The following is a 144179-nucleotide window of genomic DNA, read 5'->3' on the forward strand; positions in this document are numbered from 1 at the left end:
AATACAAGTGTGGTTTTGCAGTTCCACGGGTCAAATCTCTGTATTATCCTGCTTTTTTGCATTTTTTGCTGTAAAGAAAAACAGTAGTGTCTCCTGATTGTTCAGACACAAATATATCTGTTGAAAGTAGTCTGGTGTAGGCCCGAGAAATACAAATGTGGTTTTGCAGTTCCACAGGTCAAATCTCTGTATTATCCTGCTTTTTTGCATTTTTTGCCGTAAAGAAAAACAGTAGTGTCTCCTGATTGTTCAGACACAAATATATCTGTTGAAAATAGTCTGGTGTAGGGTAGAGAAACAGAACTGTGGTTTTGCAGTTCCACGGTTCAAACCTCTGTATTATCCACTTTTGGGCCTTTTATATCTAAAAAAAAAACAATTTGAGTGTGTCGCTCACTGTTCAGCCGCAAATATATTTATTTAAAATTGTCTGGTATACCCCAGTAAACAATAACTGTGGTTTTGCCATTCCACTGTAAAAATCTATATTATTCAGCTTTTGGTATTTTTTCCGTAAAGAAAACAGTAATAGTTTCTCCCTGATTGTTCAGATTTTTTAAAACAGTCGGGTGTAGGCCAGAGAAATAGAACTGTGGTTTTCCTTTTCCACGGTTCTAATCTACTTTTTATTACCATTTTTCCATTGATAGTGCGAATGTAAGCTATTTTACTTCCTTCACAATGGGCAAGGCGCGTGGCAAGGGACATGGAAGTGGACTTTCTTGTGATGGTGTGTGCAGAGCACGGGGCCATGGCCAAGGTGAAAATGTGCCACAACCAACAGCCACATCTTCTCGCTCCCACTTCTTGACCGAATTACTAGGGAAGCACAGAACAACACCAGTATTGCGAACTGATCAGTGTGAACAGGTTATTAATTGGATAGCAGATAATACTTCCAGTTACCTGGGCACTGTTAGAACCTTGCTCTTAGGTTTTTTCCTTTGCTGGTCACATGACCTTGTTGGCCTATTTAATCCTGCTCCGCCCTTCTGGCTTTGCTGGACTTCATTGTATAACTACTTTCTAGCTAGCCTGTGCTCTGTATCTAACTCTGTTAGTTTGCTTGGTCTACGGACCTCTATGTTCTATATATTTTGTTTGTTCGTCTGTCTGCTACTATTTCTGTTAGGAGGTGTCCCATTTTCCTCCCAGTCCTTAGTACTTGTAGGGATTCCTTCCCCACATCTATAGGTCTCCGTACAGACTAGCTTAGGACTTTAGCAGGTCTGATCGCAGGATCAGGTCCCCTGTTACATCGTAGGGATTAAGCTGAGTTCTATCGTAGGGACAGATCTCCTCTCTTTCCTTAGCTCTGGTAGCAGAACATAACAGGCACCACCATCTCCGGTCTGTCTTCCACACGGTCAACTCTTAGTAGCCGTGAGTCTCGACCACATACTCCTCCTCGCCCTGATGCTCCTTCATCCCACCATGCCGAGTGTCGTCAGACAGCAACTGATCCCACACTTGGACACTCTGAAGAGCTGTTCACTGGTCCATTTCCAGATTTGTGCCCCTCGCCTGCTCCGCTTGAAGTGGTGGAAGAGGAGATCCCATGTAGCGATGCCCAAATATTTGATCAGCCACGGCCACAGGAAGTCGACGCTGGCAATTTGTCACAAGAGGTGGACGATGACGAGACACAATTGCCAGGAAGTGAGGAGGAGGATCGTGGTGCGCAAGTGGAAGAGGAGGAGGTGGTGGATGATCTAGTAACTGACCCAATGTGGCAAGAGGGTATGCAGAGCGAGGCCAGCAGCACACAGGGTGAGGGAGGCAGAGTACCCCAATAGGCAGGAAGAAGCAGTGTGGTGGCCGTACACAGAAGGCGGGCAACAGTTCCCCGTAACACTAACAGGAGGGACGTTGCCAGTACAACTGGTATGTCTTCCAGAGTCTGGAATTTTTTTAAAGACTCTGCTGATAACCCCAAAAAGGCCATTTGTACCATCTGCCATGCCAGCATCAGCAGGGGTGGCAAAACTACCAGCCTGACCACCACCAGCATGATCAGGCACATGGCAGCAAAGCACCCGACTTTGTGGGGCGAACCCCAGGGTCCACGTCCAGTGTCAGCGGGTGTCACTACTGCTTCTTCTGCTGTTGTGCGTTTAATAGAACCCCCTGTTGTGTGTGCAAGGCAATCCCCTGTCCATACTGCATGCAAAGATGCCCCTCCTCTCAGTCTTCACTTGTTATGGCAGTTTCTCAAGAAACAGCATCAACGTCCACGTCCCACCGCAGCGTTCAGTTGTCCATATCCCGGACCTTTGAACGAAAGCGGAAATTCGCAGCTAAAGCCCCACAGGCCACAGTCCTAAATTCGCACATTTCACGACTGCTTGCGTTGGAAATGCTGCCGTTTAGGCTGGTGGAGACGGAATCCTTCCGCAACCTTATGGCGGTGGCCGTCCCTCGGTACTCGGTCCCCAGCCGACACTATTTTGCCCGGTGTGCCATCCCCGCACTACACAAGCACGTGTCCCAAAACATCTGCCATGCCCTCAACAACGCAGTTACTGGGAGAGTCCACCTGACAACGGACACGTGGACAAGTGCTTGTGGCCAGGGACGGTACATCTCCCTGACGGCACACTGGGTAAACATACTTGAAGCCGGGACCCAGTCGGACCTTGGGGCGGAACACATCCTCCCCACAGGATTGCGGGCCCTATGTCAGTCAGAGTTGCCCCCACAGTGTACAGCTCCTGCGCATCATCCTCCTTCTCCTCCTCATGTTCAGCCTCCATCTCAGATATCACCACATCGGTTACAAGCTGGAAGCACTGCAGTACTGCTTCCGCCAAGCGGCAACAGGCTGTGCTGAAACTCATAAGCTTAGGTGAGAAACCTCACACTGCTTGTGAGTTGTGGACAGCTGTGAAAGAGCAGGCAGATCTGTGGCTGAGACCGCTGAACCTACATCCAGGCATGGTCGTGTGTGACAATGGCCGTAACCTGGTGGCGGCACTGAGGCGAGACAAGATCACACACGTACCATGCCTGGCTCATGTGCTTAACCTCGTGGTTCAGCGGTTTCTTAAATCGTACCCCGAGTTGCCAGATCTGCTCATGAAAGTACGCCGCCTGTCAGCTCATGTCGGCTACAGCTTCCGCCACCCTTGCTGTGTTGCAGCAGCGTTTGCAGCTTCCGTCACACCGACTGGTGTGTGATGTCCCCACACGTTGGAACTCTACCCTTCACATGTTGCAAAGGATTGGTGAGCAGAAGAGAGCAGTTGTGGAGTACCAGCTGCAACAAGGCCATCGATATTCAGGTCAGACTCCACACATAAGACCTCAGGAGTGGACCTGGATGTCTCACATATGTACCATCTAGACAAACTTTGAGGAGTCCACCAAGATGGTGAGTGGCGATGACGCCATCATTAGCGTCTGCATCCTACTTGCCTGTCTTTTGCAATGCTCTCTGCAGAGAATTAAAGAGGAGGCATTGCAGCCAGAGTAAGATGAGATGGATCAAGAAGCCATAGCGGTCGATTACACACAGCCCAGCCTCATCTCATCCCAACGTGCATTGGGGGACAATGAGGGAGAGGAGGAGGAGGAGGAGGAGGAGGAAGAACAGGAGCTTGTATCATGCGCTGTAGACGGTAGTGCCTGTACAACTGTCATACCGTCGGTTCAGCGTGGGTGGCCTGAGGACAGTGGGGAGGAGGAGAAGGAGGAGGAGAGCATGGTCAGTCGTCATCTTGGTGAGGACACGGAAGTCTTGCCCGTTACCAGTCTGGCACGCATGGCTGACTTTATGTTACGCTGCCTTAACCGTGACCCTCGCGTTGTCAAAATGTTGGGTGACAGTCATTACTGGTTGGTGACACTTTTAGACCCCCTTTACAAGGAGAACTTTCACTCTCTTATTCCTGAGGTGGAGAGGTCTACAAAAATGGGGCAGTACCAGAAGTCCCTTGCTGCAGAACTGTTAAAAAAATTCCCATCTGAACACGCTAGCGGCAGAGGTCACAGTTCGTTGACCAACCAAGGCGTACAAGCGAGAGAGAGGCAATTCCAATCCAGCTTAGGCAGGGGAACACTGTCAACGTTCTGGGACAGTTTTCTGAGACCCGCCCAGCTTACAAGCCCTGAGGCGCGGGGTACTCTCACAAGGAGTGGAAAGTTTCAAAAGATGGTGAGGGAGTACCTTGCCTACCGTACCAGCATCCTCCGTGATTCCTCTGTGCCTTTTAATTATTGGGTATCCAAGCTGGACACTTGGAATGAACTCGCTCTGTATGCCTTGGAGGTCCTGGCCTGCCCTGCCGCTAGTGTGTTATCAGAGCGTGTTTTTAGTGCCGCTGGGGAAATTATAGCTGATAAGCGCACTTGCCTGTCAACTGACAATGCTGACAAGCTGACACTTATAAAAATGAACAAGGGCTGGAATGGGCCAGACTTCTCATCACCACCAAATGACAGCAGAGTAACATAAAGTCAAATCCACTGTGTTGTTTCGGGAGGTGTATTCACATGCACCGCTTCACACCCACACATGGGTATACTCTTCCTCATTTTGGCTGTTTTATGTTCTTCTCCATATCCTCAGCCTCCACCACCACTATACCACCGTGGTCCGTGTTGCCATTATTGAAAGTTCCTCCGTCCTTATTTTTGTCAGCTTTTGCTTGGAAGGCATAAGCAAAGACTGTGGGAGACCCACTCCCCAATAATGGGAATAATATTTTTAAGATGCTGTACTGTATGGCTCTTGTAAGGGGCATTAAAAGCGTCTTGTTAAGCTACTGCGACCTCCACCACTTTTCTGAGGGGCATTAAAAGTGTCTTGTTAAGCTTCTGGGACCTCTACCACTTTTCCGAGGGGCATTAAAAGGGTCTTGTTAAGCTACTGGGACCTCCACGTCTCTTCCAAGGGGCATTCAAACCGTCTTGTTAAGCTACTGTGACCTCCACTACTTTTCCAAGGGGCATTAAAACCGTCTTGTTAAGCTACTGGGACCTCCACGTCTCTTCTGAGGGGCATTAAAAGAGTCTTGTTAAGCTACTGTGACCTCCACCACTTTTCCGAGGGGCATTAAAAGCATCTTGTTTAACCACTCTGAACTCCACAGCTCTTCCAAGGGGCATTGAAATGTTGTTTTTAATTAACTCTAACCTCCACGACTCTTTGAACGGGCATTGCATTTGCTCCTAATTTTTGGCAGCTTTTGCTTGGAAGGCATAAGCAAATACTATGGGAGACCCACTCCCCAATAATGGGAATAATGTTTGTAATATGCTGTACTGCTTGGCTCTTGTAAGGGGCATGGCAAGTTCCTCCATCCTAATTTTTGGCAGCTTTTGCTTGGAAGGCATAAGCAAATACTTTGGGAGACACACTCCCCAATAGTGGGAATAATGTTTGTAATATGCTGTACTGCATGGCTCTTGTAAGGGGCATTGCAAGTTCCTCCATCCTAATTTTTGGCAGCTTTTGCTTGGAAGGCATAAGCAAATACTATGGGAGACCCACTCCCCAATAATGGGAATAATGTTTGTAATATGATGTACTGCATGGCTCTTGTAAGGGGCATGGCAAGTTCCTCCATCCTAATTTTTGGCAGCTTTTGCTTGGAAGGCATAAGCAAATACTTTGGGAGACACACTCCCCAATAATGGGAATAATGTTTGTAATATGCTGTACTGCATGGCTTTTGTAAGGGGCATTGCAAGTTCCTCCATCCTAATTTTTGGCAGCTTTTGCTTGGAAGGCATAAGCAAATACTATGGGAGACACACTCCCCAATAATGGGAATAATGTTTGTCATATGCTGTACTGCATGGCTCTTGTAAGGGGCATTGCAAGTTCCTCCGTCCTAATTTTTGGCAGCTTTTGCTTGGAAGGCATAAGCAAATACTATGGGAGACCCACTTCCCAATAATGGGAATAATGTTTGTAATATGCTGTACTGCATGGCTCTTGTAAGGGGCATTGCAAGTTTCTCCATCCTAATTTTTGGCAGCTTTTGCTTGGAAGGCATAAGCAAATACTATGGGAGACACACTCCCCAATAATGGGAATAATGTTTTTAATATGTTGTACTGCATGGCTCTTGTAAGGGGCATTGCAAGTTCCTCCATCCTAATTTTTGGCTGCTTTTGCTTGGAAGGCATAAGCAAATACTATGGGAGACCCACTTCCCAATAATGGGAATAATGTTTATAATATGCTGTACTGCATGACTCTTGTAAGGGGCATTGCAAGTTCCTCCATCCTAATTTTTGGCAGCTTTTGCTTGGAAGGCATAAGCAAATACTATGGGAGACCCACTCCCCAATAATGGGAATAATGTTTGTAATATGCTGTACTGCATGGCTCTTGTAAGGGGCATTGCAAGTTCCTCCGTCCTAATTTTTGGCAGCTTTTGCTTGGAAGGCATAAGCAAAGACTATAGGAGACCCACTCCTGAATAATGGGAATAATGTTTTTAAGATGCTGTACTGTATGGCTCTTGTAAGGGGCATTAAAAGCGTCTTGTTAAGCTACTGTGACCTCCGCCACTTTTCCGAGGGGCATTAAAAGCGTCTTGTTAAGCTACTGGGACCTCCACGTCTCTTCCAAGGTCATTCAAACCGTCTTGTTAAGCTACTGGGACCTCCACGTCTCTTTCAAGGGGCAATCAAACCGTCTTGTTAAGCTACTGCGACCTCCACGTCTCTTCAAAGGGGCATTAAAAGCGTCTTCTTAAGCCACTCTGAACTCCACAGCTCTTCCAAGGGGCATTGAAATGTTGTTTTTAATTACCTCTAACCTCCACGACTCTTCCAACGGGCATTGCATTTCCTCCTAATTTTAATCAGCTTTTGCTTTTCAATGCAAAGGCGAAAACTAAGGAAGACCCACTTCCCAATAATGGGTAGAAGGTTTTTAGTATGCTGTAATCCACGTCTGTTTCAAGGGGCATTGCAGTTCCTCATAATTTTCGGAAAGCCTTCCATTCATTGCTTAGGCCAACAGTGTACAGGAGGCCCAGTTGCTATAAATGGAAAAAATGGTTTAGTTAGGGCCCTCTGACCTCCATGTCATTTCCAAGGGGCATTGGAGTGCCTCAAAATTTTTGGTAGGCATTGCACTCACTGTATGCCCTATAACTGTGTAGCTGAACCGCTCCTTTTGTTACAGAAACATATCCTACAAGACATATGTGGTTGACTGGCCTGATATTGATGTGAATGGTCCCTGTTCCTCCTGCTCTTTCTCCTTTGCCACTACCTCATCCATTATTTATCACCTGAAGCTTTGTTTTAACGGGAGTCATAGAACTGGGATAGTAGCAGGAAAACATCCAGCAATCCTCGGAGGAGGTAGGATATGCGCCAAAACGCTGACCTCCTCAGGCCTAGCCACTACTACATACATGCGCTTGCATTCCAAGAAAACAAAGCAAATGCTAACTTCTACCATCATCATCATGCTCCTAACCTTGGCATTCTCAACTCCCCTGATAGAGAAGCCAGGGCCCACAGGAGGAGTCTGGTTCTCTGGTGGGCTCGTCCAATGCTGCCCTAAAGCAGGCCGGGCTAAGAAAAGTGGGTGGGGGGAAGTTGACAGGAGAAATAGGGGCGGCTGGGGACCGTTTATGGACAACTGGCTGCCCCCAGGCGGCTGGGGACCGTGTGTGGACACCCGGCCGTGGGGTGGCTGGGGACCGAGTGTGGACACCCGGCCGCCGGGCGGCTGGGGACTGAGTATGGATACCAGGCCGCCAAAGCAGCCATGACGTGGTGGCCAGATTCCGCCTCCACATTCCTAAAAGGCCCAATTTCAAGTGCAAGCAAGCAGTATGGTATTGCAGCCTGGGGGTGGGTGGCAGGCTGCATATTTGTGCTTGCATTGCAAGGAATAGGGGAGGTACAATTGAACACTGCCCTGGGACAAGAACTTGCACGGGGATAGTTGGAAGTCTGCATCTTCTGATGCAGCAAGGATGACTTCTGATGGGCACACTTTTAGGCAGTGACCTGGGTGTCAGACATGCTTCCAGGGGTCTTCCTCATGCTGTTCCCATGTCTTTTCAGCACTGTATGCATGTGTCACACAGCACATAGCCAGATAAGGTTGTAAAATGTTAAAATGACATTCCCGGTGAATGCATTTGAAAGCATTACAAAAGTGCATAAAAAATGCTACTTGTGAACATAGCCCAAGGTGTGGAGGAGTATTTTGTTTTAGTTATTTATTTTACCTTATACACAAGTCTTTACCCTGGAAAGGAACTTCCTTAACATATTTCACAGGAAAGCAGTTTCGTTTTTGAACGTTTTACTGTGAGCCCTTAAGTGTGGCTTAATACCTCTGACCACGTTGTTGTCAGTAGTGCCCTGGGGGTCAGAAATGCTTCCTGGGGCGATCCCCATGCTGTCCCCATGTCATTTGAGCACTGTCACTATCGTTTTGGGCACTTGTTAGGCCTTTAAAAGACTGCTGGGGGTGCCGCCACAAAAATGCTCGGGTCTCCCATAGACTAACATTGGGCTCGTTGCTCGGATAGAGCACCCGAGTATCACGGCGAGCTCGGCCCGAGCTTCGAGCACCCGAGCATTTTAGTGCTCGCTCAACACTACAAATTACCTAAAGTTCGCCTGTATAATTTTCGGGTCCTGAACATACCACCAAGAAAGAATATGTGAATGAAAGTTTACAGAAGGGTCATATCCTTCCTTCCTCCTTGCCTGTAGCAACTGGATTTTTCTTTGTTAAAAAGAAAGAAGGGCAGTCTCTGTCCGTGCCTCAATTTCTGTGAGTTAAAATTGCATTTAAAAATATATACCCATTTCCAGGGCTGCCACAAGGAATTTCGGGGGCCCCATACTGGCAACATTTTGGGACCCCTTTGACACTTCACCAGGCTCCACCTCAACTCCATCTCCACCCCTTGAACCTTACACAGTCCCACCACCCACTCTTGGAAAAACTCCATTTGTGCACCACGTCCTCACCAATCACACATTAATAGTTCCCATTGAACACCATATCACAGAGTAACCACAGCATGTATCACCCATATCTGCTAATAAAAGTCCACATTTACATCTCCGGGCTAAAAATGGAGCAAGTTGAATAATAGAACTGAAGCAGCGCTCCAGTGGAAATAAGTGATAAAGGCCGAATCCTTCCAGATCAGATGGGGGAGTAAAGTCTGTATCACTTATTTTCATTGAAGTGCTGTTTCCATTCTATTTTTTCCTAAATTGAAGGTTTTTGGCTGGTTGCTGATATTTTTCCATATATCTCTCTATATCTATAGCAAAAAATACGACAGACAGCACTCCAAAAGTTCTTTAAAAAAATATGGACTTTATTAGCCCAGTGTGTCTAATAAACCTTCATCACTGCTTGACTGCAACCGAAACGTCGCCACGCCGGGATAACAAAATCCATATTTTTTCAAAGAACTTTTGGAGTGCGGTCAGTTGTTTTTTTTGCTATACTGTCTATACTTATGGATATCTGTTTGGGGGCATTGCACCCGATATTTTGAAGATATGGTGCTGTTCCAATTTTGGCTCTCTCTATATCAATAGATTTATATATAGCGCAACTTTATGTAACTGCATATTATGGTTGAGGCCCTCTGTCTATATACACACACGTATGCTTATATATATAGGGCAGACTGAGGTTCTCGTCCCAAACTGAGAACACCAGCCAAGGGAAGCTCTTAAATGTGTTATCCAGCTTTAGAAACCTCAGTCTGCCCTTATTCACACAGATGGTCAACTTTCACACATGGTAAGGTTTTTAATATTAGACAGAGTAGGTTCTATCCCGAACGGGTTCACCTTGTTGCTGGTGGGATAGCTTTCATACTATTTTTGATCGAAAACAGTGTTACTAAGAACCCTATTTTATTTAAATGCACTTGCTTTTTATTTATTTACAGCAGGGTTTATTTTCATTTTGCTTCTTCTAGGTTTTTCTGATTCATGGCCATTGTGAAACATGCCCTTATGTGCTGCATGTATACTATTTTAAACCAAGCTCAAATTTTGTGTTTTTTTTTAAATAGTATACAGTGTATAGTGTCAGTGACATGTCTAGTTAAAGTTCTTCATCTTTGATTATCCTCGTCCAGAGGAGACCACCAACCCTTCTTCCAGCCATGAGTCATCTCTGCAGAAAATAACACAGTTATCTAGAGCACCGCTTCCAGAGCACATTCCCTAATTTTTCCCCAAATTCTGCACTACACCAGATCAAGAAAAAAGAGACATTGTGCCGCCCTGCACAGTAACAGGACCTACTCCCTTTGAAAATAGTAACCTCAAAAATAAAATACATCACAGCAGTAGTATTATCTCTAAATTAGACCCTGTAGTAATAATGTCCCACATTCTGGCCTCTTCTGGTAATAATGTCCCACATTCTGACCCCCACGTGTGCGGCTTTTCAGTGCAAGCAAATTAAAAAAAAAATTCTTCTTACCTGGCCGTAGTCCAGTGACATCTTCTTCCTTATTGATATGCGTCAGTTGCCAGCCTCTGATTGGCGGCGGCTGTTAACCATTGCCGTGCATTAAGCCGGTGGCTTTCTGCATGGTAATATATTGAACCGGCCCCACCTACCCCTGCCCCTAGGACCCGGTGAGCTGAAGCAAAAGTGGGGTGGACCTGGACTGAATGAGACACGTGCCCAGCGTGTCTCACCTAATTCGGGCCCCCCCCCTTTGCTTCTGTTCACTAGGCCCCATACACCAGTAAGGGTAGTAATGCCCTCAATGTGGCCCTGCCCAGTTCCACTAATCCCCGGCCTATATAATCAACTAACTGGTGCTAATTGTTGTTGTAAACTAGATCTTAGAGGGTCTTCTAATTTGATATGTATCTGGAAGGGTGATGAATGGAAAACAGCGTTTTTAACGTCTGAGGGTCTATTTGGAAATCTTGGCATGCCTTTTGGGTTAACCAATGCCCCAGCAGTTTTTAAAAACTTTATGAAAGATATATTTTCTGATTGTATTGGAAGGTTTGTTGTGGTACATCTGGAAGTCATTCTCATTTTATCCCGTGATCTGGATTCGCACTATGAACATGTCCATTTTGTTTTACAAAAACTTAGGGAAAATTCTTTGTTTGCTTTTCTAAATTGGAGAAATGTACTTTTTATGTTCAAGAAATATCGTTTCTGGGGTTCATTGTATCAGATGAATGCTTTAAGATGGATCCTGGGAAGGTGCAGGCCATAATTGATTGAGTTCAACTTCAAGACCTTCAAACAAGGGTGGGGAACCTTTTTTCTGCCAAGACCATTTGGAAATTTTCCAGGACTGGGGCACAGTCAACTCTTTGTGATAACAATTTTTGTAAAGCAAATACATCACATAGGAGATTCTGGGACTGCTTTATATAAATCACAGGAGATTTATACGCTGGGGGCATATACATCCCTGGGGAGGGTTGGGGGCCATAGACATCACAGGAAGGCATACACATCACTGAAGAGGCTGGGGGTATAGACATCACTGGTGAAGGGCTGCCACTGCTCTTCTCATCTCCTCATCGCATCACACGCTAACTCCACCTACAAAGTATGTCCTCACCCTGGAACTGACTCTCCAAATACATTGTTTATTACATAGAATACCAATTGTGCAAAATAAAATATATAGGTTGAACTACAAGAAAATAATAAAAAAAAGAATTGCGGAACATGTTGCAAATATTATCAACAACAACAGCGCATACTCAGGTGCAACAAAATATTTTGTCCCTGTTCATAATCACACACATTTTGCGTTTTTTGGCATTGAAGAAGTTGCTTACCCTTGACGTGGTGGAGATTGGTTAAAACATCTTACTTTGAGAGAATCATATAGGATTTATGTTTAGATACCAAATTACTACCTAGTGGGATGTCACAATACTGTAGCAGGATTTACCAGGGCAATGGTCTCCTTCCCTGTCCCTCAAGCTAGTGGGGCCCTTGGCTATTCCTGTTCCCCAGATTACCCCAGATAATGGAGATGCTGGGGCCTTGTACCTTGCTATGCTGCTAAATGCACTCTGAACTGTTTCATCCCCCACCCAAGGAGGTATGGGACAGATGTGTATAGGATAGCATAGCAGACAGACAGGGAAAACAGACAAGGACAAAAGGAAACTGCAATCATACAAATACTCTCAAAAAATAAAAAAGTGGAAATCAAGAGAACAGTAGGAGGGACCAACCAAATGGGAAGAGGATAAGGATATACACAATACCAAAACCATGCAGATATTTCCTTGAAAAAAAATACCAACAGACTGCTACAAATATGGACTACTCCTTCAACACCAAACTTGGCAGTTGTAAACTGTCACCAGCAGAGAACAGAAGCAGGAGTGAGGTTGTAATTGTTTTACTCTGAGATTGTGCTCTAACCAGGGCCCCACATTAGAAAATCTAATTTTTTCTGGCACTACCGTGGTACAGAAACCATGCCACATTTCAGTTTTTAATTATTTTGTGCTAGTATTGTCCACTAGCTAGGAATCCACATTTCAAAATCTAAATTCTTTGTGCTAATAGCGTGGTCCAGAAACCAGGCCACATTTCAGCCTATAAATATTTTCTGTAATATTGTGCTTCATCCAGGAGTCCCAATTTCTGAATCAAAATTGGTTGTGCTAATAGCATGGTGCTGAAACCAGGCCACATTTCAGCATTGGACAGGGCTTAGAGCAGCATTTCTAGCTTAAACTTTGATCAGTAACAGGTGGATGAATGACAGGTGCTCTGAGAGCTGGGCAACACACATGAATGAGACCCCACTTGGAGACCAAACATTTCCAAGAATTATGGGAAGATACCACTAAAGTGAAATCAATTTTTATTTATTTATTTTACTCACTTATATAGCACCATTAATTCCACAGCGCTTTACAGACCTTATAAATTTCCCCAGAATTGAAATAGTATAATGGGGCTGTGACACCCTTCCCCTACAGGAAATCCACCAGATGGAGACCCAACTTGGAGTCTCCACTAGTGATGAGTGAGCACTAAAATGTTCGGGTACTCGTTGTTCGAATCGAGCAAATTGGAATGTTTGAGTGCTCAGACCGAATAACGAGCCCAATGTAAGTCTTTGGGAAACTCGAGCATTTTACCGGCGGCTCCCCCCGGCGGTCTGCAGAGGGACTAAAAATTGCCCAAATTAATGGGAACAGTGCTCAAATGACATGGGAACAGCATGGGGAAGACCCCTGGAAGCATTTCTGACTCCCAGGACACTGCTGTGAACAATGTTGTCAGAGTCGTACGCAACTTTTACACACTCACAATAAAACATGCAAAAATGAAACTAAAATGAATTTTCCTGGGAAATATGTTAAGGAACATCCTTTTCAGGATAATGACTTGTGTATAAGGCAAAATAAATAACCAAAAACAAAAATGCTCCTCTGCACCTTGGGCTATGTTCACATGTAGCATTTTTGATGCATTTTTTTACTTTTGCATTGCTTTCAATGGTGAAAAAACATTAACCGGTGAAAAAACATTTACCAGTAAATATCATTTTAACATTTTACTACCTTATCTGGCCATGTGGTGTGTGACACATCCTCTTTCATTTATGATGGAGGAACTCTGAAAGTCACAAAGACTATTTTTATAGGGCCATCAGGCGGACCTTACTATTCTTAAAGGGCCAGCAGGCAGCTATGCTTTGTTGTTCCCATTATTAACGAGTGGGTCTCCTGTTAGCACCCTCCTGTTTGTTTTTTCCATCTTGTGTTTTGCGGTCACGTGACCACCTGCCATTATATTCCAGCTCCGCCCTTCTGGCTGTGCTGGACTTCAGTGTTGTTTGAATGTCTTTCTAGCCAGGTGCTTCGGTGCCTATCTCTGTCAGTTCGCTTAGTCCTTCTGGGACCTCTAGTACCTTTCTGTCTATTTGTCTTTTTTGTGTTCTGCAACAACTTCTCTGTTTAGGAATAGTGTTGAGCGAGCACTAAAATGCTCGGGTGCTCGAAGCTCGGGCCGAGCTCACCGTGATACTCGGATGCTCAACCCGAGCAACGAGCCCAATGTTAGTCTATGGGAGACCCGAGCATTTTTGCGGCGGCACCCCCGGCAGTCTGTAGAAAGCCTAAAAAGTGCCCAAAACGATAGTGACAGTGCTCAAATGACATGGGGACAGCATTGGGATCGCCCCAGGAAGCATTTCTGACCCCCAGGTCACTGCTGTCAACAACGTGGTCAGAGGTATTAAGCCACTTTTACGGACTCACAATAAAACGTTCAAAAACGAAACTGAAAGTGCTTTCCTGTGAAATATATTTAGGAACATCCTTTCCAGGGTAAAGACTTGTGTATAAGGTAAAATAAATAACCAGAAACAAAAATACTACTCCACACCTTGGGCTATGTTCACAAGTAGCATTTTTTTATGTGTTTTTGCACTTTTGTATTGCTTTCAACCGTGACAAATGCATTCACCGGGAAATGTCATTTTAACATTTTACAACCTTACCTGACCATGTGCTGTGTGACACATGCATGCAGTGCTGAAAAGACATGGGAACAGCATGGGGAAGACCTTGGAAGCATCTCTAACACCCAGGTCACTGCCTAAAAGTGTGCCCATCAGAAGTGATTCTTGCCGCATCAGACTTGCAAGTCCTTGTCCCAGGGCAGTGTTCAATTGTACCTCCCCCATTCCTTGCAATGCAAGCGCAAGTATGCAGCCTGCCTCCCACCCACCCCCAGGCTGCAATACCATACTGCTTGTTTTCTTGCACTTGAAATTGGGCCTTTTAGGCATGTGGAGGTGGAATCTGGCCACCACGTCATGGCTGCGTCGGCGGCCTGGTATCCATACTCAGTCCCCAGTCGCCCGGCAGCCGGGTCTCCACGCTTGGTCTCCAGCCACCAGGGGGCGGCCGGGTGTCCATAAACGGTACCCAGCCGACCATATTTGAAGGACAGCCTAACCACAAACACATGGACAAGTGAATGTGGCCAGGGATGGTCCATCTGACTGACGCCGTCACACTGGGTTAATATTGTGGAAGCAGGGACACAGTTGGACACTGGGATGCAACACGTCCCCCAGGCATAGACGATTGCGGGTCCTCGGTCAATCAGGCTTCAACACAAAGTTCAGAAGGTAGACAGCAGCAGTGGTCGGCCTCCTATACAACGAGTAAATTATTCATGATCATGAGTTCATCCATCTCCTTAGCTTTTTGTTCCTTGGAATGCAAGCGCATGTATGTAGTAGCGGCTAGGCCTGAGGTGGTCAGCGTTTTGGCGCATATCCTACCTCCTCCGAGGATTGCTGGATGTTTTCCTGCTACTATCCCAGTTCTATGACTCCAGGTAAAACAAAGCTTCAGGTGATGAATGATGGGTGAGGTGGTGGCAAAGGAGAAAGAGCAGGAGGAACAGGAACCATTCACATCAATATCTGGCCAGTCAACCACACATGTCTTGTAGGATATGTTTCTGCACCAAAAGGAGCGGTTCGGCTACACAGTTAATGGGTATACAGTGAGTGCAATGCCTACCAATAATTTTGAGGCACTCCAATGCCCCTTGGAAGTGACATGGAGGTCAGAGGGCCCTAACTAAACAGTTTTTTCCATTTATAGCAGCTGGGTCTCCTGTACACTGTTGGCCTAAGCAGTGAATGGAAGGCTTTCCAAAAATTATGATGAACTTCAATGCCCCTTGAAACAGACGTGGATTACAGCGTACTAAAAACCTTCTACCCATTATTAGGGAGTGGGTCTCCCTTAGTGTTCGCCTTTGCATTGAAAAGCAAGAGCTGACTAAAATTAGGAGGAAATGCAATGCCCGTTGAAAGAGTCGTGGAGGTTAGAGTTAATTAAAAACAACATTTCAATGCCCCTTGGAAGATCTGTGGAGTTCAGAGTGGTTTAACAAGACGCTTTTAATGCCCATTGGATGAGTGGTGGAGGTCACAGTAGCTTAACAAGACAGTTTTAATGCCCCTTGGAAGAGTGGTGGAGGTCACAGTAGCTTATCAAGAAGGTTTCAATGCCCCTTGGAAGGGTGGTGGAGGTCGCAGTGGAATAAAAAGACAATATCAATGCCACTTGGAAGAGTGGTGGAGGTCACAGTAGCTTAACAAGACGGTTTTAATTCCCCTTGGAGGAGTGGTGGAGGTCGCAGTGGAATAAAAAGACAATATCAATGCCACTTGGAAGAGTGATGGAGGTCACAGTAGCTTAACAAGATGGTTTTAGTGTAATTTGGAAGAGCTGTGGAGTTCAGAGTGGTTTAACAAGACGGTTTTAATGCCCCTTGGAAAAGTGGTGGAGGTCACAGTAGCTTAACAAGACGGTTTTAAGGCCCCTTGGAAGAGTGGTGGAGGTCACAGTAGCTTAACAAGACAGTTTTAATGTCCCTTGGAAGGGTGGTGGAGGTCACAGTAGCTTAACAAGACTGTTTTACTGCCCCTTGGAAGAGTGGTGGAGGTCGCAGTGGAATAAAAAGACAATATCAATGCCCCTTGGAAGAGTGGTGGCGGTCACAGTATCTTAAAAAGACAGTTTAATGCCCCTTGGAAGAGCTGTGGAGTTCAGAATGGTTTAACAAGATGGTTTTAATGCCCCTTGGAAGAGTGGTGGTGGTCACAAGAGGTCACAGGGGCTTAACAAGACGGTTTTAATTCCCCTTGGAAGAGTGGTGGAGGTCGCAATGGAATAAAAAGACAATATCAATGCCCCTTGGAAGAGTGGTGGAGGTCACAGTAGCTTAAAAAGACAGTTTTAATGCCCCTTGGAAGAGCTCTGGAGTTCAGAATGGTTTAACAAGACGGTTTTAATGCCCCTTGGAAGAGTGGTGGAGGTCACAGTAGCTTAACAATACGGTTTTAATGCCCCTTGGAAGAGTGGTGGGGGTGACATTAGCTTAACAAGACAGTTTTAATGCCCCTTGGAAGAGTGCTTGAGGGCACAGTAGCTTAACAAGACGGATAAAATTCCCCTTGGAAGAGTGGTGGAGGTCGCAGTGGAATAAAAAGACAATATCAATGCCCCTTGGAAGAGTGGTGGAGGTCACAGTAGCTTATCAAGACGGTTTTAATACCCCTTGGAAGAGCTGTGGAGTTCAGAGTGGTTTCACAAGACGGTTTTAATGTCCCTTGGAAGAGTGGTGGAGGTCACAGTAGCTTAACAAGATGGCTTTAATGCCCCTTGGAAGAGACGTGCAGGTAAGAGTGGTTTAACAAGACGGTTTTAATGCCCCTTGGAAGAGACGTGGAGGTCACAGTAGCTTAATAAGACAGTATTAAGGCCCCTTGGAAGAGACTTGGAGTTCAGAGTGGTTTAACAAGACGGTTTTAATGCCTTTTGGAAGAGACATGGGGGTCACAGTAGTTTAACAAGATGGTTTTAATGCCCTTTGGAAGCGACTTGGAGTTCAGAGTGGTTTAATAAGACGGTTTTAATGCCTTTTGGAAGAGACATGGGGGTCACAGTAGCTTAACAAGATGGTTTTAATGCCCCTTGGAAGAGACGTGGAGTTCCGAGTGGTTTAACAAGATGGTTTTAATGCCCCTTGGAAGAGACGTTGAGGTCACAGTGGAATAAAAAGACAATATCAATGCCCCCCTTGGAATATTGGTGGAGGTCACAGTAGTTAAAAAAACTATTTTAATGCCCCTTGCAGCCATGCAGTACAGCATTTTCAAAACATTATTCCCTTTATTGGGGAGTGGGTCTCCCATAGTCTTGGCCTATGCCTTCCAAGCAAAAGCTGCCAAAAATTAGGACAGAGGAACTTGAAATGCTGGCAAACAAGAGCCATGCAGTACAGCATATTCAAAACATTATTCCCATTATTGGGGAGTCGGTCTCCCATAGTCTTTGCCTATGCCTTCGAAGCAGAAGCTGCCAAAAATTAGGACGGAGGAACTTGCAATGCTGGCAAACAAGAGCCATGCAGAACAGCATATTCAAAACATTATTCCCATTATTGGGGAGTGGGTCTCCCATAGTCATTACCTATGCCTTCCAAGCAAAAGCTGACAAAAATTAGGATGGAGGAACTTGCAATGCTGGCAACACAGACCACAGTCACCCTGGTGGTATAGTGGTGGTGGAGGCTGAGGATAAGGAGAAGAGCAAAATACAGCCGAAATGAGGAAGCGTATACCCATGTGTGGGTGTGAAGCGGTGCATGGGAATACACCTCCCAAAATAACGCAGTGGATTTGACTTTATGTTACTCTGCTGTCATTTGGTGGTGATGAGAAGTATGGCCCAATCCAGCTCTTGTTCATTTTGATAAGTTTCAGCTTGTCAGCATTGTCAGTTGACAGGCGAGTGCGCTTATCAGTTCTAATTCCCCCACTAAAAACACGCTCCGATAACACGCTAGCGGCAGGGCAGGCCAGGACCTCCAAGGTGTACAGAGCGAGTTCATTCCAAGTGTACAGCATGGATACCCAATAATTAAAAGGCACAGAGGAATCACGGAGGACCCTGGTACGGTCGGCAAGGTACTCCCTCACCATCTTTTGAAACTTTCCACTCCTTGTGAGAGTACCCTGCGCCTCAGGGCCTGTAAGCTGGGCGGGTCTCAGAAAACTGTCCCAGAATGTTGACAGTGTTCCCCTGCCTCCGCTGGATTGGAGTTGCCTCTCTCTCGCTTTGTTGGTCAACGAACTGTGACCTCTGCCGCTAGCGTGTTCAGATTGGAATTTTTTAACAGTTCTGCAGCAAGGGCCTTCTGGTACTGCCCCATTTTTGTAGACCTCTCCACCTCAGGAATAAGAGAGTGAAAGTTCTCCTTGTAGCGGGGGTCTAAAAGTGTCACCAACCAGTAATGACTGTCACCCAACATTTTGACAACGCAAGGGTGACGATTAAGGCAGCGTAATAAGTCAGCCATGCGTGCCAGACTGGTAACGGGCAAGGCTTCCGTGTCCTCACCAAGATGACGACTGACCATGCTCTCCTCCTTCTCCTCCTCCTCCCCCCTGTCCTCAGGCCACCCACGCTGAACCGACTGTATGACAGTTGTACAGGTACTACCGTCTACAGCGCATGATACCAGCTCCTGTTCTTCCTCCTCCTCCTCTCCCTCATTGTGCCCCAATGCACATTGGGATGAGATGAAGCTGAGCTGTGTGTAATCGCCAATTACGGCTTCTTGATCCATCTCATCATACTCTCTTTAATTCTCTGCAGAGAGCGTTGCAAAAGACAGACAAGTGGGATGCTGACGCTATTGATGGCATCATCGCCTCTCACCATCTTGGTGGACTCCTCAAAGTTTGTCAGGATGGTACATATGGAAAACAAAAACAGTAGGAGCGCCAATGGTGAAGAGCCTGAGGTTTGGGGGGGGGGAATGAAGGGGGAGATGTTGTGACCACTCACCTGGTCCTGTTGTGCAAAGGAGCCCCGCACAACAAGGGAAAACGCTTCCAGGTGGGAGTCTGTAAGATGATCACAACTTAGCAGGAACTGTTGTAGGGAGCTTCTGTCTGCTTCAGCGGTCACATGACCAGGACCGTGTGACCGAAGTGGGCATTATAACCTAATCCACTGTCTAGTTGTTCTAGCGCTTCACTAACACTGCACAATTCCTTCAGGATCGTACATATGTCAGACATCCAGGTCCACTCCTGAGGTCTTATGTGTGGAGTCTGACCTGAATATTGACGGCTTTGTTGCAGCTGGTTCTCCAAAACTGCTCTCTTCTGCTCACAAAGCCTTTGCAACATGTGGAGGGTAGAGTTCCAACGTGTGGGGACATCACACACCAGTCGGTGTGACGGAAGCTACAAACGCTGCTGCAACACAGCAAGGGCAGCGGAAGCTGTAACCGACTTCTGAAAATGAGCTGACAGGCGGCGTACTTTGACGAGCAGATCTGGCAACTCGGGGTACGATTTGAGAAACCGCTGAACCATCAAGTTAAGCACATGAGCCAGGCATGGTGCGTGTGTGATCTCGCCTCGCCTCAGAGCCGCCACCAGGTTACGGCCATTGTCATACACGACCATGCCTGAATTTTGGTTCAGCGGTCTCAGCCACAGATCTGCCTGCTCCTTCACAGCTGTCCAAAACTCACAAGCAGTGTGAGGTTTATCACCTAAGCTTATGAGTTTCAGCACAGCCTGTTGCCGCTTGGCTGAGGCAGTACTGCAGTGATTCCAGCTTGTAACTGATGTGGTGATATCTGAGATGGAGGCTGAACATGAGGAGGAGGAGGAGGATGATGCGCAGGAGCTGTACACTGTGGGGGCAACTCTGACTGACATAGGGCCCGCAATCCTCGGTGTGGGGAGGATGTGTTCCGTCCCAAGGTCCGACTGGGTCCCGGCTTCCACTATGTTTACCCAGTGTGCCGTGAGGGAGATGTACCATCCCTGGCCACAAGCACTTGTCCACGTGTCCGTTGTCAGGTGGACTCTCCCAGTAACTGCGTTGTTGAGGGCACGGCAGATGTTTTGGGACACGTGCTTGTGTTGTGCAGGGATGGCACACCAGGCAAAATAGTGTCGGCTGGGGACCGAGTACCGAGGGACGGCTACCGCCATAAGGTTGCGGAAGGATTCCGTCTCCACCAGCCTAAAAGGCAACATTTCCAACACAAGCAGTCGTGAAATGTGCGACTTTAGGACTGTGGCCTGTGGGGCGTTGGCTGCGAATTTGCGCTTTCGTTCAAAGCTCTGGGATATAGACAATTGAACGCTGCGGTGGGACGTGGACGTTGATGCTGTTTCTTGAGAAACTGCCATAACAAGTGAAGACTGAGAGGAGGGGGTATCTTTGCATGCAGTATGGACAGGGGATTGCCTTGCACGCACAACAGGGGGTTCTATTACACTCACAACAGCGGAAGAAGCAGTGGTGACACCCGCTGACACTGGTCGTGGACCCTGGGGTTCGCCCCACAAAGTCGGGTACTTTGCTGCCATGTGCCTGATCATGCTGGTGGTGGTCAGGCTGGTAGTTTTGTCACCCCTGCTGATACTGGCATGGCAGGTGGTACAAATGGCCTTTTTGGGGTTATCAGCAGAGTCTTTAAAAAAAATTCAAGACTCTGGAAGACCTACCGGTTGTACTGGCAACGTCCCTCCTGTTGGTGTTATGGAGAACTGTTGCCCGCCTTCTGTGTACGGCCACCACACTGCTTCTTCCTGCCTATTGGGGTACTCTGCCTCCCTCACCCTGTGTGCTGCTGGCCTCGCTCTGCATGTTCTCCTGCCATGTTGGGTCAGTTACTAGATCATCCACCACCTCCTCCTCTTCCACTTGCTCACCACGATCCTCCTCCTCACTTCCTGGCAATTGTGTCTCATCATCGTCCACCTCTTGTGACAAATTGCCAGCGTCGACTTCCTCTGGCCGTGGCTGCTCAAATATTTGGGCATCGCTACATGGGATCTCCTCTTCCACCACTTCAAGCGGAGCAGGCGAGGGGCACAAATCTGGAAATGGACCAGTGAACAGCTCTTCAGAGTGTCCAAGTGTGGGATCAGTTGCTGTCTGACGACACTCGGCATGGTGGGAGGAAGGAGCATCAGGGTGAGGAGGAGTATGCGGTCGAGACTCACGGCTACTAAAACTTGACCGTGTGGAAGACAGATCGGAGGTGGTGGTGCCCAGGTAACTGGAAGTTTTATCTGCTATCCAATTAATAACCTGTTCACACTGTTCAGTTCACAATACTGGTGTTGTAGTGTGCTTCCCTAGTAATTCGGTCAAGAAGTAGGAGCGAGAAAATGTGTCTGTTGGTTGTGGCACATTTTCACCTAGGCCACGGCACCATCCTCTACACGCACCATCACCAGAACGTCCAGTTCCACGTCCCTTGCCACGCGCCTTGCCAATTTAATTGAAGTAAATTAGCTTACACTCGCACTATCAATAGAGAAAGGGTAATAAAAAGGAGATTAGAACCGTGGAAGAGGAAAACCACAGTTCTATTTTTCTGGCCTACACCACACTCTTTTAAACAGATATATTGGTGTCTGACCAGTCAGGGAGACACTATTACAGTTTTTTTTACGGCAAAAAATGCCAAAAGCAGGATAATACAGAGATTTGACCCGTGGAACTGCAGAACCACTGTTCTATATCTCTGGCCTACACCAGACTCTTTTAAACAGATATATTTGTGTCTGACCAGTCAGGGAGACACTATTACAGTTTTTTTTTACAGCAAAACATGCCAAAAGCAGGACAATACAGAGATTTGACCCGTGGAACTGCAAAACCACAGTTCTATTTCTCTGGCCTACACCAGACTCTTTTAAACAGATATATTTGTGTCTGAACAGTCAGGTAGACACTATTACACTTTTTTTACGGCAAAAAATGCCAAAAGCAGGATAATACAGAGATTTCACCCGTGGAACTGCAAAACCACAGTTCTATTTCTCTGGTCTACACCAGACTCTTTTATACAGATATATTGGTGTCTGACCAATCAGGGAGACACTATTACTGTTTTTTTTCACGGTAAAAAATGCCAAAAGCAGGATAATACAGAGATTTGACCCGTGGAACTGCAAAACCACAGTTCTATTTCTCTGGCCTACACCAGACTCTTTTAAACAGATATATTTGTGTCTGACTAGTCAGGGAGACACTATTAAAGAAAAAAATAAATGAAAGAAATTTGGGGATCAGTATGGCTTCCGTCCATGTTTTGGCTCAACGCTTGCACGGATTGTCTCTGGAGGTGGCCAAGCTCCGGCAGCACGTGAGTAGCTGTTTTGGAGCGCATTTTGTGGAACCCAAGGTAGGACTGCCTGATGTTTTTTATGGTAAACAGCAAGATTTTTTTTCCTTTAAAAATGCTTGTTTGCTATATTTTCGTTTGAGACCAAGGTCCTCTGGGAATGAATCACAACGCATTGGTTTTATTATGTCACTTTTGCGCAAAGAACCACAGGGGTGGGCCTTTTCTCTCCAACCTAATGATCCATGCTTAAGGTCTGTAGAAGAATTTGTTTTGGCTATGGGTCTATTATATGACGATCCTGATCGAATCTCATCTGTTGAGGCAGAATTCAGGCATTTGAATCAGGGGTCAGGTGATGTTGAGAATTATTGCACACACTTTAGAAGATGGGTTTCAGAAGTCAAATGGAATGATCCTGCTCTAAAATGTCTATTTCTTGATGGTCTGAGTGAAAGGGTTAAGGATTGGCTGATTGCATTCCCCGCACCTGAGACTCTGCAGGATGCCATGCAATTAGCTGTTCGTGTGGATAGGAGGCTGAGATTTAGGCAGAATGAGGTAAAGACTCCTGTAATGCCAGGTCCTAGTCCCCAGAAAATCTGCTCTGACGGCGGAGAACCGATGGAAGTTGGAGCGAAGTCGCTCTCCTCTCAGGAAAGAGACTGGAGGTTCGCCGAGGGATTGTGTCTTTATTGTGGTAAAGCTGACCATTTGATTAAGTATTGTGAGCTTAGTTTAAGTAAAGAAAAAAAAAAGGTCAGGTACGCCCGTATAGTTTGTTTATGCTCTGCAGGAGTATTTTTTTCAGGGAGTACTACTTTGCAGGAAAATTTGATTGAATTACAGGTATTTGTGGATTGTGGTTTAACACTTAATGTGATTGATAAAGGGTTTTTGGAAAAATTTAAATTGGAGGTCCAAACCTATGTCATCACCAATTTCTGTGATAGCAATTGATAACACTCCCTTGAAATGTATTACTCACAAGGTTGCTGCATTTCCCCTTACTATCAGTAGAGTACACTTGGTTGTATTAGATAATTTACCCTCTCCGGTCTTTCTAGGTTTGCCTTGGTTAAAACTGCACAATCCTTTACTGGACTGGTCTACTAATGTGACTAAGTCTTGGAGTCTGAAGTGCTATGATTAATGTTGTAATGGTCGCATTGCGGCGGTGGAAAAAAGGGAATTACCGGTACCTATTCAAGATTTTTGGAGGGTTTTTTCGGAGGAGGAGTCACAAGTTTTACCTCCTCATAGGGATTATGATTGCGCCATTGAGTTTGTTCCGGGAGCTACTCTTCCCAAGAGTCGCTTCTTTAATTTGACTATCCCTGAAAGAAAGGCCTTGGAGGAGTACATACAGACTAGCCTGTCTGCTGGTCACATGAGACCTTCTAAGTCGCCTGTGGCAGTAGGATTTTTCTTTGTTAAAAAAAATTATGGGGGTTTACGTCCATGTCTGGATTTTCGTGAAATTCATAAGATTACCGTACACAATTCCTACCCATTGCCGTTAATTCCTGACTTGTTTAACCAGTTGGTGGGGGCCAAGTGGTTCTCTAAAATTGATCTGGGGGGGCATACAATTTATTACGAGTGAAGGAGGGAGGGTGATGAATGGAAAACTGCTTTTAACACTCCTTCTGGTCATTTTGAGAATCTAGTGATGCCTTTTGGTCTTACCAATGCACCTGCATTTTTTCAGAACCTTATTAATGATATCCTGAGACCTTTGATTGGTAAGAATGTGGTTGTGTATTTGGATGACATTTTGATTTATTCACCAGATCTAGAGTCCCATTGGCAGAGTGTACGTGAAGTTTTGCAGTTATTGAGTGATAATTCGCTCTTTGCTAAGCTGGTGAAATATGAGTTTGCTGGGCAGAAAATTATTTTTTTGGGCTACATTGTCTCCAGCGAGGGCTTTGAGATGGACCCGGTGAAGGTTCAGGCTGTGCTGGAATGGCCTAGGCCTATTAGTTTGAAATCTATACAGAGGTTTCTGGGTTTTGCCAATTATTACAGGAAATTCATTAAGAATTTTTCTGTAATTGATAAGCCTCTAACCGATCTCACCAGGAAAGGTGCGAATACTGTCCAGTGGACTACTGAGGCCATTGAAGCGTTTAAGTATTTCAAAGAGAGGTTCAGTTCTGCCCCTATCCTTATGCAGCCTGATGAGACCAAGCCTTTTTTGGTCGAGGTCGATGTTTCATCGGTGGGGGTCGGAGCAGTTTTGTCTCAGGAGAACAGGGATGGAGAACATCCCTTTGGAAGTGCATTGAGGTGAAGGGTACATTGCTGGAAAAGGAAAAAAAACAAAAAAAACCTCTTTAAATCTCTTAGTTTGCAAGTGTGAACGAGCTGCGTGTGTCCGGAGCGTAAGTGCGAACGAAAGTAAGTGTGTGACTTGTTTTTCAGTGACTTTGGATTCAGGGAGTTTGGAAGGGAGGACTTAGGACTGAATTGCTGACTGTATTTCATTCTTTCTTTACTTTACTTTTTACTTAATTAATCCACCTGACCTACTTAGCTGATTCCCCCGTCCATACTTGATACTTAATTAATCCCTCGTCCATACTTAACTGATCCCCCGCCGATATCTAATTGATACACTTGCACATCCCTAATTGATCCCCGTCCATACACCTATATATAAATAATTGTGTTTTGTAGTTGTATATATATACTGACTGTATCCCCATATTTAGAATGACGTCCATGTTGGCCGGAACCGTGCAGTGTACATCTTGCGCAATGTATGCATTCCGTGAGCAACCGCTCAAGGATCCATACTGCTGCGAGAGATGTGAGCATATCGTGCACTTGGAAGCCCAAATTCTGGATCTAAGTGCTCAGATAGCGATACTGAGGAGCATCGACAACATGGAACGGAGTTTGCTGCTCACCGAGCAGACACTCAATGGGTCAATACTGGGGGTGGAGCATAGAGGGGAAGTGCAGGCTGAACAGGCAGGGAGCTGGATAACAGTTAGGAGGGATAGAGGGAAGAAGTATAGGAAGGCTGGTTCAGAACCGGCATTATTGGAGCACGACAGATCCTCTGACCGCCGGGGAGTGTATGCTCCAGTAATGAGGGGGAGGGGGGAAGTGTAGGGCAGGCAAGACAGGTTCTGGTAGTGGGTGACTCTATTATTAGGGGGACAGACAGGGCAATCTGTCACAAAGACCGGGATCGCCGAACGGTGTGCAGCCTCCCTGGCGCTCGAGTCCGGCGCATCGCGGATCGGGTTGACAGGTTACTGGGTGGGGCTGGCGAAGACCCAGCGGTCATGGTCCACATCGGCACCAATGACAAAGTGAGTGGTAGATGGAGGGTCCTTAAAAATGATTTCAGGGACCTAGGTAGGAAGCTTAGGGCAAGGACCTCCAAGGTAGTTTTCTCAGAAATACTGCCAATCCCGCGAGCCACACAGGAGCGCCAATGGAAAGTTAGGGAGGTGAATAAGTGGCTAAAGAGTTGGTGCAAGGCAGAAGGGTTTGGGTTCATGGAGAACTGGGCCGACTTCGCGGTCAGCTACAGGCTCTACCGTAGGGATGGGCTGTACCTCAATGGGGAGGGTGCAGCGGTGCTGGGGAAGAAGATGGCTAATAGGTTGGAGGAGTTTTTAAACTAGAGACGGGGGGGGAAACCAAGGAAATAGGTGGGATGTGAGGCAAGCAAGGGGGAAGGGGAGAAGTGAATATAATGAGGGTGGAGAGGGGGGTGGGGATAGTACAGTTAGATCGTTAGTGAAGAATAGGATGCTAAATAACCCCAAAGTTTTATCTTGCATGCTGACCAACGCAAGAAGCCTGACCAATAAGGCGGATGAGCTGCGGGCGCTTATATCGGAGGAGAGGTATGTCATCGTAGGTATAACAGAGACTTGGCTAGACGATAGCTACGACTGGGCGGTAAATTTATTAGATTATAGTTTATTTAGAAGGGACCGGAAACAGGGGAAAGGCGGAGGAGTCTGCTTATATGTAAAGTCATGTCTAAAGCCCAGACTAAGGGAAGATATAGGAGAGGGAGAAGAGGGGGTCGAGTCCATGTGGGTAGAGATAGAGGGGGCAAAAAATAATAATAAAATATTACTGGGGTCTGCTATAAGCCACCCAATATAACAGAGGAGAATGAGAATCTGCTTTTAGGACAAATAGACAAAGTAGCAAAACATAATGAAGTGATTGTAATGGGGGATTTCAACTACCCGGATATTGACTGGGAAACAGAAACCTGTAGATCTCAGAAAGGAAAAAGGTTCTTGACAAATATTAAGGATAATTATCTCTCCCAACTAGTGCAGGAACCAACGAGAGGGAAGGCCGTGTTGGACTTAATATTGACTAATAGGCCTGATAGAATAACTGAGGTACAGATAGGGGGGCACCTAGGTAATAGCGATCATAATATTATTGACTTCAAAATGCCCTTCAGTAGGGTTATCAATAAGGGAACAACAAAAACATTAAACTTTAGGAGGGCGAAGTTTGATCAGCTGATAGAAAACCTTCAATTTATTGACTGGGACAAAGTACTTAATCAATGGAATACGAATAGTAAACGGGAAACCTTCAAAAGAATTCTGAATACTCAGTGCGAGAGGTATATACCGTATGGGAATAAAAGGGCCAGAAATAAGAGGAAACCAATATGGTTGAACAAGAACGTAAAAGGGGCATTAAATAGCAAAAAAGAGGCATTCAAGAGATTAAAACAGGTAAACAGTAAGGAGGCACTAATGTGTTACAAGGAAAAAACGAGAACTTGTAAAAAACAAATAAAAATAGTGAAGGAGGAAACAGAGAGACGTATTGCTAGGGAAAGTAGATCAAATCCCAAACTGTTCTTTACGTATATAAATAGTAAAAGGATTAAATCAGATAATATTGGACCGATAAAAAGTGAGGAAGGCAAAATCAAATATTTTTTTTTCGACAACTTTCACAAAGGAAATAGAACTAACAGGAGAAATGAGAAGTGACAAGCTTAATCCTCCACTAAGTATGACAAATCTAACCCAAGCTGGGGTACAGAAACGCCTCAGTAACATTAAAATAAACAAATCACCAGGACCTGATGGCATACACCCACGGGTACTAAGGGAACTATGTAATGTGATAGACAGACCGTTATATCTTATATTTAAGGACTCTGTTGAGACTGGGTCTGTACCACTTGATTGGCGACAGGCGAATGTAGTGCCAATATTCAAAAAGGGAGCGAAAAGTGACGCCGGAAACTATCGGCCGGTGAGTCTGACGTCCGTTGTGGGCAAAATTTTTGAAAGCTTCATTAAAGAGGCAATTACGGAGCATTTTGATGCTAATAATCTTTTAATCCCGAACCAACATGGATTCATGAGGAATCGCTCTTGCCAAACAAACCTGATTGACTTCTACGAGGAGGTTAGCTCTCGAGTAGATCAGGGGGAACCAGTGGATGTCGTGTATCTCGACTTCTCAAAAGCGTTCGATAGCGTGCCACATAATAGGTTGGTATACAAAATGAAAATGATGGGGCTGGGGGAAAATGTCTGCAAGTGGGTAGCTAACTGGCTAAAGGATAGAAGGCAGAGGGTGGTTATAAATGGAATATACTCAGATTGGGTAAGCGTCACTAGTGGGGTACCACAGGGGTCTGTACTAGGCCCAATGTTATTTAATATCTTTATTAACGACATAGTCAACGGGATAAATAGTAAAATATCAATATTTGCAGATGACACAAAGTTATGTAAAACAATTAATACAAAAGAGGACAGTGCAGACCTACAGAGGGATTTGGATAAGCTGGGTAGGTGGAGCATTAAATGGCAAATGAGGTTTAACGAGGAGAAATGTAAGGTCATACATATGGGAAGGAAAAATGGAAGTCACCAGTACTCACTGAATGGGAAATCATTGGGGAATTCAGAGATGGAGAAGGACTTGGCCATCTTGATTGATAGCAAACTAAATTGGAGTGCCCAAAGTCAGGCCGCTGCTGTAAGGGCAAACAGGGTAATGGGATGTATCAGAAGAGGTATAGCTGCAAAGGATGAGAACATTGTTCTTCCACTGTACAAAGCACTGGTCAGACCACACTTGGAATACTCTGCCCAGTTATGGGCCCCAATATATAGAAAGGATATAAATGAGCTTGAAAAGGTACAAAGGAGGGCAACAAAATTAATAAAGGGAATGGAGGGACTGCAATACCCAGAGAGGTTGGCAAAACTAGGACTATTCAGCCTGGAAAAGAGAAGGTTGAGGGGGGACATAATAAATGTGTACAAATATGTTAGGGGACAGTATAGAGATCTTGCCCGGGATTTGTTCAAAAGGAGGGATATTACGGTAACAAGAGGGCATTCACTAAGACTGGAAGAGAAAAGGTTTCAGCACCAGCATAAGAAGGGGTTCTTTACGGTAAGAGCAGTGAGAATATGGAATTCACTGAGTGAGGAGACAGTAATGTCAGATTCACTACACCAGTTCAAGCGGGGACTGGATGCATTTCTAGATACCAGGCAGATTTCAGCATATACTTAAAAATAAAATAAAATAGTAGGTTGATACAGGGATTTATTCTGACTGCTGGTTTCAGAGTCGGGAGGGAATTTTTCCTCAGGTGAAGATTGGCTAAATCATTTGGGGTTTTTGCCCTCCTCTGGATCAACTTTACCAATTACAGAACTAACAGGTCGAACTTGATGGACGCAAGTCTTTATTCGGCTTTACAAACTATGTTACTATGTTACTATCCTTGTGCCTTCTTTTCAAAAAAATTTTTGGAAACCGAACTGAATTATGATGTTGGAAATCGGGAGTTGCTGGCTATTAAACTCGCATTTGAACATTGGCGTCATTTTTTGGAAGGCGCTAGATTTCCTATTCAGGTGTTCACAGATCATAAGAATTTGATCTATCTGGATGCTGCCGAGCGCTTGATTGCCCATCAAGCTAGGTGGGCACTTTCTTTTTCTCGGTTTCATTTTTATGTTACCTATATCCCTGGTACTAAGAATGTTAAAGCCGATGCTTTATCTCGTAGCTTTTCTCCTATGGTCGGTGCCGAGGAGGAGGAGAACATTTTACAGAAAGGAGTTGTGGTGGCGGCATTGGACTCCTTTTTGGAGAATGGGATTCTGAAAGCTCAAGATGATGCTCCATCTAACACTCCCCATGGGAGGTTGTTCGTGCCTAGAACCTTTAGGAGAGATTTGTTTGTGGAGTGTCATGAGTCTCGGTTGGCAGGTCATCCTGGAGTTTCGGAGACTAAGAGACTTATCAGTCGCAGTTTTGGTGGCCTGGATGGCAGAAGGAAGTCATCAATGTACTGTGTGTGCTAGGTCAAAGGCTTCACATACTCCTGCTGCGGGGTTGCTTTGCCCTCTGAAGGTTCCTAGTGCGCCTTGGACGCATCTCACAATGGATTTTATTACTGCTCTTCCTGTGTCCGAGGGTTTTACTGTCATCTGGGTGGTCGTGGACCGTTTTAGTAAGATGTGTCACTTGGTTCCATTCATTAAGTTGCCCTGCGCCAAGACACTTGCTAAGGCGTTTGTTAAGGAGATTGTCAAGCTTCATAGCGTTCCCACGGATATTGTTTCTGATAGAGGACCTCAGTTTGTGGCTCGCTTTTGGCATGCTTTTTGTGACAGTTTGGGAGTCATTTTGTCATTTTCGTCTGGGTTTCATCCTGAGTCAAATGGACAGACTGAAAGAAAGAACCAGGATGTTGAACAGTTTTTGCGTTGTTTTGTGGCGGACAATCAAGATGTGTGGTCTGAGTTTTTGCCTCTCACAGAATTTGCTCTTAACAATCATACATCCTCCTCTGCTGGGTGTTCTCCTTTTTTTTTGCTGTACTGGTAGACATCCATCTTTTGGTTCGTTCTCCAAATTGGGGTTGGCTGTGCCGTAGGAGGAGAATTTTTCCGGTGATTTGGAGAGAGTTTGGACTAATGTACGTTGCAACCTTCAAGAGGCTAACAAGAAGTCCAAGAAGTATTTTGACAGAAAACGTAAGGAGGTTTTGTTTACTGTGGGTGACATGGTTTGGTTGTCCTCAAAGAACCTGCGGTTGAGGATTCCCTCTAAAAAACTGGGTCCTAAGTTTGTGGGTCCATTTAAAGTGCTTCAGGTTGTTAACCCGTCTGTTGTTAGGTTGGATGTCCCTACTACTTGGAAGATTAATCCTGTGTTTCATGTTTCCTTGTTGAAAAAGGCTGATGTATTAGATAGGGATTCCACTGTCACAGTTCCTCCTGTGGTGGAAGACGGCGAATATGAAATTTCTCGTATCTTGAATTCTAGATGGCATAGAGGGAGATTACAGTATCTTGTCTCCTGGAAGGGTTTTAGTCCCGAAGATAACTCCTGGGTAAGGGCGGATGATGTCTCTGCTCCTAGGCTTGTTAGAGCTTTCCACAGGAGGTTTCCGGATAGGTCTGGGCCTGGAGGTTCCGGAGGATCCTCATAAAAGAGGGGGTACTGTTCGAACCCTCCTGTTTGTTTTTCCATCTTGTGTTTTGCGGTCACGTGACCATCTGCCTTTATATTCCGGCTCCGCCCTTCTGGCTGTGCTGGACTTCAGTGTTGTTTGACTGTCTTTCTAGCCAGGTACTTCGGTGCCTATCTCTGTCAGTTCGCTTGGTCCTTCTGGGACCTCTAGTACCTTTTTGTCTGTTTGTCTTTTTGTGTTCTGCAACAACTTCTCTGTTTAGGAGGTGTCCCATTTTTGTTCCAGTCCTTAGTAGTGTTGAGCCACCCCCGTAGTGTTCGAGTTCGGTTCGTCGAACACCCTTGTGTTCGCCGAACTGTTCGTCGAACTGTTCGTCGAACACCTTCAAACACCGTTGAAACCAATGGCAGGCAAACAAAAACACATAGAAACACATAGAAAACACCTTCAAAGGTGTCCAAAAGCTGACAAACTGCTCAGAAGACATAACAAACATATGGAAAAGTGACAAGAACATATAGTCATGCGAAAAGAAAAGAGGTGGAGGAGTAAAAGGACGGGGAGACACAGATATAGGCATGTCATGCCCTTCTAAAATCCAAAAAGTGAGAAGCCGACACAGCCAGTCCGTTCCTGCCCGTGCCACCTCCTTGTCGCCGGGTTTGTGCCAGAGCCGCGGTGGACCCTGACGGCCAGCCCCCCTCTCCCAATACTGGTGCCTGTCCGCTGGTGGGTCGAGCGAGCCCCCCCTGTGGTGGAGGCAGCTCTAAGCTTTTTAATTTAAATTGTCTCTCTAATTTGAATGAATACACTTTAAATCCTTTTACAAGGATCTATTGGAGGGCAAGTCTCATGCCAGCAGCCGCGTAATTCCAGCTCCAGTAGCATCCACTAAAGCTGCTGCAGTTAAAAAGCTTTTATAAGGATCGAGCTCGGCGGTCCACCGCAAGGCGTCCTACCTCCAGTCCCAGCCCCTATGCCTTGGGGTGCCTCCCGATGCTCTTCACTGAGTATCCCGGGGTCCCGAAGCATTTCCTTTGAAAAAATTAAGTGTCCAAACTACTGGTGGTATAGCTTGCTTAACAGCTGGGATAATCCGCTGACTAGCAGACACTGCTACTAGGCACAAAGTATTTCCTGGGCTAGATGCAGTTAAAAATTTGTAATTAGATACTCTCGTTGGATGCTGAGAAAGCATTCCATAGAGTCTCCTGGCACGCCATATATTATTTTCTTAAAAAGCTTGGGGTAGGGGTTTAGGGGAGCGTTTTATAGCCAAAATCATGGCCCTGTATCGCAATACGTCACCTAGGCTGAAGATAAATGGAACTGTAGCACCCCGAGGGCTCGGTTGCTACAGAGGTATTGCACCTCACCCAGAGGTGTGATATCTCACTCTCAGGTAAGGATGGAGCGTGGATCAGGATCCCGACACCTGCATGCATTACACCACCTTGCCGTGGGGCAGGGCGACCAATATGCCCCTGAGATGGGCACGACAGTCCCTGTCCCTGGCTGAAGTGGGGGGAGGGATCACCGAGGAAGGGGAACCCTGTAGTGCAGGAGCAGGGAGGAAGCAGTTCTTGGGTGCATTGAGAAGGGAGTATAAAAGGTGGGCACCATCTTAGTTCAGTGCAGAGAAGTCTGAGCAGAAGTGACAGGGAGCAGGGGCTCTGCATGAGCTCTGCTCCGGAGGCGGTCCTAGTAACAGAGGCCCAGGCCTGGAAGAGGGAGAAGGAAGGAAGAGGAGTGGAGAAGGCTCCAGGAACGAGGAATGAAGGGATCCCAGGGGTGCGGACGGGCGAGTCGCCACCGCACGCCTGAATCCACCTGCGTGGAGGGGTCAGGCCAAAGGGGGAGACCGTTCCCCGAAACTAGTGGAGGCGGGAAACGACCCTCAGCTAGAAACCGGAGGCTGTGACGTTTTATGTGGCGCAGCCCCTCGCTACACCCACTAGGAAGGCACTGTTAGAACTCTCCTGTTAGGTTTTTTCTATCTTGCTGGTCACATGACCTTTTTTGCCTATTTAATCCTGCTCCGCCCTCCTGGCCATGCTGGACTTCATTGTAATTTATACTCTTAAGCTAGCCAGGTGCTTTGTAACCTTTCTCAGTCAGTTTAGCTAGGTCTTCGGACCTCTATGTTCTATGTTGTTTGTTTGTCTTTTTACTGCTACAATTTCTGCTAGGAGGTGTCCATCTTTCTCCCAGTCACTAGTTCTTGTAGGGATCCCTCCCTCACATCTATAGGTCTTCGTTCAGACTAGTCGAGGACTTTAGCGGGTCTGATCGCAGGATCAGGTTCCCCGTTACATCGTAGGGATCCAGCTTAGTTCTATTGTAGGGACAGATCTCCTGTCTTTCCTTAGTGTTTGTAGCAGATCATAACAGTAAGTCCAGCCCAAAAAAAATTCTCTAAGGAAAGACTTCCAGTTTCCATCATGGTGTCGGTTCAGGATTTGGCTCAACGCCTGCAGGGACTCTCTCTGGAGGTGGCCGAGCTCCAGCAACACATGAGTAGCTGTTCTGGAGCGCAGTTTGTGGAGCCAAAGGTACGTTTGCCTGATTTATTTTTTGGTGAACAAGATTTTTTTTCCTTTAAAAATGCTTGTTTGTTGTATTTTCGTTTGAGACCCAGATCCTCTGGTGATGAATCACAGCGCATAGGGTTCATAATGTCACTTTTGCACAAAGAACCTCAGGGATGGGCCTTTTCTCTCCAACCTAGTGATCCGTGCTTTAGATCAGTGCATAGTGTTTTTTCTGCTTTGGGCTTGTTGTATGATGATCCTGATCGTGTCTCATCAGCTGAGACTGAATTGAGACATTTGAGGCAGGGATCAGGTAATGTGGAAAATTATTGTACTCACTTCCGTCGGTGGTCTGCTCAGTTGGGGTGGAACGATTCTGCTCTGAAAAGTTTGTTTCTTGCTGGGCTTGGTGAAAGGGTTAAGGATCTGCTGATTGCTTATCCTACACCTGGAAACTTGCAGGAGGCAATGCAATTAGCTATACGGGTGGACAGGAGACTGCGTGCAAGGGTTAATGAGAGTAAATCCTCTGCCATGTCAGCTCAGAGTCTTGAGAGGGTCTGTACTGACATTGGAGATCCGATGGAGATTGGGGCGATGTCACCCCGCTCTCAGGAAAAAGTCCGCAGGTTTTCTGAAGGCTTGTGCTTTTATTGCGGCAAATCTGACCATTTCATTAAGAACTGTGTGCTCCGTATGAACAAAGAAAAAAAAAGGTCAGTTATGCCCGTATAGCCTGTTTAAACACTAAGGGTGTATTTCTTTCTGCTACTACTGCTGCTCAGGAAGAATTAATTGAATTTCGGGTATTTGTGGATTGTGGTTCTACTCTGAATGTGATTGATGGGGGATTCTTGGAAAAACTTAAATTAAACCCCAAACCTTTGTCATCCCCTATTGCCGTGGTTTCTGTCGATGGCTCTCCCTTGAAATGTGTTACTCACAAGGTTTATGAATTTCCCCTCACTATTAATGGTATTCACCAAGAAAATTTGGATTTGGTGGTATTAAATAATTTGCCTTCTCCAGTAGTTTTGGGGTTACCCTGGTTAAAATTGCACAATCCTGTACTGGATTGGTCTACCAATGAAATTAAGTCCTGGAGCTCTAAGTGTTATGACAAGTGTTGTAACGGGCGCATTGCTGCTGTGGGTAAAGGGGAATTACCTGTACCTATTCAGGATTTTTGGAAAGTTTTTTCTGAGGAGGAGTCGCAAATAGAGACTATGATTGTACCATTGAGTTTGTCCCTGGAGCGACTCTTCCTAAAAGTCGTTTATTTAATCTTACTATTCCTGAGAGAAAGGCATTGGAGGAATACATACAGACGAGCTTGGCCGCCGGTCATATCAGACCTTCTAAGTCACCTGTGGCTGTTGGATTTTTTTTTGTTAAAAAAAAGGACGGGGGTTTACGCCCTTGTCTGGACTTTCGCAAGATTAATAAAATTACTGTACGTAATCCCTACCCACTGCCATTGATTCCTGATTTATTTAACCAGTTAGTGGGGGCCAAGTGGTTCTCTAAAATTGATCTCTGGGGGGCATACAATTTGCTGCGCATGAAGGAGGGTGATGAATGGAAGACTGCTTTTAACACTCCTGTGGGTCATTTTGAGAATCTGGTTATGCCTTTTGGTCTTACCAATGCACCAGCATTTTTTCAGAATCATATTAATGACATCCTTAGACCTTTGATCGGCAAATGTGGTTGTGTATTTGGATGACATTTTGATTTATTCGCCGGATCTGGAGTCTCATTGACGGAGCGTACGTGAGGTATTACAGTTAATGATTGACAATTCGCTTTTTGCTAAGCTGTAGAAATGTGAGTTCGCTGTACAGAGAATTATTTTTTTTGGGCTACATTATCTCCAGCGAGGGCTTTGAGATGGACCCGGTGAAAGTTCAAGCTGTGCAGGAATGGCCTAGGCCTATTGGTTTGAAATCGATACAGAGGTTTTTGGGTTTCGCCAATTATTACAGAAAATTCCTTAAAAAAATTTCTATTATTGTTAAACCACTGACCGATCTCACCAGGAAAGGTGCTAATAAGGTTCAGTGGACTACTGAGGCCATTGAAGCTGTTGTGTTTCTAAAGGAGAGGTTCAGCTCTGCCCCCATCCTTATGCAGCCTGATGTGACTAAGCCGTTTTTGGTTGAAGTTGATGCTTCTTCTGTGGGGGTCGGTGCGGTGTTGTCTCAGGAAAACAAGGATGGAGTACATCCTTGTGCCTTTTTTTCAAAAAAATTTTCTGAGACTGAACTTAATTACGATATTGGTAATCGGGAATTGCTGGCTATTAAACTCGCATTTGAACACTGGCGTCATCTCTTGGAAGGTGCTGAATTTCCCATTCAGGTTTTCACTGATCATAAAAATCTGATCTATCTTGATGCTGCCAAGCGGTTGAATGCCCGTCAGGCTAGGTGGGCACTTTTTTTCTCGCGGTTTAATTTTTCCGTTACTTACATCCCGGGTACCAAGAATGTTAAAGCTGATGCTTTGTCTCGCAGCTTTTCTCCCATGGTCGGTGCTGAGGAGGAGGAGAGCATTTTACAAGAAGGTGTTGTGATTGCTGCATTGGACTCCGTTTTGGAAGATGAGATTCTTAAAGCAACGGGGAATGCCCCATCTAACACTCCCCATGGGAGGTTGTTTGTACCTAGGACCTTTAGGAGAGATTTGTTTGTTGAGTGTCATGAGTCTCGGTTGGCAGATCATCTAGGAATTTCTGAGACCAAGAGACTTGTGGGTCGCAGTTTTTGGTGGCCTGGATGGCAGAAGGAAGTCATTAAGTGGGTGCGTCAATGTACTGTGTGTGCTAGATCTAAGTCTTCACATACTCCTTCTGCGGGGTTGCTTTGCCCTCTGGAGGTTCCTAGTGCACCTTGGACACATCTGGCTATGGACTTTATTACGGACCTTCCCCCCTCTGAGGGTTTCACAGTCATCTGAGTGGTCGTGGACCGTTTTAGCAAGATGTGTCACTTGGTTCTCTTCATCAAATTGCCCTGCGCTAAGACACTCGCTAAGGCCTTTGTCAAGGAAATTGTCAGACTCCATGGCGTTCCTACTGACATTGTTTCTGATAGGGGACCTCAGTTCGTGGCTCGTTTTTGTCGTGCCTTTTGTGACAGGTTGGGAGTTCATTTGTCATTTTCATCTGGATATCATCCTGAGTCTAATGGCCAGACAGAAAGGAAGAACCAGGATGTGGAGCAGTTCTTGCGTTGTTTTGTGGCAGACAATCAAGAGGGGTGGTCTGAGTTTCTGCCACTTGCTGAATTTGCTCTTAACAACCATACATCCTCTTCTGCTGGGTGTTCGCCTTTTTTTTGTTGTTCTGGGAGACATCCATCTTTTGGGTCATTCTCCAAATTGGTATCGGCTGTGCCTGAGGAGAAGAGTTTTTCCGGTGATTTGGAGAGAGTTTGGACGGATGTGCGTGGTAATCTTCAGGAGGCTAACAAAAAATCTAAGAGGTACTTTGATAGGAAACGGCAAGAGGTTTTGTTTGCTATTGGGGACATGGTTTGGTTGTCCTCTAAGAATCTGCGGTTGAGGATTCCATCTAAAAAATTGGGTTCCAAGTTTGTAGGGCCCTTTAAGGTGCTTCAGGTAGTTAACCAATCTGTTGTTAGGTTGGAGGTTCCCACCTCCTGGAAGATTAATCCGGTGTTTCATGTTTCTCTATTGAAAAAAGCTGATGTATCTAATAGAGATGCCACTGCCACTGTTCCTCCAGTGGTGGTGGACGGGGAATATGAAATTTCCCGCATCTTAAATTCTAGACGGTATAGAGGGAGTTTGCAGTATCTCGTCGCTTGGAAGGGTTTCGGTCCCGAGGATAACTCATGGGTGAGGGTGGATGATGTTTCTGCTTCCAGACTTGTCAGAGCGTTTCACAGGAGGTTTCCTGATAGGCCTGGGCCTAGGGGATCCGGAGGATCCTCATAGAAGAGGGGGTACTGTTAGAACTCTCCTGTTAGGTTTTTTCTAACTTGCTGGTCACATGACCTTTTTTGCCTATTTAATCCTGCTCCGCCCTCCTGGCCATGCTGGACTTCATTGTAATTTCTACTCTTAAGCTAGCCAGGTGCTTTGTAACCTTTCTCAGTCACTTTAGCTAGGTCTTCGGACCTCTATGTTCTATGTTGTTTGTTTGTCTTTTTACTGCTACAATTTCTGCTAAGAGGTGTCCATCTTTCTCCCAGTCACTAGTTCTTGTAGGGATCCCTCCCTCACATCTATAGGTCTTCGTTCAGACTAGCCGAGGACTTTAGCATGTCTGATCGCAGGATCAGATTCCCCGTTACATCGTAGGGATCCAGCTTAGTTCTATTGTAGGGACAGATCTCCTGTCTTTCCTTAGTGTTTGTAGCAGATCATAACAGGCACCACATAGGGTCAGGGAAACTGGCGCCAAGTTTACCAAGAGGAGGCCCGAGGCAGCCAGACAGAAGCGTTGGTAAGAAAGGCCAGACAAAGGACACACAAAGGGGGTCCTGTGAAGCACTCCAAAGTTATCTGGGAGTTGTCTGAGCCCCTCACCTGGTGAGCACAGTACGACGTGGGCAGGCGTTACATGCAGAAGTGGTCTGGATAATAAGAACTGTGAGTAAAGGCCCTGGACTGCATCACTGACTCCGTGTCGTTACTGCTGCTGCCCTGCACTATCACCCCCATCCTCCGCATTCACTGCCCTGAGGCTATACTCCTCCCGTGGGGAGTAATACTACGCTCTGCTGCACGCACAACACCAGCCTCAGCGGTCTGCCCTGGAGCGGCGGTTCACTCTGACCTCAATCTACGGGTGGCGTAGTCGGACATTTAAACATTAAAACCACATAAATAGTTCCGCCACTGGTTTGACCGCCCTGAGCCACGGAACCGGGTCGCCGCCACGGAGACTACAACCACCAGCATCCACCAAAAAGGGTCCGGCTCCGGGTGTTCCAAGGCCCAGGGGGTGCGTCAGAACATTTTCATCACTTTTAATAATCACCAATGGGACAAGGCAGGGATGTCCTCTGTCCCCTCTCTTATACATCCTAGTGACGGAGCACCTGCTCTTATCAATTCGCCATAACCCCAATATTAGGTGGATTGAGGTGGGAGGCACCGAGTACAAGTGCTCTGCATTTGCTGATGATGTCCTAGTATATATCACTCAATCACATATATCCATCCCTGCTGTTATGGCTGAAATAGATCACTTTGTTACATGGTCAAATTTTAAAATCAATGCAGCGAAGTCTGAGGCCCTCGATGTCTCCCTCCCCAAATCCATACAGGATTCCATCCAGTCCAACTTTCCCTTTGCCTGGCCCTCACAGGGTATCAAATACTTAGGAATTCCTATTCATAGAGACCTCTCCCGTCTATGTTATCTTAATTTTTGGCCCTTTATTGAACAACTCCATACAGACCACAGTTGGCAAGTTAGAACTGTAAGATTCACTACGTGAACCACTGGTGTTTTGTGGAAAAGCACATGTACGCTGTGTTCCAAATTATTATGCAAAAAGTGTTTAGGAGTGATAAGGGAAGAATTTGTTTGTTTGTCAGTTAAACTCATTGATGGTGATGTGTGTCAGGGCTCTTTATATCACTGTAAGCAATTGCATACACCTGTGCTAATTAGTTTGGCAGGTGGGTCCAATGAAAGACAAGACTACTTAGGAAGGCTGTCCCACATTATTAAGCAGCCTATATTTTCTGCCAAAATGGGAAAGAAAAAGGATGTGTCTGCTGCTGAGAAGCAAGAAATTGTGGAGTGTTTAGGTCAAGGCATGACTACAATCAACATTGTGCGATGATCAGGATGAAGTGTCTTGGCAATCAAGAAGTATGTAGCTGATTCACAGTACACACGTGTGCGTGCTGATAAGGGCAAATTGAAGACTCTTTCCTACAGGCAATTACGTCAGGTTAAAAGAGCAGCGGCAAAAAAGCCTTGTCATAGCAGCAGACAAGTTTTTGAAGCTGCTGGTGCCTCCAACGTCCCCTGAGCAACAAGATGCAGGGTCCTTCAGAAGTTTGCAGCTGTGCGTAAGCCATCCTGTCGACCTCCTCTATCCACTGCACACAAGCAGAAACGGCTCCAGTGGGCCAAACAATACATGAAGACTGACTTCAAAACTGTTTTGTTCACGGATGAGTGCCGTGCAACGCTCGATGGTCCAGATGGATGGAGTGGAGGATGGCTGGTTGATGGACACCCCACGCAAACATGGCTACAGCGCCAACAAGAAGGAGGTGGAGTAATGTTTTGGGCTGGAATCATGGAGAGAGAGATTGTCGGCCCCTTTAGGATCCCTGAAGGGGTAAAGATGAACTCCATAATGTATGTGGAGTTTCTCAAACAGCACTTCCTGCCATGGTTCAAGAAGAAGAACCGTGTATTCCACAGCAAGATCATTTTCATGCATGATAATGCACCGTCTCAAGCTGCACATAACACATCTGCATCTCTGGCTGATATGGGCATAAAAGGGGACAAACTTATGGTGTGACCCCCATGCTCCCCTGACCTCAACCCCATTCAGAACCTCTGGAGCATCATCAAAAGGAGTGTCTATGATGGCGGGAGGCAGTTCACATCTAAGCAACAGCTCTGGGAGGGTATTCTGTCCTCATGCAAAACAATTGAAGCAGAAACCATCCAAAACCTGACAAATTCAATGGATGAGAGAGTTCAGAAGCTCCTTTCAAGCAAGGGGTCCTATGTGCAAATGTAACATCACCTAGAATAAAGTTTTGAGTTGAAAACTGTTTGATTTCAGTTTCTAATAACCTGCTAATGCTTATAATTTCAAAAATGACCATTTTTTTGTTCTTTATTAAAATGAAAAGGTTGATCGAAGAGTGTGGGGTATCTAAGAGTGTGGCAACCCAGTAGTCAGGATTACTTCTAATTCTGACAATCTGAGGGTCATGTTGCAGGTAGTGCAGCAAGAAGGCACTCATGTGTCTTGCGCATCTAGGAGCCCCAAAATTATTTTCCAGGCTAGATGCAGCTAAAAATTATTATTAATTTTAAATCTGGTGGAGCTTAGTATAGATGGCCTAATAGAATCATTACTGCACACTGGTACAAAGCCCAAATTATGTTCCAGCCAAGATACAGATAAACATGATTAGTAATTTTAAATCTGGTGGAGCTTAGTATAGATGGCCTGATAGAATCAGTACTGCACACTGCTACAAAGCCCAAATAATTTTGCAGCCAAGATACAGATAAACATGATTAGTAATTTGAAAGCTTAAAACGGTTGGTGAGGTGATTTTAACCAATCATCAAGCTTTTACTCTCCCCAGGATGACACAGGGGTAGAAAAGTCGTTTCGGATCCATGATTTGTTCATCTTTATGAACGTGAGTCTGTCTACATTATCAGTGGAGAGCCGAGTGCGCTTATCTGTCAGCACACCACCAGCAGCGCTGAACACACGTTCAGACAGAACACTGGCTGCGGGGCATGACAAGATCTCCAAGGCGTAAGTGGCGAGCTCCGGCCATTTATCCAGATTGGAAGCCCAAAAAGAGCAAGGGTCCAGTGACACAGTCATGGCTTCAATGTTTACTTGGAGATACTCCTGTACCATCGTCTCTAGGCGTTGACTATGTGTCAGACTTCTTGTCTCCTGTGGCCTTGCAAAGGATGGGCTAAAAAAGTGGTGAAATGATTCCGCAAAATTGATGTTACCAGCAGATACTGTGTTTCTGTTACGGTTTGAGTGCTGAACACTCGACGGTCCCACGGTTGGCAAGTTGGAACTGTGAGATTCACTACGTGCACCACTGGTGTTGTCTGGAAAAGCACATGTAAGATTCTGCAACAGTCTCTGCTGATATTGCTGCATGCGTGCATCCCTTTCTATGGCAGGATTAATTTCTGCAAATTTACTTTTGTACAGGGGATCTAACAGTGTGGCAACCCAGTAGTCAGGATTATTTCTAATTCTCACAATTCGAGGGTCATGTTGCAGGTAGTGCAGCAAGAAGGCACTCATGTGTCTTGCGCATCCAGGAGCACCAAGTCCCTGTTGTGTTGGTGGCGAGGTAACAATCATGCTTCCTTCCTCTGTCCTCTCCCCCCAACCTCACACAACAGAAATGTGATCAAGGTCTCCCTCATCTGATGAGTCTTCCATCAGTTCGTCCTCCACTTCTTTCTGGTCTCCTGCACCTTCCTCACTAGTTTGGCTGCTACCATGCGCCCTGGTAAAACCATCTCCCCCACCCTCACATGCCTGCCGCCTTGGTGCTGCCGACCGTCTGGACCTTGCAAATGTTAGCCCTTCTGCATACAACTCCTCCTCCTCTACTTCCTCCACCTCCTCTTGTGCCACAACCTGACTCCGAATTCTGTTTAATATGTGCTCCAGCATGTAAATCACCGGAATAGTCATGCTGATAATGGCATCGTCAGCACTAAACATCTTCGTGGCCATTTCAAAACTGTGCAGAAGGGTGCATAGGTCCCTGATCTGAGACCACTCCTCCAGCGTGATTTGCCCCACCTCTGGATCTCGTTGGCCCAGGCTATACATCTGAACGTATTGCACCAGGGCTTGTCGGTGCTGCCACAGTCGCTGCAACATGTGCAGAGTTGAATTCCACCGGGTAGGCGCATCGCATTTTAGCCGGTGAAGTGGCAGGCCCAACGACTTCTGTAGAGATGTAAGTCGCTGAGCTGCGGGATGCGAACAGCGGAAGTGAGCACACAGCGACCGTGCCCTCTGCAAAAGTCCATCTAGTCCGGGATAGTGGGCTAAAAATTGCTGGACAACCAGGTTCAACACGTGAGCCATACAAGGCACGTGTGTGACATTGCCCCGGCGAAGGGCCGCACCCAGGTTTGCAGCATTGTCGCACACGGCCTTCCCTGGTTTCAGGTCCAGTGGAGACAACCATTCATGAAATTGGTTCTCCAGAGCTGACCACAACTCCTCAGCTGTGTGACTCACATTTCCCAGACATTTCAAAGTAAAAACCGCCTGATGACGTTGAGCCCTACTGCCAGCATAGTAAAGAGGTGTGCAGGATCCCTTCTGCGCAGTTAGAAAGCTTGTGGCATGACCAGACAGGCTTTGGGTGCAGGTGGAGGACCGAGAGGAGGTTGAGGACGCAGAAGCAGTGGAGGAACTTTGAGATAAAGAGGAGTGACGCACAACTCGTGGGGACGGCAAGACTTGGACAGCAGCCCCTTGTCCTGCTGTCATCATAGTTACCCAGGGTCCAGTCAGCGACATGTAACGCCCCTGTCCATGCCTACTCGTCCAAGTGTCTGTGGTGAAATGCACCCTGTCACACACAGAGTTTCTCAAAGAAGCGGTGATGTTGTGTGCGACATGCTGGTGGAGCGCAGGCACACCTTTCTTTGAGAAGTAGTGCCGACTGGGCATCTGGTACTGGGGCACTGCGACGGACATAGGGTCTCGAAAATCCTCTGTGTCCAGCAGGCGGAAAGGCAGCATTTCTGTAGCCAAGAGCTTGCAGATGGTGAAATTCAACCTCTTAGCTTTCTCATGGCTAGGAGGAAATGGTCTTTTATTTGTCCACATCTGAGGGACCGAGGGCTGGCTGTTGTGCTTAGATGGGGATGATAAGGGTGTCCCCGGCAAACCGCCGGTCTGTGAGGAAGATGCAGGCGGACATGTTAGGTTGCCTTGATCCAAAGGTGGTGCTATCGATGTCGGACAGTGCTCAACACCAGCTGGTGTTACCACCTCCAAAGAAAATGATGACCTGCCAATCACGCTGGCTGTTGCGGGTAAAGAGGTGGCAGGTCTGCGTCCCAAAACAGGTGTGACTGCTGTCCCCCCAGTCACAGAGGATGAAGAGGTCGCATATGCACAAGATGTGGCAGACGGTGGTTGGCCCGGCCGGCTAGGCCGCATTGTAGCGCAGTGAGCTTCCCACTGCAACTTATGCTTCATGTCCATGTGCCGGTTCATGCATGAAGTACTCAAACTATGTATTTTTTGGCCTCTACTTAGCTTTTGCTGACAAATGTTACAGATAACACGAGTTGGGTCATCTTTATCGATCTGAAAAAATGCCCAGGCTATGGAAGGCTTAGCACCCATGCGACCTGAAGAGCCACCACGACTTGTGGTCAGAGGCAGAGTTGTGTTTGAGGATCCAGTTGTTGACGTGTTTACAGTACTACGTCTCTGTCCCCGAAGGCGCAACCTGACCTCGTTGTCACTAGCATCCTCCTCCACCTCCTCTGCTGACCTCATCTCTTGGCTGACTGTAGGTTGACAGTAAGTGGGATCTCCAACCTCATCATCATCACCCTGTGTGTTATCACAACCGTCGTCCTCAGAGCCAACCTGTTCCTGCCCTGACAAAAAACTAAAGTTGTCGCTCCAATCAGGTATTTGAGTCTCATCATCGTCTTCCTCATTGTCTCCACCAACAGGAGTTTGGGAATGAGGGTCTACATTATGGTCAGAACCTTCTGCGTCTGGTCCTGGATCTGACTCATAAAGATTCTGGGCATCAGTGCAGATCATTTCCTCGTCTGGATTCACAGAAGCTCTGGAGCCGACCTCTGATTCCCAGGCTATAGTATGAGTAAAGAGCTCTGCAGACTCAACCATCTGTTCTACCCCATACTCAGATGGGCAGCTGGAGATTTGGGAGCTGTGAGGAAGCAAGTGCGATTGGGGTGACACCTCTGACGACTGGAGTATTTGTGATGTTGAAGTTGAGGTGGAGGAGAGCCCACTTAAAGGAGCACTTGATATCCGTTGAAGCACCTGCTGTTTTTGTGCCTCATCTGGAATTTGTAGCGATTGGCGTGGCCGTAAGAAAGGGATCTTATCGCATTGTCCGCTAAAAGAAGTAGACATTTTAGTTTGGCTGGAAGATGGTCTTTCTTCTACAGATGTTACTGTTGCTTTAACATCTACCCCACGGACACAACCTTTTTTCCCCTTCCCAACACGCCTATTCCCCTTTCCACCAGCAGCAGGCCTTTTTCCACTCATTTTGGTGGTTAACTAATTCACAACTATGGAGTTGTTTGCACAAAAAAACAATGAATGGGAACCGAGCAGAGCTGAGTGGCCAAACTGTGGTATTAGGCCAAAAGTATTGGCTGGGTTAGATGCAGATAAAAATGATATTGAATTTGCAACCTGATGGAGGTCAGTATAGATGGACTAATAGAACAAGTGCCAAACACTGCTAGAAGCCGAAATTTTTTTTCAGAGCTAGATGCAGAAAAAAATTATTTTTAATTTGCAACCTGATGGAGGTTAGTATAGATGGACTAATAGACCAAGTCCCACACACTGCTAGAAGCCCAATTTTTTTTTCAGAGCTAGATGCAGAAAAAAATTATATTCAATTTGCAACCTGATGGAGGTCAGTATAGATGGACTAATAGAACAAGTCCCACACACTGCTAGAAGCACAAATTTTTTTTCAGAGCTAGATGCATAAAAAAATTATTTTTAATTTGCAACCTGATGGAGGTTAGTATAGATGGACTAATAGAACTAGTCCCACACACTGCTAGAAGCCCAAATTTTTTTTCAGAGCTAGATGCAGAAAAAAATTATATTCAATTTGCAACCTGATGGAGGTCAGTATAGATGGACTAATAGAACAAGTCCCACACACTGCTAGAAGCCCAATTTTTTTTTCAGAGCTAGATGCATAAAAAAATTATATTCAATTTGCAATCTGATGGAGGTCAGTATAGATGGACTAATAGAACAAGTCCCCACACTGCTAGAAGCCCAAATTTTTTTTCAGAGCTAGATGCAGAAAAAAATGATATTGAATTTGCAACCTGATGGAGGTCAGTATAGATGGACTAATAGAACAAGTCTCACACACTGCTAGAAGTCCAAATTTTTTTTCAGAGCTAGATGCAGAAAAAAATTATATTCAATTTGCAATCTGATGGAGGTCAGTATAGATGGACTAATAGATCAAGTTCCACACACTGCTAGAAGCCCAAATTTTTTTTCAGAGCTAGATGCAGAAAAAAATTATATTCAATTTGCAACCTGATGGAGGTCAGTATAGATGGACTAATAGAACAAGTGCCACACACTGCTAGAAGCCCAATTTTTTTGTCAGAGCTAGATGCAGAAAAAAATTATATTCAATTTGCAATCTGATGGAGGTCAGTATAGATGGACTAATAGAATGATGCTATGCCCAAAAGGTTGTACTTCACTAGTTGCAGTAAAAAAATTGGTATTCTATACACAGGTGGTGTAGCTTGCAATACAGATAGGCTACTCCACTGACTAACACACTCTGCAATAGGCCAAAAAGGATTAGCTTTGCTAGATTTAGCCAAATGCTGTGAAAAAAACTTGCACAGCACTGGCACAGACCTGCCTGGCAAAAACTGATAGGAACTGATGTAACTTAGCCCTGAAAAGGACTGCAATTACAATTAGTCTTTACTCCCAACCTATCTATTTAAGAGCACAGACCTGCCTGATAAAAGTCGTAGGAAATGCAGTAACCTAGTCCTTAAAAGGACTGCAATCACAACTCTTCCCTACTCCCAAGCTATCTGTAGATTTGTCCCAAAATTGGCTTGAAATTAACAAGGTATAGCGCACACAGCAACAGCGGTGCCGTCTAACACGCAGCTGCAGCAGTGAGAAAATGGTGGCGACTGGGAAAATGGCTCGGTCTTATAGGGCAAAGACACGTGACATACACTGCCAATGACACATGCCCTTGCTTGTGTGAAAAAAAGCACTTCGCTCCGTGTGTGCACTGCTGATAGGCTGACAGATTGCACCTCCCCACTGTAAATGCGGGAAAGAGAAAAAAAAATGGAGATCTTCATTATTCCTGCAGAGAACCATCCCCTGCCCCTCCCCCCGCCCCGCTATACACTCAAACTGCGTATTAACATTAATTTTCAGCATTACTGAGAAAAAATCCAGTTATGATTTTGGGGCACGAACAGTTATCGAACATAACCTCGAACAGCCGAATTTTTTTCAAATCGTTCGTGTTCGCCGAACGGCTCGAACACCGCCCAAAACAGCTCGAATTTGAGATTGGCGAACAGTTCGAGTCGAGCACCGCTCATCTCTAGTCCTTAGTTCTTTTTGGGACCCCTTCCCTTATGCTATAGGTCTTCGTTCAGACTAGCAGAGGACTAAGGCGGGTCTGTTTGCTAGGAACAGGCAGCCCACTACATCGTAGGGATTCAGCTTAGTATTGCTATAGGGACAGCTTTCCCCTGTCTTTCCTTAGTACATGTTGCAGATCATAACATCTTCTATACTGTTATTGCTATGCAGTGACTGCAACTGCTGCCAAAAATTTGGAGGAACTCCAATGCCCCTTGCAAGAGACGTAGAGGTTAGAGGGCCTTCTGAAAACAATGTTCCCATTACTAGGAAGTGTGTCTCCCATACACAGGCCTGTTATTTGCTAATACTATCCTTCACAGAAACCTAGTGTAAATAGCTTGACCGACACACTGCAACGGAATGAAAATGGAAGAAATGTCTGATTTTGGAACACTCTTATAGCTGTTATGTCTGACAGAGAATCACGGTTTTAAATAGCAGGCCAGTTATTTGCTAATACTACTGTATACTTCACAGACACCTAGTTTGAATAGCTTAACCGACACACTGCAACAGAATGGAAAAGGAGGCCAATATTCTCAATGTTCAGTTTAAATTTCTTGATTTTATTGCTGAAATATGGAACAGATCTGGCTTTATTTTGCAGTGAGAACAAGCAAATGGAGCAGGAAAATTGTGTACTCTGGATTGCTTTTAAGCAAATAACCAGGATTAAGATAAAAAAAAATTCCCTGGCTCCTGATATATGGGGCTATGTCTACAAATATCTGTAAGAACAGCAGCAGCAGGAACATTCAGTGGACCCTCTTGCACTATATGCACTGCAGTCTGCCACATACACTGCTTGCCTGCCAAATTCCTGCTATCACCACTAAATATATGCAGCTGGATTAGTCCTTAAAAGGACTGTTAGTTCAGATGGATATATATATACACTGTGTGCAGAATTATTAGGCAAATGAGTATTTTGATCACATGATACTTTTTATACATGTTGTCCTACTCCAAGCTGCATAGGCTTGACAGCCAACTACCAATTAAGTAAATCTGGTGATGTGCATCCCTGTAATGAGGAGGGGTGTTGACTAATGACATCAACACCCTATATAAGGTGTGCTTAATTATTAGGCAACTTCCTTTCCTTTGGTAAAATGGGTGAGAAGAGAGATTTGACGGGCTCTGAAAAGTCCAAAATTGTGAGATGTCTTGCAGAGGGATGCAGCAGTCTTGAAACTTCCAAAGCGTGATCACCGATCAATCAAGCGTTTCATGGCAAATAGCCAACAGGGTCGCAAGAAGCGTGTTGGCCAAAATAGGCGCAAAATAACTGCCCATGAATTGAGGAAAATCAAGAGTGAAGCTGCCAAGATGCCAATCGCCACCAGTTTTGCCATATTTCAGAGCTGCAACGTTACTGAAGTATCAAAAAGCACAAGGTGTGTGATACTCAGGGACATGGCCAAGGTAAGGAAGTCTGAAAAATTACCACCTTTGAACAAGAAACATAAGATAAAACGTCAAGAATGGGCCAAGGAATATCTTAAGACTGATTTTTCAAAGGTTTTATGAACTGATGAAATGAGAGTGACTCTTGATGGGCCAGATGGATAGGCCAGAGGCTGGATCAGTAAAGGGCAGAGAGCACCACTCCGACTCCGACGCCAGCGAGGTGGAGGTGGGGTACTGGTATGTGCTGGTATCATCAAAGATGAAGTTGTGGGACCTTTTCGGGTTGAGGATGGAGTGAAGCTCAACTCCCAAACCTACTGCCAGTTTCTGGAAGACAACTTCTTCAAGCAGTGGTACAGGAAGAAGTCGGTATCGTTCAAGAAAAACATGATTTTCATGCAGGACAATGCTCCATCACATGCATCCAACTACTCCACAGCGTGGCTGGCTAGTAAAGGTCTAAAAGAAGAAAAAATAATGACATGGCCCCCTTGTTCACCTGATCTGAACCCCATAGAGAACCTGTGGTCCATCATAAAATGTGAGATCTACAGGGATGGAAAACAGTACACCTCTCGGAACAGTGTCTGGGAGGCTGTGGTGGCTGCTGCACGCAATCTTGATCGAAAACAGATCAAGCAACTGACAGAATCTATGGATGGAAGGCTGTTGAGTGTCATCATAAAGAAAGGTGGCTATATTGATCACTAATTTTTTTGGTTTTTGTTTTTGCATGTCAGAAATGTTTATTTCTAAATTTTGAGCACTAATATTGGTTTACCTGGTGAAAATAAAGAAGTGAGATGGGATTATATTTGGCTTGTATTAAGTAGCCTAATAATTCTGCACATAAAATAGTTTCCTGCACAAACAGATATCCTCCTAAGAAAGCCAAATCTAAAAAAAACCCACTCCAACTTCCAAAAATATTAAGCTTAGATATTTATGAGTCTTTTGGGTTGACTGAGAACATAGTTGTTGATCAATAATAAAAATAATCCTCTAAAATACAACTCGTCTAACAATTCTGCACACAGTGTATATATATATATATATATATATATATATATATATATGTTGTGGAATACCTATACTAACAGGAAATTTAATGCACCCTCTTGTGCTGTATCATGCACTGCGTTCTGCCACATACACTGCCTGCCTGCCTAACTCCTGCTATCACCACTGAATACATGCAGCTGGATTAGTCCTCAGATGGACTGTTAGTTCAGTTGGATAAATATATATATATATATATATATATATATATATATGTTGTGGAATACCTATACTAACTATGAAGAAGCAAATCTCTCCCTGAAACAGCAGCAGCTCTCCCTACTCTGCCTGGTTCTGGAGTAGACTGTGATGAGCATGGCGGCTCCCGGTCTTATATACACCTGATGATGCTGTGCGACCATCAAATCACTGTACTGCTCACAACCAAAATGGCTACGGCATTACAGTGCATGGCAGCCAATCCCTGAATGTTCATTGGCTCTCTAAAGAGCCCCAAACATGCAGGGAGGGGACCCGAGTTTCCGCCCGAGCAACCCGGAAGTAGTACCGAGCAGTGGTGAGCACAATCACTCATCACTAGTCTTAACATTTCAAAAATTTTGTAGTAACATCAGCAGCACTAGCAACAAGAGGCACAGAAGCCATGACAAAGGTGTCACAGAACGCAATAACGTGAGATCAATGCAGCACACTAAAAACTGCCCCATCGCCTAGTCTGCCCAGTCTCCAACTGGGGTGCAAAAGTCATTGGAGATCCATGACTTGTTCATCTTGATGAAAGTTAGGCGGTCTACACTGCACTCTGCTGATGCACGGGCTGGTCTAAAAAATGTTTGAAATGACATTTACACTGCTGCTACTTCTAATGTTTTTGCGTTGACGACTCGAAGTTCCCGGGGTTGGAAGTCTATAACTGCGCTGCACAATGTGTGCCTCACTGCTGTCTTGGGGAAAACTAGTCTCAAGATTGTCTTCAAGCATGTTTTAATACTCCAGCATGGGCGCATCCCTTTCCAGGGGAGAAGCATCTGGCAAAATTTACTCTTGTACTGTGAATCGAACAGTGTGGCAAGCCAGTAGTCAGTACTATTTCTAAACCTAACAATACAGGCAACAATCATGTTGCAGATAGTGCAGCAAGAAGGCGCTCATGGGTCTGTCTCTTCAATGAGGTTCAAGTCCATACTGTGTTGGTGGTGGGATAACACTCAAGCTTGCTTCATCCGTCCTCTCCCACCAACCACGGAAAACAAAGAGGGGATCATTATCTTCTTCATCTCCTGTTACACGCCCATCCCCTCTTCCTCCTTGTCCTCCTCCATTTGTTCCTTGCTTCCTGAACCTTCACTAACAGTTTCTTTAGTACCATGAGCCCCCCTTAATCACTGCAATCCAACCTCCCATGGCGACCGCCTGTGAGAGGACAGTCAGAAACTTGGAGATATTGTTATCCTTCCGCATCCTCCTCTGCTTCCTCCTCTTCCCCTGGGAACAACACCTCCTCCCACAGACTATTTAATGTGTCCTCCAGCAGGTAGATGACTGGAATAGTGATGCTGATATTGGCATTGTCTGCACTAACCATCTTAGTAGCCATTTAAAAAATGTGCATAAGGGTGCAGAGGTCCTTCATCTGTGTCCACTCCGCAAGTGTGATTTGCACCACATTCATGCTGCGTTGACCCAGTGCCACGCAAGATGTGGGAAAGACTTAGTGCAACACAAAGGGAAGAGGGAAAGGGAGCCCAGACACTAGGGAAAGGGGGGAGTTGAGATCTTCTAGTTTGGTCTAGTGTCACCCTGTCTCAACTACCATCCTTATATGGGCTCTTCACCAATCGCCGCACGTGTGCCTCGCCCTGACTTTCCCTGGCGTATGGCTAAGGATAGGGAAGGAAGGAGATGAGCAATAGCCGATCTCCACTAAACTCTATAGACAACAAGGGTAGACAAACAGGGGGGGAATTGCTTAGCTTTAGGCGAAGCCAAACAAATACGCACACGGCCTCAAGCTCCAGAGAGGACGAAGTACTACTCTTTCTAAGCCTCATAAGTAGTAATGAATATCGCTGGCACCGACCTCTTCAGCCAGAGGGAGGTAGCCATTGGGTCCTAGAGACATCCCACCTCTAGAAATATTTTTGTAATGCCAAACGTAGAGATCTACTGCAACCAACTGCAGGGCGTCTGTCTGTCACCTCTGACACACCCGTGACACCCAGGCTATGTAAAATGACATAATGAACCAGGGCTTGTAGCTGCTGCCACAATCGCTGCAACATGTGCAGAGTTGAATTAAGACATATCAGCACATCGTATATCAACAGGTTAACCGGTAGGCTGAAAGATCTCTACAGCAATGCAAGTCGATGAACCGCAGATTGCAAATGGCGGAAGTGAGCACACAGAGGTTTCTGCAGCAGCACATCCAGGCCAGGATAGTGGCGGAGAAATTGCTGTACCACCAGGTTGAGGATGTGAGCCAGTGCAAGGCACGTGTATGAGGTTGCCTTGGCGTAGGGCCGCCACCAGGTTCAACCATTATCGCACATGGCCTTCCCTGGCTCCAGGTTCAGTGGAGACAGCCATTGCTCAAACTCGGCCTGGATAGTTGTCTACAACTCTTGAGCTGTATAACTTCGATCTCCAAGGCATATTAATTTAAACACTGCCTGATTTCAGAGAGCCCTGGCTGCACAGTACAGAGGTGGGGGAGATTCTCTCTCCACTGTTGGAATGCGTGTCTCATTAAGCCAGAGGTTGAGGGCACAGGTGGAGACCCTAAAGGAATTAAAAGAGGCAGAAGCAGTGGAGGAAGTGTTAGATACAGGGGTTTATCCCGCAAGCCTTGGGGATTCCAAGACTTGGTGTCTAGTGGTTTAGTTCTCCAATCCCTGGTGTGTAGTGGTTTAGTTCTCCAACCCTAAGTGTTTAGTAGTTTTATTCTCCAACCCCTGTTGTCTGTTAGTTTAGTTCTCCATCTTCTGGTGTGTAGTGCTTTATTTCTCCAACACTAGCTATTTAGTAGTTTAGTTCTCCAACCCCTGTTGTCTAGTAGTTTAGTTTTCCATCTTCTGGTGGATAGTGGTTTAGTTCTCCATCCCCAAGCTCCCTGCAAGCCTTGGGGGTTCCAAGACTTGTGGAGCAGCCCATTCCGTGCCTGCCCCCACAGCCACCAGAGTCACCCAGTGCCCAGTCAGTGAGATGTAATTCCCCTGGCCATGCTTGCTTGTCCACGTGTCAGTGGTGAAATGCACCCTGTCAGACATAGATTTTTTCAAAGAACGGTTGATGTCCGCAATATGCTGGCGTAGCACAGACACATCTTTCATAGAGAAGTAATGGCGACTGGGCAACTGGTACTGGGGGACTGCGACGGCCATGAGCTTTCGGAAAACATCTGTATCCACCAGGCGGAAAGGTGGCCACCAGATTGGAGTTGGTGAAGGTCATGTTCTTTGCTTTGACATGTAGGAGGAAACAATCTTTTACGTGACCACAACTGTGGTACTTTGGATTGGCTGCTGTCCTGAGAGAGGGTGGAGTAGGGTGAACACCACAAACTGCTGGACTGTGAGAAAGGTGCAGGTGGAGATGTTATGGTGTATTGAAAAAGATGTGGTGTGCTCGGTGTCTGAGATCAGTCAAAAACAGCAGGCATGTCCACTTCCATAACAGCTGAAAGGCTCTCACTCACCCCGTCTGTTGCGGGTAAACAAGTGGAGGTTCTGCGGCCAGTGACCTGGGTGATAACACTTGTCACGGTGACGGAGGAGGAAGAAGCAGCAGTGGCAGTTGATGGGGCAGCCGGTGGTTGGCGAGGCCCGCTAGTCTGCTTTTTAGAGCATCGAGATTCCCAGTCTAATGCATGTTGATCGTGCATGTTCCAGTTCATGCATGTAGTAATCAAATTATTGCAATTTTTGCCTATACTCAATAGTTTTTTACAAAGTTGGCAAATAACGTGAGATGTGTCATCCTTTGCGGTCTCCAAAAAGACCCAGGCTAGGCAACCCTTGCCACCCCTGCGAACTGGAGACCCGTGACCGCTGCTGGCCACAGTTGTGGCTTTGGATGCAGTGCTTATTGTGGTTGCATTAACTAGCCCAGGGAGGTGGGGATGACTCGGTACCCGGGCCTTTAGCCTGGCCTTTAGGAATGTCGCGGTGGTCGGCTCCCAGGCCCGTACCCTGGGCCGCTCCTTTAAAAGGGTTGGCGATTTGTTAAGTTTTTAAAAGAGTTTGTGATGCCACCTGTGGCTTCTGGTGATGATCACCAGCGCTGCGCAATCCACTGAGGCTGGTGGTAAGGCATCTGGATGGTATAGCTCTCCACAGGTGGAGCTAGGCCTCAGGGCAGTGTATGAACGGGGAAAGCAGGACGACGAGACCCCGCCGGGTCAGAGAAAGAACAGGGACAGACATGATAGTCACTTCAGTACCTTTTACTGATGGAAATCCAGGCACTCCCCAGAGCACTGTAGGGTGAAGGGTGTATGTCCGGATCCTCCCCAATGAGCAGGTTTTGGGCCTCCTGGTTCTTGCTTCTGCGGAGTAAGTTTCTGGCTCCTGGCTCTGGTACGTATCAGCACTTTAGCGATCCTGGGACCTGTAGTTCTCCAGGGATTCCGGTTTATCTTACTGGGTCGTGGAAATCCCGGCAAGCTTTGGACCCGGTGTCCGGTAATTGCTTCTTCGGGGTGAGCTAGTTAAGCTCCTCTGCCCCCCATGAGCTAACTCTCTACTCTTTGCCTTCGGCCTCCTCGGGCCCTCAATAGGCTACTCACACTAACGGCAGCGTGCCGCACTTCACCGATCTTATGGCGCCGGCACACCTAAAGCTCACCTCTCTGAGCTACAACCGAGTCTGGACTGTGCTCCACTGCAGGCTAACCTCTCTCATGCTTTTACACTGCAGGAACTCTCTCAACAGGCTTGCTTTCTGTCAACTCCAGTCTAGACTAACTGAGCTCAACCCTGCATTCAGGTTTGTACTTGCTGAACTCTTCAGAGGAACCGAGCTGCCTGGCTCCACCTTCCCTTTTATATCTCCCTAACGGGCTCCCTCTGCTGGTCTGAGGTGGAAGGTGGAGATATGTGAATGGTTATGGGGGTCTCTTGTGGAGGAATCCATCAATACACCCTTCTAGGATTTGTGATACCAAGCACAGCTGGGCGTCACAGCATCACTCAGTGTTTATGCAGGAAGCCGCAATGTAACCTCTTCGTCTTCCTCCTCCTCCACCTCCTCTGCTGAGCTAATCAGCTGCATGCTTCTGGGTTCACACCAAGTGAGATCTACAACCTCATCATCATCCTCTTTGTTCTCCCACTCCTGGCCCTGAGAGTCACCCTCCTCCTCTACCTGCACTGACAGCACAGTACGGTCCTTGTGCGTTTCAGGTATCTGAGTCTCATCAGTATCACCGAAATCATCTTTCCACCTTCTCATTCAACCCCCTCAACTGAGCTATCCATCAAAGTCAATGGCTGCCCTATTCCCGCAACTTGACTCTGATCTCTTCTTCAAACCTGAGATCCAAGCCCTTTCCACTTCCTGCCGACTCCAACTCCAAAATATCTCCCAGATCCGCACATTCCTCAACCATGAATCTGCAAAAACACCTCTGCAGAAACACCATCTCCCACCTACTGCAACCTCCTGCTCTGTGGCCTCCCTTCTAGCACTTTCACACCCCTCCAATCTATCCAAAACTTTTCTGGCCGACTAATACACCTGTCACTTTGCTATTCCCTGGCTTCTCCCCTCTGTCAATCCCTGCACTGGCTCCCTGTTGCCCAGAGACTCCAGTTCAAAACCTTAACTTTGGCATACAAAGCCATCAAAAACCTGTCTCCTCCATACATATGTGACCTAATCTCCCAGTACTTACCTGCGCGCAACCTCCGATCCTCACAAAATCTCCTTCTCTACTCCCCTCTTATCTCCTCCCCCCACAATCGCATACAAGATTTCTCCCGTGCATTCCCCCTACTCTGGAACTCTCTACCCCAACGTATCAGACTCTCGTCTACCGTGGGGAACTTCAAAAGGAACCTGAAGACCCACCTCTTCCGACAAGCGTACAACCTGCAGTAACCCTAGCTCCACCATACCGCTGCATGACCAGCTGTACCCTCACCTACTGTATCCTTACTCATTCCTTGTAGGTTGTTGTGAGCCCTTGCGGCAGGGCCGGATCCAGGTTTTTGTGGGCCCTGGGCGAAAGATTCTCAGTGGGCCCCTTTAACACATACCACGATTCATGATGCACTGATACCGCAGAGAAATATATATATAGTGCAAGGCCAAAGATTTCACTTCTTACATTACATGAGTGATATCTATTGTAAATTCTACAATAGCTCAGAAACCGGTGAATCGCTCCATACAGGATACTGGCCCCCATATAACGCTCCATACAGGATACTGGCCCCCATATAACGCTGCATACAGGATACTGAGCCCCATATAACACTCCATACAGGATATTGGCCCCCATATAACGCTCCATACAGAATACTGACCCCCATATAATGCTCCATGCAGGATGTGCCCCCACATAATGCTCCATGCAGGCTGTTCCCTCCACATAATGCCTCATGCAGGCTGTTCCCCACGCAGGCTGTTCCCCCCACATAATGGCCCACACAGGCTGTTCCCTCCACATTTCACCCCCTCTTATAATGCCCCATTCAGGATGTCACACACACCCCCTCCCTTATAATGCCCCATGCAGGATGTCACCCCCCCTCGCTTATAATGCCCCATGCAGGATGTCACACCCTCCTTATAATGCCCCATGCAGGATGCCACCCCACCTCCCTTATAATGTCCCATGCAGGATGTCACACACACCCCCTCCCTTATAATGCCCCATGCAGGATGTCACACCCCCCCTCCCTTAAAATGCCCCCTGCAGGATGTCACCCCCCCTTTATAATGCCCCATGCAGGATGTCACACCCCCCCTCCCTTATAATGCCCAATGTAGGATGTCACATACCCCCACCCTACCCCACCCCACCATATAATGCCCCATGCCTGCATACAATTAAAAAAATAAAAATCAAATATTCACTTCACTCCTCACCTGCTGCCGCTGCTCCGCACTCCTCATGCGCGCTGGCGTCTTCCCGCTCTGTGCTGTGACTTCTCAGGAGAGAGCGTGGTGGAAAGACGTCACCGTGCCCTCTGACCTGAGACGTCACTGTGCAGCAGCCGCGGAAAAGACAGGACTTGCTGCGGAGGCACGGGGAGAGGTAAGTATTGCGCCGGCTGCCGGGGCCCTGAGCAAGCGGGGGGGCGGTGCTGGCACCGCTCTCCTCCGCTCACGGATCCCATAGCGCGGCGGAGTGCCCGGCGGCGAGAGGGCCTCCCCGCCTGCTCAGGGCCCCGGCACTTGCCCGGGTGCTGACTCCGGCCCTGCCTCGCGGGCAGGGTCCTCTCTACTCCTCCTGTACCAGTCAGTGACCCCTTTTCACTTGTAAAGTGCCATGAAATAAATGGCTCTATAATAAATAATAATAATAATTATACTATTTGTACACTGTGGTTAATTGATATCACTTTTCCCGGTGTCTACCCTCAATTTGAGCTGCTTTGGAACTTTTGGGCCCCTTTTGAAGGTGTTGTCTATGAGTTTGGTTTTGCCTCCGATTGAATGCAATGGGATTCGGATATTTTTGTCAAACTGTACGACGAATTGTTTGGAGAATATGGGGAAGTTCGCTGATCTGAACCGATTCGAACCTTGAGAGGTTCGGTCATCTCTAGTTACAAAAGTATGTAAAGTATTTGGCCCCCTTGAACTTTTCTACCTTTCGCCACATTTCTGGCTTCAAACATAAAGATATAAAATTCTAATTTTTTGGGGAAGAATCAACAACAATTGGACACAATCGTGAAGCGGAACGAAATTTATTGGATATTTTAGACTTTTTTAACAAATTAAAAACGGAAAAGAGGGGCGTGCAATATTATTCAGCCCCCTTGAGTTAATACTTTGTAGCGCCACCTTTTGCTGCGATTACAGCTGCAAGTCGCTTGGGGTATGTCTCTATCAGTTTTGCACATCGAATGGCTGAAATTCTTGCCCATTCTTCCTTGCAAAACAGCTCGAGCTCAGTGAGGTTGGATGGAGAGCGTTTGTGAACAGCAGTTTTCAGCTCTTTCCACAGATTCTCGATTGGATTCAGGTCTGGACTTTGACTTTGCCATTCTGACACCTGGATACGTTTATTTTTGAACCATTCCAATGTAGATTTTGCTTTATGCTTGGGATCATTGTCTTCTTGGAAGATAAATCTCCGTCCCAGTCTCAGGTCTTTTGAAGACTCCAACAGGTTTTCTTCCAGAATGGTCCTGTATCTGGCTCCGTCCATCTTCCCATCAATTTTAACCATCTACCCTGTCCCTGTTGAAGAAAAGCAGGCCAAACCATGATGCTGCCACCACCATGTTTGACAGTGCGGATGGTGTTTTGAGGGTGATGAGCTGTGTTGCTTTTACGCCAAACATATCGTTTTGCATTGTGTCCAAAAAGTTAGATTTTGGTTTCATCTGAGCATAGCACCTTATTCCACATGTTTGGTGTGTCTCCCACGTGGCTTGTAGCAAACTTCAAACAATACATTTTATGGATATCTTTGAGAAATGATTTTCTTCTTGCCACTCTTCCATGAAGGCCAGATTTGTGCAGTGTATGACTGATTGTTGTCCTATGTAGAGATGAGCAGTGTTCGACTCGAACTGTTCGCCAATCTCAAATTCGAGCTGTTTTGGGCGGTGTTCGAGCCGTTCGGCGAACACGAACGATTTGAAAAAAATTCGGCTGTTTGAGGTTATGTTCGATAACTGTTCGTGCACCAAAATCATAACTGGATTTTTTCTCAGTAATGCTGAAAATTAATGTTAATACGCAGTTTGAGTGTACAGTGGGGCGGGGGGAGGGGCAGGGGATGGCTCTCTGCAGGAATAATGAAGATCTCCATTTTTTTTCTCTTCCCCGCATTTACAGTGGGGCGGTGCAGTCTGTCAGCCTATTAGCAGCGCACACACGGAGCGAACAGTTTTTTTTCACACAAGCAAGGGCATGTGTCATTGGCAGTGTATGTCACATGTCCTTGCCCTATAAGACCCAGCCATTTTCCCCGTCGCCACCATTTTCTCACTGCTGCAGCTGCGTGTTAGACGACACCGCTGTGTGCGCTATACTTTGTTAATTTCAAGCCAAAATCTACAGATAGCTTGGGAGTAGGGGAGAGTTGTGATTGCAGTCCTTTTAAGGACTAGGTTACATCATTTCATACGACTTTTATCAGGCAGGTCTGTGCTCTTAAATAGATAGGTTGGGAGTAAAGACTAATTGTAATTGCAGCACTTTTCTGGGCTATTTTACATCAGTTCCTATCAGTTTTTGCCAGGCAGGTCTGTGCCAGTGCTGTGCAAGTTTTTTTCACAGCATTTGGGTATATCTAGCAAAGAAAATCCTTTTTGGCCTATTGCAGAGTGTGTTAGTCAGTGGAGTAGCCTATCTGTGTTGCAAGCTACACCACCTGTGTATAGAATACAATTTTTTTTACTGCACCTAGTGAAGTAAAACCTTTTGGGCATAGCATCATTCTGTAAGTCCATCTATACTAACCTCCACCAGGTTGCAAATTCAATATAATTTTTTTCTGCATCTAGCTCTGAAAAAATATTTGGCCTTCTAGCAGTGTGTGGGACTTGTTCTATTAGTCCATCTATACTAACCTCCATCAGGTTGCAAATTCAATATAATTTTTTTCTGCATCTAGCTCTGAAAAAATATTTAGGCTTCTAGCAGTGTGTGGGACTTGTTCTATTAGTCCATCTATACTGACCTCCATCTGGTTGCAAATTCAATATCATTTTTTTTCTACATCTAGCTCTGAAAAAATATTTAGGCTTCTAGCAGTGTGTGTGGGACTTGTTCTATTAGTCCATCTATACTAACCTCCATCAGGTTGCAAATTCAATATAATATTTTTCTGCATCTAGCTCTGAAAAAATATTTCAGCTTGTAGCAGTGTGTGAGACTTGTTCTATTAGTCCATCTATACTGACCTCCATCAGGTTGCAAATTCAATATAATTTTTTTCTGCATCTAGCTCTGAAAAAATATTTAGGCTTCTAGCAGTGTGTGGGACTTGGTCTATTAGTCCATCTATACTGGCCTCCATCAGGTTGCAAATTCAATATAATTTTTTTCTGCATCTAGCTCTGAAAAAATATTTGGCCTTCTAGCAGTGTGTGGGACTTGTTCTATTAGTCCATCTGTACTAACCTCCATCAGGTTGCAAATTCAATATAATTTTTTTCTGCATCTAGCTCTGAAAAAATATTTAGGCTTCTAGCAGTGTGTGGGACTTGTTCTATTAGTCCATCTATACTAACCTCCAGCAGGTTGCAAATTCAATATAATTTTTTTCTGCATCTAGCTCTGAAAAAATATTTCAGCTTCTAGCAGTGTGTGGGACTTGTTCTATTAGTCCATCTATACTAACCTCCATCAGGTTGCAAATTCAATATAATTTTTTTCTGCATCTAGCTCTGAAAAAATATTTAGGCTTCTAGCAGTGTGTGGGACTTGTTCTATTAGTCCATCTATACTGACCTCCATCTGGTTGCAAATTCAATATCATTTTTTTTCTACATCTAGCTCTGAAAAAATATTTAGGCTTCTAGCAGTGTGTGTGGGACTTGTTCTATTAGTCCATCTATACTAACCTCCATCAGGTTGCAAATTCAATATAATATTTTTCTGCATCTAGCTCTGAAAAAATATTTCAGCTTGTAGCAGTGTGTGGGACTTGTTCTATTAGTCCATCTATACTGACCTCCATCAGGTTGCAAATTCAATATAATTTTTTTCTGCCTCTAGCTCTGAAAAAATATTACAGCTTGTAGAAGTGTATGAGACTTGTACTATTAGTCCATCCATACTGACCTCCATCAGGTTGCAAATTCAATATAATTTTTTTCTGCATCTAGCTCTGAAAAAATATTTAGGCTTCTAGCAGTGTGTGGGACTTGTTCTATTAGTCCATCTATACTAACCTCCATCAGGTTGCAAATTCAATATAATTTTTTCTGCATCTAGCTCTGAAAAAATATTTCAGCTTCTAGCAGTGTGTGGGACTTGTTCTATTAGTCCATCTATACTAACCTCCACCAGGTTGCAAATTCAATATAACTTTTTTCTGCATCTAGCTCTGAAAAAATATTTAGGCTTCTAGCAGTGTGTGGGACTTGTTCTATTAGTCCATCTATACTGACCTCCATCAGGTTGCAAATTCAATATAATTTTTTTCTGCATCTAGCTCTGAAAAAATATTTTGGCTTCTAGCAATGTGTGGGACTTGTTCTATTAGTCCATCTATACTAACCTCCATCAGGTTGCAAATTCAATATAATTTTTATCTGCATCTAACCCAGCCAATACTTTTGGCCTAGTACTACAGTTTGGCCACTCAGCTCTGCTCGGTTCCCATCCATTGTTTTTTTGTGCAAACAACTCCAGAGTTGTGAATTAGTTAACCACCAAAATGAGTGGAAAAAGGCCTGCTGCTGGTGGAAAGGGGAATAGGCGTGTTGGGAAGGGGAAAAAAGGTTGTTTCCGTGGGGTAGGTGTTAAAGCAACAGTAACATCTGCAGAAGAAAGACCATCTTCCAGCCAAACTAAAATGTCTATGTAGCACCCCGAGGACTCGGCTGCTACAGGAGTATTGCACCTCAAACCAGAGGTGTGGTATTCTACTCCCGGGTAAGGATGGAGTGTGGGACAGAGCTCAGATAGCTGCATGCACTACACTCACCCCATTTCCGGGGGACAGAACAACGGTACTCCCACCAGATAGATGTGCAGGTACGACAGCGTCTGTCCCTGGCTGGAGTGGGGGGGGGGAGGAACATCCCAGTGGTGTAGGAGCAGAGAGGGGAGGGACTCTGGGCATAGGTAGGAGCCCATTGGGTGCTAGTCACCTGGGCTCGGGTGTCAGAGGGAGTATATAAGGTGGGCACCATCTTAAGACAGGGTTCTGTTCAGCCTGGAGGAGTGGAGAGAGGAGCTCAGCCAGAGAGGGCTGAGGGGGAGCTGTGGCTCCGTCTGGGCCCAGCTCCAGAGCCAGGCCTGAAGCAAAGAGAGGGAAGGAAGAAGAGGAACACAAGGAAAGGCCCAGAGACGCAAGCAGAAGGAACCCTGAGATCCCACGAGTGAACTAAAACGGGTGAAGGGTTGGCAGAGAAGGGTACCGGATCCCAAACTGGTGGAGGTCAATCATCCTTAGCCAGGAACCGGAGGTCGTGGTCAAGCTTTGGCACGACCCCTCGCCACATCCACGAGGAAGGCACGCCACATAGGGGTAGGAAAGCCAGAGAGAGGTTTTGCCCCATAAGGCCCGAGGAAGCCGGACATAGGTGGGTCCCTGGTGAGGACAGCCAGTAGGAAGGAAGAGAGGGGAGCTCTGGACCACGCTCTGGAATCGCCTGGGAGTTGGCCAAGTCCCTGACCTGGTGGACGCAGCACGGCTCGGGTGGTCCTACTGTGCACAAGGATCTGATGAAGAACTGTGAGTAAAGCTTTTGAAACTGCACTTCCCGCCTCTGTGTTCCTGCCGTCACACTTGCACCCTCAGCACTGGGACACCCGCACCATCACTCCCATCATCATCTCTAACAGATCTGCCCTGAGGCCATACTCCTCCCGTGGGGAGTCATCTCATTCTCAGCTGCACAAACAACACCGGCCTCAGCGGACTGCCGTGCAGCGGCGGTTCCGTGACCGCAATCCACGGGTGGCGTAGTCGAACATTCTAACATCTACTGCTAAATACTGCCATTTAGTTTGACACCCTGGGCACGGACCGGGTCACCGCCACGAGGACTACTACCCCCAACAGATCCGGCTCCGGGTATTCCCCGCGTGCGCAACGCTGCGCGACTCAGGCCCAGGGGCGCGTCATCTACTTCTTTTAGCGGACAATGTGATAAGATCCCTTTCTTACGGCCACGTCAATTGCTACAAATTCCAGATGAGGCACAAAAACAGCAGGTGCTTCAACGGATATCAAGTGCACCTTTAAGTGGGCTCTCCTCCACCTCAACTTCAACATCACAAATACTCCAGTCCTCAGAGGTGTCACCCCAATCACACTTGCTTCCTCACAGCTCCCAAGTCTCCTGCTGCCCGTCTGAGTATGGGGTAGAACAGATGGTTGAGTCTGCAGAGCTGTTTACTCATACTATAGCCTGGGAATCAGAGGTCGGCTCCAGAGTAGTGTTGAGCCACCCCCGTAGTGTTCGAGTTCGGTTCGGTTCGTCGAACACCCGTGTGTTCGCCGAACTGTTCGTCGAACTATTCGTCGAACACCTTCGAACACCGTTAAAACCAATGGCAGGCAAACAAAAACACATAGAAACACATAGAAAACACCTTCAAAGGTGTCCAAAAGCTGACAAACTGCTCAGAAGACACAGTCATGCAAAAAGAAAAGAGGTGGAGGAGTAAAAGGAGGGGGAGACACAGATATAGGCATGTCATGCCCTTCTAAAATCCAAAAAGTGAGAAGCCGACACGTTCAGTCCGCTCCTGCCCGTGCCACCTCCGTGTCGCCGGGTTTGTGCCAGAGCCGCGGTGAACCCTGACGGCCAGCCCCCCTCTCCCAATACTGGTGCCTGTCCGCTGGTGGGTAGAGCGAGCCCCCCTGTGGTGGAGGCAGCTCTAAGCTTTTTAATTTAAATTGTCTCTCTAATTTGAATAAATACACTTTAAATCCATTTACAAGGATCTTTTGGAGGGCAAGTCTCATGCCAGCAGCCGCGTAATTCCAGCTCCAGTAGCGTCCACTAAAGCTGCTGCAGTTAAAAAGCTTTTATAAGGATCGAGCTCGGCTGTCCACCGCAAGGCATCCTTCTGCCAGTCCGAGCCCCTATGCCTTGGGGTGCCTCCTGATGCTCTTCACTGAGTATCCCGTGGTCCCGAAGCATTTCCTTTGAAAAAATGAAGTGTCCAAACTACAGGTGGTGCAGCTTGCTTAACAGCCGGGATAATCCGCTGACTAGCAGACCCTGCTACTAGGCACAAAGTATTTCCTGGGCTAGATGCAGTTAAAAATTTGTAATTAGATACTCTCGTTGGATGCTGAGAAAGCATTCCATAGAGTCTCCTGGCACGCCATATATGATTCTCTTAAAAACTTGGGGTAGGGGTCTAGGGGACCCTTTTATAGCCAAAATCACGGCCCTGTATCGCAATACGTCACCTAGGCTGAAGATAAATGGAACTGTAGCACCCTGAGGGCTCGGTTGCTACAGAGGTATTGCACCTCACCCAGAGGTGTGATATCTCACTCTCAGGTAAGGATGTAGTGTGGATCAGGACCCGACACCTGCATGCATTACACCACATTGCCGTGGGGCAGGGCGACCAATATGCCCCTGAGATGGGCACGACAGTCCCTGTCCCTGGCTGGAGTGGGGGGAGGGAACACTGAGGAAGGGGAACCCTGTAGTGCAGGAGCAGGGAGGAAGCAGTTCCTGGGTGCATTGAGAAGGGAGTATAAAAGGTGGGCACCATCTTAGTTCAGTGCAGAGAAGTCTGAGCAGAAGTGGCAGGGAGCAGGGGCTCTGCATGAGCTCTGCTCCGGAGGCGGGCCTAGTAACAGAGGCCCAGGCCTAGAAGAGGGAGAAGGAAGGAAGAGGAGCAGAGAAGGCTCCAGGAACGAGGAACGAAGGGATCTCAGGGGTGCGGACGGGCGAGTCGCCACCGCACGCCCGAATCCACCTGCGTGGAGGGGTCAGGCCAAAGGGGGAGACCGGTCCCCGAAACTAGTGGAGGCGGGAAACGACCCTCAGCTAGAAACAGGAGGCTGTGACATTTTATGTGGCGCAGCCCCTCGCTACACCCGCTAGGAAGGCACCACATAGGGTCAGGGAAACTGGCGCCAAGTTTACCAAGAGGAGGCCCGAGGCAGCCGGACAGAAGGGTTGGTAAGAAAGGCCAGACAAAGGACACACAAAGGGGGTCCTGTGAAGCACTCCAAAGTTATCTGGGAGTTGTCTGAGCCCCTCACCTGGTGAGCACAGTACGACGTGGGCAGCCGTTACCTGCAGACGTGGTCTGGATAATAAGAACTGTGAGTAAAGGCCCTGGACTGCATCACTGACTCCGTGTCATTACTGCTGCTGCCCTGCACCATCACCCCCATCCTCCGCATACACTGCCCTGAGGCTATACTCCTCCCGTGGGGAGTTATGCTACGCTCTGCTGCACCCACAACACCAGCCTCAGCGGTCTGCCCTGGAGCGGCGGTTCACTCTGACCGCAATCCACGGGTGGCGTAGTCGGACATTTAAACATCAAAACCACATAAATAGTTCCGCCACTGGTTTGACCGCCCTGAGCCACAGAACCGGGTTGCCGCCACGGAGACTACAACCACCAGCATCCACCAAAAAGGGTCCGGCTCCGGGTGTCCCAAGGCCCAGGGGGCGCGTCAGAACATTTTCATCACCTTTCACAATCACCAATGGGACAAGGCAGGGATGTTCTCTGTCCCCTCTCTTATACATCCTAGTGACGGAGCACCTGCTCTCATCAATTCGCCATAACCCCAATATTAGGTGGATTGAGGTGGGAGGCACCGAGTACAAGTGCTCTCTATTTGCTGATGATGTCCTAGTATATATCACTCAATCACATATATCCATCCATGCTGTTATGGCTGAAATAGATCACTTTGTTACATGGTCAAATTTTAAAATCAATGCAGCGAAGTCTGAGGCCCTCGATGTCTCCCTCCCCAAATCCATATAGGATTCCATCCAGTCCAACTTTCCCTTTGCCTGGCCCTCACATGGTATCAAATACTTAGGAATTCCTATTCATAGAGACCTCTCCCGTCTATGTTATCTTAATTTTGGGCCCTTTATTGAACAACTCCATACAGACCACGGTTGGCAAGTTAGAACTGTAAGATTCACTACGTGAACCACTGGTGTTTTGTGGAAAAGCACATGTACACTGTGTTCCAAATTATTATGCAAAAAGTGTTTAGGAGTGATAAGGGAAGAATTTGTTTGTTTGTCAGTTAAACTCATTGATGGTGATGTGTGTCAGGGCTCTTTATATCACTGTAAGCAATTGCAGACACCTGTGCTAATTAGTTTGGCAGGTGTGTCCAATGAAAGGCAAGACTACTTAAGAAGGCTGTCTCACATTATTAAGCAGCCTACATTTTCTGCCAAAATGGGAAAGAAAAAGGATGTGTCGGCTGCTGAGAAGCAAGAAATTGTGGAGTGTTTAGGTCAAGGCATGACTACAATCAACATTGTGCGATGATCAGGATGAAGTGTCTTGGCAATCAAGAAGTATGTAGCTGATTCACAGTACACACGTGTGCGTGCTGATAAGGGCAAATTGAGGACTCTTTCCTACAGGCAATTACGTCAGGTTGAAAGAGCAGCGGCAAAAAAGCCTTGTCATAGCAGCAGACAAGTTTTTGAAGCTGCTTGTGCCTCCAACGTCCCCCGAACAACAAGATGCAGGGTCCTTCAGAGATTTGCAGCTGTGCATACGCCATCCTGTCGACCTCCTCTATCCACTTCACACAAGCAGAAACGGCTCTAGTGGGCCAAACATTACATGAAGACTGATTTCAAAACTGTTTTGTTCACGGATGAGTGCCATGCAGCGCTCGATGGTCCAGATGGATGGAGTGGAGGATGGCTGGTTGATGGACACCCCACGCAAACACGGCTACAGCGCCAACAAGGAGGAGGTGGAGTAATGTTTTGGGCTGGAATCATGGGGAGAGAGATTGTCGGCCCCTTTAGGATCCCTGAAGGCGCTAAAGATGAACTCCATAATGTATGTGGATTTTCTCAAACAGCACTTCCTGCCATGGTTCAAGAAGAAGAACCGTGTATTTCACAGCAAGATCATTTTTCTGCATGATAATGCACCATCTCATGCTGCACATAAAACATCTGCATCTCTGGCTGATATGGGCATAAAAGGGGACAAACTTATGGTGTGACCCCCATGCTCCCCTGACCTCTACCCCATTCAGAACCTTTGGAGCATCATTAAAAGGAGTGTCTATGATGGCGGGAGGCAGTTCACATCTAAGCAACAGCTCTGGGAGGGTATTCTGTCCTCATGCAAAACAATTGAAGCAGAAACCATCCAAAACCTGACAAATTCAATGGACGAGAGAGTTCAGAAGCTCCTTTCGAACAAGGGGTCCTATGTGAAAATGTAACATCACCTAGAATAAAGTTTTGAGTTGAAAACTGTTTGATTTCAGTTTCTAACAACCTGCTAATGCTTATAATTTCAAAAATGACCATTTTTTTGGTCTTTATTAAAATGAAAAGGTTGATCGAAAAGTTTGGGGGATCTAAGAGTGTGGCAACCCAGTAGTCATGATTACTTCGAATTCTGACAATATGAGGGTCATGCTGCAGGTATTGCAGCAAGAAGGCACTTATGTGTCTTGCGCATCTCGGAGCCCCAAAATTATTTTCCGGGCTAGATGCAGCTAAAAATTATTTTTAATTTTAAATCTGGTGAAGCTTATTATAGATGGCCTAATAGGATCAGTGCTGCACACTGCTACAAAGCCCAAATTATTTTCCAGTCAAGATACAGATAAACATGATTAGTAATTTGAAAGCTTAAAACGGTTGGTAGGGTGATTTTAACCAATCATCAAGCTTTTACTCTCCCCAGGATGACACAGGGGTAGAAAAGTCGTTTCGGATCCATGATTTGTTCATCTTTATGAACGTGAGTCTGTCTACATTATCAGTGGAGAGCCGCGTGCGCTTATCTGTCAGCACACCACCAGCAGCGCTGAACACACGTTCAGACAGAACGCTGGCTGCGGGGCATGACAAGATCTCCAAGGCGTAAGTGGCTAGCTCCGGCCATTTATCCAGATTGGAAGCCCAAAAAGAGCAAGGGTCCAGTGACACAGTCGTGGCTTCAATGTTTACTTGGAGATACTCCTGTACCATCGTCTCTAGGCGTTGACTATGTGTCAGACTTCTTGTCTCCTGTGGCCTTGCAAAGGATGGGCTAAAAAAGTGGTGAAATGATTCCGCAAAATTGATGTTACCAGCAGATACTGTGGTTCTGTTACGGTTTGAGTGCTGAACACTTGACGGTCCCACGGTTGGCAAGTTGGAACTGTGAGATTCACTACGTGCACCACTGGTATTTTGTGGAAAAGCACATGTAAGATTCTGCAACAGTCTCTGCTGATACTCCTGCATGCGTGCATCCCTTTCTATGGCAGGAATAATTTCTGCAAATTTACTTTTGTACCGGGGATCTAACAGTGTGGCAACCCAGTAGTCAGGATTATTTCTAATTCTCACAATTCGAGGGTCATGTTGCAGGTAGTGCAGCAAGAAGGCACTCATGTGTGTTGCGCATCCAGGAGCACCAAGTCCCTGTTGTGCTGGTGGCGAGGTAACAATCATGCTTCCTTCCTCTGTCCTCTCCCCCCAACCTCGCACAACAGAAATGTGATCAAGGTCTCCCTCATCTGATGAGTCTTCCATCAGTTCGTCCTCCACTTCTTCCTGGTCTCCTGCACCTTCCTCACTAGTTTGGCTGCTACCATGCGCCCTGGTAAAACCATCTCCCCCACCCTCACATGCCTGCCGCCTTGGTGCTGCCGACCGTCTGGACCTTGCAGATGTTAGCCCTTCCGCATACAACTCCTCCTCCTCTACTTCCTCCACCTCCTCTTGTGCCACCACCTGACTCCGAATTCTGTTTAACATGTGCTCCAGCATGTAAATCACCGGAATAGTCATGCTGATAATGGCATCGTCAGCACTAAACATCTTCGTCGCCATTTCAAAACTGTGCAGAAGGGTGCATAGGTCCTTAATCTGAGACCACTCCTCCAGTGTGATTTGCCCCACCTCTGGATCTCGTTGGCCCAGGCTATACGTCAGAACGTATTGCACCAGGGCTTGTCGGTGCTGCCACAGTCGCTGCAACATGTGCAGAGTTGAATTCCACTGGGTAGGCACATCGCATTTTAGGCGGTGAAGTGGCAGGCCCAACGACTTCTGTAGAGATGTAAGTCGCTGAGCTGCGGGATGCGAACGGCGAAAGTGAGCACACAGCGACCGTGCCCTCTGCAGACGGCCATCTAGTCTGGGATAGTGGGCTAAAAATTGCTGGACAACCAGGTTCAACACGTGAGCCATACAAGGCACGTGTGTGACATTGCCCCGGCGAAGGGCCGCACCCAGGTTTGCAGCATTGTCGCACACGGCCTTCCCTGGTTTCAGGTCCAGTGGAGACAACCATTCATGAAATTGGTTCTCCAGAGCTGACCACAACTCCTCAGCTGTGTGACTCACATTTCCCAGACATTTCAATGTAAAAACCGCCTGATGACGTTGAGCCCTACTGCCAGCATAGTAAGGAGGTGTGCAGGATCCCTTCTGCGCAGTTAGAAAGCTTGTGGCATGACCAGACAGGCTTTGGGTGCAGGTGGAAGACCGAGAGGAGGTTGAGGAGGCAGAAGCAGCGGAGGAACTTTGACATAAAGAGGATTGACGCACAACTCGTGGGGACGGCAAGACTTGGACAGCAGCCCCTTGTCCTGCTGTCACCATAGTTACCCAGTGCCCAGTCAGCGACATGTAACGCCCCTGTCCATGCCTACTCGTCCAAGTGTCTGTGGTAAAATGCACCCTGTCACACACAGAGTTTCTCAAAGAAGCGGTGATGTTGTGTGCGACATGCTGGTGGAGTGCAGGCACACCTTTCTTTGAGAAGTAGTGCCGACTGGGCATCTGGTACTGGGGCACTGCGACGGACATAAGGTCTCGAAAATCCTCTGTGTCCACCAGGTGGAAAGGCAGCATTTCTGTAGCCAAGAACTTGCAGATGGTGAAATTCAACCTCTTAGCTTTCTCATGGATAGGAGGAAATGGTCTTTTACTTGTCCACATCTGAGGGACCGAGGGCTGGCTATTGTGCTTAGACGGGGTTGATAAGGGTGTCCCCGGCAAACTGCCGGTCTGTGAGGAAGATGCAGGCGGACATGTTAGGTTGCCTTGATCCAAAGGTGGTGCTATCGATGTCGGACAGCGCTCAACACCAGCTGGTGTTACCACCTCCAAAGAAAATGATGAGCCACCACGACTTGTGTTGAGAGGCAGAGTTGTGTTTGAGGATGCAGTTGTTGACGTGCTTCCAGTACTACGTCTCTGTCCAGGAAGGCGCAACCTGACCTCGTCGTCACTAGCATCTTCCTCCACCTCCTCTGCTGACCTCATCTCTTGGCTGACTGTGGGTTGACAGTAAGTGGGATCTCCAACCTCATCATCATCACCCTGTGCGTTATCACACCCGTCGTCCTCAGAGCCAACCTGTTCCTGCCCTGACAAAAAACTAAAGTTGTCGCTCCAATCAGGTATTTGAGTCTTATCATCGTCTTCCTCATTGTCTCCACCAACAGGAGTTACAGTTTGGGAATGAGGGTCTACATTATGGTCAGAACCTTCTGCGTCTGGTCCTGGATCCGGCTCATAAAGATTCTGGGCATCAGTGCAGATCATTTCCTCGTCTGGATTCACAGAAGCGCTGGAGTCGACCTCTGATTCCCAGGCTATAGTATGAGTAAACAGCTCTGCAGACTCAACCATCTGTTCTACCTCATACTCAGACGGGCAGCTGGAGATTTGGGAGCTGTGAGGAAGCAAGTGCGATTGGGGTGACACCTTTGAGGACTGGAGTATTTGTGATGTTGAAGTTGATGTGGAGGAGAGCCCACTTAAAGGAGCACTTGATATCCGTTGAAGCACCTGCTGTTTTTGTGCCTCATCTGGAATTTGTAGCGATTGGCGTGGCCGTAAGAAAGGGATCTTATCACATTGTCCGCTAAAAGAAGTAGACATTTTAGTTTGGCTGGAAGATGGTCTTTCTTCTGCAGATGTTACTGTTGCTTTAACACCTACCCCACGGACACAACCTTTTTTCCCCTTCCCAACACGCCTATTCCCCTTTCCACCAGCAGCAGGCCTTTTTCCACTCATTTTGGTGGTTAACTAATTAACAACTCTGGAGTTGTTTGCAAAAAAAAACAATGGATGGGAACCGAGCAGAGCTGAGTGGCCAAACTGTGGTATTAGGCCAAAACTATTGGCTGGGTTAGATGCAGAAAAAAATTATATTCAATTTGCAACCTGATGGAGGTCAGTATAGATGGACTAATAGAGAAAGTCCCACACACTGCTAGAAGGCCAAATATTTTTTCAGAGCTAGATGCAGAAAAAAATATATTCAGTTTGCAACCTGATGGAGGTCTGTATAGATGGATTAATAGAACAAGTCCCACACACAGCTAGAAGCCCAATATTTTTTCAGAGGTAGGTGCAGAAAAAAATATATTCAGTTTGCAACCTGATGGAAGTCTGTATAGATGGATTAATAGAACAAGTCCCACACACAGCTAGAAGCCCAATATTTTTTCAGAGGTAGATGCAGAAAAAAATATATTCAGTTTGCAACCTGATGGAGGTCTGTATAGATGGATTAATAGAACAAGTCCCACACACAGCTAGAAGCCCAATATTTTTTCAGAGGTAGATGCAGAAAAAAATATATTCAGTTTGCAACCTGATGGAGGTCTGTATAGATGGACTAATACAACAAGTCCCACACACAGCTAGAAGCCCAATATTTTTTCAGAGGTAGATGCAGAAAAAAATATATTCAGTTTGCAACCTGATGGAGGTCAGTATAGATGGACTAATACAACAAGTCCCACACACAGCTAGAAGCCCAATATTTTTTCAGAGGTAGATGCAGAAAAAAATATATTCAGTTTGCAACCTGATGGAGGTCTGTATAGATGGATTAATAGAACAAGTCCCACACACAGCTAGAAGCCCAATATTTTTTCAGAGGTAGATGAAGAAAAAAATATATGCAGTTTGCAACCTGATGGAGGTCAGTATAGATGGACTAATACAACAAGTCCCACACACAGCTAGAAGCCCAATATTTTTTCAGAGCTAGATGCAGAAAAAAATTATATTCAATTTGCAACCTGATGGAGGTCAGTATAGATGGACTAATAGAATGATGCTATGCCCAAAAGATTTTACTTCACTAGGTGCAGTAAAAAAATTGGTATTCTATACACAGGTGGTATATCTTGCAACACAGATAGGCTACTCCACTGACTAACACACTCTGCAATAGGCCAAAAAGGATTAGCTTTGCTAGATTCAGCCAAATGCTGTGAAAAAAACTTGCACAGCACTGGCACAGACCTGCCTGGCAAAAACTGATAGGAACTGATGTAACCTAGTCCTGAAAAGGACTCCAATTACAATTAGTCTTTACTCCCACAATCTATCTATTTAAGAGCACAGACCTGCCTGATAAAAGTCGTAGGAAATGCTGTAACCTAGTCCTTAAAAGGACTGCAATCACAACTATTCCCTACTCCCAAGCTATCTGTAGATTTGTGCGAAAATTGGCTTGAAATTAACAAGGTATAGCGCACACAGCAACAGCGGTGCCGTCTAACACGCAGCTGCAGCAGTGAGAAAATGGTGGCGACGGGGAAAATGGCTTGGTCTTATAGGGCAAGGACATGTGACATACACTGCCAATGACACATGCCCTTGCTTGTGTGAAAAAAAGCACTTCGCTCCGTGTGTGCGCTGCTGATAGGCTGACAGATTGCACCTCCCCACTGTAAATGCGGGAAAGAGAAAAAAAAAATGGAGATCTTCATTGTTCCTGCAGAGATCCATCCCCTGCCCCTCCCCCCACCCCGCTGTACACTCAAACTGCGTATTAACATTAATTTTCATCATTACTGAGAAAAAATCCAGTTATGATTTTGGTGCACGAACAGTTATCGAACATAACCTCGAACAGCCGAATTTTTCTCAAATTGTTCGTGTTCGCCGAACGGCTCGAACACCGCCCAAAACAGCTCGAATTTGAGATTGGCGAACAGTTCGAGTAGAACAACGCTCATCTCTACTCCAGAGCTTCTGTGAATCCAGACAAGGAAATGATCTGCACTGATGCCCAGAATCTTTATGAGTCGGATCCAGGAGCAGACGCACAAGGATCTGACCATAATGTAGACCCTCATGCCCAAACTGTAACTCCTGTTGGTGGAGACAATGAGGAAGACGATGATGAGACTCAAATACCTGATTGGAGCGACAACTTTAGTTTTTTGTCAGGGCAGGAACAGGTTGGCTCTGAGGACGACGGGTGTGATAACACACAGGGTGATGATGATGAGGTTGGAGATCCCACTTACTGTCAACCCACAGTCAGCCAAGAGATGAGGTCAGCAGAGGAGGTGGAGGAGGATGCTAGTGACGATGAGGTCAGGTTGCGCCTTCCTGGACAGAGACGTAGTACTGGAAGCACGTCAACAACTGCATCCTCAAACACAACTCTGCCTCTGACCACAAGTCGTGGTGGCTCTTCAGGTCACATGGGTGCTAAGCCTTGCATAGCCTGGGCATTTTTTCAGATCGATAAAGATGACCCAACTCGTGTTATCTGTATCTTTTGTCAGCAAAAGCTAAGTAGAGGCGAAAAATACATTGTTTGAGTACTTCATGCATGAACCGGCACATGGACATGAAGCATAAGTTGCAGTGGGAAGCTCACTGTGCTACAATGCGGCCTAGCCGGCCGGACCAACCACCGTCTACCACATCTTGTGCATCCGCGGCCTCTTCATCCTCTGTGACTGGGGGGACAGCAGTCACACCTGTTTTGGGACGCAGACCTGCCACCTCTTTACCCGCAACAGCCAGCGTGATTGGCAGGTCATCATTTTCTTTGGAGGTGGTAACATCAGCTGGTGTTGAGCACTGTCCGACATCGATAGCACCTCCTCACAGACCAGCAGTTTGCAGGGGACACCCTTATCAACCCCGTCTACGCAAAACAGCCAGCCCTCGGTCCCTCAGATGTGGACAAGTAAAAGACCATTTCCTCCTAGCCATGAGAAAGCTAAGAGGTTGAATTTCACCATCTGCAAGCTCTTGGCTACAGAAATGCTGCCTTTCTGCCTGGTGGACACAGAGGATTTTCGAGACCTTATGTCCGTCGCAGTGCCCCAGTACCAGATGCCCAGTCGGCACTACTTCTCAAAGAAAGGTGTGCCTGCGCTCCACCAGCATGTCGCACACAACATCACCGCTTCTTTGAGAAACTCTGTGTGTGACAGGGTGCATTTCACCACAGACACTTGGACGAGTAGGCATGAACAGGGGCGTTACATGTCGCTGACTGGGCACTGGGTAACTATGGTGACAGCAGGACAAGGGGCTGCTGTCCAAGTCTTGCCGTCCCCACGACTTGTGCGTCAATCCTCTTTATCTCAAAGTTCCTCCACTGCTTCTGCGTCCTCAACCTCCTCTCGGTCCTCCGCCTGCACCCAAAGCCTGTCTGGTCATGCCACAAGCTTTCTGACTGCGCAGAAGGGATCCTGCACACCTCCTTACTATGCTGGCAGTAGGGCTCAACGTCATCAGGCGGTTTTTACTTTGAAATGTCTGGGAAATGTGAGTCACACAGCTGAGGAGTTGTGGTCAGCTCTGGAGAACCAATTTCATGAATGGTTGTCTCCACTGGACCTGAAACCAGGGAAGGCCGTGTGCGACAATGCTGCAAACCTGGGTGCGGCCCTTCGCCGGGGCATTGTCATACACGTGCCTTGTATGGCTCATGTGTTGAACCTGGTTGTCCAGCAATTTTTAGCCCACTATCCCGGACTAGATGGCTTTCTGCAGAGGGCACGGTCGTTGTGTGCTCTCTTCCGCCGTTCGCATCCCGCAGCTCAGCGACTTACATCTCTACAGAAGTCGCTGGGCCTGCCACTTCACCAGCTAAAATGCGATGTGCCTACCCGGTGGAATTCAACTCTGCACATGTTGCAGCGACTGTGGCAGCACCGACAAGCCCTGGTGCAATATGTTCTGACGTATAGCCTGGGCCAACGAGATCCAGAGGTGGGGCAAATCACGCTGGAGGAGTGGTCTCAGATCAGGGACCTATGCACCCTTCTGCACAGTTTTGAAATGGTGATGAAGATATTTAGTGCTGACGATGCCATTATCAGCATGACTATTCTGGTGATTTACATGCTGGAGTACATGTTAAACAGAATTCTGAGTCAGGTGGTGGCACAAGAGGAGGTGGAGGAAGTAGAGGAGGAGGAGTTGTATGCGGAAGGGCTAACATCTGCAAGGTCCAGACGGTCGGCAGCACCAAGGCGGCAGGCATGTGAGGGTGGGTGAGATGGTTTTATCAGGGCGCATGGTAGCAGCCAAACTAGTGAGGAAGGTGCAGGAGCCCAGGAAGAAGTGGAGGACGAACTGATGGAAGACTCATCAGATGAGGGAGACCTTGATCACATTTCTGTTGTGCGAGGTTGGGGGGAGAGGACAGAGGAAGGAAGCATGATTGTTACCTCGCCACCAACACAACAGGGACTTGGTGCTCATGGATGCGCAAGACACATGAGTGCCTTCTTGCTGCACTACCTGCAACATGACCCTCGAATTGTGAGAATTAGAAATAATCCTGACTACTGGGTTGCCACACTGTTAGATCCCCGGTACAAAAGTAAATTTGCAGAAATTATTCCTGCCATAGAAAGGGATGCACGCATGCAGGAGTATCAGCAGAGACTGTTGCAAAATCTTACATGTGCTTTTCCACACAACACCAGTGGTGCTCGTAGTGAATCTCACAGTTCCAACTTGCCAACCGTGGGACTGTTGAGTGTTCAGCACTCAAACCGTAACAGAAACACAGTATCTGCTGGTAACATCAATTTTGCGGAATTATTTCACCAATTTTTTAGCCCATCCTTTGCAAGGCCACAGGAGACAAGAAGTCTGACACATAGTCAACGCCTAGAGACGATGGTACAGGAGTATCTCCAAGTCAACATTGAAGCCATGACTGTGTCACTAGACCCTTGCTCTTTTTGGGCTTCCAATCTGGATAAATGGCCGGAGCTCGCCACTTACGCCTTGGAGATCTTGTCATGCCCCGCAGCCAGCGTTCTGTCTGAACGTGTGTTCAGCGCTGCTGGTGGTGTGCTGACAGATAAGCGCACGCGGCTCTCCACTGATAATGTAGACAGACTCACGTTCATAAAGATGAACAAATCATGGATCCGAAACGACTTTTCTACCCCTGTGTCAGCCTGGGGAGAGTAAAAGCTTGATGATTTGTTAAAATCACCTCACCAACCGTTTTAAGCTTTAAAATTACTAATCATGTTTATCTGTATCTTGGCTGCAAAATTATTTGGGCTTTGTAGCAGTGTGCAGTACTGATTCTATTAGGCCATCTATACTAAGCTCCACCAGATTTAAAATTACTAATCATGTTTATCTGTATCTTGGCTGGAAAATAATTTGGGCTTTGTAGCAGTGTGCAGTACTGATTCTATTAGGCCATCTATACTAAGCTCCACCAGATTTAAAATTACTAATCATGTTTATCTGTATCTTGACTGGAAAATAATTTGGGCTTTGTAGCAGTGTGCAGTACTGATTCTATTAGGCCATCTATATTAAGCTCCACCAGCTTTCAAATTAATAATAATTTTTAGCTGCATCTAGCCCGGAAAATAATTTTGGGGCTCCTAGATGCGCAAGACACATGAGTGCCTTCTTGCTGCACTACCTGCAACATGACCCTCACATTGTCAGAATTCGAAGTAATCCTGACTACTGGGTTGCCACACTCTTAGATCCCCCACACTCTTCGATCAACCTTTTCATTTTAATAAAGAACAAAAAAATGGTCATTTTTGAAATTATAAGCATTAGCAGGTTATTAGAAACTGAAATCAAACAGTTTTCAACTCAAAACTTTATTCTAGGTGATGTTACATTTGCACATAGGACCCCTTGTTCGAAACGAGCTTCTGAACTGTCTCGTCCATTGAATTTGTCAGGTTTTGTATGGTTTCTGCTTCAATTGTTTTGCATGAGGACAGAATACCCTCCCAGAGCTGTTGCTTAGATGTGAACTGCCTCCCGCCATCATAGACACTCCTTTTGATGATGCTCCAGAGGTTCAGAATGGGGTTCAGGTCAGGGGAACATGGGGGTCACACCATAAGTTTGTCCCCTTTTATGCCCATATCAGTCAGAGATGCAGATGTCTTATGTGCAGCATGAGACGGTGCATTATCATGCATGAAAATGATATTGCTGTGGAATACACGGTTCTTCTTCTTGAACCATGGCAGGAAGTGCTGTTTGAGAAACTCCACATACAATATGGAGTTCATCTTTACCCCTTCAGGGATCCTAAAGGGGCCGACAATCTCTCTCCCCATGATTCCAGCCCAAAACATTACTCCACCTCCTCCTTGTTGGCGCTGTAGCCGTGTTTGCGTGGGGTGTCCATCAACCAGCCATCCTCCACTCCATCCATCTGGACCATCAAGCGTTGCACGGCACTCATCGGTGAACAAAACAGTTTTGAAGTCAGTCTTCATGTATTGTTTGGCCCACTGGAGCCATTTCTGCTTGTGTGCAGTGGATAGAGGAGGTCGACAGGATGGCTTACACACAGCTGCAAACCTCTGAAGGACTCTGCATCTTGTTGTTCAGGGGACGTTGGAGGCACCAGCAGCCTCAAAAACTTGTCTGCTGCTATGACAAGGCTTTTTTGCCGCTGCTCTTTTAACCTGACGTAATTGCCTGTAGGAAAGAGTCCTCAATTTTACCTTATCAGCTCGCACACGTGTGTACTGTGAATCAGATACATACTTCTTGATTGTGCGATGATCAGGATGAAGTGTCTTGGCAATGTTGATTGTAGTCATGCCTTGACCTAAACACTCCATAATTTGTTGCTTCTCAGCAGCCGACACATCCTTTTTCTTTCCCATTTTGGCAGAAAATGTAGGCTGCTTAATAATGTGGGACAGCCTTCTTAAGTAGTCTTGCCTTTCATTGGACACACCTGCCAAACTAATTAGCACAGGTGTCTGCAATTGCTTACAGTGATATAAAGAGCCCTGACACACATCACCATCAATGAGTTTAACTGACAAACAAACAAATTCTTCCCTTATCACTCCTAAACACTTTTTGCATAATAATTTGGAACACAGTGTACATGTGCTTTTCCACAAAACACCAGTGATTCACGTTGTGAATCTTACAGTTCTAACTTGCCAACCGTGGTCTGTATGGAGTTGTTCAATAAAGGGCCCAAAATTAAGATAACATAGATGGGAGAAGTCTCTATGAATAGGAATTCCTAAGTATTTGATACCCTGTGAGGGCCAGGCAAAGGGAAAGTTGGACTGGATGGAATCCTGTATGGATTTGGGGAGGGAGACATCGAGGGCCTCAGATTTCGCTGCATTGATTTTAAAATTTGACCATGTAACAAATTGATCTATTTCAGCCATAACAGCAGGGATGGATATATGTGATTGAGTGATATATACTAGGACATTATCAGCAAATGCAGAGCACTTGTACTCGGTGCCTCCCACCTCAATCCACCTAATATTGGGGTTATGGCAAATTGATGAGAGCAGGTGCTCCGTCACTAGGATGTATAAGAGAGGGGACAGAGGACATCCCTGCCTTGTCCCATTGGTGTTTATGAAAGGTGATGAAAATGTTCTAACGCGCCCCCTGGGCGTTGGGACACATGGAACCGGACTCTTTTTGGTGGATGCTGGTGGTTGTAGTCTCCGTGTCGGCGACCCGGTTCCGTGGCTCAGGGCAAACCAGTGGCGGAACTATTTATGTGGTTTTGATGTTTAAATGTCCGACTACGCCATCCGTGGATTGCGGTCAGAGTGAACCGCCGCTGCAGGGCAGACCGCTGAGGCTGGTGTTGTGGGTGCAGCAGAGCGTAGTATAACTCCCCACGGGAGGAGTATAGCCTCAGGGCAGTGTATGCGGAGGATGGGGGTGATGGTGCAGGGCAGCAGCAGTAACGACACGGAGTCAGTGATGCAGTCCAGGGCCTTTACTCACAGTTCTTATTATCCAGACCACTTCTGCAGGTAACGGCTGCCCACGTCGTACTGTGCTCACCAGGTGAGGGGCTCAGACAACTCCCAGATAACTTTGGAGCGCTTCACAGGACCCCCTTTGTGTGTCCTTTGTCTGGCCTTTCTTACCAACTCTTCTGTCCGGCTGCCTCGGGCCTCCTCTTGGTAAACTTGGCGCCAGTTTCCCTGACCCTATGTGGTGCCTTCCTAGCGGGTGTAGCGAGGGGCTGTGCCGCATAAAATGTCACAGCCTCTGGTTTCTAGCTGAGGGTCGTTTCCCGCCTCCACTAGTTTCGGGGACCGGTCTCCCCCTTTGGCTTGACCCCTTACACGCAGGTGGATTCGGGCGTGCGGTGGCGATTCACCCGTCCGCACCCCTGGGATCCCTTCGTTCCTCGTTCCTGGAGCCTTCTCCCTCCTCTTCCTTCCTTCTCGCACTTCCAGGCCTGGGCCTCTGTTACTAGGCCCGCCTCCGGAGCAGAGCTCATGCAGAGCCCCTGCTCCCTGTCACTTCTGCTTACTCTGCACTAAATTAAGATGGTGCCCACCTTTTATACTCCCTTCTCAATGCACCCAGGAACTGCTTCCTCCCTGCTCCTGCACTACAGGGTTCCCCTTCCTCGGTGTTCCCCCCCCTCCACTCCAGCCAGGGACAGGGACTGTCGTGCCCATCTCAGGGGCATATTGGTCGCCCTGCCCCATGGCAACGTGGTGTAATGCATGCAGGTGTCGGGGTCCTGATCCACACTCCATCCTTACCTGAGAGAGAGATATCACACCTCTGGGTGAGGTGCAGGGCCGGCGTCAGCACCCAGCGCACCCGGGCAAGTGCCGGGGCCCTGAGCAGGCAGGGGGGCACACTGGCGGTCGCGCACGCCGCTGGGCTATGGGCGGAGGAGAGCGGTGTCAGCGCCCGGTCCCTCCCGCTTGCTCAGGGCCGGCTGCCGGATACTTACCTCTCCCCGTGCCTCCGAAGATAAGCTGTCTTACTGCTCTGCGCTCCCTGTGATGTCTCAGGTCAGAGGGCGCGGTGACGTCTTTCCACCACACGCTTCCCTGAGCCATCACAGGGAGCACAGAGCAGGAAGACGCCGACAACGCTGGAGTCCAGACCCGAGCAGCTGCAGCAGGTAGCAGGTGAGAAGGTGGGAGGTGAGTATTTGATATATATATATTTTTTTTAATGTATGGAGGCATGGGGCATTATATGGGGGGGTGACATCCTGCATGCGGCATTATGGAGAGAGGGGGTGACAGCCTGCATGGGGCATTATAGAGAGAGGGGGTGACAGCCTGCATGGGGCATTATAGAGAGAGGGGGTGACAGCCTGAATGGGGCATTATAGAGAGAGGGGGTGACAGCCTGCATGGGGCATTATGGAGAGAGGGGGTGACAGCCTGCATGGGGCATTATGGAGAGAGGGGATGACAGCCTGCATGGGGCATTATAGAGAGAGGGGGTGACAGTCTGCATGGGGCATTATAGAGAGAGGGGGTGACATCCTGCATGGGGCATTATGGAGAGAGGGGGTGACAGCCTGCATGGGCATTATAGAGAGAAGGGGGGTACATCTTGCATGGGGCATTATAGCGAGAGGGGGTGACAGCCAGCATGGGGCATTATAGAGAGAGGGGGTGACAGCCTGCATGGGGCATTACAAAGAGAGGGGGGGTGACATCCTGCATGGGGCATTATAGAGAGAGAGGGGGTGACATCCTGCATGGGGCATTATAGAGAGAGGGGGTGACAGCCTGCATAGGGCATTATAAGGGGGGAGACAGCCTGCATGGGGCATTATAAGGGGGGGCAGCCTGTATGGGGCATTATGTGGGGGGTAACAGCCTGCATGGAGCATTATAAGGGTGGGGGGCAGCCTGTATGGGGCATTATGTGGGGAGTAGCAGCCTGTATGGGGCATTATGTGGGGGGGAGGACAGCCTGCGTGCAGCATTACATGGGGACCAGTATCCTGTATGGAGCGTTATATGGGGGCCAGTATCCTGTATGGAGCTTTATAAGGGGGCCAGTATCCTGTATGGAGCGTTATATGGGGGCCAGTATTCCGTATGGAGCCTTTTATGGGGGCCAGTATTCCGTATGGAGCCTTATATCAGGGCCAGTATTCCGTATGGAGCCTTATATGGAGGCCACTATTCCGTATGGAGCCTTATATGGGGGCCAGTATTCCATATGGAGCCTTATATGGTTGCCAGTATTCCGTATGGGGCCTTATATGGGGGCCAGTATTCCGTATGGGGCCTTATATGGGGGCCAGTATTCCGTATGGGGCCTTATATGGGGGCCAGTATTCCGTATGGATCCTTATATGGGGGCCAGTATTCCGTATGGGGCCTTATATGGGGGCCAGTATTCCGCATGGGGCCTTATATGGGGGCCAGTATTCTGTGTGGAGCGATTCGCCCGTTTCTGAGCTTTTGTAGAATTTACAATGGATATCACTCATGTAATGTAAGAAGTGAAATCTTTGCATTGTACTATATATATATATTTCTCTGCGGTATCTGTGCATCATGAATCGTGGTATGTATTAAAGGGGCCCACTGAGACTCTTTCGACCGGGGCCCAAAAAAACCTGGAGCCGGCCCTGGTGAGGTGCAATACTTCTGTAGCAACCGAGCCCTCGGGGTGCTACAGTTCCATTTATCTTCAGCCTAGGTGACGTATTGCGATACAGGGCCATGATTTTGGCTATAAAAGGGTCCCCTAGACCCCTACCCCAAGCTTTTTTAGAGAATAATATATGGCGTGCCAGGAGACTCTATGGAATGCTTTCTCAGCATCCAACGAGAGTATCTAATTACAAATTTTTAACTGCATCTAGCCCAGGAAATACTTTGTGCCTAGTAGCAGTGCCTGCTAGTCAGCGGATTATCCCAGCTGTTAAGCAAGCTACACCACCTGTAGTTTGGACACTTAATTTTTTCAAAGGAAATGCTTCGGGACCCCCGGGATACTCAGTGAAGAGCATCAGGAGGCACCCCAAGGCATAGGGGCTGGGACTGGCGGTAGGACGCCTTGCGGTGGACCGCCGAGCTTGATCCTTATAAAAGCTTTTTAACTGCAGCAGCTTTAGTGGACGCTACTGGAGCTGGAATTACGCAGCTGCTGGCATGAGACTTGCCCTCCAATAGATCCTTGTAAAAGGATTTAAAGTGTATTCATTCAAATTAGAGAGACAATTTAAATTAAAAAGCTTAGACCTGCCTCCACCACAGAGGGGCTCGCTCGACCCACCAGCGGACAGGCACCAGTATTGGGAGAGGGGGGCTGGCCGTCAGTTTCCACCGCAGCTCTGGCACAAAGCCGGCGACACGGAGGTCGCACGGGCTGGCATGGACTGGCCGTGTCGGCTTCGCACTTTTTTGGTTTTAGAAGGGCATGACATGCTTATATCTGTGTCTCCCCCTCCTTTTACTCCTCCACCTCTTTTCTTTTCGCATGACTATATGTACTTGTCACTTTTCCATGTGTTAGTTGTGTCTTCTGAGCAGTTTGTCAGCTTTTGGACACCTTTAAAGGTGTTTTCTATGTGTTTCTATGTGTTTTTGTTTGCCTGCCATTGGTTTTAACGGTGTTCGAAGGTGCTCGACGAACAGTTCGACGAACAGTTCGGCGAACATACGGGTGTTCGACGAACCGAACCGAACTCGAACACTACGGGGGTGGCTCAACACTAGTCCTATCGTCAGACTCTCCCACCTCAGCTGTAGATCTCTGCAGTTCATCCAGAGTGATAATGGTCCTTTTGGCTGCATCTCTGATCATTCTTCTCCTTGTTCGAGATGAAAGTTTAGAGGGACGTCCGGGTCTTGGTAGATTTGCAGTGGTCTGATACTCCTTCCATTTCAATATGATCGCTTGCACAGTGCTCCTTGAGATGTTTAAAACTTGGGAAATCTTTTTGTATCCAAATCCGGCTTTAAACTTCGCCACAACAGTATCTCGGACCTGCCTGGTGTGTTTCTTGGTCTTCATGATGCTCTCTGCACTTGAAACAGAACCCTGAGACTATCACAGAGCAGGTGCATTTATACGGAGACTTGATTATGACTCGCCCCCTGGGCTGTGGGGCACTCGGAACCGGGCTTCAGTGTGATGATGGGGGTAGTAGTGGCAATCCGATCCCGTGGCTCAGGATGGTCAGACCAAATGCTGTGGCAGTCTATTTGTAGGGTTTTGAATGTCCGACTACGCCACCCGTGGATTGCGGTCAGGGATGACCGCTCCTGCAAGGCAGACCGCTGAGGCTGATGTTGGTATGCAGCACAGGGAGAGGATAACTCCCCACAAGAAGAGTGTAGCCTCAGGGCAGTGTAATAGGATGCTGGGGGAGATGGTGCAGACGCAGCAGAATTCACAGTCCAATAATGCAGTCCAGGGTCTTTTACTGCGGATGTTATCACTGACCCACCAGGAATACAGGGTAGGAATGGACCTGGGTGTCTGAGGGCATTCAGGCGAGCCTCACTGGTCAGGGTGAGTGTGTAGGCCTACCGTTCTATCACTGCCCTTGCTGACTATCCCCCTTTTCGTGGTGTGATAGCCCATGTCCCTGAGCTGGCCGTGTACTACGCCTGTATGGCTTGCGACTCGGGCCTTAGGTACCTGTGGCTTCTCCGTGCTGTACCGGTCCCTCTGTGTTGTGGAGCCTCCATGCTTCTCAGGCCAAGGGACCTGAAATCCCTCGCGGGTTGGTTATCTGCTGCCGGGCTTGCAACCCTGACAGCCTCGGACCCCAGTGTCCGGTTTTGTAGTTCTCTCTTTCAGCCAGGACCGGTTCTCGTCGCCTCTGTCCCTGGCTTGCTGTTCCTCCTATGCCTCCCTGACTCCTCAGCTGCTGATGACCTGTCCCTCTCCTCTGGGAGCCCTTCTGGATGCTTCAGAAGTGGGTCCTGGTCTCTCTAACCCTGCCCTCAGTTCCAGCTTTTATAGGGGCAGCCTGCTCCCCCTACTGGCCTGGGACAGGAGGTGCTGCATGCTAATGGTCCCTGACCAGGGAACCTCCCTCCTGCTCTCAGACACAGCCTTTAATGTTTGTGGCATCCAGACCTAGGGTGACACAATTACACACAGGTGGATTCTACTTATCATTACCCGTCATTTAGGACAGCATTGGATCATTCAGAGATCCTCACTGAACTTCTGGAGTGAGTTTGCTGCACTGAAAGTAAATGGGCCGAATAATATTGCACGCCCCACTTTTCAGTTTAAAAAAAGTTTAAAATATCCAATAAATTTCGTTCCACTTCACGATTGTGTCCCACTTGTTGTTGATTCTTCCCGAAAAAACTGAATTTTATATCTTTATGTTTGAAGCCAGAAATGTGCCAAAAGGTAGAAAAGTTTAAGGGGGACAAATACTTTCACAAGGCACTGTACATGTGAAAATAATAACCATTATTACTAGTTTGCTACAATTGGTTACTTATACACCTGACTATATTTCTAGAAAGTCCCTGACTTTGTACAAGTGAACCTAGAAAGATGTCTTTTCTTTATTCACTTTGCACTTTGTTAATAAAAATAAACTATTAACACTTCTGTATGTGAAAGATTTCTTACTTTGCAGCATTTTTTCACACCTAAATATTTTGCACAGCACTGTGTATATATATATATATATATATATATATATATATATATATATATATATATACACACAATAGGTGTTCTTTGTGGTGCCGTCTACATCATCTGGGTGATCAATTCTAGTGGCCATGTCACAATATATTCGACAAACACGGAAATTCATCTAGGAGAAGAATGATGTACAGTAGGTAAATGATCAGCCCATGAATCAGACTGGTCACAGGATATGATTCTCCGGTTGGGAAAAGAGACTGTTCTGTCCCTGGCTCCTCCCAGGTGCAGACAGTTAATTTGCATAACCAGCGACAAAGCTTTAAAAGTCTTTATTCTACAATCTGTTGGGGCATTTAGGATTATAGTAACACGCTGGTGATGCCTGTCTCATGACGTATACCCTACTGGGGGCAGTTCAGAAGGCATAAACCATATGACATGCTTCCTTTAAATATCATTACTCCATCTACTGCTACTTATTCAGACGACATCACTGATGACATCAGCACAGCTGGCAGTACTGACCCTGTGCGACATCACTGATGACATCAGCACAGCTGGCAGTACTGACCCTGTGTGACATCACTGATGACATCAGCACAGCTGGCAGTTCTGACCCTGTGTGACATCACTGATGACATCAGCACAGCTGGCAGTACTGACCCTGTGCGACATCACTGATGACATCAGCACTGCTGGCAGTACTGACCCTGTGCGACATCACTGATGACATCAGCACTGCTGGCAGTACTGACCCTGTGCGACATCACTGATGATATCAGCACAGCTGGCAGTACTGACCCTGTGCGACATCACTGATGACATCAGCACAGCTGGCAGTACTGACGCTGTGTGACATCACTGATGACATCAGTACAGCTGGCAGTACTGACCCTGTGCGACATCACTGATGACATCAGCACAGCTGGCAGTACTGACCCTGTGCGACATCACTGATGACATCAGCACTGCTGGCAGTACTGACCCTGTGCGACATCACTGATGACATCAGCACTGCTGGCAGTACTGACCCTGTGCGACATCACTGATGACATCAGCACAGCTGGCAGTACTGACCCTGTGCGACATCACTGATGACATCAGCACAGCTGGCAGTACTGACGCTGTGTGACATCACTGATGACATCAGTACAGCTGGCAGTACTGACCCTGTGCGACATCACTGATGACATCAGCACTGCTGGCAGTACTGACCCTGTGCGACATCACTGATGACATCAGCACAGCTGGCAGTACTGACCCTGTGCGACATCACTGATGACATCAGCACAGCTGGCAGTTCTGACCCTGTGTAACATCACTGATGACATCAGCACAGCTAGCAGTACTGACCCTGTGCGACATCACTGATGACATCAGCACAGCTGGCAGTTCTGACCCTGTGTGACATCACTGATGACATCAGCACAGTTGGCAGTACTGACCCTGTGTAACATCACTGATGACATCAGCACAGCTGGCAGTACTGACCCTGTGCGACATCACTGATGACATCAGCACTGCTGGCAGTACTGACCCTGTGCGACATCACTGATGACATCAGCACTGCTGGCAGTACTGACCCTGTGCGACATCACTGATGACATCAGCACAGCTGGCAGTACTGACCCTGTGCGACATCACTGATGACATCAGCACAGCTGGCAGTACTGACGCTGTGTGACATCACTGATGACATCAGTACAGCTGGCAGTACTGACCCTGTGCGACATCACTGATGACATCAGCACTGCTGGCAGTACTGACCCTGTGCGACATCACTGATGACATCAGCACAGCTGGCAGTACTGACCCTGTGCGACATCACTGATGACATCAGCACAGCTGGCAGTTCTGACCCTGTGTGACATCACTGATGACATCAGCACAGTTGGCAGTACTGACCCTGTGTAACATCACTGATGACATCAGCACAGCTGGCAGTACTGACCCTGTGTAACATCACTGATGACATCAGCACAGCTGGCAGTACTGACCCTGTGCGACATCACTGATGACATCAGCACAGCTGGCAGTACTGACCCTGTGCGACATCACTGATGACATCAGCACTGCTGGCAGTACTGACCCTGTGCGACATCACTGATGACATCAGCACAGCTGGCAGTACTGACCCTGTGCGACATCACTGATGACATCAGCACAGCTGGCAGTACTGACCCTGTGTAACATCACTGATGACATCAGCACAGCTGGCAGTTCGGACCCTGTGTGACATCACTGATGACATCAGCGCAGCTGGCAGTTCTGACCCTGTGTAACATCACTGATGACATCAGCACAGCTGGCAGTACTGACCCTGTGCGACATCACTGATGACATCAGCACAGCTGGCAGTACTGACCCTGTGCGACATCACTGATGACATCAGCACAGCTGGCAGTACTGACCCTGTGCGACATCACTGATGACATCAGCACAGCTGGCAGTACTGACCCTGTGTAACATCACTGATGACATCAGCACAGCTGGCAGTTCTGACCCTGTGTAACATCACTGATGACATCAGCACAGCTGGCAGTACTGACCCTGTGCAACATCACTGATGACATCAGCACAGCTGGCAGTTCTGACCCTGTGTGACATCACTGATGACATCAGCACAGTTGGCAGTACTGACCCTGAGCGACATCACTGATGACATCAGCACAGCTGGCAGTTCTGACCCTGTGCGACATTACTGATGACATCAGCACAGCTGGCAGTACTGACCCTGTGTAACATCACTGATGACATCAGCACAGCTGGCAGTACTGACCCTGTGTAACATCACTGATGACATCAGCACAGCTGGCAGTTCTGACCCTGTGTAACATCACTGATGACATCAGCACAGCTGGCAGTACTGACCCTGTGTAACATCACTGATGACATCAGCACAGCTGGCAGTACTGACCCTGTGCGACATCACTGATGACATCAGCACAGCTGGCAGTACTGACCCTGTGTAACATCACTGATGACATCAGCACAGCTGGCAGTACTGACCCTGTGTAACATCACTGATGACATCAGCACAGCTGGCAGTACTGACCCTGTGCAACATCACTGATGACATCAGCACAGCTGGCAGTACTGACCCTGAGCGACATCACTGATGACATCAGCACAGCTGGCAGTACTGACCCTGTGCGACATCACTGATGACATCAGCGCAGCTGGCAGTACTGACCCTGTGCGACATTACTGAAGACATCAGCACAGCTGGCAGTACTGACCCTGAGCGACATCACTGATGACATCAGCGCAGCTGGCAGTACTGACCCTGTGTGACATCACTGATGACATCAGCACAGCTGGCAGTACTGACCCTGTGTGACATCACTGATGACATCAGCACAGCTGGCAGTACTGACCCTGTGTGACATCACTGATGACATCAGCGCAGCTGGCAGTTCTGACCCTGTGTGACATCACAATGCAGCCCTCAGTGATCTATGCGTTGGAGGACACTGGAGTCTTTTGAGGGTTTGATGTTGGAGAAAATGGATTTGCGGAGCATTGCTGTAGTGCTGTTCACAATTGTTTTCTATTGTGTAGAAGGGAGACCTGTTGAAACACCAGAGGGTAAGAGACATTGATAAATAAGGATTATATATTGTATTTTTTTCTATATGTTGATGGGTATTGGTTATAAAATAGTTGTGTGTGATATTTCATTTTATCGCCATTCTCTTGAAAGTCATAGAACTGCAATACCGGACACGGGTCATGGGCAGAAGTGGTGCTGTGGTATGAAAAAACTAGCCATTATTCTATAATTTAAGAATTCCCTTTTATAGAATAAAATGGGAATGTCTGAAGCCACCACTAGAGGGAGCTCACTGAATGCTGACTTCTATTGAGTTGAGTGTATACTTGTGTGTAGTAGTTCCCATATTCTCTAGTGGTGGCAGACAGAATTGTGTCATTTACCTCTATGGCTATACAGGCCATTGTGAGCTCCGTATGAGAAAACTCAGCTCTGACCATTATAAAGAAGTATGAGGATATTAATCAGTGAGACATTTTGAACATATTTACATCCTGAATCTTATTTATGGGAGAACATTTACTGTCAGCTGATGATACAATGTATTTAATGTCTCTACGGCTTTTCATAGAGGTAAATGGAGGTAGAATCCACTGTACATATGATATTCCCATATACTGGCCATCAGTCCGGTCGTGTCTCTGATGACATCAGCAGCGTTCAGCAGCCCTGCCCCCACACTATAGCATTCTGACACTGTGTGACATCACAGCGCTGGGCCCAGTGCTCTATGTGTTGGGTCTTTTGAGGGTTAATTTTGTACCATATAAAAATGGAGAAAATTGTTCTATATGTTTGTTAATTTGCTCATATTTAGTTAAGAAAGTTCTAATGATATAAGCAGGTAATGGACATTATCACTGGGGACTGTGTTTGTAGGGTTCGGTTATAAGGAGTCTTCTGTCCCCTTCATGTTACAGTATTGGGGTCACTTGCTGATATCATGGGGTTCATGTCTTCATTTTCCTTCTTTCTCTTATGGACAGTGGTTTCCCAGAGATCATGGGCTGTGATATTCCCCAGCTTGAACTTGAGGATCAGCGACGATAATAACAGTGAGTAGTCAATTCCTTCATCTCCTGATTCTACTCCCATCATCCTATACCAAGTCCTGCCTGCACTTATATATATAATGTGACGCCCCTGATCCTGACAATGTCTTCTAGAATATTCCGCCTGGGATAGGAATTAATAACCGGCATCTTGTTTCTTTATTCCCAGTCATTGGTCGCTATGTCCAGCCCGTGTGTCTGATGATAATGTTTACGTTCTTGGTCGGGATCTGGATCTGCTGGTGAGTTTCCATCTTCTCCTCTACATATCACATTATTCGTTTCCCATATAAATAGGCAGTATGGTGGCTCAGTGGTTAGCACTGTAGTCTTGCAGCACTGGGTCCTGGGTTCAAATCCCACCAAGGACAACATCTGCAAGGAGTTTGTATATCCTCCCCGTGATTGCGTGGGTTTCCTCCGGGTTCTCCGGTTTCCTCCCACACTATAAAATCATACTGATAGGGAGTTTAGAATGTGAGCCACAACAATGTGGGTTTCTCTGGGTAGTCCGAGTTTCCTCTTACACTTCAAAGACATAGTGAATCTAGATTGTGAGCCCCAGTGGGCACAGAGCCAATGATGTCTGTAAAGAGCTGTGGAATTAATGGCGCTATATAAGTAAGGAAAATAAATAAATAAAAAATACCTACAGGGGGCGCAGTAACTACAGCAGCCGGGCAATACTACAGGACTATGTGGACTGTGATATAATCAGTAGCTGCCGTTCTCCTGGTCCTGGTGCTGTATTATGATGTAATATATACTAGGACTGGTATACGCTGTACCTTTATATCTCACCCTCTGTAGTGGGGGAGGGGCAGGGGCATATTCTTGTGGATAACTGAATATTATCTTATGTACTAGTTTATATTAATACATTTCTCTGTGTCACAGTTACCTGTATGGCGTCCGGAGACATCGGGGCATACTGGAGGAGTCAGACCTGACCGAAGTTGCTGTGGTCCTGGAGCCAGGTAACTATTAATATAAAACCCAGGTACAAGCAAAGCCTATGTCACCCGGGCTCTTCAATGCTAACACAGTAATGTCCAAGTGATCTCAACCTATCTGGATAGGGAAAAATGAATGGCGACCATCTCACAATCCAAGAGGAACACTGTCTGTGACACAAACTTTAGTTTAGGGATTTTTGTTTAGTAGCAAAATTAGAACAGAGGGGTATTCAACTGCCCTCCTTGTCTCAGTGCGTGAGGAAGAAAAAGAGTGCTGCTATTAAGGTGCTGTTACCACCCGTGTGCACAGCGCTGTCCCAGCTCTGACCCTGCGCTGTCTCCCCTATGCAAGAAGTCACAAGATTCTCCCCATCTTGGCTGCCATCCTGTAATAACGTCCTCCATCCTGGAACCTATTCTGTAAGGATATCTATCATCCTGCCCCATCCTGTAATAACGTCCTCCATCCTGGAACCTATTCTGTAAGGATGTCTATCATCCTGCCCCATCCTGTAATATTGTCCCCCTTCCTGGCCCCTATCCTGTAGTAATGTCTATCATCCTGCCCCATCCTGTAATATTGTCTCCCTTCTTGGCCCTTATCCTGTAATAATGTCTATCGTCCTGCCCCATCCTGTAATATTGTCTCCCTTCTTGGCCCTTATCCTGTAATAATGTCTATCGTCCGGCCTCCTCATCCTGCAATATTGTCCCCCTTCTTGGCCCCTATCCTGTAGCAATGTCTATTGTCTTGGCCCCATCCTATAGTAATGTCCCCCGTCCTGGCTTCTTCCTGTAATGTCCCATGTACTCTCACCCATTATATAATTAAGTCCCCTGTCCTGTAATAATGTTCTCCGTCTGGGCCCCTGTGCTGATAATGTCCCTAATCCTGGCCCCTTCCAGTATTAATGTCCCCTATTCTGGCCCCTTCGTGTACCCTATCCTGGGGTACTTTTCCAGCACATTAAAAAAATGAAACAAAGTATTATTCTTACCTCCCCCCGCTCCGACAGCCAGCAGTGTCTCTTTCTGCTCTGTCGCTAGCACTGTCTCATACCAAATGACCTCATGTGCCATCCGCGATGGGCATGCCTCTGATTGCCCGGCGGCCTGTATAGATGTTGTGGTGTAGGGAGCAGGCGGCTCTCTGTGCCACAATACTTTTCAGCTGAATGTGCGTACTCGGACACACATATAGCTAAAAAAGATGGTGCGTCGGCGGGCTCCCTGACTCCACAGGTCTGCTCATGGTCACACCTTCTACAACTGTGTTTTTACTCCCCTGATAGTGAATTAATACTCAAAATGTATTTTCAACATTTGGTTAGGAATATTCATGATGTCCTTCTCAATTCAGATACAAATGTGATTTATGAATTTCTTCTCATGTTGAATCACATTGACTAAAGTTGGCCTCAGTGCAGTTTACTGTAGCAGAATGGGATCATTTTTCCCATGTACATATAGGGATGTACTGAATACTTTATTAGCATTTGTTTCTTTGATGTTGAGCCTCAATCATTGCTATTGCAATATTCTAAAAAGAGATTTATGTTTTTTTTGCTCCCGCAGATCTGAAAATACCAACTTCAGATAATGATTTGGACAATACCACCAGGTAGGACATCCATCTTCTCCATTACTAGAGACTTTATGGGGATTAATGATTAGTGGTGGGCTCACATTTTGTTACATTTATTTCACAGCTCCAATGACGACATCACTATTAGTGATAATGGGACTTCTAATAGTGGAGAAACTTCCACAGATAAAAGTAAGTAATAATTTCAAGATGAAATTCAGGTTTATGTTATTGTAGAAAGAACAATTCTTAGTTTTTTGTGGTGGACACTTCCATATTGGCAAAACAACTGACCGCCATGTTGACTTATGGCCACCGTTGTCTTTACAGAATTTCTTGCATCAATGCAGTAAATTTGCTTGGGTTTTGCTGTAAGTCCCATACACATTGATAGCGTCCTATAAAAGTGCTCCCGAATCTCCATTACAACCCATGGACACTACCATGACACATCAATTAAGGTCACGGGATGTCTATTTTCATGTTAAATGGAGGCCCCACTGGACAGACCTTTCCTTTTGATCTGCCATAAATAACTAATATGACAGTATTATCTGTGCAGAAGATATTAAGTGACTTAACTTTTCATAACTAGTTGGAAATCATCTAATCTCAGCATCCATTTATTTCCTGACAACCCTTGTTAGAATGGTTGAGATTGTTGAGGGTCCACACTCCGGTCCTAATGTTGGATCCTGTGGATCTCTGGTAGTCTGGTCAGTGATGTATTCTGCTCTGGTTTGAACCTACATTTGTAGTCTTTTTGGCTTTCCAGACTCCAGACTGTCTAGTATGGACCTGTATACTGACATACTTTATCAGCAAAATCATCAGTTTTGAGCCTAAAACTTTGAAAAATCTTTTCACTCTTCCATATTTCTGTACAGAAAATGAACCATCTGATAATCAGGAGAGCCCTGGCACAGAGGAGAGGTGAGTTATGTTGTATATAAATATCTCTATATAAACCATGAACTAGGTAAGAAATGTTTCCTGTGAATTTATAGATGATTCCTTATTTTTCCCAGAATGCCAATGTGCAAAATCCCTGGTTGTTTCCTGGAAGACATCATATTACCAAGTTCCATCTACGTGACAAACTTCCAGGAGAATAAAGAGGAGCTAGTGAAACGACTGTATCGGCTGTATAATGAAACCGTCTTCGGGAATCTGGTATACCATCATCAGTATCTGGGTTATACATGAAAACAAGAAAAGCGGCTTTAGCTTTCTGGAGGGCACCCTAACACCTTTGTTACTGTTCTGTAATTTAGTTATTGAGAATCTCAGGAAAACCCTCTTCTTATCTATGGAATGAGTGGAGACCATACAGGAGATCCACCATACATAGACATAGAGAATCTCACATTTTATCTTGATGTTCAAAGGATTTTTACACTTGTATATAAATCCATCTAGTTGACATTTGAACATTTTATATTGAGTTTATTTTTGTTTTTGCTCTCACAATTTGGACTTCTCACAATACCCCATGTCCAATATAAGGATACCAGTAAAGTAAATTACATATGAGGGTGGGAAGTTTGTTAGATTGGGAGCTAAGAGTTTACAGATTTAATGGGAATTGTTTCCTCTTTTTAGCTTCCTGACGAAATGAAAATTGAGTGGAATAACAAGTTGACCATAACATCTGGTCAAACCTATAGCCTGGGGAACAACAACGATAGTTATTGCATTATAGAACTTTCCGATAAAGTCTTGAATTCTGCCGGTAGGTTTCACATCACTTCCACCAGCTTCATAAGATAATGTGTATACATGGTAAAAAGCTGCTACTTGGTTGTAATACATCTTATATACTCATTGTACATTCAATCATGAGAAGAACTAAGTACACCCTCTTTGAATTCTATGGATTTACATATCAGGACAAAATAAAAAAGCATTTGGTCCTTAGAACGTCTTAAAATTAGGTAAATACAACCTCAGAAAACAACACCTCCTGATCAATAACTCTGACATTATGTATTTGACAAAAATTCAGCCAACATAGAAAAGCAGTGTGTGAAAAATGAAGTACACCTTATCTGATTTAAAAGGAATTAACAGGGGAAGTGTCTGCCATAGCTGCTAATAATATGGACCTAAAGAGAACCTGTCAGGTCCGATAATGCTATTAGCCTGGAGATATAGGGTTATTGTGTAGGGTAATAGTGTTACGAGGGAGCCCGGCCGCAGTACTGAATGTACAGCACCCGGGAGAAAATGAACTTTACTTCATCCGGGAGCTGCCGGCTTTCAGTGATGCAGGTGTGCCCGGAGCAATTACAGTCACCGGTGAGCACACCCCGGCACTGACTGATAGCCAGCTCGACAGTGCGCAGTTCAGTGTGCCTCTCAGTCAGAGTGTTTTTACAGCCACCGATTTCAGTGCCCTAAGTGGCAACTGTATTGCTCCAGGGATGCCTGTATTTCCCTTCTTTGAAGATCTTCTAATAATCAGATATTTTCTTATTATGTCCTGATATGTAAAGCAAAAAAATTCAAACCAGGTGTACTTAGTTAATCTCATGCCTAATAAATTATTTTCTTTTCAGAGCGATTACGATCCACACTTGCACACGAGATGTGCCATGCTGCCTGCTGGTTAATCGAGGATGTAATGGACAAGCATGGTCCGTTATGGCAGGCTTATGCAAAAAGGGTCAATTCTATCCATCCTGAGCTGCCAGAGGTGAAGAAATATCACAATTATACTTTATGATATAACTTCTACTGTCGATGTACTTTGTGATAACAGGTAAGTAAATTTGATGACTCTATACCTCATGAAACGCAATCACTGTGGAATGACACCGGTGCGGCTCTGTTGGTATTATGCTTTTATATTTTATTTCTATCAGAGTAGACTGACATCTGGAAGCTTTAGGGTAAGGATGCTACATTATATTATATATATTATATATATTTTGTTGTCTACAGACAGTTCTTCATATATTTTTTTACAATTTGTTCCTTTTGATACAATCCATGGTACTAACCAACATTCATGCCAGTCTGTTAACCAATGTTCCTTCTATCTTTCTAGATTCAGGCATTTTAGAAAAGTAGCCAAGAATAAATGTTGTTGCCGCCGCTGTGGAGGTCGAGTACATCAATTGGCCACCATGTAAGGGTGTGACAGCAACAAGAGCAACTCAGGGTGAAGAGACAAGGCGGACAGCTCTCCTCCCTATACAGTACAAGGCTGAACAAGCAATGGATGAATCTGTTGTATGGAAACAACTTGTCTGAATTACATTTGGGGCATCGTGGTGGCTCAGTGGTTAGCACTGCAGGCTTGCAGCACTGGGGTCCTGGTTTCAAATCCCACTAAGGACAACATCTGCAAGGAGTTTGTATGTTCTCCCCGTGATTGCGTGGGTTTCCTCCAGGTTCTCCGGTTTCCTCCCACACTATAAAAACAGACGGATAGGGAGTTTAGAATGTGAGCCACAACAATATCAATAATTAGATTGTGAGCCCTTATAATAATTAATACATGAAATAAAGTTTAACATCTCAGCTGAATAAAGTATTAATGACCTGATTCATTGCTTTTCCACCCATCTCATGATGATTAGAGCTCTCCAGTTTCAGATAATAGGTGACAAACAGAAAATGTATCACTTACAAGAGTCATTTCTCATTTAAATTTTTCAGAACCTGGTGCTCTACAAATTACCAATCTTCAGGGGTCTTACCCCAAATATTTCAGGACCAATGCTTAGGTCTGCCTCAGCCTCATTTATAATTCCATTGGTTGCACAGCTCCAATATATTAGGATTAGTGATGATCCAGCACTAAATACTCTAGTGCTCAAATCAAGCATGTTGAACGCTCGGACGGGCTCTACTTGAGTACCGTGTATAATCTAAGTCAATGGGAAACTCGCACATTTTTCCGGAAGACCTTAACAGGAGGGTTGGGGAGGCAGGGAAAAAAATTGCTGAAATGGGTGAAAGCAGTGCTCACATGGAATGGAAACAGCATGGGGAAGATGCCTGGACTCATCTCTGACTCCAAAGTCGATGTTGGGGACAATGTTGTCAAGAGTTTTCCTCCACTTTTATAGACTGACAATTAAACATACAAAACTGAAGATAAAATGGATTTTACAGGAAAAAAATGTTCAAAACCATTCCTTCCTGTATAATGACTAGCATATAAGGCAGAATTAAAAAGAGAAAAAAAAAAGCCTCCTCCGTCCCTTAATAGCCGGGCCATCTCACACCGTATTTCCCCGTTGCCTATGACTACAGTTGATGACTTTAAACTGGTTTCTTTCCCCCGAATATTTATATGGGAAGGTCACTATGGGTTCGGGGGAGACCCCCTGAAAGTCATAAGGTGTAGACATCACAATCTCTGCTGGCAGCGAAGAGCTATGGGGAGTTTTCCTAAAGCTAGTCATCTGGCCCTGCAATTGGGACTGAGAAGATTCAAGAATTTAGTGTCTCTCAGCCAGATCTTGAATCTCCAGAAACAGGTTCGTCACGTGATCACCAAGAGTGTGCATGGGATCCATGCTGGTGAAAAAAAGGAAACGGTCAACTGTAATGTGACTCTGAGAAGCCATGAGAAAAGGTAGTCAGTAGGTCCAAGGTCAGTAGCTCCAAGGTCAATAGGTCCAAGGTCAGAGGGCTCGAGGTACAGAGAGGAAAGACAAGTGGCATGGCCAGGAGATAGTCCAGGGTCAAATGCCAGGAAAGTACATCAAGACAAAAGAGTAAGTTAAATGGATAGTCAGAGGCCAAGTCCAGGGTCAGGTATCATTACCAGAGGTAGCTTTCATTGATTGTAGGTCTGTTGCTAACTTCATAGATTCAGGACTAGTCCTCAGATTAGGATTTGGGACAGTTGTTGCCATTGACTTGACACTGTTACTCCAGAACTTTGTCCAGCTGATAATGGTGGAATTCACAATTAAAGTGGGAACAATTCACTCTGAGTCCATCTCCTGCTATGTTTTGGATAATTTGCCTGCTGGGTTGTTATTGGGGTTTCCATGGCTGCGCATTCATTATTCTGTTATTGATTGGTGATTGAAGAATATTGTTTTAAGTGGAGCCTCAACTGTCATAAGAAATGTTTTATTTCTTTAAGAATTTTTACCGGAGGCGCTCCTGTGGATAATGTTAGAGACTCCACTGTAAGCTTAGTGGAAACGCTCCAATAGGCTCGCAGGTAACTGCTCAAAATCGCATAGATTCAAGATAAAAATTATTTTGAATTAAAAACCACTCAAGGGAGGAGTGGATGGCATATAGTAGCATATAATGGCACAACGCGTTTCTGCTCTCAAGGAGCCTTCACCAGGTGCATGTTGAGCTATACAATATACAAGCTGTAAATACCCTATTTGTATCGTAAGGGGTGGGGCTCTGTACCCCGGCATTAAGCTGAACTTCATTATATCAAACAGTCTACACCTTCCCACCCGCACACAGGCTGCGAGAACACTCCATCCCAACTACATTTAAAAAAAGAAAAAAGCCTGCCAGTATCCAAAAAATGACCGCCATACACATGAAATACACAATTGATTGAAAGGATTCTATACACAAATAAAACCAAGAGAATAACCAAGGAGAAAATGAGATTCTTATAAAGAAATATGATGTATTGGATTGTAAAATAGATCTCTAAAGGAACCATTTTTGATTTTTAGTCTTACATTTGCATTCCCCATTTACTTCATATTCATTCATAAATAGATTCATGTTTTGTATAGTTGGCCTTTAGATATGCAGAAAAATATATGTAAGTATTATAAATAAAGGGACGGTAGCAAATAAAAAGAAAATATATATATATTTTTTGCAATAGAATAAATATATTAAAATGGCACGACCCTCCTCAAGTCCGAAAACCTTTCTTCCGATGTGAATTCAAACCATAGGCTATATTTGTATATATTTTATATATTCCATCTGTGAATAAAGAACATTGCAAATTTGAAACTGTTTTTGCTTTAATAATCGCTAGTAAATAACCGTTTGATAACACTACGTTTGTATAGTTAATTGTCATCTTGAGATTGGAAAAAATAAATAAATTGTATATATAAAAAACACTAAGAAAACAAAAAAAGCTGAAAAAAACCCAAAAACCCCAAAAAAACACACACAATTTTTTTTATGTAAAAAAAATAAATAAAAATAATATTAAAAAAAATAAAAAAAAAATAGAAATAAATAAGGAAAGCCCTACTAGAATTGCAATAAATTACCAATCACAAGTGCGAAGTATATGCACCTACTGTATATCTGAAATGAAGAGGATTTTTATTTTGGCTGTGGGTGATTGATTCCATCTACTATTAACCGGTTCGCGACGGCTCACTGTAGATAAACGTCGGCGCTAGCTGGGCTCCGTGCAACGCCGACGTTTAAAAACGGTGGGTGGTCTCGCAGCGCTCAGGACCCCCAGGGTCCTGCAAGCGCTACGATTCCGGTGCAGAGCGTTAGCTCTGACAGGGAACATCATCGGGACCTGATAGGATCAGGTCCCAGTGATGTTAACCCTATGCTATGTTCTATATGCCGCGATCTATAGTGATCGCGGCACATAGAAGATAGACAGAGGAGAGGGGGTCGTCTTACTTACCTCTCTGACGACCCCTGATACCTTCCAGGACCTGGGGTTGCTATGGCAGCTGGAGGTCACATGACCGCCTCCAGATCTGCCATATATGGTGTCCTGCCTGGCTCAGCCTGCAGCTGAAGCCAGGCAGGAGACTCTGACTGTGAAACAGTCAGCGAAGATCTCATGTAATGTAATATATGTCTATTACATTACATGAGATCAGTGATCAGAAAAATAAAAATTAATGTCCCATACAGGGACTAAGTAAAATGTAAAAAAAAGTAAAAAAAAATGTTTTTAAACTGTTAAAAAAAAAATCACAAAATAAATAAAAATAAATAAATAAAATATTAAACCAATAAATCCGTACATTTTTACAAAACCAAAAAAAGTACACATATTTGGTATCGCCGCGTCCGAAACAACCCGAGCTATAAAACTGTCATACTAATTAACTCCTTCTGTGCACACCGTAATAAAAATAAATAAAAAACGGAGCAAAAAAATATGCTTTTTCATCATATTGCCAAACAAAAAGTGGAAAAAAATGCGATCAAAAAGCAAAATAGAAATAAAAATGGTACCGCTGGAAACGTCATCTTGTTCCGCAAAAAAAAGCCTCCATACAGCTCCATCAGCCGAAAAATAAGAAAGTTATAGCGCTCAGAATAAAGCAATGCAAAAAAATATTTTTTTCTATAAAATTGTTTTATTGTGTAAAAGCGCCAAAACATAAAAAAAAATACAGTAAGTGTAGTATCACTGTAAACGTACTGACCCGAAGAATAACGCTGCCTGATCACTTTTACCACACGCAGAACGGCATAAAAAAATACCTCAAAAAACAATTCCTGAATTGTTGGTTTTTGCTAATGTTACCTCACAAAAAATGGAATAGAAAGCGATCAAAAAATGTCACGTACCCAAAAATGGTACCAATAAAAATGTCAACTCGTCCCGCAAAAAACAAGCCATAACATGACTCTGTCGGCCGAAATATGGAAAAATTATAGCTCTCAAAATATGGTGATGCAAAAACTAGATTTTGCAAAAAAAAGCGTCTTTTAGTGTGTGACAGCTGTCAGGCATAAAAACCCGTTATGAATCTGGTATCTCTGTAATCGCACCGACCCGAAGAATAAAGTAATCTAATCAGTTATATCACACTAGGAACGGCGTAAAAAATTAATAAAACCAATTCTTCACCTGCTACTAATTTGTTTATTATGTCTCCCAAAGATCGCAGTAAGGCTCTGCCCACATTTTTCCTGCGCTCTGCGCTAAGCGCTTATACCAGAGTTTCCGTGTAAATCTCTGAAATACGTGATTCAGCCGGAACCCATGACGGAAGATTCCCTGTAATGAGGCAGATATAGGCCACTGTGGACGCCGTCTAGCCTGGGATCCCACGGTGTCATTTGTTTTAGGTGTGCATAAAAGTGCCGTTGGCCACAGTTTTGTGCACTTCTGAAAAAAAGGACACCGCTAAACAGAGGCCAGATGGAGTCCAGAGTAACTCTGCTGCCTCATTACAGTGAATGGATCCCGCAGGGGTTTCATCTGAATTACATCACTTGGAAATTTAGATGGAAACCCCGATGTAAGTGCTCAGCCTAGAGCGCCGGATAAATGTTACGTAAAATGTTCCCAATAAACGCTTCAACTCAGTCCTCAAAAAAAGCTAGTCCCCACTCAGGTCCATCATCTGTTAAAAATATAAGGGACTTCCAAGTTACTGGAAGCAGAAAGGCTCTGGAAAAGCGAAATGGCCCTTGCCCCCCAAAAGAAATTCAGAAAATTTTGTGCTCCCAAATCCAAATCCCTATTCTACAATAATTTTTTCTCCAATTGTCAAATAGCGCTCCGTCCCCCCCAGATCTCACCGTATGGCTAAGCGGTACGATACAGCCACATATGGGGTATTGCCACTTTTAGAAGAAATTGTGTGACACATTTCGGCACCATTTTTACCCATTGCCCTGTGTGAAAATGTAAAATCTGAGGGTAAAACATTTTTTTGTGGTAAAAATATAATTCTGCTTTTTTCACTGCGCAATGGTATAAATTTAAAAATTAAAAAATACTCACTACTTCCCTAGATGAATTCCTTGAGAGGTGTAGTTTACAAAATGGGGTCACTTGTGGGGGTCTCTTTCTCTTCCGAACCCTGCCGTACACCAAAGCAGTGGTTTTCCCCCACATATGGGGTATCCGCGTACTCAGGAGAAATTGCACAACAAATTTCATGGTGCAATTTATCCTGTTATCCTTATGATAATGCAAAATTAGGGAATGAAAAACATTTTTTGTGGGAAAAATGTGAAAATTTTATTTTTACGGCTCAATATTATAAACTTCTGTGAAGCAGCTGGGGGTGCAAGGTGCTCACCACACATCTAGATAAGTTCCCTAAGGGGTCTAGTTTCCAAAATGGTGGCACTTGTGGGGGTTTCCACTGTTTAAGCACATTAGGGGCTCCCCAAATGCGACATGGCGTCTGCTAATTATTCAAACAAATTTTACATTCAAAAAGTCAAATGGCGCTTCTTCCCTTTCAAACCCTGCCATGCGCCCAAACAGTGGTTTGACTCCACATATGGGGTATTGGCGTGTTCAGGAGAAATTGCACAACAAATTTCATGGTGAAATTTATCCTATTACCCTTACGATAATGCAAAATTAAGGGATGAAAAACGGTTTTGTGGGAAAAATGTGAAAATTTTATTTTTACAACTCAATATTATAATCTTCTGTGAAGCACCTTGGGGTTCAAGGTGCTCACCACACATCTAGATAAGTTCCCTAAGGGGTCTAGTTTCCAAAATGGTGTCACTTGTGGGGGGTTTCCACTGTTTAGGCACATCAGGGGCTCCCCAAATGCAACATGGCGCCCGCTAATTATTCAAACAAATTTTACATTCAAAAAGTCAAATGGCGCTCCTTCCCTTTCAAACCCTGCCGTGCGCCCAAACAGGGGTTTGCCTCCACATTTGGGGTATCAGCGTGTTCAGGAGAAATTGCACAACAAATTTCATGTTGCAATTTTTCCTATTACCCTTATGATAATGCAAAATTAAGGGATGAAAAACGTTTTTGTGGGAAAAATGTGAAAATTTTATTTTTACAGCTCAATATTATAAACTTCTGTGAAGCACCTTGGGGTTCAAGGTGCTCACCACACATCTAGATAAGTTCCCTAAGGGGTCTAGTTTCCAAAATGGTGTCACTTGTGGGGGGTTTCCACTGTTTAGGCACATCAGGAGCTCTCCAAACGCAACATGGCGTCTGCTAATTATTCAGACAAATTTTACATTCAAAAAGTCTAATTGCGCTCCTTCCCTTCTGAACCCTGCATTGCGCCCAAACAGTGGTTTTCCCTCACATAGGGGTATCAGCACGCTCAAGAGAAATTGCACAAAAAAATTTGGGGTCCATTTTTTCCTGTTACCCCTGGGAAAATAAAAAAAATTGGGTCTAAAGTAACATTTTTGTGAAAAAAGTTAAATGTTCATTTTTTTCTTCCACATTCCAAAAATTCCTGTGAAGCACCTGAAGGGTTAATAAAGTTCTTGAATGTGGTTTTGAGCACCTTGAGGGGTGCAGCTTTTAGAATGGTGTCACTTTTGGGTATTTTCTGTCATAAAGACCCCTCAAAGTGACTTCAAATATGATGTGGTCCCTAAAAAAATGTTTTTGTAAATTTTTTTGGAAAAATGAGAAATCGCTGGTCAACTTTTAACCCTTATAGCTCCCTAACAAAAAAAAATTTTGGTTCCAAAATTGTGCTGATGTAAAGTAGACCTGTGGGAAATGTTATTTATTAACTATTTTGTGTGACATATCTCTCTGATTTAAGGGCATGAAAATTCAAAGTTTGAAAATTGCAAAATTTTCAAAATTTTCGCCAAATTTCCGATTTTTTCACAAATAAACGCAAGTTATATCGAAGAAATTTTACCACTATCATGAAATACAGTATGTCATGAAAAATATTCTCAGAATCAGGGGAATACGTTGAAGCGTTCCAGAGTAATTACTTCATAAAGTGACAGTGGTCAGAATTGAAAAAATTGTCCCGGTCACGAAGGCAAAAACAGGCTCTGGTGCGAAGTGGTTAAAGGATGGTGTTAGACGAACTCTACAACCTCATTTAAACCGTCCGGATGGAGGCTCCCAAGCTTAAAAATCCAGAAGGATTCTTTGGAATTAAGGGTGGCTCTTCTATTTCTGATACCTGCAGGGATCTGTTCAAGCGGTGTGACTACTACAGAATCAAAATTTTTATTATGCACTAATGTGATGTGCTTGGATAGACTTTTCTTCAGATAGCCTGTTTTGGCATTATGCCTGTGGCCGTTCTCACGATTCCGCAAGGTCTGAACTGTACGTCCCACATAATTGAGCCCACAGTTACATGTGACTGCATATATAAGAAATTCAGAACCACATGTGAACTCATACGTAGGCTTTGCAGTAACCTGAGCTATTTTATCGTTTGGGGCTCTCTTGTCAAAGTTGATGATTCTACAACAATAACACTTTTTCTTCCTGAATTTAAAGATTCCCACTTTTTCTTTATCAGGCCTCTGTACAGTATAAATATTTTCATTCCTCAATAGACTGGGCTCTAAACTATTTTTTATAGTTTTGCCCCTTCTAAACACCATATTGGGTCTCGGGGGGACTAGATATTTTAAAATGGGGTCCTTCCTAACAAGATACCAATATTTATTTAATATTTTACAAATGATGTGGTTTCCTTTATTATATACTGTAATGAAACTATGTTTCCAGTCGGATTTGCTCTTCTCTGGATTGCTTGGCGGTTTCTGAATCAAACAATCGTTTTGAGTGAGCGCTAGATTATTTTGATAGGAGGATGCCACTAATGCTCTAGGGTAACCCTTCTCTTTGAATCTTGTGATCAATGTGTTTGATTGTGCCTGGTGATCTGCTGTTGCGGTACAGTTACGCATAATGCATCAGAATTGACTAGAAGGGATATTTTTCTTCCACTTGGGGTAATGTGCGCTTGAGTAATCTAGGTATCCATTTGTGTCTACCAATTTGAAATATGTTCTACTTTGGATTTTTTGTCCTACAGTATATAGTTCAAGATCCAAATAAATAATTTTTCCTTTAGATGTATTGCTAGCGAACGATAAGCCCCAATCATTTTGGTTTAACTCTTTCACAAAGGACTCTGCTTCGCTTGTTGTGCCCCTCCATATTATGATTAAATCATCGATATATTTGCGATAATATGGAATGTGATCCTTGTATTTGGTGGCTGTGAGTGGTGACAGGGACTCAAATCGCCCCATGAATGAATTTGTGAAACTGGGTGCGACCCGAGTCCCCATCGCAGTCCTGAACTGCTGCAGGTACAGTGTGTTTTGGAACCAAAAAATATTATGTTCGAGTATAAATCTCAGGCTTTTGATCAGAAAGATTTTTTGTTCCATCAACACCGCTGCGTCATTTGATAAATAATAATCTATAGATTCGATACCCTGGTTGTGATCTATATTTGAATACAGCGCACAAACGTCAAGGGTGAAAAAAAGAAAATCGGTCTCCCATTCTATATCTATAGCTTCCAATATCAATTGCGTGGAATCTTTAAGATATGAGGGTAATTTTGATACATAATCCTGTCAGAGTAAATCAACATAATGGGACAGGGAGCTGATTAAGGAACCAAATGATGGGTCTTCCCAGATTTTTTTTATTGTCTTTATGAATTTTGGGTAAATGGTAAAATATTGCCGGATTAGAATTATTATTGGTTAGGAACCGTTTTTCTTTTTTGTTGAGTACTTTTGCTTGATACGCTTCATTTATCAGGATGTTGTATTCTTTTTCATAGGATTTGGTAGGATCTACTGTAACAATTTTGTAGTATTTATTATCAGAAAGAATATTTAGTGCTTCCTTGATATAATCATCTCGATCTTGTACAACCACCCCCCCTCCCTTGTCAGCTTGTCTAATGACAATTTTGGTGTTATTTTGTAGACGTTTTAAAGCCAAACGTTCCCCTTTTCGTAAATTGTATGTACTTATTTTAGTTTTATTAATATTTTCGAACTCCCCCATGACAAGGTTATAAAAGGTTCCAAAAAAGTGTCCTCTATGATGCAGAGGATAAAATTGAAATTTTGGTGCAACTGGTTGATGTATATACACACGTGGTCAAAATTGTTGGTACCCCACGTTTAATGAAAGAAAAACCCATAATGGTCACAGAAATAACTTGAATCTGACAAAAGTAATTATAAATTAAAAATCTTTGAAAATGAACCAATGAAAGTCAGACATTGCTTTTCAACCCTGCTTCCACAGAATTTTTAAAGAAATTAAACTCATGAAATAGGCCTGGACAGAAATGATGGTTCTTCTTAACTTAATATTTTGTTGAACAATCTTTTGAGGCAATCACTGCAATCAAACGATTCCTGTAACTGTCAATGAGACTTCTGCACCTCTCAACAGGTATTTTGGCCTACTCCTCATGAGCAAACTGCTCCAGTTGTCTCGTGTTTGAAGGTTGCCTTTTCCGGACGGCATGTTTCAGCTCTTTTCAAAGATGCTAAATAGGATTTAGGTCAGGGCTTATAGAAGGCCACTTCAGAACAGTCCAATGGTTTCCCCTTAGCCATTCTTGGGTGTTTTTAGCTGTGTGTTTTGGGTCATTATCCTGTTGCAAGACCCATGACCTGCGACTGAGACCAAGCGTTCTGACACTGGGCAGCACATTTCTCTCTAGAATCCCTTGATAATCTTGAGATTTCATTGTACCCTGCACAGATTCAAGACACCCTGTGCCAGATGCAGCAAAGCAGCCCCAGAACATAACAGAGCCTCCACCATGTTTCACAGTAGGGACAGTGTTATTTTTTTGAAATGTTTTATTTTTCCGTCTGTGAACATAGAGCTGATGTGCCTTGCCAAAAACTTCTATTTTTGTCTCATTTGTCCATAGGACATTCTCTCAGAAGCTTTGCAGCTTGTCAACATGTAGTTTGGCAAATTCCAGTCTGTTTTTATATGATATATTTCAACAATGGTGTTCTCCTTGGCCATCTCTCATGAAGTCCACTTTGGATCAAACAATGACGGATGGGGCGATCTGACACTGATGTTCCTTGAGCTTGAAGGTCACCTTTAATCTCTTTAGAAGTTTTCTGAGCTCTTTTGTTACCATTTGTATTATCCGTCTCTTTGATTTGTCATCAATTTTCCTCCTGCGGCCACGTCCAGGGAGGTTGGCTACAGTCCCCTGGATCTTACATTTCTGAATAATATGTGCAACTATAGTCACAGGAACATCAAGCTGCTTGGAGATGGTCTTATAACCTTTACCTTTAACATGCTTGTCTATAATTTTCCTTCTAATCTCCTGAGACAACTCTTTCCTTTGCTTCCTCTGGTCCATGTTGAGTGTGGTACACACCATGTCACCAAACCTCACAGTGAGTATCTCCAGCCCTATATACAGGACCACTGACTGATTACAAGATTGTAGACACCTGAGATGCTAATTAGTGGACACAACTTGATTTAACATGTCCCTTTTGTCACATTATTTTCACGGGTACTATCATTTCTGTCCAGGCCAATTTCATGAGTTTAATTTCTTTAAAAATTCTGTGGAAGCAGGGTTGCAAAGCAATGTCTGACTTTCATTTGTTCATTTTCATAGATTTTTAATCTAGTATTACTTTTGTCAGATTCTAGTTATTTCTGTGACCATTGAGGGTTTTTCTTTCATTAAACGTATGCTACCAACAATTTTGACCATGTGTGTATACAACTGACTCTAAAGCCAAAGGTTCAGATTTCACTTTGGTTTTTTCAATCTGGAAGTGTCTATCTAGGGTAAGTTTGCGAACTAACCTATTTAAATCCAGGAATAGTTAATATTCACTTGCTTGTTGTGAGGGGCAAAATTTTTATCCTTTGGCCAGGAGATTAATTTCAAAGTTATCGAGTGTATGTTGTGATAAGTTGAAAATCTTTACAGCTTGGGAGCATTTTTTGTGGGGTGTATTTTGGGGTACTGTTGGTGTTTTCTTCCTCCTCGTTTTCCCCGCAATGTTCTTTTATTTTTCGAGATGATTTGAGTGGTGGAAAGAACTTTGTTATGGAGTGTGACCAGAGGGATAGAGGAGGAGGGAGGGTAGTGGCGGGGCATATGTCCCCTGGAAATGTCAAGGACAGGCATGTGGGGCCCAATCCGAAAAAAGAAATATCGTAGTAGAGAGAAGATTTCCCTTTTTCGGCGCTTCCAGAGGATAAGGATCGTTACAGATGAATTCTTTTTCTCAAAATCAGATTTATTCGGACACTATATTAAGAACAAACAACGCGTTTCTGCCAGCAACGGCCTTCATCAGGTATAACATGCACTTGTAGGACTTTAAGGGAAGACAATCTTTATAGACTGGTTACTCTTAAGATGTAGTGTTTTTTTTTTTTTTTCTCCTTTCCTTGACTTGGTTGAATTGATTAGGATTGACACCACACCCCAATTAAGTTAGGAGAGTGGGTAGTTGTTCAGCATTACATTCTATCACCATTCGGTGTACTAGAATGGTATATTTTTTGATATTAGAATGAACATATATATAATAAAATTCCTTTCTCTTATCGTTTCCTTCACTTTCCCCTCCTTATATATATAGAAAGAGAAAGTGATATATAATAGTAATTTTAGAATACATAGTTGTGATTAAAATATACCTGGTGATGGATATATATATATATATATATATATATATATATATATATATATATATATATATATATATATATATATATATAAATAAATAAATAAATTAATTAATTAATTACATAGTACTGATCATAAAAATACATAATTGTTAGTCTAGTATATAAAAAAATTCATAAAATATAACAGTTATTTTTACAGAAATGAGATCTTACAATAAAACAAATATTTTTTTTTTCTCAGTATTGGTAAATACGGCTGTGCATTATTAAATATACACTTTTTCTTTTTTTTTTCTTTTTTTCCTCTTCTTTTTCCCCCTCACACATTTTCCAATATATCATTAAGACCATCTGGATATAGGGTTTTCAATCTAAAGATCCAATAAGACTCTTTTCTGTTTAGTTTCTGGATCCTATTTATGTCATTCTGTGGTATTTGTTCAACAGGAGTTACCTTTATGTCAAATTCTTTGTGGTGTTTAACTAAAAGGTGTCTGGACAAACTGTGTTTTAAAAAACCTTTTTTGGTGTTGTGTCTATGGCCATTCATACGTGACCGCAGTGTCTGTGTAGTGCGGCCCACGTATTGAAGACCACAGGCACAATTGATCACGTAGATAGCGTGATCACTCTCACAAGTAAGGTGCTGGTTTATATTTATTGTCTCTCCTGTGCTTCTTGATGTGATACATTTTTGTTTGTGACTAATGATATTGCAGCAATGACATTTTTTTGATCCACATCTAAAAACTCCAAGGGGATTTTGTATAGGAGTCTTTTTTGGTCTTAAAGGAGAGAGGGGTTTCCCTAAGATACTAGGCGCAATAATGTTCCCAATAGTAACCCCCCTCCGGAATGTGATACCAGGATTCTCCGGTAGCCACTTTTTGAGAAAGGAATCCCTTCTTAGAATGTACCAATACTTTTCTAAAATCTGTCTTACTTTCACACTTCCCTGATTAAAAGCAGTAATAAAATTATATTGCCATCTTGTAATATTTTCTTTATCTCTCTTTTGGTATGTATTTGTTTGTTCATTGTCTATAACAGAGCACTGTTGTTTTTCTGTGAGTTTTTCATACAGACATTCATTTTGAGTTTTTTTCAGGTTGGTTTCATAGGCTTCTGCTATCAATTTTTTGGGGTATTTTTTATCCAAGAATTTTTGAGTCAGAATTTTGGATTGTTCCACATAATCTTGGTCTTTCGTATTGTTCTTTCGGATGCGCAGGTATTGGCTGAACGGTATGTTCTGCTTCCATTTAGGATAATGTGTGCTCCGAAAGTCCAAAAATCCATTAGAATCCGTTTTTTTTAAAAAGGTTTTAGTTATAATTTTATTATTAGAGTGACTGATTTCCAGGTCCAGATAATGGATTTTTTCTTTATCCATGTTATATGTGAATGAAATACCCCAACTATTTTTGTTAAGTTCCTCTATAAGAAAAATAGCTTGTTTTTCTGTGCCCTTCCAGAAGATGATTAAATCATCTATATAGCGCCTGTATAGCAATATGTGTTCCTTATATGGTGTTTGGCTGATGGGCAATGAGGACTCGAATCGCCCCATTAAAAGATTAGCGAAACTTGGCGCGACCCGAGTCCCCATCGCGGTGCCAAACTGCTGCAGGAACAATTCACCCTGGAATTCAAAAACATTATGCTCCAATATAAACTTTAAGCCTGTTAGAAGGAAATCTCTCTGGGCCGACGGCATATTTGGAATCTCAGATAAATAGTGTGATACTGCTTCAACTCCCATATTATGTTCTATATTGGAGTACAGAGCATTCACGTCCAGTGTAATGAAAAGATAATCATTTTCCCAGTTTAAAGAACTACATTCATTTATAAGTTGGTTAGAATCATGGAGGAAAGACGGTAGCTTTTTTACAAGGTCCTGAAGATGTAAGTCTATATAGTGAGATAACTGACTAGTTAGAGATCCAATACCAGAAATAATCGGTCTACCTGGTGGTACTACAGGGTTTTTGTGGATCTTTGGTAAATGATAAAAAATTGCTGTGTTTGGGTTTTTGTTTGTCAGGAAACGTTTTTCTTTTTTATTGATAATATTTTGTGAATATGCTACATCTATGAACATGTGGTATTCTGATTTAAATGTTTTTGCAGGATCTGTATCTAATTTTTTATAGTATTTTTTATCTGCTAGGATATTGTGAGCTTCCTGCAGATATGTTTCCCTGTCCTGAATGACCACTCCACCTCCTTTATCAGCTAGTCTGATGACTATTTTTTTATTATTTTTCAATTGTTTGAGAGCTAACTTCTCTGATTTTGAAATATTGTCTTTGGTATTGAATGATATTTTTTCAGTATTTTTGTATTTATTTAGAACCTTTTTTTCCTCTTTGTTGGCTTTAGATTTTTGTTTAGAATCTCTGTTTTTTTTTAAATTTTTCAATGAATTTAAATTGCGAAATTCATCGGCTACTAATGTGTAGAATGTGTTCAAATTGCTCCCCCTGTGGTGTACAGGGTTAAAATTGGATTTCGGTTGGACTTCTTTATGAATGCAATTATTGTTTGGAACTGTGAATTCTTTATCTGGAGGTTGTTTTATTTCTGCTGTTCACTCCTGAATTTCGAAATGGCGTTTTAGGGTGAGTTTTCGTAGAAATTCATTTAGATCCAGAAACAAATCGAACTCCTTAACTTTTTGTGTGGGGCAATAATTTAAACCCTTGGATAGGATTTTTTGTTCCATTGTAGTGAGAGTATGTCTAGATAAATTAAATATTTTTATTGTATTGTTTTTATCAGATTTTTCACTATCTTTGATATTTTTAAAACAATCTGATAGAATTGTTTTTGTCTTGATTTTATAAATTTACCAGTTCTATTTCCATCGATGAATTCCAGGGTGAATTGTTCCTGCAGCAGTTTGGCACCGCGATGGGGACTCGGGTCGCGCCAAGTTTCGCTAATCTTTTTATGGGGCGATTCGAGTCCTCATCGCCCATCAGCCAAACACCATATAAGGAACACATATTGCTATACAGGCGCTATATAGATGATTTAATCATCTTCTGGAAGGGCACAGAAAAACAAGCTATTTCTCTTATAGAGGAACTTAACAAAAATAGTTGGGGTATTTCATTCACATATAACATGGATAAAGAAAAAATCCATTATCTGGACCTGGAAATCAGTCACTCTAATAATAAAATTATAACTAAAACCTTTTTTAAAAAAACGGATTCTAATGGATTTTTGGACTTTCGGAGCGCACATTATCCAAAATGGAAGCAGAACATACCGTTCAGCCAATACCTGCGCATCCGAAAGAACAATACGAAAGACCAAGATTATGTGGAACAATCCAAAATTCTGACTCAAAAATTCTTGGATAAAAAATACCCCAAAAAATTGATAGCAGAAGCCTATGAAACCAACCTGAAAAAAACTCAAAATGAATGTCTGTATGAAAAACTCACAGAAAAACAACAGTGCTCTGTTATAGACAATGAACAAACAAATACATACAAAAAGAGAGATAAAGAAAATATTACAAGATGGCAATATAATTTTATTACTGCTTTTAATCAGGGAAGTGTGAAAGTAAGACAGATTTTAAAAAAGTATTGGTACATTCTAAGAAGGGATTCCTTTCTCAAAAAGTGGCTACCGGAGAATCCTGGTATCACATTCCGGAGGGGGGTTACTATTGGGAACATTATTGCGCCTAGTATCTTAGGGAAACCCCTCTCTCCTTTAAGACCAAAAAAGACTCCTATACAAAATCCCCTTGGAGTTTTTAGATGTGGATCAAAAAAATGTCATTGCTGCAATATCATTAGTCACAAACAAAAATGTATCACATCAAGAAGCACAGGAGAGACAATAAATATAAACCAGCACCTTACTTGTGAGAGTGATCACGCTATCTACGTGATCAATTGTGCCTGTGGTCTTCAATACGTGGGCCACACTACACAGACACTGCAGTCGCGTATGAATGGCCACAGACACAACACCAAAAAAGGTTTTTTAAAACACAGTTTGTCCAGACACCTTTTAGTTAAACACCACAAACAATTTGACATAAAGGTAACTCCTGTTGAACAAATACCACAGAATGACATAAATAGGATCCAGAAACTAAACAGAAAAGAGTCTTATTGGATCTTTAGATTGAAAACCCTATATCCAGATGGTCTTAATGATATAGTGGAAAATGTGTGAGGGGGAAAAAGAAGAGGAAAAAAAGAAAAAAAAAAGAAAAAGTGTATATTTAATAATGCACAGCCCTATTTACCAATACTGAGAAAAAAAAAATATTTGTTTTATTGTAAGATCTCATTTCTGTAAAAATAACTGTTATATTTTATGAATTTTTTTATATACTAGACTAACAATTATGTATTTTTATGATCAGTACTATGTAATGTATTTATTTATTTATTTTATATATATATATATATATATATATATATATTTATATATATATCCATCACCAGGTATATTTTAATCACAACTATGTATTCTAAAATTACTATTATATATCACTTTCTCTTTCTATATATATAAGGAGGGGAAAGTGAAGGAAACGATAAGAGAAAGGAATTTTATTATATATATGTTCATTCTAATATCAAAAAATATACCATTCTAGTACACCGAATGGTGATAGAATGTAATGCTGAACAACTACCCACTCTCCTAACTTAATTGGGGTGTGGTGTCAATCCTAATCAATTCAACCAAGTCAAGGAAAGGAGAAAAAAACAAACAAAAAAAAAACAAACAAACCACTACATCTTAAGAGTAACCAGTCTATAAAGATTGTCTTCCCTTAAAGTCCTACAAGTGCATATTATACCTGATGAAGGCCGTTGCTGGCAGAAACGCGTTGTTTGTTCTTAATATAGTGTCCGAATAAATCTGATTTTGAGAAAAAGAATTCATCTGTAACGATCCTTATCCTCTGGAAGCGCCGAAAAAGGGAAATCTTCTCTCTACTACAATATCCAACATGCAAGCCTTATACCAGGGCTGACATCGTTCCCACATTTGTGCTGCAGACCAGAGGATTGGAAAGAGCTGATCCACTATACGGATCATTTGAGTGAAAATACAAGACATCTAAAAGGTGAGTGCAAAAAACAAATATTGTTGTGGCAAATGCACATATTCATCTACACTTAGACTCTGCGCCCCTTGTCTCCCCTTTTATTCTTTTTTTATATCACTGTGAAAAAAGAAATATCGGATGCGTTGCTGAATGTGGATGCGACTGAGGACGAAGATGATTTGGGAAACCAGGAGGATGGAGTCGTGATATTCATGGGAACTATGGTGTTTTGTAAAAAAGAATTGTCTGAAGTGTCATAAACAGAGATATTGCGGAGGTTAATAGGAGATAGAGCATCAGATCCAGAAGGTAAGGGGGTATCTCCTTTTTTAATAGTCCTGAATTCTGGTAAATTTGGATTGAGTGTGGGATAGCTGGAGGGATCCACAACCACCAGTGGAATGGTTTATAACAGGGTGGGATGGAGGAACAGGTGGGGTGTCACCCGGGGGGGCCGGTAAGGTATTGTCTAAGGCAGGGTTCCCCAACTCTAGTCCTCAAGGCCCACCAACAGGACATGTTTTCAGGATTTCCTTAGTATTGCACAGGTGATAATTACATCACCTGCACATCACCTGTGCAATACTAAGGAAATCCTGAAAACATGACCTGTTGGTGGGCCTTGAGGACTGGAGTTGGGGAACCCTAGTCTAAGGGACTGAGTGAATGTCTATTGAATATCAGAAATAGAAGAGCCACCCTTAATTCCAAAGAATCCTTCTGGATTTTTAGGCTTGGGAGCCTCCATCAGGACGGTTTAAATGAGGTCGTAGAGTAGGTCTAACACCATCCTTTAATAGTAGAAGGAATCAATCACCCACAGCCAACATAAAAATCCTGTTCGTTTCAGATATAGGTGAGTATATTTCGCACTTGTGATTGGTAATTTATTGCAACTCTAGTATGGCTTTCCTTATGAAATAAATGAGATGAGTCCCCTATGTATTTCTATTTTCTTTTTTTTTTTTATATATATATATTATTATTTATTTTTTTACATACATTTTCTTTTTTTAGTGTTTTTTTTTTTTTTTTTTTTTTAGATATTTTTTTTATTATTTATTTACTTTTTCAATCTCAAGTTGACAATAAACTATACAAACTATAAACTATAGTGTTATCAAACGGTTATTTACTAGCCATTATCAAAGCAAAAACAGTTTCACATTTGCAATGTTCTTTATTCACAGATGGAATATATAAAATATATACAAATATAGCCTATGGTTTGAATTCACATCGGAAGAAAGGTTTTCGGACTTGAGGAGGGTCGTGCAAGTTTAATATATTTATTCTATTGCAAATTTTTTTATTTTTTTTTATTTGCTATCGTCCCTTTATTTATAATACTTACATATATTTTTCTACATATCTAAAGGCCAACTATACAAAACAGGAATCTATTTATGAATGAATATGAAGTAAATGGGGAATGCAAATGTAAGACCAAAAATGGTTCCTTTAGAGATCTATTTTACAATCCAATACATCATATTTCTTTATGAGAATCTCATTTTCTCCTTGGTTGTTCTCTTGGTTTTATTTGTGTATAGAATCCTTTCAATCAATTGTGTATTTCATGTGTATGGCGGTCATTTTTTGGATACTGGCAGGCTTTTTTTTTTAAATGTGGTTGGGATGGAGTGTTCTCGCAGCCTGTGTGCGGGTGGGAAGATGTAGACTGTTTGATATAATGAAGTTCAGCTCAATGTAGGGGGAGAGAGCCCCACCCCTTACTATACAAATAGGGTATTTACAGCTTGTATATTGTATAGCTCAACATGCACCTGATGAAGGCTCCTTGAGAGCAGAAACGCATTGTGCCATTATATGCTACTATATGCCAACCACTCATCCCTTGAGTGGTTTTTAATTCAAAATAAATTTTTATCTTGAACCTATGTAATGCAGGTACCGGAATGCAACGCACAGAGACACAAGGCGAGATTAGTCAGAGATGTTTGTAAACAGTTTTATACAACAGGTATACTGAAACAAGGGATTAGCAACAAGGGTAATGGACAGTGGTTTGAAACATCAGAAAAATACGAAATTTCTCAAAGTAAGGCGCAGTCTCTTGAAATAAGGCGCAGTCTCTTAAAGTAAGGTGATGCCCTCAAGCATGAGAAGCACCACACAAGTTTTTTAACTGTGAATTTGGCCCTAGCGGGGGTCACCGGTTATTCCCGCTAGGCCGTGAGTCTATTTCCGGAAGAATTCAATTAAATCACGTTGTGCTACTTTAGTCCCAACCGTCCCCCTCCCAACCTGAGTACTTAAACCCAATTGTCCCCGGTACCGTGGGTGAGCAGTGGAAGTGACGGCCCTGCTCACGTATGCAGCTCCTCTCTGCTTGGCTGTTGGGGGCAGTCTTTCGAGCCTTGGATAGGGGGGTCCAGGCCTCGTCTGTCGGCGGCCGACGTCGGGTTCCGCGAACTCACTCAGCACCGCGATCAGGTTCCTAGTATCCTCAGCAGGCACAGCACTCGAGTCACAACTGTGAGGGATCCGGAGCTCTTTTACCGGTGCCCGGCTGGAGCACCTCTCAGGCCTCTGGATTTGGCCTGTCACGCGGGGTTTCTCAGGACGCAGGGAGCACGTCTGCTCCTCTCTGCTGCTTGGCGCCAAAGACCCCTCAGGTTTGGCGCGCTGGCCCCTTATCTCTCTGAACTCCTTCCTGGAAGTCACCTGATCGGGTCCAGCCTCTGAATCTGCCCTCCCTGCAACTTCCTTTGTATATTTTGGTTCTGCTTGACTGTCTCTGGCCAGTAGATGGCAGTCTCGCTCCATCCTTGAAACGTCATGTTGAAGTTCTTTTACAAGCTTTTTTGCTCGTTCTACATTCCTCCCTCCTTTTTGCTCGCCAGTCCTCGGGCGAGTGGACTCCTCGCAGAATTGATGTCTCCTTCCAGGCAGTGCAAGCTCAGACAGGAGTTGGGCACACTCCTGCGTTTTCTGTTGGATTCGAGACCAGATAAACTCTTCCTGAGCATACCGGTTAGGAGGAATTCCGGCATTAGCCCGCTCAGTTCTGCGGGGTTCTTCTTGCGGAGGAGACTCCGGGAGATCTGAGGAATCAACTACTGGGGATTGCAAATCATTTCCTGACTCATTCTGACTTCCACTCGGGAGTGGTACCAACGGTTCTGACGGGCCCAACTGCATTGTGGCCCACCCTTCTTCATCCCCCAAGGTTCCGGTATATGGCACTTCAGCCAACACATCTGAGGGCCCAGCCCTGTTACAGACTTCTGCTTCAGAGGAGCAAGGTCGCAACATATTACGGTGCAACACCCTGGATGTCGCGGCGTCATCCCCTTCGGGCCTAACCTCGTAGACGGGGTTGTCTGGGTGAACCTTCTTCACCACCAGATATGGTATTGCCTCCCAACGATGGTCCAGCTTACTCCCAAATCGTTTAGCCCTCACCAGCACTCGGTCTCCTGGCTGAAGCGATCCACCTGTGGTCGGGGGCCGAACTGCATGCTCTACTTCCTGAAACTTCTGAGCAACCAGTCTTCTCACGGTATGGAGTCGACGCTGGTGTTCTCGAATCCAGGTACTTGGGCTACTGCCTGGACCGGGGTCTTCTGAGTCTAGCTCCAGTTCGGTGATTTCTCGGCCACTTCTTCCAAACAGCAACATGTAGGGGGTGTAGCCGGTGGTTGCATGAACTCGATTATTATACACCCACACCAGCTCGGACACGAATTCGGGCCACTTCATCTTTTTGTCCGCTTCCAGTGTTCGCAACATTTGCAACAGGGTTCGGTTAAAGCGCTCGCATGCACCGTTCCCTTGCGGGTGGTAGGGCGTTGTCCGGGAACGGTCAATCCCATAGACACGGTATAGCTCATCCATCACTCGTCCTTGGAAGCAGGCCCCCTGGTCAGAATGTATTCGCTTCGGGCACCCATAAATCCAGATGAAATCTTCTGCCGTCTGATCTTTAGTGGGCGTCACTACTGCAAACTTGGTGAAGTGATCAGTCATGACTAAACAGTGTCCATAACCGTTGTATTAAGTTCCTACCATCAAGTAGTCAATCATCAAGACTTCCAAGGGGACAGAAGTTCAGATGGTCTGAATGGGAGCTCTTTGCTCCGGGGGCTTGTTCAACTCACACTGGCGACATGTTCGGCAGACCCCCTCGACTTCTTGTCGCAGTTGAGGCCAATACACCAGCCGTTGCAACCACCGGAAGGTCTTTTCTACTCTGAAGTGAGCACCTCTTCTATGTGCTTCTTGGGCTAGCTGTGTTACTAGCGCTCCTGGAACTACCACTTGCCAGGTAACATCAAACTCTCGAGGCAGCTGGATTCTTCGGCATAGCAAGCTGTCCTTCAGGAGGAGCCTCTCCCACTGGCCTAGGATTTGTAGGGTAGTTGGAAGTGAAGCGGCTCTGGTTTCCTGGTCGGGTCTCTGATTAAGGGCGACCCATTCTCTCAACTTTGCTAGCTCCAGGTCGGATTGCTGCAGATGTATCCATTCGTCTCTTGAACGGCCCAGAATCTGAGTGGGCCTCGGCTCCCCTCTGGTCTCTTGGGCGTCGACCACAGCAGCGGCGAACTGGCTGAAATCTGGGATCTCGTCGCCTTCGAGCTCCTCATCTCTGTCCTTCTTCGGCCCCGCCTGAGTGACCCGGGACAGGGCATCTGCATGTGTGTTCAGGGCCTTGGACCGATAGGCGATTTTATACTGGAATTTGGACATCCTTGCGACCCACCGCTGTTCTAACGCGCCCAGTTTGGCGTTCTCCAAGTGGGCCAAAGGGTTTTTATCTGTCCGCACTTGCACTTCTGACCCTGACAGGTACTCAGCAAACTTCTCGGTCATGGCCCACACCAGTGCCAGTAGCTCCAGCTTAAACGAACTGTAGTTGTCCGGATTCTTCTCCGTATCTCGGAGTGACCTGCTGGCATACGCGATCACTCGCTCTTTCCCTCCTTGTACTTGAGCCAGCACTGCTCCCAGCCCATGCAAGCTTCCATCAGTGTACAACATGAACGGCTGCGAAAAGTCAGCGTAGGCCAGAATCGGGGCATCTGTTAGCGCCATTTTCAATGCTCGGAATGCCTCTTCTTGTCGTGGGCCCCACTAAATGGGCTGCCGCTTGGCTCCCCCGGCTGTTCCTCTCAGCAATTCATTGAGCGGGTTCGCAATCTTAGCGAAGTCTTTAATGAATCTGCGGTAGAATCCAGCGAGCCCCAGGAATGCCCTTAGTTCCCTTAGATTGGCGGGCATGGGCCACTTCTGCACGGCAGCTACTTTCTCCGCAGTGGGGTGCACCCCTGCACTGGACACAGTGTGCCCCAGATATTCAATTTCTCGTTTGAAGAGACGACACTTACGAGGCTTAATTTTCAGGCCGTGCCTTTGTAGCCGTTCTAACACTTGTTCCAATCGGCGGAGATAATCCTCAAACGTTGCGGAATAGATAATTATATCGTCCAGATATATTAAAGTGGCTTCAAAGTTGAGGTCCCCCAAGCATCTCTCCATCAGCCATTGGAAGGTTCCTGGCGCATTTGTTAGTCCGAACGGCATTTGATTGAACTCAAACAGGCCCATAGGGAGAACAAAAGCTGTCTTCGGACGATCCTTCTCAGCTACTGGGACCTGCCAATAGCCACTGGCCAGGTCGAGGGAGAAGAAGAATTTGGCGCTCCCTAGTGCAGATAGAGACTCTTCGATTCGGGGGAGTGGATAGGAGTCCCGTACTGTACAGGCATTCAGCTTCCGATAGTCTACGCAGAATCTCAGGGTACCATCCTTCTTTCGGACCAGCACGATCGGAGCGGCCCAGGGGCTCTGGCTTTCACGGATCACACCGTTCCGCAACATGTGGGCCAACAGCTCTTTCACCTCCTGGTACATTTGAGGCGGGATCTGCCGATATCTCTCTCTGATGGGAGAAGTATTTCCGGTGGGTATTTCGTGCTGAATGTCCCGAGTGCACCCGAAATCATCTTCATACTGTGCAAACACTCCCTGATATCGCTGTAGAAGTTGTTCGATCTGCCTTACTTGTCCAGCAGAAAACTCAGTCAGGTTAGCTTCCATTTCTTCCAGGAGGTGGCGTCCAGCCAACGGTTCTCTTCCATGTTCATGGCTATTGAGGGACACCTCTAGGGTCCATGGTTTTCCTTCCACAGGTGCCAGCCCTATAGCGTCAGCTCTAGTAAGGGCCTCCGGCATTACGCACACTCGGGCCACCTCTTGTCAGGGCAACAACTGTAAACTGGTGCCACTTAAATTGATGCAGCGCACGGGTACTCGACCGTGCCGCACGGTGGCCAGAGTTCGAGCAATCAGGAGTCCAGAGGGCGCTTCTTCTCCCTCCATTGGTTCAACTTGAATGTCCACGCCCTCTAAGGACACATGTGCCAGCACCGGCAAAGTGAGTACAGTCTGTCCCACCGGCAGTGTCATTGTGGCTTCGGGCGGTATCGATACCTTACCAAGGTACTGGGAGGTAGTGGGCAACTTTTGAATCTGACTGACCCGCACGAGGAGCTGGAACACTCTCTTGTTAGCTGGGCCTCGAGTGGGCGGGTCCAGTTGTTTTTGCTACAGCCCTCAGCCAGGAACTGTCCGACTTCTTTCAGCACATTCATGCCCATGGTTACAATGGGCCCATCGCCTCCGGGCCCGGTGGTCAGTACAATCCCTTTTCGACCGAGGTCCTTTCCACATGCCCGCACGGACATCCATACTACTCCCGCTACTGGGATAGGTAGTTGATTAGCCGCCACCAGTTTGACAGTGGGTTCTCAGCAGGAACGAGCGACTTCAGGAAAGTGACTTTGGAAGTACGTCTCAGGCATAGTGGTCACTTGAGACCCGGTGTCCATCAAACAGCGGATCCGCTGCCCATTGAATTCAGCCCAGATAATGGGCCTCTCGGAGACAATGTCTTCAGAGCTCCCTCTTCTACTCTCTGAAGCTCGAGACCCCACGGTATGCTCCACAACCGTGGGGCATTTTAGTTTAACGGCTGTCCCCTCCTCCTCCTTTCTCAGTTGGGACAGTCTTTGGAGATATGCCCCCTACCTCCGCAGGTCCAGCACTCCGGTCCTCGTTCTGCCGATAGGTCGGGTACATGTCGTGCTGGGGCCGGATAGGAACGTCTTTCTCGTTCTGGTCTCCGTCCGCGTTGAGCAGTACGGTCCGTCGGCAAGGGGGCAGTAGGAGTCTTCCTAATAGAATTCAGCTCACCCCGAATGTCTAGAATTTCCTGACGTATTTCCCATACCCAATCAGGCTCTTGGTTGGTGAATCCAGGAGCAATTGCCTCATGACTTCTAACTGTGGCTTTGAGAACAGGAACTTCTCTTTCCAGGACTCTAGCTTCAGCCCCTACCTCCAGGAAGCCCATATCAGGGCTCAATCGCAGCCGCTCCTTCAGGATCTGCCTCAGGGAAGGGTCTTTCAAGCCAGCAATCATTTGGTCACGCAACACCTCATCCAATGGTCCCAGCCCTCGGTTCCCATCTCGAGTTTTCTTAGTGATATGAGCCGTCACTTCCTGTAATGCATTAACATACTGATTTACTGTCTCATTTTCCCCTTGGACCCGCTGAAACAACCGTAAGCGCAAGTGTCCCAAATCTGTAGTGTCACCGTGCATGGCCTCTAGAATTTTTATCACTTTATCCACGGTGTCACGGTCCCCAGGTGGGCGGTACATCACAGTCTGTCGGGCCTCTCCATCAACGGTTAGGAGGGCCAGCTCCGCCTGGGCTAGAGGGTCAAGGGGATACATACGTAGCATACTTCTCAGTCTTTCTGCCCAGTCCCAAAGTGACATGCCATCCCCTGTAAACTTTGGAAGATTGCTGAGCATAGCCCCCAGGGGTATACGGCTTCGGCCGGACCCAGTCACAGACTGATCCGCCATCTCTGCGTCTGAATGTTGCATCCTGCCGACTACGCCAAATGTAATGCAGGTACCGGAATGCAAAGCACAGAGACACAAGGCGAGAACAGTCAGAGATGTTTGTAAACAGTTTTATACAACAGGTATACTGAAACAAGGGATTAGCAACAAGGGTAATGAACAGTGGTTTGAAACATCAGAAAAATACGAAATCTCTTAAAATAAGGCGCAGTCTCTTAAAATAAGGCGCAGTCTCTTAAAGTAAGGTGATGCCCTCAAGCATGAGAAGCACCACACAAGTTCTTTAACCGTGAATTTGGCCCTAGCGGGGGTCACCGGTTATTCCCGCTAGGCCGTGAGTCTCTTTCCGGATGAATTCAATTAAATCACGTTGTGCTACTTTAGCCCCAACCGTCCCCCTCCCAACCTGAGTACTTAAACCCAATTGTCCCCGGTACCGTGGGTGAGCAATGGAAGTGACGGCCCTGCTCACATATGCAGCTCCTCTCTTCTTGGCTGTTGGGGGCAGCCTTAAATAGGGGGGTCCAGGCCTCGTCTGTCGGCGGCTGACGTCGGGTTCCGCGAACTCACTCAGCACCGCGATCAGGTTCCTAGTATCCCCAGCAGGCACAGCACTCGCGTCACAACTGTGAGGGATCCGGAGCTCTTTTACCGGTGCCCGGCTGGAGCACCTCTCAGGCCTCTGGATTTGGCCTGTCACGCGGGGTTTCTCAGGACGCAGGGAGCACGTCTGCTCCTCTCTGCTGCTTGGCGCCAAAGACCCCTCAGGTTTGGCGCGCTGGCCCCTTATCTCTCTGAACTCCTTCCTGGAAGTCACCTGATTGGGTCCAGCATCTGAATCTGCCCTCCCTGCAACTTCCTTTGTATATTTTGGTTCTGCTTGACTGCCTCTGGCCAGTAGATGGCAGTCTCGCTCCATCCTTGAAACGTCATGTTGAAGTTCTTTTACAAGCTTTTTTGCTCGTTCTACACCTATGCGCTGTTGAGCAGTCACCTGCGAGACTATTGGAACGTTTCCACTAAACTTACAGTGGAGTCTCTATCATCATCCACAGGAGCGCCTCCGGTAATCTCTTGTCACAAACCCACGTGGAGGCAACCTGTCAGGCCAGGACAAGGTGTGCAACCATGGCTTTTGGATGAGCGGCAGACCATTGGTGGAGACCCTGTAAAACATTTTATTAAATCTTTACTAGAGTTGTGCCTGGATCTGCACAACCCACAAAGGTGAGCCTCTCCAGTTACCTTTTCAAAATTCTATATGTGATGTTATTTACTGCGCTCAGATAGCACTCCTTTCTTTTCCCAGTTTTCATCTTTCTCACTGCCCAGATTTTCTCATTCTTTATAAAATTGATCCACAATTCTGGAGGGTCTACTGGGGTACCTGAATGACTTTGGAGATGTGTTCTCGAAAAAAGAGGGAGAGATATTACCTCCCCATCGTCCTTATGACCGCACTATTAATCTTAACTGTAATGCTAAATTACTAGTGTTGAGCGAGCATGCTCGACACTGCTCTGTACTCGCCCGAGCATCACGCTACTTGGGATGTTCGGCGAGCACCGAGCATTTCTGGGTTACTCGGGCGGGAGCTCGGGTGTCCGCCGTGCATGTTTGGAGCTCTTTACAGAGCCAATGAACATGCAGGGATTGCCAGCCAGTCACTGTAATGCCGCAGCCATGCTGTTTGTGGGCATTACAGTGATTGGCTGGCCGCACAGCGTCACCTCGAGTATTTAAAACCGGGCGCCACCATCTTGGACACAGTCGCTCCGGATCAGACAGTGTAGGGACAGCGCTGCTGATTTAGGGAGAGATATATCCTACGAAATAATTAGTGTAGGGTCTTTAAAGGCTGTCAGATCAAACAAACAGTCCTTCTCAGGACTAATATCCATCCCAGATATCAGGCAGGCAGGCTGTATAGGAGAGGCTGGTTATACCAGCAAACGCTGCATTACAGTCCTGTGTGCTCCTGTTGCTGAAATTGCTGGACTTAGCTGCAGGTGTCGGGGGCCAGGAAAAATCCTACTTTTTTCATCTAAATCCTCTTTTTTTTTCCCTCCTTCACACTGTACAAATATCCGTCTTATTAACCTTTTGGTGCTCCCCTCTCCAAAAAAAAAAAAAAAGTGTGTCTCCTGATTGTTCAAACACAAATATATCTGTTGAAAATAGTCTGGTGTAGGCCAGAGAAACAGAAGTGTGGTTTTGCAGTTCCACGGTTCAAACCTTTGTGTTATCCACTTTTGGGCCGTTTGTATCTAAAAAAAAACTGTTTAAGTGTGTCGCTCACTGTTCAGCCGCAAATATATATATTTAAAAAAGCCTGGTATACACCAGTAAATTATAACTGTGGTTTTGCTGTTCCACGGTAAAAAATCTCTATTATCCTGCTTTTGGCATTTTTTGCCGTAAAAAAAAAATAATAGTGTCTCCTGATTGTTCAGACACAAATATATCTGTTGAAAATAGTCTGGTGTAGGCCCGAGAAATACAAGTGTGGTTTTGCAGTTCCACGGGTCAAATCTCTGTATTATCCAGCTTTTTTGCATTTTTTGACGTAAAGAAAAACAGTAGTGTCTCCTGATTGTTCAGACACAAATATATCTATTGAAAATAGTCTGGTGTAGGGTAGGGAAACAGAAGTGTAGTTTTGCAGTTCCACGGTTCAAACCTCTGTATTATCCACTTTTGGGCCTTTTATATCTAAAAAAAACAGTTTGAGTGTGTCGCTCACTGTTCAGCCGCAAATATATCTATTTAAAATTGTCTGGTATACTCCAGTAAACAATAACTGTGGTTTTGCCATTCCACGGTAAAAATCTCTATTATTCAGCTTTTGGTATTTTTTCCGTAAAGAAAAACAGTAATAGTTTCTCCCTGATTGTTCAGATTTTTTAAAACAGTCGGGTGTAGGCCAGAGAAATAGAACTGTGGTTTTTCTTTTCCACGGTTCTAATCTACTTTTTATTACCATTTTTCCATTGATAGTGAGAGTGTAAGCTATTTTACTTCCTTCACAATGGGCAAGGCGCGAGGCAAGGGACGTGGAACTGGACGTTCTTGTGATGGTGTGTGCAGAGGACGGGGCCATGGCCAAGGTGAAAATGTGCCACAACCAACAGCCACATCTTCTCGCTCCCACTTCTTGACCGAATTACTAGGGAAGCACAGAACAACACCAGTATTGCGAACTGATCAGTGTGAACAGAGGTTATTAATGGGATAGCAGATAATACTTCCAGTTACCTGGGCACCACCACCTCCGGTCTATCTTCCACACGGTCAACTCTTAGTAGCCGTGAATGTCGACCGCATACTCCTCCTCGCCCTGATGCTCCTTCCTCCCACCATGCCGAGTGTCGTCAGACAGCAACTGATCTCACACTTGGACACTCTGAAGAGCTTTTCACTGGTCCATTTCCAGATTTGTGCCCCTCGCCTGCTCCGCTTGAAGTGGTGGAAGATGAGATCCCATGTAGCGATGCCCAAATATTTGAACAGCCACGGCCACAGGAAGTCAACGCTGGAAATTTGTCACAAGAGGTGGACGATGACGAGACACAATTGCCAGGAAGTGAGGAGGAGGATCGTGGTGCGCAAGTGGAAGAGGAGGAGGTGGTGGTTGATCTAGTAACTGACCTAATGTGGCAAGAGAATATGCAGAGCGAGGCCAGCAGCACACAGGGTGAGGGAGGCAGAGTACCCCAACAGGTAGGAAGAAGCAGTGTGGTGGCCGCACACAGAAGGCGGGCAACAGTTCCCCGTAACACTAACACGATGGACATTGCCAGTACAACCGGTAGGTCTTCCAGAGTCTGGAATTTTTTTAAAGACTCTGCTGATAACCCCAAAAAGGCCATTTGTACCACCTACCATGCCAGCATCAGCAGGGGTGACAAAACCACCAGCCTGACCACCACCAGCATGATCAGGCACAAGGCAGCAAAGCACCCGACTTTGTGGGGCGAACCCCAGGGTCCAGGACCAGTGTCAGCGGGTGTCACCACTGCTTCTTCAGCTGTTGTGCGTGCAATAGAACCTCCTGTTGTGTGTGCAAGGCAATCCCCTGTCCATACTGCATGCAAAGATGCCCCCTCCTCTCAGTCTTCACTTGTTATGGCAGTTTCTCAAGAAACAGCATCAACGTCCATGTCCCACCGCAGCGTTCAATTGTCCATATCCCAGACCTTTGAACGAAAGCAGAAATTCGCAGCTAACGCCCCACAGGCCACAGTGCTAAATTCGCACATTTCACGACTGCTTGCGTTGGAAATGCTGCCTTTTAAGCTGGTGGAGACGGAATCCTTCCGCAACCTTATGGCTGCGGCCGTCCCTCGGTACTCGGTTCCCAGCCGACACTATTTTGCCCGGTGTGCCATCCCTGCACTACACAAGCACGTGTCCCAAAACATCTGCCGTGCGCTCAACAACGCAGTTACTGGGAGAGTCCACCTGACAACGGACACGTGGACAAGTGCTTGTGGCCAGGGACGGTACATCTCCCTGACGGCACACTGGGTAAACATACTAGAAGCCGGGACCCAGTCGGACCTTGGGGCGGAACACATCCTCCCCACAGGATTGCGGGCCCTATGTCAGTCAGAGTTGCCCCCACAGTGTACAGCTCCTGTGCATCATCCTCCTTCTCCTCCTCATATTCAGTCTCCATCTCAGATATCACCACAACGGTTACAAGCTGGAAGCACTGCAGTACTGCCTCCGCCAAGCGGCAACAGGCTGTGCTAAAACTCATAAGCTTAGGTGAGAAACCTCACAGTGCTTGTGAGTTGTGGACAGCTGTGAAAGAGCAGGCAGATCTGTGGCTGAGACCGCTGAACCTACATCCAGGCATGGTTGTGTGTGACAATGGCCATAACCTGGTGGCGGCTCTGAGGCGAGGCAAGATCACACACGTACCATGCCTGGCTCATGTGCTTAACCTCGTGGTTCAGTGGTTTCATAAATCGTACCCCGAGTTGCCAGATCTGCTCATGAAAGTATGCCACCTGTCAGCTCATTTTCGACACTTGTAGACCCCCGCTACATGGAGAACTTTCACTCTCTTATTCCTGAGGTGGAGAGGTCTACAAAAATGGGGCAGTACCAGAAGTCCCTTGCTGCAGAACTGTTAAAAAAATTCCCATCTGAACACGCTAGAGGCAGAGGTCACAGTTTGTTGACCAACCAAGGCACACAAGCAAGAGAGAGGCAATTCCAATCCAGCAGAGGCAGGGGAACACTGTCAACATTCTGGGACAGTTTTCTGAGACCCGCCCAGCTTACAGGCCCTGAGGCGCGGGGTACTCTCACTAGGAGTGGAAAGTTTCAAAAGATGGTAAGGGAGTACCTTGCCGACCGTACCAGCGTCCTCCGTGATTCCTCTGTGCCTTTTAATAATTGGGTATCCAAGCTGGACACTTGGAATGAACTCGCTCTGTATGCCTTGGAGGTCCTGGCCTGCCCTGCCACTAGTGTGTTATCAGAGGGTGTTTTTAGTGCCCCTGGGGAAATTATAACTGATAAGCGCACTTGCCTGTCAACTGACAATGCTGACAAGCTGACCCTTATCAAAATGAGCAAGGGCTGGATTGGGCCAGACTTCTCATCACCACCAAATGACAGCAGAGTAACATAAAGTCAAATACACTGTGTTGTTTCGGGAGGTGTATTCACATGCAAAGCTTCACACCCACACATGGGTATACGCTTCCTCATATCGGCTGTTTTATGTTCTTCTCCATATCCTCAGCCTCCACCACCACTATACCACCAGGGTGACCGTGGTCCGTGTTGCCATTATTGAAAGTTCCTCCGTCCTTATTTTTGTCAGCTTTTGCTTGGAAGGCATAAGCAAAGACTGTCGGAGACCCACTCCCCAGTAATGGGAATAATATTTTTAAGATGCTGTACTGTATGGCTCTTGTAAGGGGCATTAAAAGCTTCTTGTTAAGCTACTGGGACCTCCACGTCTCTTCCAAGGGGCATTCAAACCGTCTTGTTAAGCTACTGTGACCTCCACTACTTTTCCAAGGGGCATTAAAACCGTCTTGTTAAGCTACTGGGACCTCCACGTCTCTTCTGGGGGGCATTAAAACTGTCTTGTTATGCTACTGTAACCACCACTTTTCCGAGGGGCATTAAAAGCGTCTTGTTAAACCACTCTGAACTCCACAGCTCTTCCAAGGGGCATTGAAATATTGTTTTTAATTAACTCTAACCTCAACGACTCTTCGAACGGGCATTGCATTTCCTCCTAATTTTTGGCAGCTTTTGCTTGGAAGGCATAAGCAAATACTATGGGAGACACACTCCCCAATAATGGGAATAATGTTTGTAATATGCTGTACTGCATGGCTCTTGTAAGGGGCATTGCAAGTTCCTCCATCCTAATTTTTGGCAGCTTTTGCTTGGAAGGCATAAGCAAATACTATGGGAGACCCACTTCCCAATAATGGGAATAATGTTTGTAATATGCTGTGCTGCATGGCTCTTGTAAGGGGCATTGCAAATTCCTCCGTCCTAATTTTTGGCAGCTTTTTCTTGGAAGGCATAAGCAAAGACTATGGGAGACCCACTCCCCAATAATGGGAATAATGTTTTTAAGATGCTGTACTGTATGGCTCTTGTAAGGGGCATTAAAAGCGTCTTGTTAAGCTACTGAGACCTCCACGTCTCTTCCAAAGGGCAATCAAACTGTCTTGTTAAGCTACTGCGACCTCCACGTCTCTTCAAAGGGGCATTAAAAGAATCTTCTTAAGTCACTCTGAACTCCACAGCTCTTCCAAGGGGCATTGAAATGTTGTTTTTAATTACCTCTAACCTCCACGACTCTTCCAACGGTCATTGCATTTCCTCCTAATTTTAGTCAGCTTTTGCTTTTCAATGCAAAGGCGAAAACTAAGGGAGATCCACTTCCCAATAATGGGTAGAAGGTTTTTAGTATGCTGTAATCCAGGTCTGTTTCAAGGGGCATTGCAGTTCCTCATAATTTTTGGAAAGCCTTCCATTCACTGCTTAGGCCAACAGTGTACAGGAGACCCAGTTGCTATAAATGGAAAAAACGGTTTAGTTAAGGCCCTCTTACCTCCATGTCATTTTGAAAGGGGCATTGGAGTGCCTCAAAATTTTTGGTAGGCATTGCACTCACTGTATGCCCTATAACTGTGTAGCCGAACCGCTCCTTTTGTTACAGAAACATATCCTAAAAGACATATGTGGTTGACTGGCCTGATATTGATGTGAATGGTCCCTGTTCCTCCTGCTCTTTCTCTTTTGCCACTACCTCATCCATTATTTATCACCTGAAGCTTTGTTTTATTGGGAGTCATAGAACTGGGATAGTAGCAGGAAAACATCCAGCAATCCTCGGAGGAGGTAGGATATGCGCCAAAACGCTGATCTCCTCAGGCCTAGCCGCTACTACATACATGCGCTTGCATTCCAAGAAAACAAAGCAGATGCTAACTTCTACCATCATCATCATGCTCCTCACCTTGGCACTCTCAACTCCCCTGATGGAGAAGCCAGGGCCCACCAGAGGAGTCTGGTTCTCTGGTGGTCTCGTCCAATGCTGCCCTAAAGCAGGCCGGGCTAAGAAAAGTGGGTGGGGGGAAGTTGACAGGAAAAATAGGGGTGGCTTGGGACCGTTTATGGACACCCGGCTGCCCCCAAGCGGCTGGGGACAGTGTGTGGACACCCGGCCGCGGGGTGGCTGGGGACCAAGTATGGACACCCGGCCGCGGGGCGGCTGGGGACCGAGTATGGACACCCGGCCACCTCGTGGTGGCTGGGGACCGAGTGTGGACAACCGGCCGCCGGGCGGCTGGGGACTGAGTATGGATACCAGGCCGCCAACGCAGCCATGACGTGGTGGCCAGATTCCGCCTCCACATTCCTAAAAGGCCCAATTTCAAGTGCAAGCAAGCAGTATGGTATTGCAGCCTGGGGGTGGGTGGCAGGCTGCATATTTGCGCTTGCATTGCAAGGAATGGGGGAGGTACAATTGAACACTGCCCTGGGACAAGAACTTGTACGGGGATAGTTGGAAGTCTGCATCTTCTGATGCAGCAAGGATGACTTCTGATGGGCACACTTTTAGGCAGTGACCTGGGTGTCAGAGATGCTTCCAGGGGTTTTCCTCATGCTGTTCCCATGTCTTTTCAGCACTGTATGCATGTGTCACACAGCACATAGCCAGATAAGGTTGTAAAATGTTAAAATGACATTCCCGGTGAATGCATTTGTCACGGTTGAAAGCAATACAAAAGTGCAAAAACGCATAAAAAATGCTACTTGTGAACATAGCCCAAGGTGTGGAGGAGTATTTTTTTGGGGGTTATTTATTTTACCATATACACAAGTCTTTACCCTGGAAAGGAACTTCCTTAACATATTTCACAGGAAAGCAGTTTCAGTTTCGTTTTTGAACGTTTTATTGTGAGCCCTCAAATGTGACTTAATACCTCTGACCACGTTGTTGACAGCAGTGCCCTGGGTGTCAGAAATGCTTCCTGGGGCGATCCCCATGCTGTCCCCATGTCATTTGAGCACTGTCACTATCGTTTTGGGCTTTTAAAAGACTGCCGGGGTTGCTGCCGCAAAAATGCTCGGGTCTCCCATAGACTAACATTGGGCTCGTTGCTCGGATCGAGCACCCGAGTATCACGGCGAGCTCGGCCCGAGCTTCGAGCACTCGAGCATTTTAGTGCTCGCTCAACACTACAAATTACCTAAAGTTCGTCTGTATAATTTTCGGGTCCTGAACATACCACCAAGAAAGAATATGTGAATGAAAGTTTACAGAAAGGTCATATCCTTCCTTCCTCCTTGCCTGTAGCGACTGGATTTTTCTTTGTTTAAAAGAAAGAAGGGCAGTCTCTGTCCGTGCCTCGATTTCTGTGAGTTAAAATTGCATTTAAAAATACATACCCATTTCCAGGGCTGCCACAAGGAATTTCGGGGCCCCATACTGGCAGCATTTTGGGACCCCTTTGACACTCCACCCAGGCTCCACCCCAGCTCCATCTCCACCCCTTGAACCTTACACAGTCCCACCACCCACTCTTGGAAAAACTCCATTTCTGCACCACGTCCTCACCAATCACACATTAACAGTTCCCATTAAACACCATATCACAGAGTAACCACAGCATGTATCACCCATATCTGCTAATAAAAGTCCACATTTACATCTCTGGGCTAAAAATGGAGCAAGTTGAATAATAGAGTTGAAGCAGCGCTCCAGTGGAAATAAGTGATAAAGGCCGAATCCTTCCAGATCAGATGGGGGAGTAAAGTCTGTATCACTTATTTTCATTGAAGTGTTGTTTCCATTCTATTTTTTCCTAAATTGAAGGTTTTTGGCTGGTTGCTGATATTTTTCCATATATCTCTCTATATCTATAGCAAAAAATACGACAGACAGCACTCCAAAAGTTCTTTAAAAAAATATGGACTTTATTAGCCCAGTGTGGCTAATAAACCTTCATCACTGCTTGACCGCAACCGAAACGTCGCCACGCCGGGATAACAAAATCCATATTTTTTCAAAGAACTTTTGGAGTGCTGTCTGTCGTTTTTTTTGCTATACTGTCTATACTTATGGATATCTGTTTGGGGGCCTTGCACCCGATATTTTGAAGATATGGTGGTGTTCCAATTTTGGCTATCTCTATATCAATAGATTTACACTGTGTTCCAAATTATTATGCAAATAATATTTTCTCAGATTTTCACAAATTACCTATATGAATTACAGTCAAAACTTTATTCTAGGTGATGTTACATTTGCACATAGGACCGCTTGTTCGAAAGGAGCTTCTGAACTCTCTCATTCATTGAATTTTTCAGGTTTTGGATGGTTTCTGCTTCAATTGTTTTGCATGAGGACAGAATACCCTCCCAGAACTGTTGCTTAGATGTGAACTGCCTCCCGCCATCATAGACACTCCTTTTGATGATGCTCCAAAGGTTCTCAATGGGGTTGAGGTCAGGGGAGCATGGGGGCCACACCATAAGTTTGTCCCCTTTTATGCTCATAGCAGCCAGAGATGCAGATGTGTTATGTGCAGCATGAGACGGTGCATTATCATGCATGAAAATGATCTTGCTGCGGAATGTACGGTTCTTCTTCTTGAACCATGGCAGGAAGTGCTGTTTGAGAAACTCAACATACATTATGGAGTTCATCTTTACCCCTTCAGGGATCCTAAAAGGGCCGACAATCTCTCTCCCCATGATTCCAACCCAAAACATTACTCCACCTACTCCTTGTCAGCGCCGTAGCCGTATTTGCATGGGGTGTCCATCAACCAGCCATCCTCCACTCCATCCATCTGGACCATCGAGATCATTTCATGCATGATAATGCCCCGTCTCATGCTGCACATAACACATCTTCATCTCTGGCTGCTATGGGCATAAAAGGGGACAAACTTATGGTGTGGCACCCATGTTCCCCTGACCTCAACCCCATTGAGAACCTCTGGAGCATCATCAAAAGGAGTGTCTATGATGGCGGGAGGCAGTTCACATCTAAGCAACAGCTCTGGGAGGGTATTCTGTACTCATGCAAAACAATTGAAGCAGAAACCATCCAAAACCTGACAAATTCAATGGACGAGAGAGTTCAGAAGCTCCTTTCGGACAAGGGGTCCTATGTGCAAATGTAACATCACCTAGAAAAAAGTTTTGAGTTGAAAACTGTTTGATTTCAGTTTGTAATAACCTGCTAATGCTTATAATTTCAAAAATGACCATTTTTTTGCTCTTTATTAAAATGAAAAGGTTGAAAACTCTGCTGTGCATAATAATTTGGAACATGCATTTTGAGTGCAGTTTGAGTTTTTTATTTTTTTAAAAATATACTGTTATCATAGGCAGTTTGTACAAAAACCTTTCAATTGTACTCAAATAGTTATTTGACTGGAAAATTACAATGACTGCAATTCATATAGGTAATTTGGGAAAATCTGAGAAAATATTATTTGCATAATAATTTGGAACACAGTGTATATATAGCACAACTTTATGTAACTGCATATTATGGTTGAGCCGCTTCGTCTATATACACACACGTATGCTTATATATATAGGGCAGACTGAGGTTCTCGTCCCAAACTGAGAACACCAGCCAAGGGAAGCTTTTAAATGTGTTATCCAGCTTTAGAAACCTCAGTCTGCCCTTATTCACACAAATGGTCAACTTTCACACATGGTAAGGTTTTTAATATTAGACAGAGTAGGTTCTATCCCGAACGGGTTCACCATGTTGCTGGTGGGATGGCTTTCATACTATTTTTCATCGAAAACAGTGTTACTAAGAACCCTATTTTATTTAAATGCACTTGCTTTCTATTTATTTACAGCAGGGTTTATTTTCATTTTGCTTCTTGTAGGTTTTTCTGATTCATGGCCATTGTGAAACATGCCCTTATGTGCTGCATGTATACTATTTTAAACCAAGCTCAAATTTTGTGTGTTTTTTTTTAAATAGTATACAGTGTATAGTGTCAGTGACATGTCTAGTTAAAGTTCTTCATCTTTGATTATCCTCGTCCAGAGGAGACCACCAACCCTTCTTCCAGCCATGAGTCATCTCTGCAGAAAATAACACAGTTATCTAGAGCACCGCTTCCAGAGCACATTCCCTAATTTTTCCCCAAATTCTACACTACACCAGATCAAGAAAAAAGAGACATTGTGCCGTCCTGCACAGTAACAGGACCTACTCCCTTTGAAAATAGTAACCTCAAAAATAAAATACATCACAGCAGTAGTATTATCTCTAAATTAGACCCTGTAGTAATAATGTTCCACATTCTGGCCCCTTCTGGTAATAATGTCCCACATTCTAACCCCCACGTGTGCGGCTTTTCAGTGCAAGCAAATTAAAAAAAAAAATTCTTCTTACCTGGCCGTAGTCCAGTGACATCTTCTTCCTTATTGATATGCATCAGTTGCCAGCCTCTGATTGGCTGGCGGCTGTTAACCATTGCCGTGCATTAAGCCGGTGGCTTTCTACATGGTAATATATTGAACCGGCCCCACCTACCCCTGCCCCTAGGACCCGGTGAGCTGAAGCAAGAGAGGGGTGGGCCTGGACTGGATGATACACGTGCCCAGCGTGTCTCACCTAATTCAGGCGCCCCCCCCTTTGCTTCTGTTCACTAGGCCCCATACACCAGTAAGGGTAGTAATGCCCTCAATGCGGCCCTGCCCACTTCCACTAATCCCCGGCCTATATAATCAACTAACTGGTGCTAATTGCTTTTGTAAACTAGATCTTAGAGGGTCTTCTAATTTGATATGTATCTGGAAGGGTGATGAATGGAAAACAGCGTTTTTAATGTCTGAGGGTCTATTTGGAAATCTTGGCATGCCTTTTGGGTTAACCAATGCCCCAGCAGTTTTTCAAAGCAAATACATCACATAGGAGATGCTGGGACTGCTGTATATAAATCACAGGAGACGCTGGGGGCATATATATCACTGGGGAGGGTTGGGGGCCATAGACATCACTGGGAGGCATACACATCACTGAAGAGGCTGGGGGTATAGACATCACTGGTGAAGGGCTACCACTGTTCTCCTCATCTGTGGGACAGGATCGCATTACACGCTAACTCCACCTACTAAGTATGTCCTCACCCTAGCACTGGCTCTCCAAATACATTGTTTATTACATAGAATGCCAATTGTGAAAAATAAAATATATAGGTTGAACTACAAGAAAATAAAAAAAGAAAAGAATTGCGGAACGTGTTGCAAATATTTTCAACAACAACAGTACATACTCAGGTGCAACAAAACATTTTGTACCTGTTCATAATCACACACATTTTGCGTTTTTTGGCATTGAAGAAGTTGCAAACCCTTGACGTGGTGGAGATTGGTTAAAACAGCTTACTTTGAGAGAATCATATAGGATTTTATGTTTAGATGCCAAATTACTACCTAGTGGAATGTCACAATAATGTAGCAGGATTTACCAGGGCAATGGGCTCCTTCCCTGTCCCTCAAGCTAGTGGGGCCCTTCGCTATTCCTGTTCCCCAGATTACCCCAGATAATGGAGATGCTGGGGCCTTGTACCTTGCTATGCTGCTAAATGCACTCTGAACTGTTTCATCCCCACCCAAAGGAGGTATGGGACAGATGTGTATAGGATAGCATAGCAGACAGACAGGGAAAACAGACAAGGATAAAATTAAACTGCAATCATACAAATTCTCTCAAAAAATAAAAAAGTGGAAATCAAGAGAACAGTACGAGGGACCAACCAAATGGGAGGAGGATAAGGATATACACAATACCAAAACCATGCAGATATATCCTTGAAAAAAAATACCAACAGACTGCTACAAATATGGACTACTCCTTCAACACCAAACTTGGCAGTTGTAAACTGTCACCAGCAGAGAACAGAAGTAGGAGTGAGGTTGTAATTGTTTTACTCTGAGATTCTGCTCTAACCAGGGCCCCAAATTAGAAAATCTAATTTTTTCTGGCACTACCGTGGTACAGAAACCATGCCACATTTCAGTTTTTAATTATTTTGTGCTAGTATTGTCCTCTAGCTAGAAATCTACATTTCAAAATCTAAATTCTTTGTGCTAATAGTGTGGTCCAGAAACCAGGCCACATTTCAGCCTATAAATATTTTCTGTAATACTGTGCTTCATCCAGGAGTCCCAATTTCTGAATCTAAATTGGTTGTGCTAATAGCATGGTGCTGAAACCAGGCCACATTTCAGCATTGGACAGGGCTTAGAGCAGCATTTCTAGCTTAAACTTTGATCAGTAACAGGTGGATGAATGACAGGTGCTCTGAGAGCTGGGCAACACACATGAATGAGACCCCACTTGGAGACCAAACATTTCCAAGAATTATGGGAAGATACCACTAAAGTGAAATCAATTTTTATTTATTTATTTTACTCACTTATATAGCACCATTAATTCCACAGCGCTTTACAGACCTTATCAATTTCCCCAGAATTGAAATAGTATAATGGGGCTCTGACACCCTTCCCCTACAGGAAATCCACCAGATGGAGACCCAACTTGGAGTCTCCACTAGTGATGAGTGAACACTAAAATGCACGGGTACTGGTTGTTCGAGTCGAGCAAATTGGAATGTTTGAGTGCTCAGACCGAATAACGAGCCCAATGTAAGTCTTTGGGAAACTCGAGCATTTTACCGGCGGCTCCCCTCGGCGGTCTGCACAGGGACTAAAAATTGCCCAAATTAATGGGAACAGTGCTCAAATGACATGGGAACAGCATGGGGAAGACCCCTGGAAGCATTTCTGACCCCCAGGTCACTGCTGTCAACAATGTTGTCAGAGTCTTACGCCACTTTTACGCACTCACAATAAAACATGCAAAAACATGCAAAAATGAAACTAAAATGGATTTTCCTGGGAAATATGTTAAGGAACATCCTTTTCAGGATAATGACTTGTGTATAAGGCAAAATAAATAACCAAAAACAAAAATGGTCCTCTGCACCTTGGGCTATGTTCACACGTAGCATTTTTGATGCATTTTTTTACTTTTGCTTTGCTTTCAATGGTGAAAAAACATTAACTGGTGAAAAAACATTTACCAGTAAATATCATTTTAACATTTTACTACCTTATATGGCCATGTGGTGTGTGACACATCCTGTTTCATTTATGATGGAGGGACTCTGAAAGTCACAAAGACTATTTTTATAGGGCCATCAAGCGGCCCTTACTATTCTTAAAGGGCCAGCAGGCGGCTATACTTTGTTGTTCCCATTATTAACGAGTGGGTCTCCTGTTAGCACCCTCCTGTTTGTTTTTTCCATCTTGTGTTTTGCGGTCACGTGACCACCTGCCTTTATATCCCAGCTCCACCCTTCCGGCTGTGACTTTAGTGTTGTTTGAATGTCTTTCTAGCCAGGTGCTTCGGTGCCTATCTCTGTCAGTTCGCTTGGTCCTTCTAGGACCTCTAGAACCTTTTTGTCTGTTTGTCTTTTTGTGTTCTGCAACAACTTCTCTGTTTAGGAATAGTGTTGAGCGAGCACTAAAATGCTCGGGTGCTCGAAGCTCGGGCCGAGCTCACCGTGATACTCGGGTGCTCGACCCGAGCAACGAGCCCAATGTTAGTCTATGGGAGACCCGAGCATTTTTGCGGCGGCACCCCCGGCAGTCTGTAGAAAGCCTAAAAAGTGCCCAAAACGATAGTGACAGTGCTCAAATAACATGGGGTTAGCATGGGGATCGCCACAGGAAGCATTTCTGACCCCCAGGTCACTGCTGTCAACAACGTGGTCAGAGATATTAAGCCACTTTTACGGGCTCACAATAAAACGTTCAAAAACTAAACTGAAAGTGCTTTCCTGTGAAATATGTTAAGGAACATCCTTTCCAGGGTAAAGACTTGTGTATAAGGTAAAATAAATAACCAGAAACAAAAATACTCCTCCACACCTTGGGCTATGTTCACAAGTAGCATTTTTTATGCATTTTTGCACTTTTGTATTGCTTTCAACCGTGACAAATGCATTCACCGGGAAATGTCATTTTAACATTTTACAACCTTATCTGCCCATGTGCTGTGTGACACATGCATACAGTGCTAAAAAGACATGGGAACAGCATGGGGAAGACCCTGGAAGCATCTCTAACACCCAGGTCACTGCCTAAAAGTCTGCCCATCAGAAGTGATACTTGCCGCATCAGACTTGCAAGTACTTGTCCCAGGGCAGTGTTCAATTGTACCTCCCCCATTCCCTGCAATGCCACCCACCCACCCACAGGCTGCAATACCATACTGCTTGCTTGATTGCACTTGAAATTGGGCCTTTTAGGCATGTGGAGGTGGAATCTGGCCACCACGTCATGGCTGTGTCGGCGGCCTGGTATCCATACCCAGTCCCCAGCCGCCCGGCAGCCGGGTGTCCACGCTTGGTCTCCAGCCGCCAGGGGGCGGCCGTGTGTCCATAAACGGTCCCCAGCCGCCCATATTGGAAGGACATCCTAACCACAAAGACGTGGACAAGTGAATGTGGCCAGGGATGGTCCATCTAACTGACGCCGTCACACTGGGTTAATGTTGTGGAAGCAGAGACACAGTTGGACACTGGGATGCAACACGTCCTCCAGACATAGACGATTTGCGGGTCCTGGGTCAATCAGGCTTCAACACAAAGTTCAGAAGGTAGACAGCAGCAGTGGTCTGCCTCCTATACAACGAGTAAATTATTCATGATCATGAGTTCATCCATCTCCTTAGCTTTTTGTTCCTTGGAATGCAAGTGCATGTATGTAGTAGCGGCTAGGCCTGAGGTGGTCAGCGTTTTGGCGCATATCCTACCTCCTCCGAGGATTGCTGGATGTTTTCCTGCTACTATCCCAGTTCTATGACTCCCGTTAAAACAAAGCTTCAGGTGATGAATGATGGGTGAGGTGGTGGCAAAGGAGAAAGAGCAGGAGGAACAGGGACCATTCACATCAATATCTGGTCAGTCAACCACACATGTCTTGTAAGATATGTTTCTGCACCAAAAGGAGCGGTTCAGCTACACAGTTATAGGGTATACAGTGAGTGCAATGCCTACCAAAAATTTTGAGGCACTCCAATACCCCTTGGAAGTGAGATGGAGGTCAAAGGGCCCTAACTAAACCGTTTTTTCCATTTATAGCAGCTGGGTCTCCTGTACACTGTTGGCCTAAGCAGTGAATGGAAGGCTTTCCAAAAATTATGAGGAACTTCAATGCCCCTTGAAACAGACGTGGATTACAGCGTACTAAAAACCCAATGCACGTTGGGATGAGATGAGGCTGAGCTGTGTGTAATCGCCCATTAAGGCTTCTTGATCCATCTCATCATACTCTCTTTAATTTTCTGCAGAGAGCGTTGCAAAAGACAGACCAGTGGAAAGATGACGCTAATGATGGCGTCATCGCCAATCACCATCTTGGTGGACTCCTCAAAGTTTATCAGGATGGTACTCATCCTGAGTCTAATGGACAGACTGAAAGAAAGAACCAGGATGTTGAACAGTTTTTGCGTTGTTTTGTGGCGGACAATCAAGAGGTATGGTCTGAGTTTTTGCCTCTCACAGAATTTGCTCTTAACAATCATACATCCTCCTCTGCTGGGTGTTCTCCTTTTTTTTGCTGTACTGGGAGACATCCATCTTTTGGTTCGTTCTCCAAATTGGGGTTGGCTGTGCCGGAGGAGGAGAATTTTTCCAGTGATTTGGAGAGAGTTTGGACTAATGTACGTTGCAACCTTCAAGAGGCTAACAAGAAGTCCAAGAAGTATTTTGACAGAAAACGTAAGGAGGTTTTGTTTACTGTGGGTGACATGGTTTGGTTGTCCTCAAAGAACCTGCGGTTGAGGATTCCCTCTAAAAAACTGGGTCCTAAGCTTGTGGGTCCATTTAAAGTGCTTCAGGTTGTTAACCCGTCTGCGGTTAGGTTGGATGTCCCTACTTCTTGGAAGATTAATCCTGTGTTTCATGTTTCCTTGTTGAAAAAGGCTGATGTATCAGATAGGGATTCCACTGTCACAGTTCCTCCTGTGGTGGAAGACGGCGAATATGAAATTTCTCGTATCTTGAATTCTAGATGGCATAGAGGGAGATTACAGTATCTTGTCTCCTGGAAGGGTTTTGGCCCCGAAGATAACTCCTGGGTAAGGGCGGATGATGTCTCTGCTCCTAGGCTTGTTAGAGCTTTCCACAGGAGGTTTCCGGATAGGCCTGGGCCTGGAGGTTCCAGAGGATCCTCTTAAAAGAGGGGGTACTGTTTGAACCCTCCTGTTTGTTTTTTCCATCTTGTGTTTTGTGGTCACGTGACCATCTGCCTTTATATTCCGGCTCCGCCCTTCTGGCTGTGCTGGACTTCAGTGTTATTTGACTGTCTTTCTAGCCAGGTACTTCGGTGCCTATCTCTGTCAGTTCGCTTGGTCCTTCTGGGGCCTCTAGTACCTTTTTGTCTGTTTGTCTTTTTGTGTTCTGCAACAACTTCTCTGTTTAGGAGGTGTCCCATTTTTGTTCCAGTCCTTAGTTCTTTTAGGGACCCCTCCCCTTATGCTATAGGTCTTCGTTCAGACTAGCCGAGGACTAAGGCGGGTCTGTTTGCTAGGAGCAGGCAGCCCACTCCATCGTAGGGATTCGGCTTAGTATTGCTATAGGGACAGCTTTCCCCTGTCTTTCCTTAGTACATGTTGCAGATCATAACATCTTCTATACTGTTATTGCTATGCAGTGACTACAACTGCTGCCAAAAATTTGGCGGAAATCCAATGCCCCTTGCAAAAGACGTAGAGGTTAGAGGGCTTTCTGAAAACAATGTTCCCATTACTAGGAAGTGTGTCTCCCATACACAGGCCTGTTATTTGCTAATACTATCCTTCACAGATACCTAGTGTAAATAGCTTGACCGACACACTGCAATGGAATGAAAATGGAAGAAATGTCTGATTTTGGAACACTCTTATAGCTGTTATGTCTGACAGAGAACCACGGTTTTAAATAGCAGGCCTGTTATTTGCTAATACTACTGTATACTTCACAGACACCTAGTTTGAATAGCTTAACCGACACACTGCAACAGAATGGAAAAGGAGGCCAATATTCTCAACGTTCAGTTTAAATTTCTTGATTTTATCGCTGAAATATGGAACAGATCTGGCTTTATTCTGCAGTGAGAACAAGCAAATGGAGCAGAAAAATGGTGTACTCTGGATTGCTTTTTAAGCAAATAACCAGGATTAAGATAAAAAAAAATTCCCTGGCCCCTGATATATGGGGCTATGTCTACAAATATGTGTAAGAACAGCAGCAGCAGGAACATTCAGCGGACCCTCTTGCACTATATGCACTGCAGTCTGCCACATACACTGCTTGCCTGCCAAATTCCTGCTGTCACCACTAAATATATGCAGCTGGATTAGTCCTTAAAAGGACTGTTAGTTCAGATGGATATATATACACTGTGTGCAGAATTATTAGGCAAATGAGTATTTTGATCACATGATACTTTTTATACATGTTGTCCTACTCCAACCTGCATAGGCTTGAGAGCCAACTACCAAGTAAGTAAATCTGGTGATGTGCATCTCTGTAATGAGGAGGGGTGTTGACTAATGACATCAACACCCTCTATAAGGTGTGCTTAATTATTAGGCAACTTCCTTTCCTTTGGCAAAATGGGTCAAAAGAGAGATTTGACGAGCTCTGAAAAGTCCAAAATTGTGAGATGTCTTGCAGAGGGATGCAGCAGTCTTGAAATTTCCAATCTTTTGAAGCATGATCACCGAACAATCAAGCGTTTCATGGCAAATAGCCAACAGGGTCGCAAGAAGCATGTTGGCCAAAATAGGCGCAAAATAACTGCCCATGAATTGAGGAAAATCAAGCGTGAAGCTGCCAAGATGCCATTCGCCACCAGTTTTGCCATATTTCAGAGCTGCAACGTTACTGAAGTATCAAAAAGCACAAGGTGTGCGGTACTCAGGGACATGGCCAAGGTAAGGAAGGCTGAAAAATGACCACCTTTGAACAAGAAACATAAGATAAAACGTCAAGAATGGGCCAAGAAATATCTTAAGACTGATTTTTCAAAGGTTTTATGAACTGATGAAATGAGAGTGACTCTTGATGGGCCAGATGATTAGGCCAGAAGCTGGATCAGTAAAGGGCAGAGAGCTCCACTCCGACGCCAGCGAGGTGGAGGTGGGGTACTGGTATGGGCTGGTATCATCAAAGATGAACTTGTGGGACCTTTTCAGGTTGAGGATGGAGTGAAGCTCAACTCCCAGACCTACTGCCAGTTTCTGGAAGACAACTTCTTCAAGCAGTGGTACAGGAAGAAGTCGGTATCGTTCAAGAAAAACATGATTTTCATGCAGGACAATGCTCCATCACATGCATCCAACTACTCCACAGCGTGGCTGGCCAGTAAAGGTCTAAAAGAAGAAAAAATAATGACATGGCCCCCTTGTTCACCTGATCTGAACCCCATAGAGAACCTGTGGTCCATCATAAAATGTGAGATCTACAGGGAGAGAAAACAGTACACCTCTCGGAACAGTGTCTGGGAGGCTGTGGTGGCTGCTGCACGCAATGTTGATCAAAAACAGATCAAGCAACTGACAGAATCTATGGATGGAAGGCTGTTGAGTGTCATCATAAAGAAAGGTGGCTATATTGATCACTATTTTTTTGGGTTTTTGTCTTTGCATGTCAGAAATGTTTATTTCTAAATTTTGAGCACTGATATTGGTTTACCTGGTGAAAATAAACAAGTGAGATGGGATTATATTTGGTTTTTATTAAGTTGCCTAATAATTCTGCACATAAAATAGTTACTTGCACAAACAGATATCCTCCTAAGATAGCCAAATCTAAAAAAAAAAACACTCCAACTTCCAAAAATATTAAGCTTGGATATTTATGAGTCTTTTGCGTTGATTGAGAACATAGTTGTTGATCAATAATAAAAATAATCCTCTAAAATACAACTTGCCTAATAATTCTGCACACAGTGTATATATATATATACAGTTATATGAAAAAGTTTTGGCACCCCTATTAATCTTAAGCTTAATGTTTTATAAAAATTGGTGTTTTTGCAACAGCTATTTCAGTTTGATATATGTAATAAGTGTTGGACACAGTAATGTTTCTGCCTTGAAATGAGGTTTATTGTACTAACAGAAAATGTGCAATCTGCATTCAAACAAAATTTGACAGGTGCATAAGTATGGGCACCCTTATCATTTTCTTGTTTTAAATACTCCTACCTACTTTTTACTGACTTACTAAAGCACTTTTTTTGGTTTTGAATCCTCATTGAGCTTTGAACTTCATAGCCAGGTGTATGCAATCATGAGAAAAGCTACTTAAAGTGGCCACTTGCAAGTTGTTCTCCTGTTTGAATCTCCTCTGAAGAGTGGCATCATGGGCTCCTCAAAACAACTGTCAAATCATCTGAAAACAAAGATTATTCAACATAGTTGTTCAGGGGAAGGATACAAAAAGCTGTCTCAGAGATTTAACCTGTCAGTTTCCACTGTGAGGCACATAGTAAAGAAATGGAAGAACACAGGGACAGTTCTTGTTAAGGCCAGAAGTGGCAGGCCAAGAAAAACATCAGAAAGGCAGAGAAAAAGAATGGTGAGATCAGTCAAGGACAATCCTCAGACCACCTCCAGAGAGCTGCAGCATCAACTTGCTGCAGATGGTGTCACTGTGCATCGGTCAACTATACAACGCACTTTGCACAAGGAGAAGCTGTATGGGAGAGTGATGCGAAAGAAGCCGTTTCTGCAAGCACGCCACAAACAGAGTCGGCTGAGATATGCAAAAGCACATTTGGAGAAGCCAATTTCTTTTTGGAAGAAGGTCCTGTGGACTGATCAAACCAAGATTGAGTTGTTTGGTCATACAAAAAGGCGTTATGCATGGCGGCAAAAAAACACAGCATTCCAAGAAAAACACTTGCTACCCACAGTAAAATTTGGTGGAGGTTCCATCATGCTTTGGGGCTGTGTGGCCAATGCCGGCACCGGGAATCTTGTTAAAGTTGAGGAACGCATGGATTCCACTCAGTATCAGCAGATTCTTGACAATAATGTTCAAGAATCAGTGATAAAGTTGAAGTTACGCAGGGGATGGATCTTTCAGCAAGACAATGATCCAAAACACCGCTCCAAATCTACTCAGGCATTCATGCAGAGGAACAATTACAATGTTCTGGAATGGCCATCCCAGTCCCCAGACCTGAATATCATTGAACATCTGTGGGATCATTTGAAGAGGGCTGTCCATGCTCGGCGACAATCAAACTTAACTGAACTGGAAAGAGGAATGGTCAAAAATACCTTCATCCAGGATCCAGGAACTCATTAAAAGCTACAGGAAGCGACTAGAGGCTGTTATTTTTGCAAAAGGAGGATCTACTAAATATTAATGTCACTTTTCTGGTGAGGTGCCCATACTTATGCACCTGTCAAATTTTGTGTGAATGCAGATTGCACATTTTCTGTTAGTACAATAAACCTCATTTCAAGGCAGAAACATTACTGTGTCCAACAGTTATTACATATATCAAACTGAAATAGCTGTTGCAAAAACACCAATTTTTTATAAAACAATAAGCTTAAGATTAATAGGGGTGCCCAAACTTTTTCATATAACTGTATATATATATATATATATGTTGTTGGAATACCTATACTAACAGGACGTTCAATGGACTCTCTTGTGCTGTATCATGCACTACGGTCTGCCACATACACTGCCTGCCTGCCTAACTCCTGCTATCACCACTGAATATATGCAGCTGGATTAGTCCTCAGAAGGACTGTTAGTTCAGTTGGATATATATATATGTTGTGGAATACCTATACTAACTATGAAGAAGCAAATCTCTCCCTGACGCAGCAGCAGCTCTCCCTACTCTGCCTGGTTCTGGAGTAGACTGTGACGAGCATGGCGACTCCCGGTCTTATATACACCTGATGATGCTGTGCGACCATCAAATCACTGTAATGCCCACAACCAAAATGGCTACGGCATTACAGTGCATTGCAGGCAATCCCTGAATGTTCATTGGCTCTCTAAAGAGCCCCAAACATGCAGGGAGGTGACCCGAGTTTCCGCCCGAGCAACCCGGAAGTAGTACCGAGCACAATAATAATAATATTTATTTTTATATAGCACTAACATATTTCGCAGTGCTTTACATACATTATCGTCGCTGTCCCCATCAGGGCTCACAATCTAGATTCCCTATCAGTATGTCTTTGGAGTGTGGGAGGAAACCCACGCAAACACAGGGAGAACATACAAACTCCTTGCAGATGTTGTCCTTGGTGGGATTTGAACCCAAGACCCCAGCGCTGCAAGGCTGCAGTGCTAACCACTGCGCTACCGTGCCGCACAATCACTCATCACTAGTCTTAACATTTCAAAAATTTTTTAGTAACATCAGCAGCACTAGCAACAAGAGGCACAGAAGCCATGACAAAGGTGTCACAGAACGCAATAACGTGAGATCAATGCAGCACACTAAAAACTGCCCCATTGCCTAGTCTGCAACTGGGGTGCAGAAGTCATTGGGTATCCATGACTTGTTCATCTTGATGAAAGTTAGGCGGTCTACACTACACTCTGCTGGTGCACGGGCTGGTCTAAAAAATGTTTGAAATGACATTTACACTGCTGCTACTTCTAATGTTTTTGCGTTGACAACTCGAATTTCCTGGGGTTGGAAGTCTATAACTGCGATGCACAATGTGTGCTTCACTGCTGTCTTGGGGAAAACTAGTCTCAAGATTGTCTTCAAGCATGTTTTGATACTCCAGCATGGGCGCATCCTTTCCAGGGGGGAAGCATCTGGCAAAATTTACTCTAGTACCGTAAATCGAACAGGGTGGCAAGCCAGTAGTCAGTACTATTTCTAAACCTAACAATACAGGCAACAATCATGTTGCAGATAGTGCAGCAAGAAGGCGCTCATGGGTCTGTCTCTTCAATGAGGTTCAAGTCCATACTGTGTTGGTGGTGGGATAACACTCAAGTTTGCTACATCCATCCTCTCCCACCAACCACGGAAAACAAAGAGAGGATCATTATCTTCTTCATCTCCTGTTACACGCCCATCCCCTCTTCCTCCTTGTCCTCCTCCATTTGTTCCTTGCCTCCTGAACCTTCACTAACAGTTTCTTTAGTACCATGAGCCCCCCTTAATCACTGCAATCCACCCTCCCATGGCAACCGCCTGTGAGAGGACAGTCAGAAACTTAGAGATATTGTTATCATTCCGCATCCTCCTCTGCTTCCTCCTCTTCCCCTGGGAACAACACCTCCTCCCACAGACTATTTAATGTGTCCTCCAGCAGGTAGATGACAGGAATAGTGATGCTGATATTGGCATTGTCCGCCCTAACCATCTTAGTAGCCATTTCAAAAATGTGCATAAGGGTGCAGAGGTCCTTCATCTGTGTCCACTCCGCAAGTGTGATTTGCACCACATTCATACTGCGTTGACCCAGTGTCACGCAAGGTGTGGGAAAGACTTAGTGCAACACAAAGGGAAGAGGGAAAGGGAGCTCAGACACTACGGAAAGGGGGGAGTGGAGATCTTCTAGTCTGGTCTAGTGTCACCCTGTCTCAACTACCATCCTTATATTGGCTCATCACCAATCGCCGCACGTGTGCCTCGCCCTGACTTTCCCTGGCGTATGGCTAAGGCTAGGGAAGGAAGGAGATGAGCAATAGCCGATCTCCACTAAACTCTATAGACAACAAGGGTAGACAAACAGGGGGGGAATTGCTTAGCTTTAGACGACGCCAAACAAATACGCACACGGCCTCAAGCTCCAGAGAGGACGAAGTACTACTCTTGCTAAGCCTCACAAGTAGTAATGAATATCGCTGGCACCGACCTCTTCAGCCAGAGGGAGGTAGCAGTTGGGTCCTAGAGACATCCCACCTCTAAAAATATTTTTGTAATGCCAAACGTAGAGATCTACTGCAACCAACTGCAGGGCGACTGTCTGTCACCTCTGACACACCCGTGACACCCAGGCTATGTAAAATGACATAATGAACCAGGGCTTGTAGGTGCTGCCACAATCGCTGCAACATGTGCAGAGTTGAATTAAACCATATCAGCACATCGTATATCAACAGGTTAACCGGTAGGCTGAAAGATCTCTACAGCTATGCAAGTCGATGAACCGCAGATTGCAAATGGCGGAAGTGAGCACACAGAGGCTTCCGCAGCAGCACATCCAGGCCAGGA

This window comes from Phyllobates terribilis, unplaced genomic scaffold (assembly GCF_046119375.1).
Source record: "Phyllobates terribilis strain yellow unplaced genomic scaffold, ASM4611937v1 Scaffold_5__5_contigs__length_657084704, whole genome shotgun sequence".
NCBI classification, from domain to species: Eukaryota; Metazoa; Chordata; class Amphibia; order Anura; family Dendrobatidae; genus Phyllobates; species Phyllobates terribilis.